Genomic DNA, 132,954 nt, shown 5'->3' on the forward strand with positions numbered 1-132,954 from the left:
GTGTGTGTGTGTGTGTGTGTGTGTGTGTGTGTGTGTGTGTGTATCCTTCTGGAGAACCTTGCCCCGGCCCTGCAAGTATTGTCTGGTGTTGTAACTGAGTCTTCAAAAAGCCATTTCACCATTCTATCAAAACAGCTGTTCAGAATAGTGAGAAAGATGGTAAGGACAGTGAATTCCATGAACATGGGCCTATTGGCACACTTATTTTTCTTTGAAGTGAGTTCTTTGATCAGAAGCTTGCTATGTGGAATACCATGATGGCAAATAAGGCATTCTGTAAGTCCACAGGTGGTAGTTTTGGCAGAATCATTGCATACAAGGAAGGCAAATCCATATCCAGAGTGAATGTCAATTCACATAAGAACAAAATGCTCCCTTTTCATGATGAAAGTGGTCCAGTGTAATCAACTGCCACCTAGTAGCTGGCTGATTACTCCAGGGAATAGTGCCATAGGGGAAACTTGGTGTTGGTTGTTGATGCTGCCAGATTGGACACTCAGCTGTGGCTATGGTGAGGTTGACCTTGGTAAGTGGAAGTCCACGTTGCTAAGTCCGTGCATAACCTCCATCCCTACCACCATGGCCACTTTGTTCTTGAGCCTACATAGAGTGATGACAGGAGTAGCTGGGGAAAGAGGCTGACTGGTAGCCATGGAATGAGTCATCCTATGCACTTCATTGCTAAAAATCCTCCTCAGCTATGGTCACTCTTAGGTGAGCATTCACATGGGACATAAATATGTCTTCATGTTTTTTTCCCTATTCAGAGGGTCTTTCCACATATATCTTCCCTAAATTTCTTTGTTACCAATTTTGTAACCATGTTCTTTCAAGTCCCTGGCCTTCGAGTCAAATCATTGCCTACAGCCCATGAATCAGTATATAATTATATACCTAACCATTTCTCTTTCCAAGCAGAGTGAACAACCAAGTGCTCTGCTCAAAGTTCTGCCCCCTGGGAAGATTTCATTTCACCACTATCCTTCAGGCAATATCCCAGAAATGGACTATAATGCTACAGCTGTTCACTTTTGATGGTACCTGTATGTCATGCAGAATCATCTGCAAACCAGGCCCAAGTCTTCTCTTCTGTTAACTGAATGTAAGGATTGAATGAGGTCATAGGTACAGGTTGGGTTAGTGAAGTCAGTGTAGCAGGAATGGGAGCATGAACATTTGAGCCACTTATTCATTTAACTTATTTGTGCCTTCAAGGCCTCCTTGAGCCATATCACATATATACTACTTCCATTTGATGATGTAATGCTTCTGTGTATGCTCAAATTTATGTCTTGGTGATTCAGATAACACCAAGTTCATAACCCAAGTTGCATAGTAATTTGATGGCCCACATGACTAGGCATTCAGTCTCTACTACTTTCTCAAAAGGATAGTAGTTTTCTGTGGAGAATGGTAGGACTTTGCTCCAAAATCCTAAGGGCCTATAGTGTATTTCACCTATACGGACCTGCCAAAGGCTCCAAACAGTATCTGTATCTGTCACTGACACCTCAAGCACCATTGGATTTGCAGGATCATGGGCTCAAGTGGCAGAGTAGCTGGCATTGCAGCCTGACCTGTTATAGAGCTTTCTCTACTAATCACAATTAACATCAAAATTAGCAGCTTTTCGGTTCACTCAGTAAATGGGCTGAAGTAATACACTCCAATGAGGAACATGTTGCTTCCAAAATCCAAAGAGGCACAATTGGTGTGTGCCTCTTTTTGGGTTGTAGGAGGGGCTAGGTGCAACAACTCATCCTTCAATTTAGAAAGGATATCTTGAAATGTCCTTTACCATGTCCTTTAGACTCTTAGAAATTTCACTGAGGTAGAACCCCTGAATTATTGTTGGATTTATTTCCTTCTCTCTGTTATGCAAATGTCTTACCAATAAATCTAAAGCAGCTGCTACTTCTTGCTGACTAGATCCAGTCAGCCTAAGGTCATCAGTGTAACAAACCAGTGTGATAATCTTGTGGAAGGGAAAGGCAATCAAGATCTCTGCAAACTGAATTATGACACAGGGCTGGAGGTTGATAATCCCCTTAGGTAAGACAGTGAGGGTGTATTGCTGTCCTTGCCAGCAGAAAGCAAACTTCTTCTGGTGGTCCTTATTGACTTGTATGGAGAAAAAAAAGCATTCGTATGCCAAGTAAAAGGATATGTTAATTTGCTCAAGCAATGAAACCACATCTGATACAACAGCTGCAATTGGAATCATCACCTGGCTAAAATTATGATAATCCATGGTCATTCTCCAAGATCCATCCTTCTTCTATGTAGACCAGACAGATGAGCTGAATAAGGATGTGGTGGGAATCACTACCTCTACATCTTTTAAGGTATTGATGGTGGCACTAATTTCTGCAGTCCCTCAAGGAATGTGGTATTATTTTTGGTTTACTATTTTCCTGGTTAGAGTCGGTTCTAGAGACTTCCCTTAGTCTTTCCTGCCATAAAAGCTCTAACTCCACAGGTCAGAGAACTAATGTGGGAATCCTGCTAGTGGAGCACACAGTGTGTCTATTCCAATTATGTGTTCTAGAACCCGCGGAGTTGACCACAGGATGGGTTTGGGAACCCACTGGGCACACTCAGATTTGGACCTGAGCTAATATTTCACTGATCACTTAGTATCTACATGGTTTGGTTTGACTAGTGAACTACAATGACATTTAGGTTTCCTGGAATTCATATCAGTTCAGAGCCAATGTCTAGTAGTCCCAGAAAGGTTTGATTATTTACTTTTCCCCAGGGATTTATCCTGATAAAAGTTATAGGTCCCTTTGGAAAGGGATGGGAGAACTGTTAATGGTATAAATTTTTATCAGGCCTCCTCTTCATTCAAGGGGTTTTGGGTGGTTAACTGGCTCGAGTCTGGGAATTGATTGAGGGACTGTGACTCTTTGTTTTTGTTCCGGTTAAACTTTTGTTCACTTGACCTAGAATTTTTCTGTTTATACAATCAAGTAAGAATTTAGTCATTTTCATATCTCTTCCACTTTTAGGAACACCACAATCAGATACAAAATGCCATTGGTTTACATGAGTCAGACTGTTCTAATTGCTGCTTTGATTCTGTCATCTATTACCATAACCATGTCACCCTTGCCTTTGGTGATTGAGTGCTACCACTTGGCCCCTGCCTCCCTGTAACCCAGTTACTCCCACTGCATTTAGGTTTCCCAATTCAGTGACAACAGTTACCACTGTAAGGTCTGACCTATAGAGAAGAGCTGTCATAGAGTTCTTCAAGGATGCCAGGATTCTTCTTACCAATTTATTTCTCACAGTAGTGGTGAAAGGCATGCCTTTTAAACCCTTCCATTGTGAGTGAGTAGGTCTTAAAAGACAAATTTACTCCAACATTCCAATATTTCTAAGCCTTTAATCCCTTTCCATTAAACCAAGGCAGGTCTGACATTTCCAATTTATTCACCATAGGCTGGCCGCCTTTTAGTCCATGTTTCAGCCAACCAACCAAACTATGAGAGTCCTTCTTCACTCCCCAAAGTACAGCATTAAATGCAGAACCTCTGCTTAGTGAAATTACTTAAGTAAATTCAGCCTAACCCAAATTTATGCTCTTTCCACACCCTCAATATTGTTTTACACACATATTCCACAGATTTCTGTCTGTATAAGTTAGGAAGCTTAAGTAGTTCTTTTGGAATGTAGTACACTTCCTTATGAGTTATACCTCATACCTCACCTTTAGGGGTCTGCTGCAAGGAGTCTAGTTATAGGTCAAAAACCAAAGAGGGTGGGGCCTCTGAGTGGCTCAGTCAGTTAAGCATCTGACTTCTGCTCAGGTCATGATCTCGCACCTCATGAGTTCAAGCCCCACATCGGGCTTGTGCTGACAGGTCAGAGCCTAGAGCTTGCTTTCAATTCTGTGTCTCCCTCTCTCTCTGCCCTTCCCCCACTCATGCTGTCTCTCTCTCTCGCTCTATCTCTGAAAAAAGTTTTTTAAAAACTAAAGAAAGGAGGGTTTGTGGGAGTGGGTCATGAGGAGAATCAGCATTGCTTGTATGACAAGTACATCAGAGAAGGCCATTACAGTTTCCTCAGGCAATGCAGGGTTAATCCTCACAGAATAGGGTGGGATGCAGTGAGTGGAGAGGCTGCTGCTACCACTTGGGAGTGGGGAAGCCACTGCTACTGGGATGGGGAGGCCATTTCTATTGAGTGTGGTGAGACTATTTCCACTGGGAGTAAGGAGGCTGCTTCTACTTAAGGGGGTAGAGAGGCCGCTTTCACTGCCAAAGAAGACTCATCAGACTTTAGGGGCTCAATGTCACTAATTTCAACAGAATCTTCCCACATAGCTTTATTCCAACTTACAGGAACCCATTATTTCCCCATCAGGTGTCCTCACTTTAACAGTAAACACCCTGTGAGAGTTGGAGTTCAAATTGTACTGAATTGTACTATAATTTAGCCAGACCCAGGATGAGATTTTGTCTTTAATTTTCAGTAATCTCAGTCCTGAAACTATAGGAGATAGGGATATCTTTCAGGGCACCCATAGAAGCTTTCACGTTTTTATGCTTGAGCTGTGAATTCCAATCTCTGAGTTCATCCTTTTCTTTCACTATTTGTCCAGCTAATTAGGAGCAACAGTAATCTCAATATATTTGTTAGTTTTCCAAAAATGTTCAAAAGTATCATATGCACAGTCTCCCAACTCCTTGCTTTTTTTAAATGTTTATTTATTTTTGAGAGAGAGAGAGAGAAAGAGCACAAGTGAGGGAGGGGCAGAAGGGAGACACAGAATCTGAAGCAGGCTCCAGGCTCTGTGCTATCAGCGCAGAGCCTGATGCAGGGCTTGAACTCACAGACTATGAGATCATGACCTGAGCTGAAGTCTGTCATTCAACTTACTGAACCACCCAGGTGCCCCATCTCCTTGCTTCTTATAAATGGTTGATTGAAGTATCCAATAGAGATAATTTGTATATCTGTGTTGCCAGATTGTATCATGGACTATCGGTGCCATCTTTACTTCTGGAAATAGAGTCATTAGTGTTTCTAAATTTAATCAGGTTAGAGATGCAATTCTGGAAAGCCTAGAACCAATCCAGAAAAAATTGCCCTTAAAATTTTGTTCTAGTCTGGGCTGCCTGGGTGGCTCAGTAGGTTGAGCATCCGACTTCGGCTCAGGTCATGATCTCATGGTTCATGAGTTTGAGCCCTGCCTTGGGCTCTCTGCTCTCAGCACAGAGCCTACTTTAGATCCTCTGTCTCCCTCTCTCTCTGCCCCTCTCCAGCTTATGCTTTCTGAGTCTCTCTGTCTCTCAAAAATAAGAATAAACATTAATTTTTTTTTTTAAATTTTAGTTCTAGTCTGTGTTCTCCAGAGAAACAGAACCAATAGGATGCAAGACACACACACACGCGCACACACACACACACACACACACACACACAGACACACAGATCATGGGAATTGTCTTATGTTGTTACAGAGGCTGAGAAGTCCCACGGTCTGCATTTGGTAAGCTTGGAGACTCAAGAGAGCTCATAGTGTAATTCCAGCCTGAATCTAAAGGCCTGAGAATCAGAATTGCTAGTGGTCTAAGTTCTAGTCCAAGTCCTTTTGGTTTTTCAGTCAGGCCTCCAGTGGAGTGGATGAGGCCCATCCACATTAGGTAGAACAATCTGCCGTCCTCAGTCTACCAATTCAAATATTAATTTCATCCAGAAACACCCTCACAGATGCACCCAAAATAATTGTTGGCCAAATATCTAAGTACCCTGTGACCCAGTCCAGTTGACACATAAAATTAACCATTGTGCTCCTTCTTTCTCACTCATTCATTTATACCAGCATAAATGCATATATTCTTGTTTTTTCAGTGGGTTTTACATATCTCACTTTCATTACTTTGGTGCTGAAATTTTCTCATATTTGGTTTATGACAGCCACTTTCAACTGATATCTGTGTCACTTGACATGCTTGCATTTTTCTTTTAGGGGCTTTTTTTTCTGGCATAACTATTCCAGGCCCACTTTATACTTTCTTTCCCCAGCCCTGAAATTTAGCTGTTTCTCTAAGAAGGCCTGATTTCTCTTAGCAAAAGATGGTGTTTTTAGAATTGAAGATCTTGGTATTTAACGTGCTCATTGTTACTGGGGTGGTATTGTTGCTAGATCCACTCAGCAGAGAGAGCTAGGAAAAATATCTTATATGTACATACATACACATATGATGTGCTTTTAAATCTACCTATGTATGTGTATATGTGTATATGTGTATATGTGTGTGTTTTAAAAAATGAGTTTCCACCAACATACCAATACTCTCAATTCCCATCCAGCATCTAACACACTGACCTAAGAATTTTCAAACACCGTACCTTTCTATATATATGTAAATCCCTTCTCTCAACTCAAAATATTTACTGACATGTTCATTTTCACGTGTATTTAACCACTCTTCCAACCATACCAGCCATGTCCTCAAGACCCCAGCCTCACTGCTGCTATTTCAGTTTCAGTTTTTCTATCACCTCTTTGGCCCTTGAGCATGCTGCCACCTCCATGTCTCATGGTCACACTGCCACCTCTAAGGGGAGGCAACAGAAGGGAGCTTCAACAACTTCTTAGTATTATATTATTTATTTATTTATTTATTTATTTATTTATTTATTTATTTATTTTAATATATGAAATTTACTGTCAAATTGGTTTCCATGCAACACCCAGTGCTCATCCCAAAAGGTGCCCTCCTCAATACCCATCACCCACCTTACCCTCCCTCCCACCCCCCATCAACCCTCAGTTTGTTCTCAGTTTTTACAGTCTCTTATGCTTTGGCTCTCTCCCACTCTAACCTCTTTTTTTTTTTTTTTCCTTCCCCTCCCCCATGGGTTTCTGTTACGTTTCTCAGGATCCACATAAGAGTGAAACCATATGGTATCTGTCTTTCTCTGTATGACTTATTTCACTTATCATCACACTCTCCAGTTCCATCCACGTTGCTACAAAAGGCCATATTTCATTTTTTCTCATTGCCACGTAGTATTCCATTGTGTATATAAACCACAATTTCTTTATCCATTCATCAGTTGATGGACATTTAGGCTCTTTCCATAATTTGGCTATTGTTGAGAGTGCTGCTATAAACATTGGGGTACAAGTGCCCCTATGCATCAGTACTCCTGTATCCCTTGGGTAAATTCCTAGCAGTGCTATTGCTGGGTCATAGGGTAGGTCTATTTTTAATTTTTTGAGGAACCTCCACACTGTTTTCCAGAGTGGCTGCACCACTTTGCATTCCCACCAACAGTGCAAGAGGGTTCCTGTTTCTCCACATCCTCTCCAGCATCTATAGTCTCCTGATTTCTTCATTTTGGCCACTCTGACTGGCGTGAGGTGATATCTGAGTGTGGTTTTGATTTGTATTTCCCTGATAAGGAGCGACGTTGAACATCTTTTCATGTGCCTGTTGGCCATCCGGATGTCTTCTTTAGAGAAGTGTCTATTCATGTTTTCTGCCCATTTCTTCACTGGGTTATTTGTTTTTCGGGTGTGGAGTTTGGTGAGCTCTTTATAGATTTTGGATACTAGCCCTTTGTCCGATATGTCATTTGCAAATATCTTTTCCCATTCCGTTGGTTGCCTTTTAGTTTTGTTGGTTGTTTCCTTTGCTGTGCAGAAGCTTTTTATCTTCATAAGGTCCCAGTAATTCACTTTCGCTTTTAATTCCCTTGCCTTTGGGGATGTATCGAGTAAGAGATTGCTACGGCTGAGGTCAGAGAGGTCTTTTCCTGCTTTCTCCTCTAAGGTTTTGATGGTTTCCTGTCTCACATTCAGGTCCTTTATCCATTTTGAGTTTATTTTTGTGAATGGTGTGAGAAAGTGGTCTAGTTTCAACCTTCTGCATGTTGCTGTCCAGTTCTCCCAGCACCATTTGTTAAAGAGACTGTCTTTTTTCCATTGGATGTTCAACTTTCCTGCTTTGTCAAAGATGAGTTGGCCATACGTTTGTGGGTCCAGTTCTGGGGTTTCTATTCTATTCCATTGGTCTATGTGTCTGTTTTTGTGCCAATACCATGCTGTCTTGATGATGACAGCTTTGTAGTAGAGGCTAAAGTCTGGGATTGTGATGCCTCCTGCTTTGGTCTTCTTCTTCAAAATTACTTTGGCTATTCGGGGCCTTTTGTGGTTCCATATGAATTTTAGGATTGCTTGTTCTAGTTTCGAGAAGAATGCTGGTGCAATTTTGATTGGGATTGCATTGAATGTGTAGATAGCTTTGGGTAGTATTGACATTTTGACAATATTTATTCTTCCAATCCATGAGCAGGGAATGTCTTTCCATTTCTTTATATCTTCTTCAATTACTTTCATAAGGTTTCTATAGTTTTCAGCATACAGATCTTTTACATCTTTGGTTAGATTTATTCCTAGGTATTTTATGCTTCTTGGTGCAATTGTGAATGGGATCAGTTTGTTTATTTGTCTTTCTGTTGCTTCATTGTTAGTGTATAAGAATGTAACTGATTTCTGTACATTGATTTTGTATCCTGCAACTTTGCTGAATTCATGTATCAGTTCTAGCAGACTTTTGGTGGAGTCTATCGGATTTTCCATGTATAATATCATGTCATCTGCAAAAAGCGAAAGCTTGACTTCATCTTTGCCAATTTGGATGCCTTTGATTTCCTTTTGTTGTCTGATTGCTGAAGCTAGAACTTCCAGCACTATGTTAAACAACAGTGGTGAGAGTGAGCATCCCTGTCGTGTTCCTGATCTCAGGGAAAAAGCTCTCAGTTTTTCCCCGTTGAGGATGATGTTAGCTGTGGGCTTTTCATAAATGGCTTTTATGATCTTTAAGTATGTTCCTTCTATCCCGACTTTCTCAAGGGTTTTTATTAAGAAAGGGTGCTGGATTTTGTCAAAGGCCTTTTCTGCATCGATTGACAGGATCATATGGTTCTTCTCTTTTTTTTTGTTAATGTGATGTATCATGTTGATTGATTTGCGAATGTTGAACCAGCCCTGCATCCCAGGAATGAATCCCACTTGATCATGGTGAATAATTCTTTTTATATGCTGTTGAATTCGATTTGCTAGTATCTTATTGAGAATTTTTGCATCCATATTCATCAGGGATATTGGCCTGTAGTTGTCTTTTTTTACTGGGTCTCTGTCTGGTTTAGGAATCAAAGTAATACTGGCTTCATAGAATGAGTCTGGAAGTTTTCCTTCCCTTTCTATTTCTTGGAATAGCTTGAGAAGGATAGGTATTATCTCTGCTTTAAACGTCTGGTAGAACTCCCCTGGGAAGCCATCTGGTCCTGGACTCTTATTTGTTGGGAGATTTTTGATAACCGATTCAATTTCTTCGCTGGTTATGGGTCTGTTCAAGCTTTCTCTTTCCTCCTGATTGAGTTTTGGAAGAGTGTGGGTGTTTAGGAATTTGTCCATTTCTTCCAGGTTGTCCAGTTTGTTGGCATATAATTTTTCATAGTATTCCCTGATAATTGTTTGTATCTCTGAGGGATTGGTTGTAATCATTCCATTTTCATTCATGATTTTATCTATTTGGGTCATCTCCCTTTTCTTTTTGAGAAGCCTGGCTAGAGGTTTGTCAATTTTGTTTATTTTTTCAAAAAACCAACTCTTGGTTTCGTTGATCTGCTCTACAGTTTTTTTAGATTCTATATTGTTTATTTCTGCTCTGATCTTTATTATTTCTCTTCTTCTGCTGGGTTTAGGCTGCCTTTGCTGTTCTGCTTCTATTTCCTTTAGGTGTGTGGTTAGATTTTGTATTTGGGATTTTTCTTGTTTCTTGAGATAGGCCTGGATTGCAATGTATTTTCCTCTCAGGACTCCCTTCGCTGCATCCCAAAGCGTTTGGATTGTTGTATTTTCATTTTCGTTTGTTTCCATATACTTTTTAATTTCTTCTCTAATTGCCTGGTTGACCCACTCATTCGTTAGTAGGGTGTTCTTTAACCTCCATGCTTTTGGAGGTTTTCCAGACTTTTTCCTGTGGTTGATTTCAAGCTTCATAGCATTGTGGTCTGAAAGTATGCATGGTATAATTTCAATTCTTGTAAACTTATGAAGGGCTGTTTTGTGACCCAGTGTATGATCTATCTTGGAGAATGTTCCATGTGCACTTGAGAAGAAAGTATATTCTGTTGCTTTGGGATGCAGAGTTCTAAATATATCTGTCAAGTCCATCTGATCCAATGTATCATTCAGGGCCCTTGTTTCTTTATTGACTGTGTGTCTAGATGATCTATCCATTTCTGTAACTGGGGTGTTAAAGTCCCCTGCAATGACCACATTCTGATTAATAAGGTTGCTTATGTTTATGAGTAATTGTTTTATATATCTGGGGGCTCCGGTATTCGGTGCATAGACATTTATAATTGTTAGCTCTTCCTGATGGATAGACCCTGTAATTATTATATAATGCCCTTCTTCATCTCTTGTTACAGCCTTTAATTTAAAGTCTAGTTTGTCTGATATAAGTGTGGCTACTCCAGCTTTCTTTTGGCTTCCAGTAGCATGATAAATAGTTCTCCATCCCCTCACTCTCAATCTAAAGGTGTCCTCAGATCTAAAATGAGTCTCTTGTAGACAGCAAATAGATGGGTCTTGTTTTTTTATCCATTCAGATACCCTATGTCTTTTGGTTGGTGCATTTAATCCATTTACATTCAGTGTTATTATAGAAAGATACGGGTTTAGAGTCATTTTGATGTCTGTATGTTTTATGCTTGTAGTGATGTCTCTGGTACTTTGTCTCACAGGGTCCCCCTTAGGATCTCTTGTAGGGCTGGTTTAGTGGTGACAAATTCCTTCAGTTTTTGTTTGTTAGGGAAGACCTTTATCTCTCCTTCTATTCTAAATGACAGACTTGCTGGATAAAGGATTCTCGGCTGCATATTTTTTCTGTTTAGCACACTGAAGATATCATGCCAATCCTTTCTGGCCTGCCAAGTTTCAAAAGAGAGATCAGTCACGAGTCTTATAGATCTCCCTTTATATGTTAGGGCACGTTTATCCCTTGCTGCTTTCAGAATTTTCTCTTTATCCTTGTATTTTGCCAGTTTCACTATGATATGTCGTGCAGAAGATCGATTCAAGTTACATCTGAAGGGAGTTCTCTGTGCCTCTTGGATTTCAATGACTTTTTCCTTTCCCTGTTCAGGGAAGTTCTCAGCTATAATTTCTTCAAGTACCCCTTCAGCACCTTTCCCTCTCTCTTCCTCCTCTGGGATACCAATTATGCGTATATTATTTCTTTTTAGTGTATCACTTAGTTCTCTAATTTTCCCCTCATACTCCTGGATTTTTTTATCTCTCTTTCTCTCAGCTTCCTCTTTTTCCATAACTTTATCTTCTAGTTCACCTATTCTCTCCTCTGCCTCTTCAATCCGAGCCGTCGTCGTTTCCATTTTGTTTTGCATTTCATTTAAAACGCTTTTTAGCTCCTCATGACTGTTCCTTAGTCCCTTGATCTCTGTGGCAAGAGATTCTCTGCTGTCCTCTATACTGTTTTCAAGCCCAGCGATTAATTTTATGACTATTATTCTAAATTCACTTTCTGTTATATTATTTAAATTCTTTTTGATCAGTTCATTAGCTGTTGTTATTTCCTGGAGGTTCTTCTGAGGGGAATTCTTCCGTTGGTCATTTTGGATAGTCCCTGGAGTGGTGAGGACCTGCAGGGCACTTCCCCTGTGCTGTGGTGTATAACTGGAGTTGGTGGGTGGAGCCACAGTCAGCCCTGATGTCTGCCCCCAGCCCACCTCTGGGGCCACAGTCAGACTGGTGTGTGTCTTCTCTTCCCCTCTCCTAGGGGCGGGATTCACTGTGGGGTGGCGTGGCCCGTCTGGGCTACTTGCACACTGCCAGGCTTGTGGTGCTGGGGATCTGGCGTATTAGCTGGGGTGGGTAGGCAAGGTGCACGGGGGCAGGAGGGGCAGGCTTAGCTCGCTTCTCCTTAGGTGATCCACTTTAGGAGGGGCCCTGTGGCAGCGGGAGGGAGTCAGATCCGCTGCCGGAGGTTTGGCTCCGCAGAAGCACAGAGTTGGGTGTTTGCACAGAGCAAGCAAGTTCCCTGGTAGGAACTGGTTCCCTTTGGGATTTTGGCTGGGGGATGGGCGGGGGAGATGGCGCTGGCGAGCGCCTTTGTTCCCCACCAAACTGAGCTCTGTCGTCCGGGGGCTCAGCAGCTCTCCCTCCCTTTGTCCTCCAGCCTTCCCGCTTTCTGAGCAGAGCTGTTAACTTATGACCTCCCAGACTCTACATAGTGCTTGCTGTCGGAACACAGTCCATCCGGCCCCTCTGCTTTTGCCAGCCAGACTCGGGAGCTCTGCTTGGCCGGTGCCGCCCCTCCGCCCCGGCTCCCTCCCGCCAGTCCGTGGAGCGCGCACCGCCTCGCCGCCCTTCCTACCCTCTTCCGTGGGCCTCTCGTCTGCGCTTGCCTCCGGAGACTCCGTTCTGCTAATCCTCTGGCGGTTTTCTGGGTTCTTTAGGCAGGTGTAGGTGGAATCTAAGTGATCAGCAGGACGCGCCAGTGAGACCAGCGTCCTCCTACGCCGCCATCTTCCCTCCAACCTATATATTTAAATATAGTATGCATTTAGAATATATAGATTTAAAATTCACAGATTTAGATATCGAAAAGAATTCCCCCAACGTCTTTGTAAGAGTAGATAATTCTACTGAGGCATGAATTTACATTAAACATGCAGGGCTGTATTTAAAAGAAAGTCATTTACTGTGGGAGCTTTAAACACATCCACAAATTCTTTGCTAGTCTTCCCATGAATAAGGGCTAAGCTTAATGATTTGCCTTTAACAAACAGAATATGGCAGAAATGATACCACATTATATCCAAGGCCAGATCTTATAAGATGATCTATCTCTTTTCCTCTTGGGATGCTCTCTTTTGGAGCCATGCTATGAGAAACCCCAGGCCATATGGAGAGTCTACGTATAGGTTCTGGCCAATATCCCAGCTGAGGTCTCAGATTATATGATTACCAGCTTATGTGAGGACTCCAGTCCCCAGCCATTGTATGACTGTAACCACATAAGATAACCTGAGCACAAACTGTCTAGCTGAGCCCAATTAACTCCCAGACTCATGAGAGAGAATAATAATGAAACATTTGTGTTTCCTGTAGGCTGCTGAGTTTTGAATGGTTCATTACACAACAGTAGATAATCAGAACATTTATCTAATGACTGTGTCTATCCGCTTGTCCAGAATCTGATCTCAACACAGATTTGCCATTTATATTTTATTTTATTTTATTTTGTTTTATTTTATAATTTTTTAAAGTTTATTTATTTTGAGAGAGAGAGAGAGAGGATGCACAAGCAGGGGAGGGGCAAAGAGAGGGGGATAGAAAGTAGGTTCTCTGCTGTCAGCGCAGAGCCTGACATGGGGCTTGAACTCATGAACAATGAGATCTTGACCAGAGCCAAAATCAAGAATCAGATGCTTAACTGACTAAGCCACCCAGGCACCCTGCCATTTATATTTTTGTATGGTAACTTATTTAATTCTTATAACAACTCTATCAAGTCAACATTAAAATCACCATTTTTTAGAGTTGAAGAGTAATATGTTATTATGGAAACTTGAGAAATTAAGTCTCAGACAATGTTAAAGGGTCTGCTGAACTCATTTTTGTTTTTGTTTCTGTTTTTTTCAGAATCTAAAACCTTGATTACCTCAAAGCTTTTTCATTTATTCCCTTTGACTTGTATACAGCATTTAAAACCACACAGCATCACTTTCTTTAAGAAATTTTCCTTTTTTCTAGCTTCCATGCCATTATAATAGCCAAATTTTTCATCCACTTCTCCAACAATTTCTTCTCTGCCTTCTTGACTCTTCTTTCTGCCCCCCATTTCCCACGGTGACATTTCCCAAGGTGAAATCTGAAGTATTCTCCTCTCTTTACAGTCTTTCCCAGAAGTCTTCTCTCACTACAATTATCATTTCTAAACAGATAAATTTCCCTATCTGTATTTATAGCCCTGATTTTTTTCTGTATTTATATTTTCCAGCAAATAATTCCCTCTTTAAAACCTCAATGTCATCCCAAAATACAATTAGCATCAGAATCACACTTTCAACTTACTTATCAAATATGACTCTGTCTTTTGACATACTTATTCCAGTCTTTGGCATCATTACTTTCTTAATATATCCAAAGTTTAAACTTTATAATCCTTTGATCACTGGGTGATGAAGTCCTGATTCTTTTTTACACTGGGTGATGAAGTCCTGATTCTTTTCATCCTTTCTATTATATTTGACATTACCCCTATCTGAGCAGTTGCCTGATAACTGGTTGCTAGGCTTCCAACCTCTTTCTTCCCTAAGCTATCCTACTTATTACTATGAGTTCATATGACTAAAGTATTTTCATATTAAATCCTGATTGAAAATTTCCAAATGCATCTCCTTATTTAAGACATAAAGAGTCTCCAGAACTTGACCACAACTGTTTTACTAATTTTCTCATCTTCACCTCTCAAATGTAATTCCAGCATCAGTTGGATAGGTCTGTTCACTGTCCCTTAAAATTTCTTGCACATGCGGGGCGCCTGGGTGGCGCAGTCGGTTAAGCGTCCGACTTCAGCCAGGTCACGATCTCGCAGTCGGTGAGTTCGAGCCCCGCGTCAGGCTCTGGGCTGATGACTCGGAGCCTGGAGCCTGTTTCCGATTCTGTGTCTCCCTCTCTCTCTGCCCCTCCCCCGTTCATGCTCTGTCTCTCTCTGTCCCAAAAATAAATAAAAAACGTTGAAAAAAAAATTAAAAAAAAATTTCTCCTTTGCTTTCTAGAGTTCTCTCATTTTTTCCTATTTGTTCAACTTCAACCCTCATTGCATTCTTATCAGCTCAAGTGGTGATAAAAGGGCTTTGAAGAAAAATAAAACAGTATTAAAGGGAGATATGTATATGTGAGAGGTGGGAGGTATTAGTTTATATACAGTGGTCAGGGGATCCCTCTGTCTCAGAGGAGATCTGAAAGAAATGAAGAGAGATCCACAGATATATCTGAGAGAAGACTATTCCAAACAGAGGAATCAACAAATGCAAAAGCTCTGCACCAGAATGTTCTTGGTGCAGTCAATAAACAAGAAAGACCACAGGGCTAGGGTAGAATGAGCAAAGGGAAAGATTTGGACATGAAGTCAGGTAGGTTGGGGTGCAGCTTTTCCAGAATGGTGATGGTCGTTTTAAGGATTGTGGCTTGACTCTGTGTAAGAAAATCATTGGACTGGAGGATTTGGACATAATGTCATCTGGTTTATGTGTTAGATCAGAACTTTATCATGGTGTCCCTTCTCTGGAAATATCAGGAATCTGGAAATTCTCTATAAAATCAAGAAAACCTCCCTTTTAACAAAACTCATTTAACCTATGGATTATTTTACTATAAGTATAAATCGTAATATGTTCAATATTTGGAGATTTCAAAAATTTATGTGCTTGTTTCTTAATTTTTTTTCTGCTTTTTTTCTTTGTTTTTGGTGTTTTATAACATAATTTTATTCTCCAAAGTAATACATATGCATAGTTTAAAAGATAAATATTGGTACAAGTTTATAAAAGAAATGGTGTTCCTGTCTTCTGCCTTTCCTACCTTTGACTCCTGCTCTCCAATCTAGCTTTTTACGTTGTTGTTGAGAAGTTTGATATTTGATTTCTACACTGTTACATTCTGTTTAATTAGCATGAAGTGAGGGTCTCTATTCACACTCTCAACTAATCCCATTCTAGGACATTCCCTGTTTTCACAGATATCTTGTGCCTCTAATTTCTGACCTTTTGCTCTTACTTGGCAACACTTTCTGTTGGCACTTAAGTTTTAACTTATCTGCTCTGTTAAATTAGGGACCACTCAATTATCTATTTTCCATCTTCCAAAGTTATATTTAAATATCCTGTTTTCTTAATTTTTCCACTTATTTTTCTTGTGGGCTTTATACTTCTTAGAAATTTCTTTATATGGATTTGTGGACCTTTCAGGGATTAATATGCCATGTTTAAAGGAAGTTAAGGATTTCAGAATTTTAAGACGTAAGCCTATCTTTCCACCTTTGTTTAAAGAACTCCAATTTCCATATACAGTCTACTATAAAGTACATTCCCTAATAGTGCAAAGTAACATCTGCTAATATAAAAGTGCTTTAAGATAAGAACTGAATTCATGAATAACAAATCAACACATGTTAGTCAGGGTCTAACTAGGCATCAAGAGGATATAAAAGACCATATAATATGGTCTTTTCTTTTGGAGCACTTACCATCTTGTTGGAATGATAAAGCATACACACTATCATAGCAGAGAGTTAAAGAGTTTATTAGAAAAATAGAAAAATACTAGAAATGGACTTGAATAAAAAAATGGATTATTTAATTAAGTGGACTAACTAAGATAGGTGATTCTGAGAAGAATGGGAATGTATGAGTAAAGGCATGAATATAAGTTTAAACATAAAAACGATCAGAAAATAAAATACATTTGCAACACTGATACCTACCTATTTTGTCCACTTTATGTAATGTTTTTGGGAGGATTTTGAAGGTTGTAGCAATAATAAATCTCAAAGAAATGTTAGTGACCTTAATTATTTATAGTCATTTTAGGCCTTAAAATAGGTTTCTCTTCAGACAGATTTTTTTGAGTTTTTCTGTTTTAGCTACATGATTCGAAGTGGAGATCAGCCCCTGTGTCTGGCAAAGCTAGACTTAATTGGATTAGCAAATGCAAGTCTAGAATTTTAAATACCAAATTTGTGCACATTCTTGGCATTCTAAACCCATTGAAGGCATTTCGGAATGCTTAGAAGTCTCCAAAGGGTCCAGACTAACCAATCTACCCACTCGGGCAAAAATTTCAAACTAAGGAGACGACATTTTCATTTTAAAATGTTTTCTAATTTCTCAGTGTACCACTGCAGTTTAGCTCCTTGCTCGTGAGCCTAAGTGTATCAGAGAATATACTTCTTATTCTCTTTTCTATCTCCCTGGATAGTTGCTAGGCTTTTATGTACCCATTTGCAATTTTCCCCATTTGTTAAGTGAATGTTAAATACAGTTACTGTATTCAGACATGTGAGTGCTCATCCAAATGTGATCCTCAGTGAAAGAATGTTAATATCCCTTTCTTCCCTTACTGCCCTCATCTTTACAATCCTGGGAGTTTAACTAACTTGCCTTTATGAAGTTTAACTTTGCTGATAGCTTTCAATCTTCTTCAATGTTTAATTCAATTCTACTGTTCTGACATAAAGCCTTTCTCAATTCTAGTATATATTTAACCCTACATTACCTGAATTGTGTTTTATCACATATTTACACTCTAACATGTACTACTTCTCTAATAATATGATATATATTTGATGTGATCAGTCCCCCTAGATTGATGAAGAAATAAGTTTCAAAGATGTCATATTATGTATAGCATGTAGTTTTGCTGGTAATTCAATCTTTCATTGGACATATATAAAGTAATTTTACTGCAACTGATTATAACCAGTCATAACTATGTTTCAATTGTGATAGTCTTAGTTAAAACCAACAATCTTTCAAGACATACATGTTTCCCTAAAAAAATACATTCTAAAACTAGGTTTTTGCATGTGAAAAGTATTTTCACCTCAGAAGTTAATTTTCCACCCCAGAAATATATTTTCATTTCAGGAATCTTGAAATTCATGGATAAAATGTTTTCAGTTGTTGAACTGTATGTTCGGTGAGTGGAGTTTTATGAAGAGACAATGAACATCAAAACTCCAGCCTAATCTTTAGCAGTTCTTTTGCACATATCTTCCCCTTGTACTCTAACTTGAACTTTGAACTAGTGGCTAGATCTAAGCAAAGATGAAATAACATGTGTATCTTTTTGCCTTTGCATTCTTACTTTCACACACTCTTTCGGTTTTAGGTTACTCTGTATTTAAAGACTAGTCTCTCTGCACTTTTTACAAACAGAGCAATAGACAAGGGAAAGAAGGAAGGGGGGCAGGTAGGAAGAGTGGGAAAGAAGTAGGAAGGAAATTGGTCGAGTCATATTTTTCATTGTTTATAGTTTTCTTCAAGAGGGTTAAGGAGGAAGGGTTAGATTTTAGAGCTTGGAGCCTTTTCTACCTTCTTTCTAGTTCATTCCTTCATTTTTTGGGAGTCATCAAGAAGTATTTCCTCTTGTCTTACCTAAAACACATCTATTTCTATGCAGGTGCTGGAAGCATAGCTTCTCCTCTGAAATGGGCTTTTAAAATCTTGTCTTGAATAAAGACCGCCCTCTTCTTGCAAGTGAGTTTTCTATCAGCTGTCAAGGAAACTGAAGTTTATTGATATCCTTAGACTTTAAGATTCCTTAGCTTTTTTTGAACATCTTTAGAAGTAACCTGGACACCCAACCTTATAAACTTATATCAGAGTAAAAGACACCTGGTCCATGGTTCATGAGATATCCTGTGGCCATGTATGCCTTCAACATTTCAAGATAACCCATCATAAATATGGCCTTTTGTAGAAGAAGAAAAAATATATTGGGAAACGGTAACTTCAAGAACATTGCTTTGTGTTTGAAGTATCATGTATTATCACCATAGTAGTTAACATTTAATAAACATTTACTTGGGTTAGGTACTGGTCTATGTCCATTCCCTACAAAGATCATGTAAGGTCATTGTGTTTATTTCCTGCTATAACAAGTTACCATAAATTGAGTGGCTTAAAACTCACCTGTATTCTCATATAGAGGCCAGAAGTTGAAAACCAAAGAATCTACAGGGCCATATTCTCTTCGAAGGCTCTAAGGGGAATATCTGTCCTTGCCTCTTCCAGCTTCCTGTGGCTCAAGCATTTCTTGGCTTGTGAATACTGCCAATCTCCACCTTCAAGTTCACATGGCCTTCTCTTCTCCCTGTGTGTCTCTTCTCTGTGTGTCTCTTATGAGGGCACTGTCATTGGACTTAGCATCCACTCAGAAAATCCTGAATCATGCCTCAAGATCCTTGACTTAATTACATCTCCAAAGACACTTTTTCCAAATGAGGTTACATTCACAGGTTCTGGAGGTTAGAACACAGACATATGGGGACTACCATTGAACCCACTACTGTCATTAAAACTTTTTTAATGGGTGAAGAAACCAAGGTTCAGAAAATCCACATAACTTGGTCAAGATTAGGTAAACAATTTGAATCTGGATTAATCTCTCACCAAAATCTGTGCTACTTTTATTACATTGTCTCTTATGTGAAACTCTGGATTGCATGTTTATCTTGAGGAGAGTTGGAAATTTATAAACACAGTGAATCTTACTCTCTTTTCTTATTAGCCTGTGCTATTGTCATCCTAGTGCCCCTCCAAGTAAACCTACCTTTACCGGGAGACATACCAGTGGAACTCTTTTTTGATAATATGCCTCAAGCATAGTTATCCCAGTTATCCCAAGTTAAAGCACTAATAAAGAGCATCAATTCCCCCAGCAAATCAATCACTGCACTGCCTAAAAAACAGTTGCCTGATATGTTTTGTCCAGTCTTAGCGATGTTTATGGCAAAAAGTCTAGCTTGGTACCATTTACTCCATGATAGCTAGAAGGTGAAACTCTATTTAGACAATTAAGCAGAGAAGTAGAGTATTCTATTTGTACTTTAGAAGGGTCACTCTGCAGTCACAAGTGAATTGGTGGGGAACAGGATTAGGGACAGAAACACAAACATGTGACAGTGGCAGCAATCTTGGTGAAAAATTACTTCTTTAGTAAATATATATTTAGTGCTCACTACATTGTAGGCATGATTCTCATTTTAGTATTAACTTGCTTAATCATTACAAGTCAGGACCAAGTACTAGTGTCATCTCTGTTTCATAGACTGGAAAACTAAGGGACACTGAGAATAAGTAATTTGACCAAGATACATAGTAGGGCTGGAATTGAACCCAGGCTGCCCGACTCGAGTCCATGATCTTTAATACATACAATGCTATGGTAAGAGGCCCAGACTAAAGCAATAGAAATGAGTAAGCTTTGCTTCATGTGCCTGGAAATGATGTGCTTCCCTTTCCAGACATTATTATCAGCAAACATTCTGAGTTTCCAGTGTGAATAAAATGATAACCTCGGCATCTTCGGGGATAAGGAAAGGGATTCAAAGGAGAAAAGATTCTCAGCCTACAGTCTAGATAAAGAATGTTAAAAAGACATGAAATCATGAAATAAGTAATCATCAAATTAATATACTGCAGAGGAACTCCTGAAGGGCTAAGCAGATGTTAAGTCACAAGTGCAAAGATAGGAAAGACTATAAGATATAAAATCAGAGTCTATTTTTATATAGGTTACACTTGACAATAGAAAGTCAGCCATGGTCCTGAGAGCAATAGCCAGCAAGTCTCTGATGAGAACTTGCCTTATAATTTATGAAATCATTTGCCTCCAAACCAAATTCCCCAGCTATAAAATGGGACTAATGTTATAACAATCAAAGCATAAAACACTGAATTAATTTTCATTGAAAAAGGACCATGAAATTCTCTGTAAAAATGCACTTTGGTGCAAATGCTGAGGGAAAGAGCTTAAATGAATTAGGAAATAATAAACCTACAGTATGAAAAAAATGATGAAAATTTGCCATTCTTGGGCCAAAGTATGAAACAAAATATCTGTTATTTTGAAATAACTTTATTTGAGAGGTCAGGAAAAATAGCAGCTGAGGCTAAAATCAAAACCTTCAGAAAGGTTGTGAGCTCAGAACATTGGGTTTAGGTCAATGTGTCATGTGTACTAAGTTAAGGGTGTCTTCTGAATTTTGGTGGCAAACAACCACTAAGATTAAAACATGCCATAAAAGTCATATTTTGAAAACTGTGGTTTACATTCGTCTGTAGAAAACTGGGTCTTGCTGATAGCCCAAATGTATGACTTAAGCCATCTGCTACTTCTGCTGATATGAAAGAGAATGACATAAATGTCCCTTATAGCAGTGATCTCCTTAGCTCTGCTTAGCCCTTCAGGAGTTCCTCTGCAGTATATTAATTTGATGATTACTTATTTCATGATTTCATGTCTTTTTAACATTCTTTATCTAGACTGTAGGCTGAGAATCTTTTCTCCTTTGAATCCCTTTCCTTATCCCCGAAGATGCCGAGGTTATCATTTTATTCACACTGGAAACTCAGAATGTTTGCTGATAATAATGTCTGGAAAGGGAAGCACATCATTTCCAGGCACATGAAGCAAAGCTTACTCATTTCTATTGCTTTAGTCTAGGCCTCTTACCATAGCATTGTATGTATTAAAGATCATGGACTCGAGTCGGGCAGCCTGGGTTCAATTCCAGCCCTACTATGTATCTTGGTCAAATTACTTATTCTCAGTGTCCCTTAGTTTTCCAGTCTATGAAACAGAGATGACACTAGTACTTGGTCCTGACTTGTAATGATTAAGCAAGTTAATACTAAAATGAGAATCATGCCTACAATGTAGTGAGCACTAAATATATATTTACTAAAGAAGTAATTTTTCACCAAGATTGCTGCCACTGTCACATGTTTGTGTTTCTGTCCCTAATCCTGTTCCCCACCAATTCACTTGTGACTGCAGAGTGACCCTTCTAAAGTACAAATAGAATACTCTACTTCTCTGCTTAATTGTCTAAATAGAGTTTCACCTTCTAGCTATCATGGAGTAAATGGTACCAAGCTAGACTTTTTGCCATAAACATCGCTAAGACTGGACAAAACATATCAGGCAACTGTTTTTCAGGCAGTTCACAATATCCAGTTTAAGTCTGTGATCCTTGAGGAGGAAAAGTCACAAAGTGAGTCCCACGATTGCCCAGTTCTGGATTACTGATGCAGTTAGAAAGTGGTGGGTGGGGCATCATTGAGAAAGGGAGCTGTCCCAGAAATCTGTGATGGACCACCTTAAGTCCATGACTGAGGAGTCCATGAGCTGTATATTCTCAGGACAAATCACTCACAGCTTAATAGCTACCAGCTGCTATAAGTGTGAGAGCTTAACAAAGATATTGGAGGTGAAACAATACCTACCGACATTGAAGTTCCAGCTTTGCCAGAGTAGAGAGATTTTTCTATGAAGCCTCTATAACACCCCTGACATCCAACTGAGACACCAGAAAGGCATTTTAGAAGTAAGGACCATACCCTAGAGTAAGACCTACCATAAAATTGCCTTAAGAAATCCTAATACCTAGTTCTCAGGAGATCCATAAAGCAATAGAGTTTGGAGGTTGAGTCCCACTAAGTTAGAAGGGCTGACAAAATACCTTGGGTTTTCCATAGCTCTTCACTAATAAAGCATAAAATCAAACCTATACAGATTCTAAGGGATTAGCCAGCAATTGAACTTGTTGCCAAATAGAAAGTGAGGAAAATAGAAACATAGAAATGCAATATATAGTTAAGAAAGAAAGTCAATAGAAACAGTTGATTTTCTGCAAGGTAATTCAATGGGAAAATGATAGTATTTTCAACAAATGATGCCAAAACAATTGTAATGTGATCTAAATGTACAAAACAATAGATTTCAACTCTTACTTCACACCATATATAAAACTAACTCAAAATTGATGTTATACCTAAATGCAAAGATGAACACTATAAATCTTTTAGAAACAAACATAGGAAAACAGAAAAACGAGTAACCATAAAAGAAAATATTGATAAATTGGATGTCCTCAAAAATTCAAACCAATTGCTTTTCAAAGGGGAAACTCAAGAAAGTGAAATGGCAAGCAACATACTAAAAGAAAGTACTCATAACACATATAACTGACAAAGTACTTGGATATAAAGAACTCATACAACTTAATGATAAAACAATCAACCCAATTTTTTAAAATGGCAAATGAAGTAAACACATTTTATAAAAGGCAAAATACAAATGGCCAATTATGTAAAAAGATGTTCAACATTATTAGTCATTATTGGAAATATAAATTAAAATCATAATGAAATACATTTCAAAACTATAAAATGTCTACAATTAAACAAATTGGTAATATAAAATATTGGCAAGGATATGGAAAAACAAGAATTTTCATAAATTTATGGTGAGATATAAAATGGCATGACCACTTTTAAGAATAGTCTGCCATTTTCTCTAAAGTTAAACATACTTATCAAATGACCTAGCCAATCTTTTCTGTGGTATTTCCTGAAAAGAAATGAAAACTCATGTGCAAAAAAGACTTGTACATAAATGTTCATAGCCACTTTATTTATAGTGGCCAAACAGCCCAAACAATATTATAGAATATCATAAAATCAATACTAGTAAGCAATAAAAAAGAAATAAACTATTAATACATACAACATGGAGAAATTTCACAGATATGTTGAGTAAAGAAACCAAGAGTTCATATGGAAAAATATATTTATATGAAACTGTAGAATAAGTAAAACCAAATCATAAAGTGATTAAAAGCAGAGCAGTTTTTACCCAAGTCAGAAGGTAGGGGAGCAAGATAGGAGATGATTATAAAGTGATGCTAGCAAACTTTCCCAGGAAATGAAAATATTCTATATTTTGGCTGGAGTGTGAGTTACACATGTATACATTTGTCAGAATTCTTTTGAGCTTAAATCTATGCATTTTATTGAATGTAAATTCAATTCACTTCCTTAAAAAAATTAGATCCTTCATATCCCAACTTCCACCCCACTCTGCAGCCTAATCTCAAACTGTTTCATCTTGAACTTTAAATTTTCTCCATTTTAGGTATTTCTTACCTCAAGTTTTTGCGTAAACTGTCCCTACTACTTGATAATCTTTCCACTTCTTTTTCATCTTGAGGAAAGTGTTTCCTTCTAACACTAGATTGGTTAAATGCTCTTCCCATCTGTTTCCAAAGCATTCTAGCATAATGCTCAGTAGAGAATATATTTTGTACATTCTTATTACATGTTATTGTTTTTGCTTGTTTGTCTGTCTTTCCTGTAAATGGTAACTTCCCTGAATATAAGTACTGTGTCTATGGGGCGCCTGGGTGGCGCAGTCGGTTAAGCGTCCGACTTCAGCCAGGTCACGATCTCGCGGTCTGTGAGTTCGAGCCCCGCGTCAGGCTCTGGGCTGATGGCTCGGAGCCTGGAGCCTGTTTCCGATTCTGTGTCTCCCTCTCTCTCTGCCCCTCCCCCGTTCATGCTCTGTCTCTCTCTGTCCCAACAATAAATAAAAAATAATAATAATAATAATAAGTACTGTGTCTGCTTTGTTTGCCACCATACCTATCAGAGCCTTGGCTTACAGTTGGCACTTATTACATATTTGTTGAATGAATAAATGAATGAACCAATAAATGAACAAATGAGCTCACATAAACCTCCTGAAATCTTTAGGTAGATTCTCAGTGATTTCAACGTTCTGTTTTCTAAGTAAAATTAATTGAGGGCTTCCCCTTCTGAATGTTATTTTTGGTATGGCACCACACATTTTATTATAGGCATTTTTTTTTCTAAATGGTATTTCTCAGAAGCCATCGTTTTTGTAGGAGTAGTGAGTCACAGAAATGCAATTCTTGGCTGTGCCTTCCCCCACCATCCCGTCCCCCCCAGCTAGCCAGACCAAACATTCCATAGTAACCATGTTTTTGATTGTCTACAGGATTTCTGTCTGATTTAGATTGTCTATCAAGATATTTTATAGTCTTCTTCCACTCTGAAAAGTGTAGCATATTTTCCCTTCTTATAATGTTCTCTGCTTTTTTGCAAATGCTTTTGAAAAATAAGTGCCTTACATATATATTATATGTAAATATATATATATATATATATATATATATATATATATATGAAGCCTAAAAAGATAAATTCTTATCTACTCTGCCATGGTTTCTTGTGTCTTTTATTCTATTTTGACATGGAGTTTCAAACCTTTTAGGAAAAACTATGCTACTCTTCGTTCAATTCAAAGTATCAGAGAGAATATTAGGGTCCCCTTCTCAAATAGCTTAAAGTCTGGTAGGAACTTATAAACAAACCGTTGTCTACTCTATGACACAATAAAGTCATGTCCAGGTACTAGGGATTGGAATCTGCAACTCTGTGTACATTATATCTAGTTGTTAAACACTCTTCTAAGATAGGCATTAATAGTCCCACTTTACAAATAAAGATAATGAATTACAGGACATAGTGTTTTCAAAGTCACATAACTAATAAGTGGCAGATCCAAAATCTAGGCCTGTCAGAATTTTAAGCCTTTGTCTTTATATGTGTGCAGCATTGCTCTCCTAAGTGTAGTGAGGGAAGAAAATTAGGGAGTCAAGAATGAACCACAGTTTTCCAGCTAAGTAGACTGGGTATCAAGTGGTGGCATCCATGTTCTGAAACCAGGTATGCAGGTAGAGGGACATGTTTGGAGGAGAACATGGTATTTGGAGATATATTAAGATTAGTATTTAATGATATTGAGACAGGGATGCCTGTAGGCCATTATATTCAGCTACTTCAGGTGATGGAAATGAAACTTTGGAGCACAAGTTGTATGCTTGGGTTGGAGATGAAGGTGTGAACACCAAAGTACCTATGTAGTGGTACTTTGGGTATATATTGAATCACCCAGGAGGAGTATGCAGATTGACAAGAGGGTTAAATGTCCAACTTTGATTTATTGGCCTCTAGATTCCTCTTGTATATCTTATATAAAAATCTCATGCATGTATCACAAGACATCCAAGAGATACGATATAAACATCATTGATATAAACTCCTCCAAGTTTACTACTTCTGTTTCTGTTCTCTTTGGAAGCTATTCATCACTTAACAAATGATAAAATTTTTTCTTTCTTGAACATGTTATGCTTAAAACCATTTCCTTTAATGCTAAAGAATGCAAGTGGACCTCAGAAAGACTGGAACTTAGAATTAGAAAGCTATAGGGAGAGCCAAGGATGACCTCATTCCATTTTCTATTCCTGCTTCTCGCTGTATGTCTGGTTCATCTTCTCTAAGCTCCTCTTTGCTCCTTCTGTCCTCTCTCTCTGCTCCCAAAGCTGACTGAAAAAATATGACCACCCAGAGTAGAATATGCTTACTAAGAATTTTCCTAGTCTTGAGTTCCTGTTGGTTTTCCTTTCTCCACATTGTGCATGTATTATTTTTAATCCTTACAATAACACTTCAAGACTGAAATTATTCTTTCTGCATTATATATGAGGAAACTGAAGCTGAGAGAGATTGTGGCCTGCCAGGTCACTGTCATCTGCTGGGGATTCAAAAATGAAAAGACAAGGCCTCTGTTTTCATGGACTTCATAGCCCAATATTGAAGCAGATATTTATCATTATAGATACAGACATAAATTCTTATTACCAAATTCTGTGAGAAGTGCTGTAATAGCTCTGTAAAAACACATTGTGTAATGCCTGGAGAAGCAGGGAGAGCACTGTATAAAGGACATTTGAACCAAAGTTGGAAGAATGTGTAGCTCTCTAGGAGGTACAAAAGGGGTAAGTGACATTTTAGGTTGTAGAGGCATAAGGGTGTTTATTATAAACAGGGAAAGCAGTGCTGTCCATGTTTCTTTTTCAACCTATGGCTCACCTTTTGAGTTGGCAGCCAGAGCTCAGGTGTGCTTTATGTGAGCTTGGCTACAGCCTTCTAAAATGGTTCAAAATAATCAGATTTCTAGTAAGCTAGAGAAGAAGACACTTGAGACCTAATATTTGGCTCAATTGGTTAAATGTCTGACTGTTGATTTCAGTTCAGCTCATGATCTTGTGGTTCATGAGTTTGAGCCCCACAGCCTGCTTGGGATTCTCTCTCTCACTGCTCCTACCCTGCTCACTTTCTCTCTGCCCCTGCCCTGCTCACACACGGTCTCTCTCTCTCAGAATAAATAAATAAACTTAAAAAATTAAGTCTCTCTTTTGCTTCTGTAGTTTTCTTTTTCTCCTCCCTACACACCCACCCCACCACAGTATAAATCAGCACAGACAACAATGTGGGATTTGGCAGTAATTGCTATTAGTTTTGAAAATGAATACATACCAAAACTTAGGCATTACAAAAGCTGTTTGTGTTGCACATTATACTTTGTTTTAGGCTATCCCCAGGTGTATTTGTCAGATTATTTGTCAGATATATTTCTCCATCTTACAGTCTATATCATCCTGCTCTGTATAGAACTTTTGAAATATCCCACCAAATAAGATGACTCTGGATTCTGTACAGACTTATTTGGCAAGGTATGGGTTACAGCCTTGCATATGTCTCTTCAGAAATAAGGTTGAAATGTAGGTGCTGTCTATATACAAAGCAGCTGAAGACTGTAGCTTGCTATGAAGGAAGAAAAGTACTGACAAATTTTACTACTTATGAGGTGCATTTTCTCATAGCCAAGTATACCCTAAGAGATGTTTAAAAAAAAGTTTTTCCTTAAGCCATAAAAAAATCTTAATCAAGAAAGCTTTAGTGCACAAAACATGATATTTAAGTTTCAGTAGAATTGTACCTGAACATTTATTTATAAACTCATTCTATTCCTGAAGTTCTGAAGAAAGTGGATGGGTGTTTCTATAGAATTCTCTTTCAGCTTAGCATTTGTCAGTAGGACAATTCAACATGAATGTCTTTTCTGCATGCCATTTTATCAGAAATAGCTTTATTTTTTGAACCCTAGGTCTTGCTGGTTCAGGACATAAAAAATATTGCCTATACTAAATTATCTCATTTTATCTCATATAACTAAAAATTGACTAGTCCAGAAGGACTCAGGTAAAAGCCAGCACAAATTTATTTAAGTATGTTACCCTACTGGCCCTCACCACTAATGGGGATGGCATACAATGATGGCATGTAACTTTTGTAAACATTTTTTGTCCAGGCAATTGTATGGGTATGTAATAAAAAATGAAAAAATATAACATATATTTGGTAAGGTGAGAGTATGTCTTCTTCACCATTACTGCCAGCCATATAGCCCCATCTCCAGAGGCATTTACCATATCCAGACTTTCTCTGTCCTTCCAGAGATATTATGTACGTGTGTGTGTGTACATGCCCATTCCTTTAATTCTATACAGATGGTAGCACACAATACACCTGTTTCACATCTTGCTTTTTCATTTAACACATGTTGGAGTTGTTGCCTATCAGTTCATGCAGATATGCCTCATTCTATTTAATTGCTGCTTAGGATTCCATTATTTCATTGCACTGTAATTTACTTACCAGATCGCTATTAGTGGAAATTCATGTTATCTCCAGTTTTTGCTAATATAGACAATGCTGCAGCGAATATACTTTGAATATATATGGGATTATTTGTCAGATATATTTCTGGAAGCATAATTTCTGGGTTAAATATGGGGAGTGGAAGTAAAGGCATTTTTTGAATAAAAGCTTGGAAATGATCAGAGATTTTAAGTCTTAGCTTAGCTCTATGTCTCTTTCTCTTAGTTCTGTCTCTTTCCTAGGGATTCCTAAGCTGAGACTACAGTACATTTCATTCTACTTTACAGACTACTCTGAATTCTTTTGTCTTTTTATCCTGTCTGTTCCATCAATTATCAAATCTGGATTAATCAAAACATGTGCCTTCTTCACTGTATACCTAGACTGTCAACTGTTTGGGGGAGACACATGTAATTTGGCTCTATTACAAACTTATGTTTCCTAAGATCATTTAGAGACTTCATACTATTCATAAATCCTTTTACTTACACCTAACTCATTGTTTCCTATTTCCAGCATTGGCCATTCCACTGGCTGATCTGTAGTTACAACTTTCTATCTTACTTTTACCACCACAGGGAATGGCTTGGTTCCCTACTTATTACAGAAACACAGCTCATTAGCTAAGAACCCCCTTAATTTCTCTTTTAATCCTCAAAATTTCTACATGAAATCTTCTGATCTCAAAACAGGAGTTTCCCTTTCATTAACCAGTCCTAATCTTGCCATATTTTCCTATTCCCACTGCCTCTCTACTGATTGGTTTACTCCATGGTATAAATAAATTTTTAAAAATAAAAATCCACTCTCTACCCTTTATTTTCCTCCAGTGATTGCTTCCCATTTCTTCCCAAATAGCATTCTTAAGACAGCAGGCCAAAGAATAGATATTGCCACCATGTCTAATTTCCTATATGCTTGCCCATTCACTGAAGAATGCCTCTACCACAGCACTGTGGTCTCCAGAAAATGTCAAATTTCCAAGACTTTTGAGTAGTCTTGGGCATCATCATACTTGAATATTTCCCCACATTTGACACTTGATTTTCCCCGAACCTCAACCCCTCCAACAAAATTTCTGTTGTTTTCATTATAATTTCACTTCTTGTTTTCCTTTCCTTTTTAAAAGTAAACTATTCTAGTTTCTTTCTGACTTTAAGTCTTTAGGTCCTGTGTTCCCTAAGGTTAAGTTCTTAGCACGTTTTTCTTCTCTTTTTTTTTTTTTTTTTTTTTTGGTTTGTTCCCTGTTATTATGGTGTGAAGTCTGAATTCTTTAAATTCTTTTTTTGTTGTTGTATTTGACACACAATGTTACATTAGCTTCAGGTGTACAGCATAGTGATTTAACAACTCTATACATTATGCTATTCTCACAAGTGTAACTGCCATCTGTCACCATACAGTACTACAAATTACAGTATCATTAACTATATTCACCATGTTGTATCTTTCAGCCTCGAGACTTACTCATTCCATAACTGGAAGCTTGTACCTCTCACTCTCCTCTGCCCATTTTACCCATCCCTCCAGCCGCTCCCATCTGGCAGCCACCAGTTTGTTCTCTGTATTTATGGGTCTGTTTCTGCTTTTTTTGTTTGCTTTGTCTTTTAGATTCTACACATAAGTGAAATCATGTGGTATTTGTCTTTCTCTGTCTGATTTATTTTACTTATTTATTTTACTTCAGCACAATGCCCTCTAAGTTCATCAATGTTGTCACAAATGCAAGATCTCATTCCTTTTTATGGCTGGGTAATATTCCATTGTATGTATATACAACATCTTTATCCATACATCTATTGATGGATACTTAGATTGCTTCCATATCTTGACTGTTGTAAATAATGCTGTAACCATAGGGATGCATATATATTTTCAAATGAGTATTTTCATTTCCTTTGGGTAAATACCAGTGATGATCTTTATTTTAAAAACTTTGTCCCTTACTTGTGGCTTCCTGACTCAATCATCTTCATTTACATTGAGCCAATGGCTAAGATGATGATGATGATTGTAACAAAGAGGAGGAAGAAGAGTTAACCTGAGCAATGGCATGTTTCAAGGTACAGGGGTTCTCCCTTTCTTTTGTGGATGTTGTCGTGAGGAATGTGAATTTTGGAAACACTGAAAATATTCATTAAATAGAGAAAAGTTGTTGCTTCTGTATCCCAAAATAAGGGAACATGTGGTCACCAGATGTGATGAAATAGAACTCCAGGTTCTCACTGTTTTCAACTTTTTAACCTTTTATCCCAAACTACCAGGTCCCTTTTGCATGTTACCTCTGCCTAGAATACACCCATACCATTTCCAAGACAATGTTTCTAGACTCTTGGCTATATTTTCTTTTTTTGGTCTCAGCCATTTGAAGCAGAACTCCAGTTTATAACAGTTGTAAAGTATTTGGGGTGATGATAGCATCAGTTATTATTTGTCTGTTCAGCTTTCTTAAAGTTGAAGAAAATAAGCAAAGTTTTATGGAAATATGTCTTATCTTTACCAGTCACTGCTTGACTTTCCTCCATTCTGGAGCTCTAGGCCCATTTCACGCTCCTTTCCTGCTAGACCTGTGTGTATCTCCAGCTTTGGTCTCACATGCTGTATATCAGTGCCCAGCTCTACTGTTCCTTTTGCCAGATACAGCCAGTTTTACAAATGAAATTATACATTTGAACCAGATGAGTTTGGCTTGGTGATTGGCCCTGTGCACAGTCTACAATTTGGGTCAGACTTATGAAAAGTTTGGTGAATTTGGCACCATCTTTGAGGAAGTGTGGACTGTCTTAAAACTCCAAAGATAAACCTTTAGGATCTCAGACATTCCATCTTTTGTGGGCTTCCAGAAAAGGCCACCCTCAGCTGGCATGAGAGAGAGGGCTTATTTTCAAACTATTCAAGTCATGTTGTGACTAGAAGTTGAAGTCTGGTGCAAAACCATGAAAACTGAAGAGATAATTTGCACTGATCCTGGAATAAGCAGATTCACTCTACTGTGTAGTGACGCTGGTGTAGATGGTTCAGGAAGAGAATATTTCTACTGCTGAAGCATAATTTTATGATAGAGTTTCTTCAAGCTATTTGTGTTCCTTAGAATAAATATCATTTCTAAAATGTGAGAAAAAATAGGGCCAAGTTAGTTTAGGGAAGACAATGACCTGATTCCTTGTATCAATTAAAATAGATTTATACGTTCCAAGGTGTGGGATACCTCTGTGCTGTTCCTTCTTGTTGGCTTCAATAGGAATGAGACTTAAATTAGGATCCCAGTGCTAAGGCCTGAGAATTTTTTCCATCTCAGATTTTCAAAGAATCATAAAGCAGCTTGAAAGAAAGCCTCACTCACTCACCCTTAAACCTCCACTGAAAAATAAATAATTGAAGCCATTGCTGAGCATGATTAATGAAGATACATTATAATAATTTATTATACTGTTTTTGGAGGGCTGTTTTTCCTCCATTTTTTCTCATCTGTCTCCTATATTACCTCTACTACGACTCTGGAGACTGAGCAAAATGCAGATGTTAAGAACATAAAGATATCAAAAAGTTAGTTTTGGCTGAGTTAGCAGTGACCACATTACAGGTCTCAGAATTTCCCTCCTTCGTGTGGCTTTTTTGTAAGTTGGACAATAAATTTACTAGTATGCAGTTACTTCATATATGATCCAAACATGCTTCATTGGATAAAAGGGAGTAACTGTGAATAGGTCTGCAGGGAACTGTGAATAGGTCTGAGCCTTTGTACATCAGGCTCAAGTATGGATGGAGGGACCCAAGAATTTACGTAAACTTTTCAAATCTTACAAATACATTGCTTAAGACATTTGTAAAATTTTTAAATAACAGAAAGCCATTCTTATGCCTAATTACCACATATATTTTTCTACAGGAAGTCATATAAATTAATTATAATTTGTTAATGCTGGTGCTATTTACCTGACTATATCTCTACCTTTTGGTTGAGGTATTGCCTTTTTAACATTAAAGAACCTTCTTGATTGCACCACCTACCCCTTGCATTTATAAAGCCCTGATATTTAAAAGTGTTTAATTTCATACAGATGATCTGAATTCATCCTAAAACACTGTGCTAAAATGGTGTGTTTCTTACTTAAATTGTTAAAGCTCTTGTCTAGCCAATAAGAGCTTCTATATTTTTATCTCAAAAGACTGTATTTAGAGCAATGATTCTTAACCTTAGGTTCACATTAGAATCATCTAAGGAGCTTTAAAAAATTCTGATGCCTAGGCTGTAGCCAAGACCACTTAAATCAGAATTTTAGGACATGGCACCTAGGCATCAGTACTTTTCCTGGCTCCCTAGATGATTTCAACGTGTAGCCAAGATTGAGACTACTGATTTAGAAAGGTAGCATTTTGTGATGAAAAGAGCAAGGGCTTTGGAATCAAGCCAGTTCTTTGGTTGATATTCCATTTCCAGCATTTAATTCATTCATTCAAAAATATTTGAGCATCTAATAAAAAATAAAATGCCTAATATACACTAGAACATTCAATATATGGATAGAGTTTGTTATAGTAATAGTCACATACTATTAATAAAAGTATTTTATGAATGGCATTATATACATATAGAAAACAAGTATATTAGTTTAATAAGATTGCATTTTAAGTGCCTTGCTATGCTTCACAGTTAAATTATGTATGCTGTATTAATAAGGATGACAAAGCCAAATAGGTATATCTCACTCACCTTTGAGCACTTTAAACACCTTATACTTCCTTTAAGTGATTATTTTAATTTTACTTTGGAGTGTATACATATTATCTTCATCAGTGCATGAAAAAATTTCTTCTTTGGTACATGCTAAGCTCTAAGCTTCTTGAAAACAAACAGTGTTTTCTTACTCAAGCTGGCATCCTCTCTGAGCATAGTGAATCACTCTCCATGATACTAGCATGCAACCTGGTTTCTGAAACCAGTGTTATAAATAGCTTGCATTGTATTAGCTTGGCCATATTTGGGAGGCGATTAAAGATAGGATATCAGATGAATTATAAATTGCACATCCATATGGATCTATGTGTGTGTGTACATGCATATCTGCCTTTGCGTGTGTCTTTGTGTGTGTGTATATGTGAGTGTGTGTTTATAAAGAGATTTTATATTAAAGGAAACTGTGCTTAGCTTAGTTTGTTCCTTGGCTCATGGTCCCTGGTAGTAGGCATTTTCCTGAGCGTTGTCAGAAGACTGATCTTGTGGGTGGTCTGCCATACTGAATTTGGGAACGAAGATCTCAGCTCCAAGGCCCTCATCCTCCATAATGCCAGCAGACGGTACAGTCCATCAACGCCTAATTACTTCCTAGTAGTTTGAACCCACAATCTTTTTTGGTTTGGTACCAGAATCAACTTCAGAAGATGTTGAAGAAAGAATGTCTGGAATTGGGAGCCTAAATATGTAGACTTTCCTTTGGGAAGTAATTGATCAGAAGAACATGTGTTGTCCACAGTACTTATAAATGACAACTTTGAGAACGAAAGATTTTCTGACCTCATGGCAACTGTTGTCCACTATAATTTCTTCCCTGATTGTTTTTTGCCTTAGCAGCCTATTTTTAATAATAATTTGAGGTAGAAACCAGTTAATTAAAAAGATATCATTCTTTTAAGTACCAATTGGCTGTGTGTCTAACCACACTGCCCCAGACCTCACTTGCAGCTAACATCTCCACAGAACTGACTCCATGACATGTTCTAAAGTAACTTGGGGGAAAACATTAAATAAGGATAAGGAATATTTCTGAAAATGGTCTTTTAAGACAGAGAAAATATCTTTTAAAGAGTGATGAAATACAAGAGACTTTCTCCAATAAATTTATAGTCATGTAGACCATGATATAAAAATTCTAGGAACTATAAATAGGCTTAAATTATTTTATCCCCCTATTAAAAGGAAATCAGTCTCAACAAATTTTGCATCCTAATTAATCATCACAACTCCCACAACACCAACAAAGACAAAAGCCATGTAAATCTATTTAGGAAGCAGAGCAGAAAAATAGTGGTATGTACATGACAACTTCCTTCTTCTCTTAATACCTGTAAGGAAACATGCTGGTTTCCTATAGAGGGACTGACTAGCTTTCTTCTTTTTTTTTTTTTTTTTTTTGGGACAGAGAGAGACAGAGCATGAACGGGGGAGGGGCAGAGAGAGAGGGAGACACAGAATCGGAAACAGGCTCCAGGCTCCGAGCCATCGGCCCAGAGCCTGACGCGGGGCTCGAACTCACGGACCGCGAGATCGTGACCTGGCTGAAGTCGGACGCTTAACCGACTGCGCCACCCAGGCGCCCCTGACTAGCTTTCTTCTAATATGGATTATTTATTGTATTAAAATTCTGCTTAACAGAGTAATGTGACTGGGTATAAAATTGTGCTGAATATATTTCACCATTGCCACAACAGATCTCAGTCCTAATCAGTATCAACCCTAAGTATATATGAGCATCTTCTAGCAAAACTAAGTTAACTTTGGAAAGGAAAAAGGTACATTTAATCCTGATTCTTAAAGCTAATTTAAAGAACAGAAATCCTTTAGTTCTAAAAAGTAATACTGATTGTCATCAAATATTGTTAATTTGGAGGTGTTACATGGAGTAGGGAATATTGAAATAGGAAGAAAGGAGTCTGAAGTTTCCAAAGCACACCTATCAATCAATACTTAGAATTTGAATGTATCAGAAATCTAAAATAATTCTTCAGTCAATGGTTTCTGGTGTATCTTACCTGAAGAAAGAAGAGGCTAGCACTTGCTTCAGCAGCACATATACTAAAATTGGAATGATACGGAGATTGGCATGGCCCCTGCATAAGGCAAGAGCCTGTTGAAAGAAAAACTTAATGCTACTATTTCCATCCCCACCCAAATACCTCTGTGAAGTCCCATTCATTCTTCACAATGGTAAACAGACATCTCTGATGTACAAAGATTTTTGCATTCATATAACAAATTTCTCCTGGTTTTCCCCCACTATTAATCAGCTACTCCTGATTTGCTGTTGTCAATCAAATATTGCATCATTAATCCATTTACAGTAAAAGTGTAATAAATTTTGTAGTAAAATTTTGTTAGATCAAAAAGATCTTGTTTCATCCCTATATCATGGGAAAACACCTGCATTTTAGATGATAATTCTAAGTAAGTTTAAGAACACCAAGCTTGACATCCTGTAATACAAATGTATTTGAAAACCACAGGTTTTTAAAAATAAAACACCATTAATGCTTTAACTGATGAACCACAAAGCAAAATGCAAGCCAATGCAAGTCACATCATTTTTTCTAAAATAGTTGGAAAATTCAATTAAAAGAATGTTTTAAATGGTGTTTTAAGATGTTTTAAGATTAGTATTGGGCAGAGAAAGACAGATACCATATGGTTTCACTCTTATGTGGATCCTGAGAAACATAACAGAAACCCATGGGGGAGGGGAAGGAAAGAAAAAAAAAAAAAAAAAGAGGGTAGAGTGGGAGAGAGCCAAAGCATAAGAGACTGTTAAAAACTGAGAACAAACTGAGGGTTGATGGGGGGTGGGAGGGAGGGCAGGGTGGGTGATGGGTATTGAGGAGGGCACCTTTTGGGATGAGCACTGGGTGTTGTATGGAAACCAATTTGACAGTAAATTTCATATATTAAAAAATAAAAAATAAAAAAAAATAAAAAAAATATTAGTATTGGGGCTTGGGTCTTCCTCTAGACTTTATAATATATGTTTTGTGTAATCTTTCCCCTGTTCACCCTTATCTTTCCTCACATTTAGCATTGATTTAGATGATTTGGAATGGAAAGGTTTACCTTTCTCTAAACAAATCTTTCTAGCACAGAAGATTCACTGGACTCCCTTCCTAATTGGTAAGAGATACTAGATAATTCTTGGAATTCCCCTCTAAGAACTTTACTAGCATGATTGATCCATTTGGTGTTAATCTTCCCTTTATTCTGCTTTGTGATCTAGGTTATGATGGGGCACTGCCTAAGAAAGCTGTAGCACTAGTGAGCTGGATCCTAATTTCTTCTATAAAATTTCTTTTTTTTTAGTTAGGGTTTTGAGCTTAGCTTCTTACTATTTATATGAAGGCAAAATATAGCTGACCCAAAGATATTCTAATAGCACATCATGGGAAGACCAACCAGCCAAAAACATCATTTGATGTTCATTTTGTTCCCTAGTTTAAGGATAGAAAAGCAAATCACACCTTATATATAATGCCACAAATGTGCTTTCTTTGGTCGATTATGAAGAGTGGCATTGGATTTTAACACATTGATCTTTGACTTTGGGAGGTGACACATTTTATAATCATCTGATCATCTGATTTGCTTCCAGTGTAATCATTTAATTAAGGTATAAAGTTGTAATGAAGGCAACATGGAAAGTATTAATATTAATATTAATATGTAACATTTCTTGAATGTCAACATTGCCCTAGGAATTGTACAAAGCACAAGATTACAGTGCCTGCCAATTAGCTTAGCATACATCTGCCAATTTTTTTAAGCAATTACAAAATTTTTAAAAAGACCTAGAAAGTATCTTTGTAACCAAAAAGATTTGGCTAATCCCTTTCACCCAAAACCATTATCATTGATCTATTTTAATAATAACTGCTTAGAAATGCTACTTCCATTGTCTTAATAAGTGTGCCAAGAAGAACTAGAATAGCTAAATCTTTCTGTCAAGTTAGCAATGGTGTGAGGGGTGGGGTGTGGATAAATAACCCTAGCAAAAAATAATTTTAATCTAGAGAGCCAACTGAAGGAGAGATTGTGTCTCATCCCAATAAGCCTTTTAGCATAAGTCACTGTATGCTACTGTATATTCCCTAGATTAAACAGATTGTAAGTATCAGGTTGATTTTGAATTCTTCAGTGGTTTCACTGGCCACATATTCACAAAGAGGGAAAGCCAGTAGCTATTCTTACAAATACTTCCTGTGTTTTTAAAGTATCATCCTATCTCCGTTTTTCTATTTGTGACTAAATTAATGCCCCCCAACAAAAAAAAAAAAAAAAAGAAGAAGAGGAAGGAGACAGAGAAGGCAGTCACACATATGCTACCTGGTTTTCTTCACCACTCACTTTTCTTACTTTCCAAATTGACATCCACTCCTACCACTCAGGGAAAACTATTACAGATCTCTTGCAACCTCTGATTACCAAATCGAAAGGCTTTTATATAGTCTTTACTTGTTACTTTTACTTAGTCCTTGTTTTCGTGCAGAATGTGAAGCAGTTGACATTCAGTTAATACTATTGAACAGTCTCTTTTATTAATTTCTCTTTCCAAGGCTTTGCAGCACTGTTTTCTTCTGGGGTCCCCTTGCCATCTTCTTTTAATATCCTTTACTACCTCCTTATCTTTTCCACCTTCTAAACAGAGGCATTTCCATAAATTCTATTCTTGATATCTTATTTGCTTTCTCTTCAAAGACTCCCTTAATTCTCATGCTCACTGTATGAATTTAACTGTGAGATCGAGTCCACGTGTCTGTGATCTCCCTCTTGTCCCTCTGCTCTAGCCACACTGGCCTTTTTGGCATTCCTTGTATTTGTCAATCTAACTCTCACCTCAGAGGTTTTGCATTTAATGCTGTCTTTACTTGGATGCTCTTCCCCAGGTATCTAAATGGCTTCTTTCCCCATCCCCTTCAGCTCTCTGCTCAAGCATTACCTTACAGGTGAGGCTGTCCCATATCATCCCACGTGAAATAGTAATTCCTATGCTCCACACTCACTTTCATGTCTCATATTTATCTATGCTATTTTAACACTATCAGACATTATATACATTTTTTTGTTTGCTTATCATCTGTCTCCCCACCCTCTAATATATACCTTGAAAGGCTGGGATCTTTACCTGTTTTTGTTCACTGCTATATTCTCAGTGCTTAGAATTGTACACAGTAAGCACTCAGTAAATATTTGTTGCATAAATGTATGAGTTAGCAGAGTCATAAGAAAGTCAAAACTCTTCATAGGTCCACAATTCCTATATATGGCTTTCATTCATCTCCCTGTGGGATGACAGCAGTAGGGAATCTTCTTGGGTCACCTTTCAGACTATGGTATGAGGATTTGTATGGAAGTGACTTATGAAGGCACTTCTCTAGAGATAGTGCTGGAGAAAAGACACATTATTAGGCAGGAGATAACCCAGAATCTGACTCCAGTGCTTTTGTCTGGAAAGCTCCTTACAAGGTGAGAAGAATTAGTCAGACATCAGTTTTATTACAATCTTGAGTTCAGCTGAATTAATTACTTTATATCATCAACAATTTGAATTGTTAGCCAAACAAAGTTTATTGAGAAAGTCAGTAATGTATGGAAGCCAAGAAAGATTTTAAAATTCCATGGTCTTGGCAGGCCATTTCACCAATAACCAAATGATATGCCACTACAAATCACAAAGGTTCTTACTTTGAATTTTCACTGTATTCATATTGGACTCTTCTAAGACTAGAGTATGGTCTCCCCATTACTTTTTATGTCCATAGGCCCATAAATCCCATTGAATTAAAAAAAAAAAGTCTTCATAAAAATATTCTGTCAAAAGGCTTTCTGTTAACAAAACTAAGTTTTTTTATACTCCTGAAAATTTGTCATAAAAATCAGAACTCTCTGAAGTCTGGTTAATTCACAGAACATTAGCTTGCTTTCAAGAAAGCAAATATCACAGTGAGTTCAAAGTAAAATGTTCGGGCACAAGAGTATATAGCCATGTTAGAAAAGCTTTTATTTTAAAATACTTCCTTTGAGGAACATTTGTCTAGACATGTCTTCTTGCCTCATGTGAAATTAATAGCTTAAAAAGAACTCTGTGAATAGTTCCAAATGCAAACTTCAAAATTGTTGAATAACTTAATAAGGATACATTTCATTCCTGGTTCACCAAATATGGTTTTGACAATGCTTCCAACAGTCAAGATGGTTTCTATAATGGAGAATGCCACATTATTTAATAATAATGACACCCTAAAAGGAGAACTATAAATTCTCCTTAAGACATTACCTGCACAGGCCATCTACTTAGTATTGGAAACCTAAATTGATGAAAATGTTCTTTAAGATCATTAATGGAGTCACAAAAGGTTTTCTAACTCAGAAAAAGTCCTATATCAGAGAAAAAGTCCAAGCCACTCCCCTATTAGCAAAGAGAACTGTTCACTTGAGCAATAATTGGGTAAAATAGCATTGGTTTTTGTGAAGTAGACACACACTTTGATGGAGAAAGTAGACTCACTGAGATTCTATACATAGTATCTGTGTCTCAGATACTCTTGCATATCTTGTCATCTTCAGTCCTCAAAAACAACCTTGTCACATAGTTTTAATTATGTGTATATTACTGATTAAAAAAAAAAACAAACTTATAAGACATTCAGAGACTTGTGGCCAAGCTGGAATTTGAACCCAGGTCTTGTGACTCCATAGCCAGTGTTCTTTCCCCTGAATCACACTATCCCATGAGTCTATCCAATTACCTGAGACAGAAATGGTATTCACAATCTCTTGGTCAAAAAATATCATTAGCACTGTCACAGATTTCAGTACTCTACCCAAACTACTTCAGAAACTTCTCACAGAAACATTTACATTTTCTCGGCCTGTTCCAGATTCTATGGCTGTGTAACAAATTACCCCACAACTCAGTGCCAGAAGATCAACCATTTATTATATTCATGGATTCTTCAGATTAGGCATTTGAACCAGGCATAGCAGGGACAGAATGGCCTCTGCCCATGATTTCTGGGGCATCAGCCAGATGGCTGAGGGATTGAATCATTGGAAATCCACCTCATTCACATGTCTCTGGTTGATGTTGGCCATGGTCTTAGATCTTAGCTGTAGCTGTCAGCCAGACATCTCCATGTGGCCTGGGCTTCCTCATTACATGGTACTTCAGTTCTAAGAGCAAGACTAGCCCAAGGGGACTCAGAACCAATTGGGTATAACACCTTTTTGAAGTTAGGCTTGGAATTCACACAATGTCACTTCTGCTGCATTGTGTTCATTAGTAGTGAGTCATTAGGGCAAGCCCATATTAAAGAGAGGAAGAATTTGGCTCCGTTTTATGGGAAGAGTATTGGAGACTTTGCGAAAATTTAAAAGTTTTACATTATTACCACAGTGCTCCTACCTCTGGCTTCTGAGTGCTTTTGCTTGCAAAAGCTTGCCCTGTGACTCTCCCTTGAAGGACTGCCATCAAGTTAAGCCATCTTGCTCCCAATGTCAGACATACCTGAAAGTTGACATGAGGAAACCCTTTTTCATAGGGTGGAACATAACTCACATTCTAATTCTGCAAATTAAAAAAGAAACTTCCCTCCACAGAACTTTGCCTAAAAACACACCCTTGCTTGGTTCCTTTTTTTTCCCCTTATATTCTAGAACTTCCCTAATAAATTTTTGTACACAAATTTTTATCTCATGGTCCTTTCCCTGGGGACTCAATCTATGACAGGGGTAACTAGCATGTCCGCAAAATTATTCTGACTCAGAAAGGCAAATTCTGATGGTACCATCTTTACTGTCCCTAATCTGCCCCAAACAAGTAACACATAGTTGTTTATTCTAAAGGTTTTGCCAAGATTTATTAATTCACAGATTTTGATCATCACAAAAAAGTATTTGGGAATACTTTATATTTTAAAGATCTGAGCCTCTTTTGATGGTTGAGAGGTTCAGCGTGGACTTTTTTTTTAATTTGAGACAGAGAGAGAGAGAGAGAGAGTAAATGCAGATGAGAGAGGGGCAGAGAGAGAGAGAGAGAGAGAGAATCCTAAGCAGGCTCCTGCTCTGTGAAGAGTTCATCACAGGACTCAAACTCACCAAACTGTAAGATCATGACCTGAGCCAAAATGCAGAGTTGGATGCTCAACCAACTGAGCCACCCAGGTGTCCCTCAACATGTACTTATATTAAGCTTTCTTCTCTAGTTAATTTCTAGTTAATTTCTTAAAGACACATTCCCTTTGCAGTAGAGCTTTAGATTTCTCTGAGCAATTAATTGGTCATTTCCCCACTAATTATATTTACATACATTATTTGTGCATCAAAGCAGAGAAAAATATATTCAATAGAATTTCCTTTGAAAAGACAATGGAGGGGCGCCTGGGTGGCTCAGTCGGTTAAGCATCTGACTTCAGCTCAGGTCACGATCTCGCGCTCAATGAGTTCGAGCCCCGCATCGGGCTCTGTGCTGATGGCTCAAAGCCTGGAGCCTGCTTCGGATTCTGTGTCTCCCTCTCTCTCTGCCCCTCCCCCGTTCATGCTCTGTCTCTCTCTGTCTCAAAAATAAATAAACGTTAAAAAAAACCTTAAAAGAAAAGACAATGGATGTGACAATATGGATTATAGGTACTATCACAAAAGGCGGATGCAATCATATGAAGTAAGTACTTAGGGAAGAAACAGCAGGAAGAAAAGAGAGCGCAGAGGGAAAGGGAAAAGAAAAGAAGAAAAAATAAAGGAGAGAGTGAGGAGAAACAAGAAGGTAGAGGAGGGAAGCCAAAGAGAGGGTGGCAGTATATTTTTCAGTGTGATTTCTTCACAGTGATCTCAGAATTTTTCATTAAATCTACAAACCATAATGTGTTTCATGTGTTGGGTTTCCTGCAGAAGCAGAAATAGAGAAAAATTTTGTGTTGAGTTTGTACAAGATGCTAAATCTAATTGATGCTGGAATGAAAACAAAAGATTCACTAGATGTTTGTCAGATACTTGCAGAGGTCATTGGGAGGCCACTGGACATTCCAGGTTCTGAAACTCGGAGTTTGGCACACTCTGTAAGGGTCAGGGAAGTCCCAAGTGACATCTGGGTTACACTTGTTTTTTTCCCAGTGAAGGGATGAGAGCAAAATGCCTTGTCATCACTGGGACTGCCACAGAATAGCCTGCCATAATGGTGAACTTTTTAGTCTACTTTATGAACATGGTTCAGTCTGGATGTCTCTTAGGATAGTTACCTTCATTTTTAATTTAGTGAAAACCTGTAGCAACTCATAATTTCCACTTAAAATAGCATTTGTGGTTCAATGAGTGAGATGTTTTCTCAAACTAAATTTTCTAGAATCTTCATTATTAAGTGGCAGTGTTGTAGTATAGATTGAGAATATTCCCTATTTCTGTGCTTTCAGAAATATCTAGGAAGCAGGTTAAATCATGTTATTTTGCCCATTTTTTAATGAAATTTAAATTTCACTTGCCAGTGATCTCAGAACAAACCCCTGGATCCTATAAACCCTGAACTACCAATACTTCATACTTCTCATAGTGTGGAATTAGAAGTTAGATTCAGAGACATTCATTTTGGTGATACCATGCCTACCAGTCAGGGTTCTACAGAAAACAAAATGACACAATCAGAGGGGTTGAACTGAATAAATTTTGGAAGAGATTATTTACAGAGGCATAAGCAGGGCCAGGGCAACCAGTAAGGTATGACTGAAGTATGCAGGGACTATTAACAGCAAGAAACCATTGTCACTGCAAGGCCTGAAGAGGCAAAAAGAGAAAACATTTCTACTAACAGGCTAATGAGAACTGGGACTGTGAGAAAAGGGCCACTGGAGAGGAACTGTTACCTTAGGGGCACAGCCACTAGCATAACTGCAGTCAGACAGGGAGAGAACAAGAGGAATGAATATCCCAACCTTTCTTCAATTTCCTACTGGCTCTGCTCATTGGCAGGACCTACAAGAAAGCCAGAGGATAAGGGATCTTGGTTAACTACTCCATAGAGGTCAACTTTCCAGCCCAAAACAAGGCAGAAAAACTGAGAAATTAGGGGAGGGAAGATGCTAGCAAATGGAAAATAACCACATAAGAAGTTTAGAATATCATTAGAATGGACTGTGTTGCTTTTTTCCAGTGCTATAGGAAGCTCTTGTTTCTTTTAAACTTATGAACTATTTTTAACCCACCTGAGTTTTACCAGGTTGAAATGAACATGAAACCATAAGACAAAATTGGGTAAAAGTCTATTGTTAGGGTAGAAAATCCTAAAATAACTTACAGACTTATAAGTTCCTAACTGACTTGGAGCTTCAGAAGTGGAAATAATATGTAAACAGAAATTGAATGCAGGAGAAAGTGGAAAATGAAGGAGACTTTCTCTGCCTAAAATCTAAAACCCAGGCATCCAGTCAGATTCAGGAGGGACCTCAGAACATACCATCCTTCTTCTTTGTTCTACATGAGACAGAGCGATCTGAACATGTTGCACAACTAGAGCTATAGAATTTTACAGTTCTTGTGTCACACTTAGTAAAGGAATACTCTTAGCTCAAAATGCAGACATGTGTAAGTTTAAAATTCCTACATGAATGAAGGATTTTGAATACCTTATATAATAAGATACTGTTGGATCTACTAGATGTGTTATTTTAGGAAAATGCAGACATTTTTATTATCAGAATCTCATTTCTTTCAGAAGAATGGTTACCTTTGGATGGGAGTAATAAATGTTTTTCTCTTATTTTTTAGCATAATATTTTTTAACTTACTGCTGGTTTCTGAACTTTTTCTTATTTGAAGGCATAAAAAACAATTACTTTATCACCTCATTCCTGTATAGTTTAAATTATATTGAACATGACTAGAATGAGTGTATAAATTTATCTCCCAAGCTAGGACACACTTGAAAGTAAAAGGAGTTGCTAATATTGTTTAAATTCTATAATTTTTTGAAATGTTTATTGACTGAAAATATATTTTATACAATTGGCAGAACTACAAAATACCTTTATTCCCAAACTATTTCCAGAATCAAAGTTCTAGTTGCAAAAAGTGGAAATAACATATCCATGTAAACTAAAGCAAAAGTTTTAAAAACCTTTTTCTATTGAATGTCTGAACATCAGAAATTACATGAGCAGAATAGTTACTCTCAATTCAGTTAATATACTTTAATTAGTTTCTTAATCATATCCATCTCCATTACTGTGTCTCTGACTTTTTTTGAAGAGTATGTTTTAATATGGCCTTATTTTAAAAAAAAACTCATAAAATTGTTTGAATGTCTTCAAAACTGAGGGAAAAAAGGAATGGGGATGGGATGAAGAAGAATAATAAAGGAAATAGAATTTTTTTTCAAAGAAAGATAAAAAGAGGAAATTGGGCTTTTTTTTTTCAAAGATGAGAGAGTCTTACAGAATTTCACTAACAATTTTCAGATTGGAAAAAAAGGAATAAATTTTTAGGGTTACTGGGGAGTACAAATCAAAATGCTTTCCCTTTTCTTATTTATTTGTGATACCTAAAATCTCCCTATTAAATCATTCACTGAATCTGTAAGACTAGGTTTCCTGAAATTTTAGTCACAAGTACTCAGGAGGCTAGCTCCTCAGACATTAACAACTAACACTGGACGGGGGCTCAACTTTCCTGCAGTTCTAATCACAGCTAAACATACTAGGTATGAAACAAGAAGTTATATATACAGAAATTTGGCTTCTATTGATCTCACAGCCTCTTTAACTTCTCCAGTTTATAAATCTACCCTCACTTAGTTCCCACTACCATAGGAACATTCTCTATAGATGTTTTAGATTTTCTAAGAGTAAGATGCTGAAATGATAAACCATGAACTAAATTTCTTGTAAGGGAGAGACACTAGAAGGTGGAGAAGAGAAGGTTCCAAAGATGAAATTGGCTACCTTCTAAATTTTGCCTAAGGACTCACTGTTGAGCTCTGATGTTATGGGCTGCTCGCCATAGTATTAAACCAAACTGGGAAAATAAGTTGGCCAAAGATTGTCTTGACCTGTTTTAGTTGTATAATTGCAAATTCAGATTTCCAAACTCTGAGTGTCTGGTGCAGTTGTTTCTGTAGTGAAGCCTACAACAGATTTTAGCATCTGAACATTTAGTATCAAAGTTCATATAAATGGTTACCTGTTCCAAGATAGAATTCTTGGTATTTCTGAAATATTTTCCTTCAATGATAAAATATTTGTCTTTTACTGAGGTGCAGATAAAGGAAAACTCATCCTCATTCCCTTACTTGCCCCCCATTACCCTAGGCAGTTGTTTTTCTGCTGGAATGAATGGAATTTTGCAAATTCCCAAGTCTTTCAAAATAATACAACTTATAGGACAGAGACATCTTTCTCTTAAATTGGCTGAGCATTTTCATTTACTCAGTGGGAAAAGATAAATAAATGTGGAGGAAAATACTACATGTTGCCAGTTCAGAACATTATGAACTGCTCAGAGCAATTTTAGATCCTCTTGAACTGTCTTTATTGTCCTTTTATCTACTTCACACTATAGGGGAAGTATATAAAGTATATATACTATATACCAGTATATAAAGACTGGTTTGATTTCAGCCTTTTAAAATTTGTTGAGATTTGTTTTGTGGCCTAGTATACGGGCCACATGAACATGAAACTATTGTTATTCTGTAGAAAGCGTATAAGTATAAAATAGGTCAAGATGGTTGATAGTGTTGTTCACACCTTTATATTCTTACTCATTTCATGTATGCATGTATGTTTGAATAATTGCTGAGAAAGGAAAAGTTGAAACCTGTAGCTAAAACTATAGATTTGCCAAATTTCTGCCTTCACATTTGTCATTTTTTACCTCATGAAATTTGAAGCTCTGCTATGGGTATGTACACATTTAGGTGTACTACCTTTTCTAGGCCCATTTTGAATTGACCCATTTATCATTATGAAATATCTGTCTTTATCTCTGATGATATATCTTATTTGATATCTATTTTGCCTAATGTTAATATAGCCACTCCAGCTTTCCTTCTACTAGTTGCTCATGGCTTCTATATATTCATCGTTTTACTTTAATTCTGTGACCTTATGTTAGAAATGGTTTACTTCTAGACATATGGTGAAATCTTGCTGCTTTATCCATAGTGACACCACTGTCCTGTACTTGGAGTGTTTAGGCCATTTCATTTTAATGTAAATATCAATGTTGTTGAGTTTAGAACTACCATCTTTCTTTACATTTTCTATTTTTTCCCAATTTTTCCTCTTTTTTCCTGCCTTTTTAAAAATTTAAATATTTTATAGAATTCAGTTTTATCTCTAGTAATGGCTTATTCATTTTTAGTGCTTCTTTGGGTTTTACAATATGATTTTTTAATTTACCTATCACATTCTACCATCAAATTATATTATACCATATATGTATCAGAATCTCACAACAGTACATATCTATTTTCCCCCATCTATTGTTGTTATCTATTTTGCTTCTCTATGTTATAAATCTCAGCAAGTTATTATTTTTGCTTTATCTTTTAAAAATAATTTTAAGTGCTAAATGAAATTTCTTACATTTACCCACATTTCTACTGTTTGTGGCATTTTTCATTCCTTTGTATAGATCTGGATTTCTATTTGGTGCCATCTTCCTTTACATTTCCTTTAACATTTCAAGTACTGTAAGTCCTCTGACAATGAACTTACTGGTACTGCTTTTGCTTTTCGGTTTCAGAAAGTTTTTATTTTTCATTTTAGAAGGATATTTTTGCATAGAATTCCTTGTGTATAGATTCTTTTGAACATTTAAAAGAATCTTTTTATTTCATTTTAGCTTCCATAGTTATAGCAAGCATTCTGTGGATCCTTATCTTTGTTCCTTTGAATGCTCTCTGTTCCTTTTTAAGTCTTCTTTTCCTTTAGTTGTTTTAAAATTTTTCATTTCGGTGCCTATCTTCAGCAGTTTATGATTTGCTTTGAAATGGTTTTGTGTTTATGTTGCTTGGGCTTATTGAGATTCTTAGATCTATACGTTTATACTTTCATCAAATGTGGCAGATTTGGGGCCATTATTTTTTTTTTAACATTCTTTAGCTCACTTCCCCCCTCCTATAACTTAAACTACAATTATGATAGACTCCGCACATTATTCCATAAGGCACTGATGTTTACTTTATGTTTACTTTATGTTTGTATTTTTAGTCTTTTTCTATTTAGGTACAGTATCTTTGGTTTTTTTTATCAATTTCATTACGAATGAAAGTAAACAATATTTTTTAAATGGTTACAGACTGTTTATTACAGATTCTCTGTTCATAGCCTTTATTTATTATCTATTTAGATTGCTATTCTTTCCTTGTACATTTAAGAAATTAGTCCTGTATATTGAAGATATTTTATATTCATTCTTTATCCATTTATTTTACTTGTAGAGTATGTATGTATATTTCCCTACAGAAGTCTACAAATTTTTAACGTATGTATTCAAATTCATTTATTTCCTTTATGATTTTTTTGTTTCCCATTCTACATAGAAGGGCCTACCTCATTTCAAGAAATAAAATAGTCTCATTTACTTTCTCATATTTGGGGTTTTTTTAATTTTGAAGCTCAAAATTTTGATTTATCTAGATTTAGATTTGAGCACTGGAGTAGCAAGGCTTTTTCCTATATACATAGCTAGTTTCTCTAATACCACCTCCTGGATAATCCATCTCTCTCTTTTTTTTTAAGTTTATTTATTTTGGGAAAGACAGAGACAGTGCGAGTAGGGGAGGGGCACAGAAGGAGACAGAGAATCCCAAGCAGCCTCCGTGCAGAGCCCAATGTGGGGTTCACAGCCACAAAACTGTAAGATTATGACCTGAGCTGAAACCAAGAGTCAGATGTTTAACGGACTGACCCACCCAGGCACCACGATAATCCATCTTTTTACCCACTGATGGTACTCATCACCCAAATCAGGATTAGGTTTACCTGTGAGTTAGATACTAAACATAAAAGTGTCATACACAAGAAAAAAGTATATTTTTCTGTTGCAGTGGAGGCCAGTAGTCTGGGGTTTATATAGTGGCTCTAATCCATTAAATCCCCCAGAGACACACACTGTCTCACTGATGTACTATCTCTAAAATGTGGGGCTTTTGGGTCCAAATCAAATGGGAGTCAAAATGTGGTGCTATTTGATTCAGATAGGTTTCATTTGTATGCTAAGCAACAGGATGAAGAATAGGATGAAGAAGAAAACAAGAAAAGGGTGAGACATAAATTGACTTTTAAGGCAGTTTCCCAAAAGTTGTTGCATAACACTTCAGCTTAAATTTCATTGGCTAAAACTTAATCTCTTGGCTAGACGTATTTGTAAAAGATGCTGCAAAAAGTATTGTTCATTTTGAGCATGCATGCGCCCACCTAAAAACGCCTGAGCTCTGGGAAAAGTCAACAAAAGACTATTAGGGGTAAAGTGGTGGTCTCTGCCAGACTCCTCAATACGATACCATCAATCCCAGTGGATTCTTCATATCTAGATTCTCGCATTTTGCTCGTTCTCACTGTGAGTTTTTCCTATGCCAGTGCTATTCTGTTCTAATTAACATAGACTCAGTCTCTATATCAGGTAAGATTAGACCATTACCCTTTTTCCCCCCAGAGTTTCCAGATTTTTGGTATGTATTGAACAATCCATAGTAAAGTAAAATTTTTATATACAGAATTTTTACTTCAGAGAGATATTCAGTGCTCTGGAGAAACGCCTTAGTAAATTTCCTGAGAGATACTTGAGCCACTGCAAGGCACCAAGACATCAGGAAAGAGGGTTCCTACTGTATAACACAGAAGAAGATTGTGGACTTGGAGGGAAAATTCAATCTGTGAGGGACTGAATAGAAAGCATTTCTATTGGTGGGATATGAAATCCTTCTCTGCATGCTCTTCTTCTGATTTTAGTTTAAGTCTGCCAAATGTACAAATTCTTAAAGAGACCATTTCAGCTGTAGAAACTAAAGAGGAGCTGAGTATCAAAGTGAGATCAGTAAGCTGCGGGAAGAAAAAAATTACTCAAAGAGCCTCAAAGCAAAAAGGTCATGGGATATAGATCCCAGAGATTTACAGAACTCTTATGAAGGGTTTAGGACTTTCTTAGATTATGAAATTAAAGAGGTGAAGGCAGTCCTAAGAATGTCTCACAGGTTGAGGAAACTCCAAGTGACACCTGGGTGTCGAATCATTTTGTTAAATCCCCCAGCCCATGTACAAAATATAAAATATCTCAAGTCATTTAGTAGTGTTTTATTCAGCATGTATTAAATTTATAGATTAATTTAATGTGAATTGGCATCCTCACAATATCAAGACTTTTCTTTCTTAAACAAGACATGTATTTTTACTAATTGAAGAAAATTAAAGCATTTTAATTTACTTCTTATAGAATAAATTTATTGCTTGTTATTTTCTTATAGTTGCAGTTGTGAAAGCCATATTTACATTATTTTTTATAATTGTTTAAATATAGTCAAACTATTAATTTTCAGATCAAGTTTGTAAATAACAACGTTTCTTAAATTATATAGTATTAGTTAAACTCTGCCACAGCACAACAAATGGGTTGAATAATTTCAACCACATACAATTTGAGATCATATTATTGTGGGGTTAATGAGGCAGGTCTATATAGGTAGCTAGGTCTATATGGGTCCACTTGTAAAATCCGAATCTATCCCAAGTCCTGATGGCAGTTGCCACTCTCACTTAAAAATCACTGAGGAAGGGGCACCTGGGTGGCTCAGTCGGTTGAGCATTCGACTTCAGCTTAAGTCATGATCTCACGGTTCATGGGCTTAAGACCTGCATCAGGCTCTGTGCTGACAGCTTAGAACCTGGAGCCTGCTTCAGATTCTGTGTTTCCCTCTCTCTCTGCCCACCTCTGCTCATGTTCTGTTTTCTCTCTCAAAAATAAATACGCAGTAAAAATTTTTTTAATTAAAAAAAAAAGGCAATGAGGAAAATTCTGAACCTGGTGGCTGGCTGGAATTTACAGCATAGCAGCAGTAATTCCAAATCTCTGTTATTTGGTACCTCTTTTTTTAGCCAGACCTGGGAATATTGGCCCACAAGAATTATGAGGAGATAGGGACTCATATTGTGTTTCCCATATTGTGTTTCGAAAGACACAGGATTTCATGCCACATACCTGCCTGCCTCTCCACTTTATGCCCCACCCCCCACCATAAAATGAGAACTTTAGTCTACCCCCATGTGAGAATGAGAAGTAGAACCAGTGGCCAACCACACGATATCCGAATTTGGATGAGTCGGGGTTAGCTTATGACACAATTTCTTTGCTGCAATTGGAGTCATTACCTGATTGAATTTATGAGAATTATAAATTCTCTTTCATTCTCAACATCCATTTGTGTTCTGCACAAATGGATGTATTCTACCTTAATACCTCCATTCCATGGGTCAAGGAACCACAATGATGCCTCTGCCAATGGCTGAATAATGTTCTTCCCATTATGCATTCCAGAACTTGGGCAATAACCACAAAGCGAATACAGGGACCACTGGGCTCACTGAACAGTAGACCTGAGCCAAAACTCTGTGGGTTATCTGACAGGAACACAATGATATTTTGGGTCTCCAGAAATAGTGTCCCTCAGAGCCAGTGTGGCCAGAATGATAGGGCTGCTTCTATGGGCAAAAATACTTTGATGGAATTTGGGTATTCAGGGTCCCCTGCTTTACTAGAATCTGCCCAACTGTCCCATAATAATTTTCAGAATCCCTTTCCTTCCCAATCAGCATCTTTTTTTTTTCAATATATGAAACTTATTGTCAAATTGGTTTCCATACAACACCTAGTGCTCATCACAAAAGGTGCCCTCCTCAATACCCATCACCCACCCTCCCCGCCCTCCCACCCCCCATCAACCCTCAGTTTGTTCTCAGTTTTTAACAGTCTCTTATGCTTTGGCTCTCTCCCACTCTAGCCTCTTTTTATTTTTTTCCTTCCCCTCCTCCATGGGTTTCTGTTAAGTTTCTCAGGATCCACATAAGAGTGAAACCATATGGTATCTGTCTTTCTCTGTATGGCTTATTTCACTTAGCATCACACTCTCCAGTTCCATCCACGTTGCTCCAAAGGGCCATATTTCGTTCTTTCTCATTGCCACGTAGTAGTCCATTGTGTATATAAACCACAATTTCTTTATCCACTCATCAGTTGATGGACATTTAGGCTCTTTCCATAATTTGGCTATTGTTGAGAGTGCTGCTATAAACATTGGGGTACAAGTGCCCCTATGCATCAGTACTCCTGTATCCCTTGGATATATTCCTAGCAGTGCTATTGCTGGGTCATAGGGTAGGTCTATTTGTAATTTTCTGAGGAACCTCCACACTGCTTTCCAGAGCGGCTGCACCAATTTGCATTCCCACCAACAGTGCAAGAGGGTTCCCGTTTCTCCACATCCTCTCCAGCATCTATAGTCTCCTGATTTGTTCATTTTGGCCACTCTGACTGGCGTGAGGTGATATCTGAGTGTGGTTTTGATTTATATTTCCCTGATGAGGAGCGACGTTGAGCATCTTTTCATGTGCCTGTTGGCCATCTGGATGTCTTCTTTAGAGAAGTGTCTATTCATGTTTTCTGCCCATTTCTTCACTGGGTTATTTGTTTTTCGGGTGTGGAGTTTGGTGAGCTCTTTATAGATTTTGGATACTAGCCCTTTGTCCGATATGTCATTTGCAAATATCTTTTCCCATTCCGTTGGTTGCCTTTAAGTTTTGTTGGTTGTTTCCTTTGCTGTGCAGAAGCTTTTTATCTTCATAAGGTCCCAGTAATTCACTTTCGCTTTTAATTCCCTTGCCTTTGGGGATGTGTCGAGTAAGAGATTGCTACGGCTGAGGTCAGAGAGGTCTTTTCCTGCTTTCTCCTCTAGGGTTTGGATGGTTTCCTGTCTCACATTCAGGTCCTTTATCCATTTTGAGTTTATTTTTGTGAATGGTGTGAGACAGTGGTCTAGTTTCAACCTTCTGCATGTTGCTGTCCAGTTCTCCCAGCACCATTTGTTAAAGAGACTGCCTTTTTTCCATTGGATGTTCTTTCCTGCTTTGTCAAAGATGAGTTGGCCATACGTTTGTGGGTCTAGTTCTGGGGTTTCTATTCTATTCCATTGGTCTATGTGTCTGTTTTTGTGCCAATACCATGCTGTCTTGATGATTACAGCTTTGTAGTAGAGGCTAAAGTCTGGGACTGTGATGCCTCCTGCTTTGGTCTTCTTCTTCAAAATTACTTTGGCTATTCGGGGCCTTTTGTGGTTCCATATGAATTTTAGGATTGCTTGTTCTAGTTTCGAGAAGAATGCTGGTGCAATTTTGATTGGGATTGCATTGAATGTGTAGATAGCTTTGGGTAGTATTGACATTTTGACAATATTTATTCTTCCAATCCATGAGCAGGGAATGTCTTTCCATTTCTTTATATCTTCTTCAATTACCTTCATAAGCTTTCTATAGTTTTCAGCATACAGATCTTTTACATCTTTGGTTAGGTTTATTCCTAGGTATTTTATGCTTCTTGGTGCAATTGTGAATGGGATCAGTTTCTTTCTCTGTCTTTCTGTTGCTTTATTGATAGTGTATAAGAATGAAACTGATTTCTGTACATTGATTTTGTATCCTGCGACTTTGCTGAATTCATGTATCAGTTCTAGCAGACTTTTGGTGGAGTCTATCAGATTTTCCATGTATAATATCATGTCATCTGCAAAAAGCGAAAGCTTGACTTCATCTTTGCCAATTTGGATGCCTTTGATTTCCTTTTGTTGTCTGATTGCTGAAGCTAGAACTTCCAGCACTATGTTAAACAACAGCGGTGAGAGTGGGCATCCCTGTCGTGTTCCTGATCTCAGGGAAAAAGCTCTCAGTTTTTCCCCATTGAGGATGATGTTAGCTGTGGGCTTTTCATATGGCTTTGATGATGTTTAAGTATGTTCCTTCTATCACGACTTTCTCGAGGGTTTTTATTAAGAAAGGGTGCTGGATTTTGTCCAAGGCCTTTTCTGCATCAATTGACAGGATCATATGGTTCTTATCTTTTCTTTTATTAATGTGATGTATCACGTTGATTGATTTGAGAATGTTGAACCAGCCCTGCATCCCAGGAATGAATCCCACTTGGTCATGGTGAATAATTCTTTTTATATGCTGTTGAATTCGATTTGCTAGTATCTTATTGAGAATTTTTGCATCCATATTCATCAGGGATATTGGCCTGTAGTTCTCTTTTTTTACTGGGTCTCTGTCTAGTTTAGGAATCAAAGTAATACTGGCTTCATAGAATGAGTCTGGAAGTTTTCCTTCCCTTTCTATTCCTTGGAATAGCTTGAGAAGGATAGGTATTATCTCTGCTTTAAATGTCTGGTAGAACTCCCCTGGGAAGCCATCTGGTCCTGGACTCTTATTTGTTGGGAGATTTTTGATAACCGATTCAATTTCTTCGCTGGTTATGGGTCTGTTCAAGCTTTCTCTTTCCTCCTGATTGAGTTTTGGAAGAGTGTGGGTGTTTAGGAATTTGTCCATTTCTTCCAGGTTGTCCAATTTGTTGGCATATAATTTTTCATAGTATTCCCTGAAAATTGTTTGTATCTCTGAGGGATTGGTTGTAATAATTCCATTTTCATTCATGTTTATCTATTTGGGTCATCTCCCTTTTCTTTTTGAGAAGCCTGGCTAGAGGTTTGTCAATTTTGTTTATTTTTTCAAAAAACCAACTCTTGGTTTCGTTGATCTGCTCTACAGTTTTTTAGATTCTATATTGTTTATTTCTGCTCTGATCTTTATTATTTCTCTTCTTCTGCTGGGTTTAGGCTGCCTTTGCTGTTCTACTTCTATTTCCTTTGGGTATGCTGTCAGATTTTGTATTTGGGATTTTTCTTGTTTCTTGAGATAGGCCTGGATTGCAATGTATTTTCCTCTCAGGACTGCCTTCACTGCATCCCAAAGCGTTTGGATTGATGTATTTTCATTTTCGTTTGTTTCCATATATTTTTTAATTTCTTCCCTAATTGCCTGGTTGACCCACTCATTCGTTAGTAGGGTGTTCTTTAACCTCCATGCTTTTGGAGGTTTTCCAGACTTTTTTCTGTGGTTGATTTCAAGCTTCATAGCATTGTGGTCTGAAAGTATGCATGGTATAATTTCAATTCTTGTAAACTTATGAAGGGCTGTTTTGTGACCCAGTATATGATCTATCTTGGAGAATGTTTCATGTGCACTCGAGAAGAAAGTATATTCTGTTGCTTTGGGATGCAGAGTTCTAAATATATCTGTCAAGTCCATCTGATCCAATGTATCATTCAGGGCCCTTGTTTCTTTATTGACCATGTGTCTAGATGATCTATCCATTTCTGTAAGTGGAGTGTTAAAGTCCCCTGCAATTACCACATTCTTATCAATAAGGTTGCATAATTGTTTTATATATTTGGGGGCTCCGTTATTTGGCACATAGACATTTATAATTGTTAGCTCTTCCTGGTGGAAAGACCCTGTAATTATTATATAATGCCCTTCTTCATCTCTTGTTACAGCCTTTAATTTAAAGTCTAGTTTGTCTGATATAAGTATGGCTACTCCAGCTTTCTTTTGGCTTCCAGTAGCATGATAAATAGTTCTCCATCCCCTCACTCTCAATCTAAAGGTGTCCTCAGATCTAAAATGAGTCTCTTGTATACAACAAATAGATGGGTCTTGTTTTTTTATCCATTCTGATACCCTATGTCTTTTGGTTGGCGCATTTAATCCATTTACATTCAGTGTTATTATAGAAAGATACGGGTTTAGAGTCATTGTGATGTCTGTATGATTTATGCTTGTAGTGATGTCTCTGGTACTTTGTCTCACAGGATCCCCCTTAGGATCTCTTGTAGGGCTGGTTTAGTGGTGACGATTCCTTCAGTTTTTGTTCGTTAGGGAAGACCTTTATCTCTCCTTCTATTCTAAGTGACAGACTTGCTGGATAAAGGATTCTCGGCTACATACTTTTTCTGTTCAGCACATTGTAGATCTCGTGCCAATCCTTTCTGGCCTGCCAAGTTTCAAAAGAGAGATCAGTCACGAGTCTTATAGATCTCCCTTTATATGTTAGGGCACGTTTATCCCTTGCTGCTTTCAGAATTTTCTCTTTATCCTTGTATTTTGCCAGTTTCACTATGATATGTCGTGCAGAAGATCGATTCAAGTTACATCTGAAGGGAGTTCTCTGTGCCTCTTGGATTTCAATGCCTTTTTCCTTCCCCAGTTCAGGGAAGTTCTCAGCTATTATTTCTTCAAGTACCCCTTCAGCACCTTTCCCTCTGTCTTCCTCCTCTGGGATACCAAGTATGCGTATATTATTTCTTTTAGTGTATCACTTAGTTCTCTAATTTTCCCCTCATACTCCTGGATTTTTTTATCTCTCTTTTTCTCAGCTTCCTCTTTTTCCATAACTTTATCTTCTAGTTCACCTATTCTCTCCTCTGCCTCTTCAATCCGAGCCGTCGTCGTTTCCATTTTGTTTTGCATTTCGTTTAAAGCGTTTTTCAGCTCCTCCTGACTGTTCCTTGTCCCTTGATCTCTGTAGCAAGAGATTCTCTGCTGTCCTCTATACTGTTTTCAAGCCCAGCGATTAATTTTATGACTATTATTCTAAATTCACTTTCTGTTATATTATTTAAATCCTTTTTGATCAGTTCATTAGCTGTTGTTATTTCCTGGAGATTCTTCTGAGGGGAATTCTTCCGTTGGTCATTTTGGATAGTCCCTGGAGTGGTGAGGACCTGCAGGGCACTTCCCCTGTGCTGTGGTGTATAACTGGAGTTGGTGGGTGGAGCCACAGTCAGCCCTGATGTCTGCCCCCAGCCCACCTCTGGGGCCACAGTCAGACTGGTGTGTGCCTTCTCTTCCCCTCTCCTAGGGGCGGGATTCACTGTGGGGTGGCGTGGCCCGTCTGGGCTACTTGCACACTGCCAGGCTTGTGGTGCTGGGGATCTGGCGTATTAGCTGGGGTGGGTAGGCAAGGTGCACGGGGGCAGGAGGGGCAGGCTTAGCTCACTTCTCCTTAGGTGATCCACTTCAGGAGGGGCCCTGTGGCAGCGGAGGGGAGTCAGACCCGCTGCCGAAGGGGTGGCTCCGCGGAAGCACCGAGTTGAGTGTTTGCGCCCAGTTGAGTGAGCAAGTTCCCTGGCAGGAACTGGTTCCCTTTGGGATTTTGGCTGGGGGATGGGCGGGGGAGATGGCGCTGGCGAGCGCCTTTGTTCCCCACCAAACTGAGCTCTGTCGTCCTGGGGCTCAGCAACTCTCCCTCCCTTTGTCCTCCAGTCTTCCGGCTTCCCGAGCAGAGCTGTTCACTTATGACCTCCCAGATGCTAAGTTGTGCTTGCTGTCGGAACACAGTCCCTCGGGCCCCTCCGCTTTTGCAAGCCAGACTCGGGGGCTCTGCTTGGCCGGCAGGCTGCCCCCTCTGCCCCGGCTCCCTCCCGCCAGTCCGTGCAGGGCGCACCGCCTCTCCGCCCTTCCTACCCTCTTCTGTGGGCCTCTCGTCTGCGCTTGGCTCTGGAGACTCTGTTCTGCTAGTCTTCTGGTAGTTTTCTGGGTTAGTTAGGCAGGTGTAGGTGGAATCTAAGTAATCAGCGTCAGGAGGCGTGGTGAGCCCAGCGTCCTCCTACACCGCCATTTTCCTCCCAATCAGCATCTTAATGTTAACAAGTGAGACTCTATAAGTGAGAATTCAATTTGTCTTGTAATTCAGCTACATATCAGAGTGGACTTTGGTTTTGGTTTTCAGAAATGTCAGCCTTGCTACTATAGGAGATAGGAGTTTCTTTGAGAGTAGTTATAGAAGCAGTACCCTGAGCTGGGACTTTAAAGCCTTCTTTTCATAATTTTTTCCCCTAAATTCTCTACACACTTAGAAGCAATCAACCAACTCCATTATACTTATTTTCACTAACCTTTTCTGTGGCAGAAAATATTTTGCAACCCAAAGCCTTGCCTTCTATAGACACCTTATTACAGGTAATAATTTGAGTAGCTCTTTTGCCACTGAATGCCATCAACAACAGTGTTGCCTTTACCATTGGAAATAGTCATCAATGCCCTTAAATCTAACTATATCAGAGAACCAAAAAATCCCCAGAATCAATTTAAGAACTCTTGTTTGAGATCATGTTCCTTAGGAACTACTTTTCATAGTAAGTTCTTTACCATTCAGGGTTCAATCTGAGAAGTAGAACCACTAGGACTGTGTGTGTGTGTGTGTGTGTGTGTGTGTGTGTGTGTGTTCGTGTGTTAAGAGAGAGGTAATGCAGCTACTCCAATTTAAGTTTTTCTTGAGACTTCTTCATTGATCCAAGTGTTACTTGAAAGTTTGTTATTTAATCCTCACATATTTTGGGTGATATATAGCTATCTTTATTTATAGCTGTCTTGTTATTGATTTCTAGTTTAATTCCACTGTGGTCTGAAAACACCTTGTATAATTTGTTTTTTAAGACTTCTTTTATGTCCCAGAATTTGGTCTCTGTTGGTGAATGTTCCATATGAGCTTCAGAGGACTGTGCATTCTTTTGTTGTTGGATGGGAGATTCTATAAATGTCAGTTAAATCCAGTTGCTTGACGTTGCTCTTCTGGTCAACTCTGTCCTTACTGATTTTCCTCCTGCTTGATGTATCAATTACTGAAAGAGGGGTGTTAAAATTTCCAGCTATAGTAGTGGATTTGTCTGTTTTTCCTTAGAGGTCTATCAGTTTTTTCCTTATATATTTGTATGCTCTATTGTTAAAGTACAAACAGGCTAAAGATTATGTCTTCTTGGAGAATTAACCCCTTGCTTGCTTTGTTGCTTCAGACAGTTTTTTTATTTTTTTTTCTTGCCTATTAGCACAACTTGGGATTTTTGTTGTTGTGGAAAACTGGACATGGTGTATCAGGTGATAGAAACTGAGGTAAATGTGTTGTATAGTGTGAGGTTTAATATTAATCTGGTTAGGAATTGGGTTGTGTCTAATGTTTGTTCTACCTGTAGATGCCAGAGCCTTCAATTTCCTCTAGTGTCCTTGCTTTTGTCTCTCCTGCTCTCCTTGGGTTTCCCTAAGAACCCCTTTTACAAATAGAGTCTGCTACTTGCAGCTCTTTCGTCTGCAAACCATTGTTAGGATACTAGAGCCTTGTCAATGTGGCAATAACCTGGGGGTAATGTTCTATAATATTATGATTAAGTCTGGCTTTTCATAGGTTTACATCCCTGGGCTGTGACCTTCACAAGTGTTTCTTATCTTTTCCCCCTCTTAGATGAGTCTGGAAGTCTAGAGAAGGCTGGAATGTGTAATTGCCCTTCCCTCACATGGAATAAGGCTTTGATAATGTTTTCTTTTGAAGAATAGGCCTTTGTTATGGGGAATGCTCTGAATTTGTTTCAGAATGGTTACTTTCCACCTCCCACTGTCAGAAACACTAGGGAATTTTTATTGGTTTTCACCTGAGAACTGGATGGGGTCCCAGAGGTAAAAGCCATGAAAGTGCAGGTTCATCTTGGACTGTAGTCCCCAGGAATTTTCCATCCATGCTAGTCCCCACTCAGGAATCAGCAGTTCCTCAAACTTACCACTTAAGTGTTTTGACCTTAGCAGCTTCTGTTCCAGGTAAACCGATATCAGCTGTGGACCTCTGTGTTTGCCTGCCTCTGCAGATATCCTACAGAGTGTATGCTTAGTAGTTTGCCCTGTGACCTCCTTCTCTAATAGGCCCAAGGAGAGTCATTGATTTGCAGTTTGCTCAACTGTGTTTGTTTGTTTTTATAGGACAGTAGTGATGGCTTTTAAATTCTACGTGTTGAAGCTAAAACTGGAAATTGGATTCTTTTTTTGTTTAATACTTTAAGTCCAATCTTTTCAGTAGGCTATGTCTCAGTACTGATCATTTTCTATGAAATTATCCTAGAACAGTATACTGCACTTGTAAATGGCAAGTTCAGTTCTCTCATTTTATCTTTAAAGTTTTTTTTCTGTTCCATCATTTCTGTATACTACCTCAAGGACACCAATTTATCTATACATGATTGGTCTTTGTTGTCTATCACTATAGCTCCTCCTTACTTCCTTTTATCATTTTGTCTATTTTAACTGCATTCTGCAGCATTTTCTAGAGCTCATCCTCAGCTTGCTCTTTTGTTGTTCTCATTCATTACTTGCTGCTTATAAATAATTAATTGGTCTTACTATAATTTTGTTTTGCCTCCAGTTCATCATCCAGTCTCACTTTTACCTTATTTTTGTTGCGATCATTTCAGCATGATTTCTTCTTTCAAAAATTTCATCTTTGGGGAACCTGGATGGCTCAGTTGGTTGAGCATCCAACTCTTGATTTCAGCTTAAGTCATGATCCCAAGGTTATGGGATCAAGCCCTGTGCTGGGCTCTGTGCTCAGCGTGGAGTCTGCTTAAGATTCTCTCTCCCTCTCCCCGTGCCCCCTCCTTTACTTAATGCATGCGTTCTCTCTCTCTCTCTCTCTCTCTCTCTCTCTCTCTCTCTCTCCAAGCAATAATAATAATAATAATAATAATCTTTTCTCTAATTTTATTTAATGCATAAAGATTTTTTTATTATTGATGTCTTCATCCAAAGTGAATTATTTTCCTGGGTTGCAAAATTATGTGCTTACATTTTTTAAAATTTTGCTTGTTTTTCTGTATTGTTTTGGTGTAGTGGCTCTGTTTCACTTTGCCATTTCTTTTCCCAAATATATGGATAGTTTCTCCCTGCCAGCTTTCTACTTGATCTGGTCTTTTTTGTAACCTCACTGAATATTTGACTCAATTCTATCTTTGGCTTTTTAGTTACCTAGAAAGGGGCAGTGGTGGGATGGAGGTGAGAAAGAAGAGCTAGACATGTGCCTTGATTCTATTCACATATTTTGTCTTTAACCTTTTTCGTTGGAACTTTGTTAAACATCTTTCCTCAGATTTTACTCTTGTTTCTTTGAGGGGAACCTCCAGATCCATGAGGGTACTGGATTATTAACCCATTTTTTAGAGTGAGTCCTTCAGTTTATCTTCATTAAGTCTTTGGCTATATGAAAACATCACTACTTAGCTCACCATTCCCCAGCCATCTTTTGTTCCCCACCCACAGTTGTGGTTACATTGGGGAAATACTAAAAATTCAGAAGTTCTTCCAACAATCAATGTGATGCTTTTTAGCTATGATGGAAAAGTATCCAGTGTTTTGAGGAGTGGTATTTTCCTTTTATTCTCATCTTTCATTTTTCCAAACTTTTATTTATTATAGACAATTAGCTCTGGATAATTCTTCCTGAAGTATTTCTCTCATGTTGTTGTAAGCCAGAAAAAGCAAATTGTGACTTTTTTTTAGTTTTTTCACCTTCTCATTCACCTACCTTTCCATCCTCTCCCATCGGCCATCGAGAAACTTTTCAGGAATTTGTCCACTCACTTTCTTCCCCATGGTACAGCTTCTGCTTATTATCTCTCTCTCTTCTCTCTCTCTCTCTCACTCTGTGTGTGTGTGTGTGTGTGTGTGTGTGTGTGTGTGTGTGTGTGTTGTATTTGGAGGAGGAGGTGGTAGGTAGGGAAATCTTACATTATTATTAAAATCTTCATTATCCAAAGGTACTCTAAAATTTAGAATTCATCATTGCATACCTTTTCTTGTTAGAGGATTGTTTCTCTTTTCTTTGTTAATGTTACTTATATTCATTAATAGTTTAGGGTGGAAGCTTCTATAATCCTATATTTGCTGTTATGTTTCCTCAATAAGTCCTTTACTATAGTTCAATATCTGGTATTGATCAAGCAACCCAGGTTTCTTAGAGGAAAATTGCTGTGAAAATGAGCATAATGAGCATACTCCTTAAAATGAGTTATCTTCCTGTGTGGAAATTTGGATAACTGGAAAAAAAGGCTGAGTAATTGAAATCCATTCATGTACTGAGGGTATTGAATGGATTTTAGTCATCACTATCAATTTCTTCTGTGATTAAATTTCTAATAGTCTCATTGATTGTGCTGAGTTAATTATAAAGACACAAATGAGAGGGTGAGTTAGGAAATAAAGGGAGGACTGTGTAATTCACACATCTGATAGTCACCACTCTCCTGCCATTCCCTAACTCCATGTCCAGATATATGAAAGCTGACCTGGGTCTCTGAAATGACAACTTACCAAAAAGACATTTAATCTTGGAGATGAGGAATCTGCAAAACAGATGTAGTGATGCTGAATCCAGGCAAAACTATGAGATAAGTGAAGTTTGTTGTCTGAATCTCTTAATCCTTTGTTTCCTGGATCACACGCTTCTCAAAATCCTTATATCCTAACATTATTTCCCCTGTCTCAAATTCTTTTTTCACTTTAAGGAATAAATAACTGGTGAGGGACCTTACCCAAGGGGTAGTTGCATGTAAGCAGGATTAAATCCTTAAGTAAAAGAGTTAAATTGTGGAATATAGGACTTTAGGATTCATCAAGCTTATAAAACGGGTTTCTTTTCCTGTTGAGGCCTCTTGAGCCCCTGAAATCATATTATTTAATAATGCCTAATTCTATTCTTTGTATAAGGAAAACCCCCAATGGTAATTAATTTCTTTCCAGGTTTTCCATTCTGCTGAAATTGGATACAGCTTTTTGTATTCATTCAGTAAATATCAGTTTATTGTTATTTCTTTAACTCAGTAGTGGAGAAGTCAGAACTATTTTTCAACAACTTTATCATTTTACTGGTTTTGGTATCCAGGTTATGTGAGGCCTTACATACTCTACTACTTTTAAAACCTTATACATTAAAATCTTTAAAATAAGGCTGAGAAATATAGCCTGTGAGTTTTTTTGATTGAACATTTGCCAAGACCAGATAGAATATATCGAATCCTCCAGGCTTCTGTTATGAAGCCTTTCTCATTTTCTCACAGTTCTTTAACTTGTGACATTGTCTCAGATTTCAGCAATGCTGTGGTGTATAGTTTGTTCTTAGGATATGCCCTGGCCCTGAGGGATTTCAGGTAATCTACTGATAATATTTTTATTAACCCCTCTCTTTGGTTCTCCCAGCTTCCAAGGAGATCTCTAGAATCCCTTTAACTTGTTTCTACAGAAAGGGCTCAAATGTTGCCTTGATTTCAGATTTAAACCCTTGTCGCTAGGCTACTCTGGATATATTTAAAACTCTCTGGTTCAAGGTAGGAGCATTTATATATTCCTGTGCCAAGTACTATCAAGTCAAGAACTATGAAGACAAAAAAGTAGACTTCTTTCTATCTTTGACAGTTGCTCATGTCTCTTCATATTCCTGTGAGCATGATAGATCTTTGATGATAGTGGGGATGGTGGTATAAGCAGGAGAAGTCTAAACTACATGTAAAATGTGTCAGATGGTCATAAGTGCCGTGGAGAAAAGTGAAATAGAGAAGTGAACTGAGAATGGTAGGATGGAGGGGGATTACATTTTAATATAAGGTAGTCGGGCAAGGCTTTATTGAGAAGGTGACATTTCAACAAAATGTGAAGATTTGGGACTGAACCATGCAGATATTTGGAGGAAGAGTGTACCAGGAAGAGTAAGCAGCAAGTGCAAACACTGTTGAGAGGTGAAAGTGTTTGCAGTTTGTTTTAGGCATGGCACAGAGTGTGGTGTTAGCAGAGTGGATTAAAGAGCAGGAAGTGATAGGAAATGATACCAGAGAATTAAGAGGATGGATGGAAGATCTTAGAAGCCATTTTAAAGATTTACTTTCTCTTGTTTGAGTGAAATGGGCTATTAGACATTCTGAATAGAAGTCTGACATGGTCTAGTTTATGTTTTTTAAGGGTTCACTTTAGTTTCTGTATAGAAACTAAAAAGGGTAAAGGTGGAAGCAGTGTATCCAGTGTAATATTCCAGGCAAGAGATGGTTAGGACTCAGACTGTGGACGTAGTATTAAAACAGTGAAGGGCACCTGGGTTAGTCAGTTAAGCTCAGTCAGTTAAGCGTCCAACTCTTGATTTCAGCTCAGGTCATGATCTCACAGTTCATGAGTTTGAGCCCCACTGTCCATGCAGAGCTGGCTTGGGATTCTCTCTCCCTTTCTCTCTCTGCCATTCCCCTGCTCACATGCTCTCTCTCTCCCTTGAATAAATAAATACATTTAAAAATTAAAAAACTTTTAAAACAGTGAGAAGTGATAGGATTCCAGGTAGCTACTGAAGGAGAGTTAGTAAGATTTGCTGAAGGACAAAATGCTGAAATGAGAAAGAAAGGAGTTAGGGATATCTCCAAGATTTTTGAACTTCAGCTGGTAAAAAAACAAGTAACTGAGATGCAAGAGACTGTGGGAGGAACAGAAATTGTGAGGGAAGAAGCTCAGGTGCTCAGTTAGGAGATACCAAGTAGAAACTTGAAATTCAGTTCATTAAATTGAAATGCAAAAAAGTCCAAATAAAAACCTGGCTGTTATCAGCATATAAATGGTATATAAGGAGAAGAGATCCAAGCACTCCAGACAGCATTACCCATGCTTCTTTATCCTCCAGCTTCTTGTTGGTTTTGGCCAATAGGAGTCATTTGCAGGAGAGCAGAGAAGAGAAAAGCAAGGTCGTGGGTTGGGAAGGTCTCCCAGCTCATGTCCATGTCAGGCAGCCCCCTCTGCTATTCTAAAAGGTTTCACATGCTCTGGTCACCACTTCTTCCCTTGCTCTCTAGGCCTAGGAATGATGGAGTGACAACTGTTTCTCACTGTTACCAGTCCTGGGTGCTTTGCCACCTCTCATTGGTTCCCTTGACACTATCGACTCCATTTAACTTCTTTATGTTACTGCTTCAGAGGATGCCATCTGTTTTCTGCCAGGACCCTAATGATATAATAGTAGATCCAGTAAAAATAGATTGGAGGTGGTAGCACTTGAACCCTGAGGTCCAATCTATTGTCAGTGATTATTGATAATTATATATAGTTATTAAAATTATTTTTATTATGATTTAATTTGCTTTATTTTATTCTTACAATCAAGTGGATTAGAAGCATATTATAAGGAAATAGTAGTTTTGACCTGTTGAATGACCTTAGAAAAGTCATGTCACTTTTCTGAACTTCAGTTGCTGAGTGAGTTAAATAGACATGGGAACTTCTGCCTCTGCTTTCAGAAGTCCATAAATAATGAGTTTGTACCTCCTTCAGGGTCTTGGAAGAAAGTTGTTGGAGGAGAATAAAGGCTGATTGCTTACTGTTAAATAATTTCACTGGTACATAAAACCCACAAATGCTAGCTAGAATTGGAAGAGACAGCTAAGGACAGGGAAAGCCTGTAAATACCTGCAAGGACGAAGTCATTTCAAGATGTGTTCAGTAATTTTTTGTGTGTATCAGAATAGATTCTTCCAGTAAAAGACATGTAACAAAGGCAGAAAACAATCTAAAGACTTTGGAATGACAATCTAAAAATTGACAGTTACCAGCATGTTTCCTCTAGGTCTCCTTGCCGAAAGCTATATCCAGGAATGACAGAGTCACGCAGCCCTGGAGTTTAGCAGCTGAGCACCTCTGGATCTCTGGCCTTCAGCACCCAAAGTATAATTCTTAAATCTACACACTGTCTCGTGCAGTGTTTTCTCCCCTCCTCTTCAAATAATATCCAATTACTGAGTGCTGTTCTGGGAGAACCTGGGGAAATGCTAGAAGGAAACACAGCTGAGAGCCACTGTGGTTTGACAACTCTCCAGCTACTTTGAAAATATTTTGGCAAAAACAAGATTTTAAGTAAAACTGTTTCCTTTGGTAACATACCCAAAACTGCAGGTTTTACATTTTCAGTACTATGATTTGGGCCAAAAAGGGAAAAGAAAAGAAAAAGAAAAAAGGGGGAAAAGTTTTTCTAGAGTGTGGAAGAGAGAATCTAAGGAAAAGAGAAAACACTTTGCATGAGAAGCAAGAATGAGGGCAAGGAGGAAACATATGGAGACATGTTTAACATTCTCTCCTTACTTCTTTTCTCTACTGAGGAATTTCTCCCTGTCAGAGCACAGCATTCTCTTTTGCCCTCAGATGACCTGGAAGGAATTCTCTGGGGATGACCAGGCTAGGATATGTGTTACTGCTTATTATAGGATGATGGATAGTCAACTGGGGAAGGTAAAACCACATGTGGCCATTCCACACTGCAGCCGATACGGGAGGGGATGAAATGGAATGATTTTCATCTGCACCCACTAGTTGGTTTTTAGAGGATATGCTTATCTTTTCTTGCTTCATTTTCTTCCTGGTCACAACCACACATGAAATCCCTCAGTACTTGAAAATTCCAAGCTCTCTACTATCTCATAGCTTTTGTAAATGCTATTTTCTCTACCCAGAATGCTCTGCCTCCAACCCAGCACTCTTTTTCAGAGTATCCCCCCCTTACTCTCCAGATGATGTTAGCTTCTAGTGTTCTCTTTGTGGCTGTCTGTTTACATATTCCGCAATCACCTGTAAATTCAATGAGGGCTTGGCCATCAACATATCCCCAGGGTCTATCATATTGTGGATGTTTAAAAGTATCAGCCATTTGTCTGAACCTGTCTACCTTTACTTGCTATTTCTTACTGTACTCCTTTCCTAATAACCTACTCCTCCTTTGTTTTTATTCCCCCTTATATTTCTCTTTCCATTGTTTTTTTTCCTAATATGCTTTCTCTTCCTCCATAGTTTAAGACCCAAGATAAAGGATGTGAAGTAGAAAGCATATTCTAAACTATAGAATATTAAAGCTAAAATGTGCTTCACAGATTATTCAACTCAGTGCCTCCAGTTGTATGATTGTACTGTTTCTCAAGGTCACACACAATTCTAATTTATATTAGAATTGTGTAATCTTGACTGTATTTAGTCTTCCTTTCATCGTTGTCATGCTTTGGGGGATGGAGGACCCCAAAAGTACTACTCATTTCTCTACCACACAAATTTCCTATCATCCAACAGTTGAAGTCTTATTGGAGAGGGAAAAAAAATGCTTCCTAGATCCTTCCTAAATAGTTGCTGTTCTAAGAATAAAACTTAGAGTCAAACTCTGTCCTAAACTTCCCTCAAATTTAAGACGATCCATCTATCTTGGAGGGGAAGGGAAAGAGTCAAGTTCAATGTTCAGTACCTAAAATAAATGCTCATTTGAGAATGGGCCCAAAGGTCTAAGACACTGTTAAAAGAGAGAGAGAGAGAGAGAGAAATGGTGGTCCTCATCAACAATGAGGATAACAATAGCTAACTGACATTTGTTTATTACTATTTATCTGGCACTGTTCTGGAACCTGTCCTAAATGAAATGTATTCACTTATTCCCCCAAAACACTGTGAGTTAAGTTCCATTATCTCCACTTTACAGATGAGGAATCTGTGGCATAAAAATGTGGAATAATGTATTTCAATGTCTTTAACTAGTTAAATGGAAAGCTAAGATTTGAACCGGAAGAGCATACTGCAAAGCCAAAACTCTGTGGAACACCTTGAATAATGTTTCTAGCCCAAACACAATAAGTTAAGACTTCGCTCTACAGACCAAATGTTTAACAACCTCTCTGGAAGATCTCACTCAGCATAACCAAGTTCCATGAGGTCTGAGATAATTTGAAATCAGAACCTTGGGAATGGTGAGTCCTTTCACAATTATGTATCTAATTAGGTGGTGTGTTCCTGAACTAATTCTGAGATTTTGTGTTGTCTGTCTGCACTTTTCCAATAACTTTCACTTGTGCCAATTCAGTTAATTCAGGCAATAATACTTGCGTTATATCTTCTCACAAGCTAAAGAACCTCTCAAGGACATGGTCTTAACAGAAGTGAAGGGCAAGAGGCTCCTGAGACAAGCATTTTGTTTCTGCTTCACCATGGCATATGGAATAAAATCTGTGCTATATAGCCTTGCACAATCAGGGCCCTGCCCACTGCTTGCCATGGTCTCCAGCCATTCTCTCTGTTGTTCCTTGTGCTCCAGCCATTGAGATCTATCTTCAGCCCCTTGAACTCACCAACTTCGTCCTCCAGGGCCTGTGTTCTTGTTCTTTCTTCTACTTAAAACACCTTTCCCATATATCTTCCCATGACTGGATCCTTGCTGTCATTAAGGTCTTAGTTCAACCATCACTGCTCAGTAAACTCTTACCTATCTACCCTTTCTTTGTTCCATTCAGCATGGCTGTAATGATTTTAGGCTGGAAAAAAATTAAAACGCCAATAATCCCTAAGCAACAACAACAACAACAAAGAAAAGAACATTCAATAGATCTCCTACACAACTTGCTTCAGTAATACCACTTCCTAGTATCTTGACAGGGTAAATTATTTATTAAGTAAAAGTGAACAAATAAGATTATACAACATCAGCCAAAAATAAATTTGATGATAGTGTAATTAATGTAAGGAATTCTATCTGATGTACTTGAGTAATAGGACCAGTGGTTTATTTAAGCCACTCCTTGTTTCAAATAATAAAATCAAAAAACAAAATCACATGAAAGATACATTTTTTCTCTATTCGATGAGTGCTGTGGTCTGAATATCTGTGTTCCTCCCAAATTCATATGTTGAAATTCTAACTCCTATAGATGATGATATTAAAAGGTAGGGATGTGGGAGATGCTTAAGAGTGTGGAGCCCTCATGAATAAGATTAGTGCCTTAGAAAAGAGGTTCTAGAGAGATCTCTTGCCCCTTCCACCATGTTAGGACATAGCAAAAAGATGCCAGCTATGAACCAGGAAGAAGACCATCACCAGTCATGACAATACCTTGATCTTGGACATATCAGCCTCCAGAACTATGAAAAATAAATTTCTGTTGTTTATAGTTCACCCAGTAAGTGATATTTTGTTGTAGCAGCCTAAACAGGCAAGAAACTGACAAAAGATAAATGTACCTGGCCCTTTAAGAGAAATATCAGATAATTGAGAAGCAAGTTAAGAAACAAGAGTAGGAGTGGGGATGACGAAGGTGTAGAACATCTCCTTTTTAACCTACTGCAGAGTTTAATCTGGAGATAATTTCTATTAATCCTGACTGTCATGAAGCAATTACTGTCTAAGCATCAGTATTAAAGAGTATACATACATCCACTGTGGGCCAGTGAACCAGTTATCAATTTGTGACCATGCAGTCAAAAGCCACAAATGATGTAGTGCTTGGCTGCATTTTCCTTGAGGTATTGAAGTCTTTTCTAATGATATTTCATGAGATAGCTTTATCTAAATTCCACTTGTTCCTCGTGTGAACCTTGTTCTGCAAAACTCAGAATTGCTGTTCACCAAGCAAGTATCTGTTACAAATTTTGAACAATAAATTAATAGAGCTATAATTTGTAGACAGCAAAAGGTGTATTAAACTATTAAATAGTTGCACTTTTAAATATGGAATAAAATATACACTAGATTTATTCAAAGAGGGCTTTGCTGACAGTTAACAAATTTATCAAGATTAGCTTACATTACATTTCAGGACAGTTATTAATCAACCTGGAGACTATATTCCACCCTAAACACTATATTCAGATTGACTTTTTAAATTAGCTACACAATGTGAGAGACTTTTCTAGGATCCAATCGCAAAGCAGCCTGGGATATATAAAAACCAGCTTCAGTGATCTGGGTTTATGGCAGGGTTTCTCAATCTCAGCACTACTACATTTGGGGTTGATTATTCTTTCTTGTGGGGGACTCGCTGGTGTATTGTTGAATGCGTAACAGCAACTTTGGTCTCTACTCACTAGATGCCAGAGGCACCTCCTTTCCCAGTTGTGACAAACAAAAACTTTTCCAGACATTGCCAAATGTTCCCTGGAGGAAAAATATGCCCCTTGTTTGTAGAGTAGGTAAAGAAGCCTTCCAAGTATCCAGAATTTAGGAGCATGACCTTATTCACTGGATCCAAACCTCAGGAAACTGTACCTAAGAACATGGCCTCTCAACTACTTCTAAAAGCAGACTCATGTGTCCACTGATGGTTTGTTGAAGCTAAGCAGTGGTAAACATATAATATACATATACCATATAAGGTTTAATTTATATCAGGTCTTTAGAGAGAACATGCCTCCTGATTTTGGCTCCACTTGGCGCTTTATTACCTTTGTTTATTTCATTCCAACCTCCTTGTCAAAGGGTTTCTAGAAGGGTGAGAACTTGGTTTACTGTCACATTTTGTAGCTAAAACTGCTTTAAAGTTATTTGTAATTCTATGACATTAGAGATCTCACCATCAAGTTGCCTGAGGCATATTTTTAAGGCTCAAGAAGGTTTAACTCCTTTAGCCAATCTTACTGTTTTCATTATTTCAACTCTTCCAACCCAACTGTGTGTTCAGAATATACAAGGACAAATAATAGTTAAATGATCATTTTCTAAGCAATTCACATTACTCAATATTAATTCATTCTAAAAATGGTTGGAATCAAAATAAGGCCAATCTCAAAATATAGTGATAATCCCAGAATAAATTTATTGATTTATCATGAGATATCATGAGGCTCTGTTCATTTATGAGTGTGTCAAAAATTTCTTCTTTACATTTATATATTTATCTTTGAAAGTATGTTCCACAGGGTATCAATCCTCTCATTCCTTAGGGATTCCAAACATGGCCCCATCAGACCATCTGCCAATCTTGGTCACCACAAATAATTAACCCCACCATGAAGTATTTAAAATATGTAAAGGTTAAAAGATCATAAAAATGAGACCATATGTACAAACATACCACGTGTGCTTTGGCAAAGGAAATGTACATGTTAAGACAAATCTTAACAAGCCTGCCAGAAAGTTAGATCAAAACCAGGACAAAAAGATTCTTTTCATATAAGCCTAGGTATTTCCCTAGCACTTACCCTGAGGTTAGCTAAGATGAAGACAACCAATATACCCATACATATATCTGCCTGGCAAATCCAGGAAGATCCTTAATGGCTGAGAAAATAAAAGACCTAGAACCCTGTGTTTGGGGAGGTGAACTGCCCTGATCCAAATCCTGGCTCACAACTAATTGTATCATCATCTTAATATGCTGGCAAAATATATAACATCTCTGATCCTCAATTTCCTCATCTATAAGATGGAAATGATTATATATTTCTTCTGGAATGTTTTCAGGAATAAATAAGATAAACTGAAAGTGTTTAGAATTTTTTTTCCCATCACATAATGAGGGTTACTATTCTAATTAATACAACAAATATACATCCAGTCTCCTCAGGACTGCTAACATTTTGGTGCCCACTCTTAGTTATTTTAGATGATGCTTCAAGGAAACACTGTATTTGTAAAGATGCATCCAGTTTTGTTAAGTGGCTACACCACCAAAGCCAGATTGAGGAAGAGCATATATAGTCAGAATCTAGTTGTGTCCAAGCTTTTGTGTTCCCTGAGTAGGTCATCTGCACTGGAATGGGGTTTATCTCACTGATGGGAAATAGCCAAAGGACTCTTCTTGAAGATCACCAGAAGATAGTAAAAAGTGGGGATGTTGGAGTAACTAGGAAGTGGCTTCAACCCATGCATTAAACACTTTCAATTAGTGAGAATAACCTGTACCCTGCTTATGCTGTTTGAATGAGTGGACTGTGAAACTGTCAAAACCTAGGAAGAAATTACTTTTAGATAGCCAATAGTTGGGCTTATCCATGTCACACTCCCCGTCCTTTAGAACTGATTATTTAATGTTTATGACACCACTATGCATCAAATTGTTAAATTAAAAATTACTAAAATAAAAATTTTTAAATTGTTAAGATAAAAATTCACTCTAATAGATAACTAAGTGAATTAGGATTAGTTTATATAACCCTGAAGCAGGGGTGGGGGGGGGTGGTGAGGGGTAGTTTCTCATGCTTTTTTTTTTTAATGTTTATTTATTTTTGAGAGACACAGTGCATGAGTGGGGAAGGGGCAGAGAGAGAGGGAAACACAGAATCTGAAACAGACTCCAGGCTCTGAGCTGTCAGCACAGCCCCCAAAGCAGGGCTGGAACCCATGAACTGCAAGATCATGAACTGTGAGCCAAAGCCGGATGCTTAACTGGCTGAGACACCCCTAGTTTCCCATGCTTTTAAAGTCTTTTAGAACTTAAAAAATAATGAAATATACCAGACATTACAGAAATGTATAAAGAGTAATAAAGCAAACTTTTGCTGAGGCTGTAGGACTTCAGGAGTTCCGGCATTAATCTGAGGTCTCAGTTCCTACTCTACATCTTGCTAGTTCCCCTCCCCACCTATAATACCCAAGCCTCAGGGCCTAGAGATTGTCAAATGCCCACAGCAGCTAAAGATTTGGTTATCAGTTTCACACTTTACTTTCTCTGAGCCATAAATTTAAAAAGATATGTAAAATATTTCATTCAGCCCTCTACATGTTTTTAGTGGGAATTTTTTTCAGGTTATGTAGCCCCTTCATTAATTTTTTTTTTATCAGAATGTATTTATTAGTATGAATTTGAGATTTTTTTAAATTTCATTTTAGGTATATATTTGTGTTTCTAAGATATGAATTAAGACTTACAATATTAAGATATGAATGACAATAAAGACAAAATGACCATGAACAGAATTGGTATGCTATATAAATTATTGTAAGGACACACAGTTTTCCATGGTAGAGAGTAATTTTTGTATTTGAATTTCTTTTCAATAGTTCCAAAATAATAACTAAAAGAAAATCAGTGATTTTGTTATTACTCAGTGGATGTGAACTCTAAACCTAAACTACCCTCTCCCTTTCCAAAGGCCCTTAGGATATTTTCCCAATTTATAAATTCCCCATTCTAGTGTAAATTATCCTTGGAGAATGGAATGTAAGTGCTAGCAAATCCACTTAGCTGTCTCCATCTCACCTAAAAGTCTGTTGAGTTAATGAGGAAATTCAATCTCTCTCTCTCTCTTTCTCTCTCTGTGTGCGTGTGTGTGTGTGTGTGTGTCTGTGTGTGGTGTGTGTGTTATCAATCCTCAGAATTCCAAAACTTACGCAGTGAATAAGTGCGGAATTGGTTAACTTGCTGGGATTCGGGTGAGCCCTGGGATATCATCAGGTGGTAAATCTTGCAATGGTAACCATCTTCCATAAGAACACTGACTTACACTCCTCTGTGCGTGCTTCTGGCCAACTAAAGCCTGATACCTCCTGCCAAATTTCTCCCTAGAGGATCTGAACTCCAGCTCTGACACCATTGGTGGTCCCATTCAGACCTTCTTGGCCCCGCTGCATGGGAAGGGGAGGAAGGAAGGTGTTCTATCCAGTTTTAAGATGAGGAAACTGAGCCTCATCAAGGTTAATTTTTATGAATTTAAATAATAAACAGTGGAACCAAACTGACTCCAGAGCTCATAGTATTTCACTATACTGCATTGCAAATATAAAAATACTGTTTTGTAAAAAGCTGGCAGCCAGCAGTGCAGTAACTGATTTTAGGGGTGTTTTAAGTGGTTGGGGTTACGCTGGCTGCTTGTGGGAAGCCTAATTTGTTTGGAACATGGCCTGGCACATAGTAACTGTTATATAAGTGTTTGCCATTTGCCATTGCCACAAGCATGGACTCTGAGCAGCTTAGGTGTCACAAGCACATCATAACTATCATGTGTCCACTACTGTTTCCTGGATTCAGACTTAAGAAGGGGACAATTCCCTTAAAGCACAGGCAAGTTTACGCCAGTGAAAATTTCTGCAAACTGGAGTAATGTTTCTATAATGCTCAGTAAAGCCACAATAATGTCAAGAAAGAAAACTATTTATGTAATCCCATCTGTATAAACAAGATTAGATCTTTGTAGTGCTCCTTAACTTTGTTGGTATTCTTTAGCCCTTTATACAGGCTGCTTTATCTCTCCATACATAAAGATACCAAGTTATAAGAAGTTTGTGTATTCGATTCAATCTATGTCATTTGGATAAAGGCTCGACAAAAGTATCCCTCTAGAATGCCTATTAAGAAGGGATCTTCTTAGGAAAATAACAATATAAATAATGTTAAAGGAAAAGTATTTAAATTATCCAAGGTAACACACATTTTTAAATGTCTTAAACTTTTCCAGAAACAACACAATGATAATATCTAATCATGAAATCTCTTTCTTAAACCAGATTCACAAATAAATTCTACTGGAAAATTCTTCCTATTAGCCTGTCTTCTTCCAGTTTTCACTTTATTAAGATCCTAGAGGCTGCTATCTCCCAAATATATTTTTCATACCCAACCTAAGATTTTTTTTAATAGAATTTAAATTCTCTTTCTTAATAAGGCACAGGTCAAGCCATGTTCTTAAATCCAGTTTAACTAGTAATAACGATGACTTTTGATTAAAAACATTTTTTAATAAATAAATAAATTCCCTCTCTTACTATCTCTACTTTTCTATCTCTTTCTGATATAATGATTTTAATAATGACCATTAAAAATTTCAAATATTTTAAGACCCACAATCTCAGGAATATGTGTCATATAAAACTTGTATTTTTTAAAATTTTAGTTACAGCATTTATAAAATTGGTGAATAAATTAATATTATTTATTTTGATTCTACAATGTGCTTATAAATTACCTAATGTTTAGGAAATCCATACTATTAAAGCTTTAGAAAATTAGATGGCTATGTTCTTGGCAGTATTGAATTTGAATGTTTGTGAATAAATCTTTTATACAAATGATAATTTCTAATGTTCCTGTTTAAAGAAGAAGATATATATATATATATATATATATATATATATAATCACACACACACACACACACACACAGAGTTTATAAGAAGTTTGGCCAAGTACTAAGAAACTTGAATATCTCTGTCATTTCAAGTTTAAATTTTTTGATCTTACTATGTGGATTTTCCTGAGAGTCCAGACTTAAACACTTTCTATATGAAGAGAAATGTTCTATAGTATCAGTCATAAGTCCACTCTGGTCTTTAAAAATATCCAGCAAGCCTCAAATGAGGCTTCATTTTATTTATTTAAATGAATTTAAATAAATTCATTATTTCTTCAGCATGCTTTCCATGTTCTTCTTTTAGGACATTGCCCCTCTCCCATCCCTAATCCTCTTTGTTCATTGAAGCAGCATGCGGTCCAAAGAGCATCTGCCATTTTCTTACATGATCCCACAATCTTGGCACATGGCCCACACCTAGCCAGTTAGTGTCCTTCCCGGAGAAGAATATCCTTTCTTCTATGACCATGTGAGAACAGAAGCTATTGCCCCCAGCTGTGTCCCTCATTGTATAGAAAATCTCCTATCTTTAAAAGGATAGCACAAACTGGTATTCAGAAAGAAGGCAAGGTATGTGAAAGAGTGAAAAGACAGTGACAGAGAAAGTGAGAGACAGAGGAAGAGACAGAAAACTGAAAAGGAGAGACTCCAGTAGAAAAGGAGAAGGGAGAATTGAGATTATATCAGTGTGATTGTCATATGTGTTGTTTTGGGTCTTGCTCCTTCTCTGGCTCCTGCCTTCCAAGGCTTGGTCTTTAAGTCTTTGCTTCTATCTGTAAGATACTTTGTTATCTTTTCAAAGTTCTCCCCTGCCCTTCAAGTAGACTATCCTTGCAGTCAAAAGATTTCTCATAGAAAGAGCTATCCCAAAGTCTCTGTGGCCCTGCATTTGGATAGTACACAGTTTGATAACATGGAGAATTATTTGCATTTTCCATTAAATTTTAACCATTCACCAAATATTACATCAATGTTATAAGGAAGGAGGAAAAAAAATCGCCCAGCAGGTATTATGATTATAGGAACTATTATTTCAAAGATAAGTACCTGAAGGTATGATTGAACTGAGAATGACAAATCAGGCCCAACTAGGACACATAGATGGGGAGACTGGTCCAAAGTAATCCTCCTAGAGAAATTTAGACTATGTAAGGGTGTTGAAGGAACCTGAGTCTTAAGTTACTCAAGTTTTATTTTACCTTCATCACTCCTGGTATATTATAGCACCCTTGCTGCAACAAATTATAACACACTTAGTGACTCAAAATGACACAGATTTATTATATTCAGGCCTGGAAGAAGTATAAAATGGGTCAGCAGGGCTCTGGGGAAGTATCTGTTTCCTTGCCTTTTCCAGTTTCTAGAGACTGCCCACATTCTTTGGCTTGTGGCTTCATATAATTCCAGTTCTGCTTCCATTATTATATCTTTTTCTCTATGACTCTCCTGTTGCCTTCTTATAAGGACCCTTATGATTATATTGGGCCCACCTGATAATACAAGATAAACTCCCATATTAAAACCCTAAACTTAATCCATGTACAAAGTCCCTTTTGCCTTATAAGGTAGCATATCAGGTTCTGGGCATTAGGGTGTAGACATCTTTGGAAGGACATTATTAGCCTACCATACCTGGTACTGCTTCTTGCAAAAGAGTGCCAAACTGTAGATCAGGAATAGGTGACTTGATACATTATCTCAAGTTTGTCTGGAGAGGACATCAGTCCTAAAAGCATCACTATGCATCTCAACATGGGATTCTTGTGGGACAAAACTTAGGACCTGGTGTATACCTTCCATTTTTTTTTCCCTATGACTATAGAGCAGATGAGTACTTGTTAGAAACCTCAAAAATGCTGAGAAGATGTCAGTGGTGATGCAAAAATTTTTCTTCACACAGCAGGAACAGATCCAGCTCTAAGAACCCATTTGCTCAAAGTCTTTAGGATAGGACATTCTGCTTACCAACAAACTGGCCAGGGCGCTTATCTAGATTAATAGATCCCCCAAAATCTAGAAACATGAGAAAGAGACAGATTCCATGCTGCTGATAACCAATATTCTCACTGTTCTGAAATCTATGCAACTACTGCTCTGCTATCAGGATAAGTGAACATGTTCTGTGAGTCCTGGTGTACAGAATGCTAGGGACATTTCTGAAAACCACCTGGCCTGCCACTTGCAAAGCAGTCCATAGTTTCACAATAGCAGGAATCCATTACTACCTGCAGTGTAAAGGAAAGTGGATCTAGGACCACCCAGTAAAAGTTGGAACCACTGAGAGTCTGTCAAGGGGAGGTTGAAACTAATGAAGGAAACACCACTGTTGCAGGAAACTCCACTGAGGCAGTGGGTGGGGCAGGGGAGGAGGAATACCCTGGCTTCTCCCTTCTTCCCATCTACTGACCTACCACCAAGCTCAGGAGAAAGCTAGTTGGCAAGAAAGCCTGAACACACACACACACACACACACACACACACACACAGAGTTTCCTAGAATACCCACTCTCTTTCACCTTTCCCTAATACAGGAAGAGCAGGGAAAGGGCAAGCAAGGGATCAACACAATAGCCAACTAACTTTGAGAAATATTGGGATAAACGAAGAACAATTGATTTCTTAACTATAGGATATTTCATATGCACTATGATTTTCCATGGAAAGGATATAGTATGTGGTTGAAAATGAACTCTTTTATGCCATGTGCTGTGCATATGTAGTCTTAATCTCTTTATTTAAGGACTATCCTTTCAGAAACTTTATCTTCAGCTAGACTCACCCAGGAAGGTAGGACTGATTTTGTGGAAATGTTCTGAATTGGCTGCAAGAGTAAATTATCTCTTAATAGACACCATCTACCCTCTTCTTAGGGGAGGCAGTAAAGAAAATTCCAAGTACAAAAAGAGATAAAATCTTTATGGCATTTTCTCTGCTTCCCATAGGGGCCAAATTAGAATTTGCTTTTTACTAATACTTGCATCCAAGGCCCTGGCATTCTGGACTTTGAAGACTCAAACTAGAAATTGAACAGTCAAGAAAAATAAACCCTCTTCCAGGGCACCATTTGAGGGAAATCTAGCTTCTTATGGTCCCTTTACATTTGTTTTCAGCTAATACAATCCAAGACGTTTTGCTAAGACTGGTCCACCTGCCAGACATTCAGCAGTCTGGAGACATTCTCAAGTAGTAGAAGAGGCAATGAAAATAAAATGGCATGCAAAACATGATGTTTTTCTACATGCTTCTCTTACCATAGACACTTAAAAAAACAAAAATAAAAAGTAATTACTGAAAGCTATCACAGCACGATTTGCTGAGTCACTAAATTAAGGTTTTTTTTTAATAGACCTGTTTATTTCTAGAGAACTGTTGATTTTTAATAGAGATGTTACTATTTGAGTCCAAATGAGGTTTTTTTGTCCACTTATGTATCCAAAGCTAAGGCTGTGTCAAATAGTAGTTACTATATGTCAGACACAAAGAAATTGTAAGAAGAAAGACAAAGTTTAAGGGAACTCTAAACTTTATCAGAGTTCCTTTGTTGAAGAATTCATGTGCTGAAAATATGGCAAAAGAATTTTAAACTTGGTATCAAGATAGATTTCATGCTGGCCCCCCACTTAGTATCTGTGTGAACTGGAATGGGAACTGATTATATCTGATCTCCAGTTCTTTTATGTGGGAATTGAAGGTGATAATGCATGTGGGAATTGAAGGTGATATTCCTTAGGTCATTGTTGGGAGACAAAATGAGATCATGTCTGGGATAATAGTTCTAAATTATCAACTGCTTTTCTAAACAAGAGGATGACCAAAGAAGGATGCACACTTTCTCTGGAATTATGCCAGTGGCCTTAACATGCTAAGATACCTAAAAAATGAAATCAGCCTTCTTTCTTCCTTGTCCTCAGAGACTTAAACTTTCTACAAGTAACTCATAAAATTAGCACTTCACTGGAAATGAAATCTGATTTAAGGAGTATCAGCGTTGAGAAACCTCTTGGAGGCCAGGGATGTTTCTTCTTTCATAATACTATGAATAATATTCACATGGTTTTAGAAATTACTTCAATATGCCACATCTCTAGACTGCTGGTTTTTTCTTCTGATTTTCCTAGAAATTATCTTCCCCACATCCCTGCTATGAATTACTCTCTACTGCCTAACCCACATTCTTGGTAGTAACTATCAAGTTAATTGCTCTTCCTTTGCATAGAATGCTCTGAGCCCTCTGAGTACCAGCGTTGCATTTAGAAACATGACAATAGGTCACACATAAAGAAGGAATTTGTCCATATCTGAATCATGTAATAACGTCAGAATTAACTTCAGAAATCATAGTATGTAATGGTTTGCAAGATTTTTTATTAGCACAAGCCTTTTATAAAATGAAATCTTGGGTAGAGTGCCATATACAAAATAGACTTGACCAAAACTGCCTTGGATAAAGATGGAGTGAGCTCTAACATATTACTCAGTCTTTTTGTTTCATTGGGGATACTAAGGTTCTATTATACCGTTTGAACACCACTCTATATAGATCAATCTCCCCTTCCTTCCAGGGTTCCAGTCTCTTCTACAATAACCACCAATGGTTTGTTCAAGCTTTCAACATTTCCAGTGATGTCCATCCTCCCAAGGTAGGCCATTCTATTTTTAGAAGCTTTGTTTATTTAGAAATACAAAGTTTATTCTTGTTTTGTTGGTTTCCTTGTAACTTCTGTTTGTTGAACCTAGAATAAAACTGGATTGTACTGTATTCCATGTATTTGAGTCAATGACCATATTTCTCTGAAAACATTTTTTTACAAACTAAACATCTTGATTTTTTTCAACTTTCTCATCATGTGAGAATATGTGGTCCTAATTTCTGTTCAAATCACTTTCCTTTGGGTTTCCTTCAGTTTGTCAATGTCAGTTTTAATTTGTGTGCCTAGAACTATGAGCAGTAACTCCTATCTTGAATGCAACCATCAACTCTCTCATTTTGAGCATTTCACTTCAGTTAATATACATGGCCTGATTCGATTTGGAGGAGACTCATGGAGCTTAGTTAACTAAATCCCTGATACCATTCCTGAATGTCCTACTGCAGAATGGTCTCTCATACTTTAGACTTATAAAAATTTTTCATGGCTTCACATGGTCATTTTCTTTTACTGTGGCTTATGAAGCCAACCACATGGTTCTGTTAGAAATATGTCCATGTTCTTATCATTTATAGGATCTAGTTTGTAGGATTTGGTAAATAAATGACTGTATTATTTGTTCACATTTTATTCGTCAATCACAGAGACACCATCTTCTTAATTTTCTGTAGATCTTTATTGATATAAATTCTGTTGCAAAAAAGTTGGTCATTATTTTAGATCAGAAATATCTAATCATGACTACTCATTTATATCTTACATAAAGAGCTTTTGTACTATAGAATTTTTGAGGTTTGAAGAGGGCTGACTATAAGCCTGAAAAGATAGGAAACCTGCTAAGTTGATTTTGTTATTCTTCAATGGTCCTGAGTCTGTAATTCCGAAAGTCTACCCTCAAACCAAAGGTTTTAGATGAATTTTTAAGCAGCAGAAGATCAGTCTGAATTTTCATTTTTCCCTAGGAATTTTTTCAACTTTGTGGGTTTTAGCCAGATACGTTGCCTTCCTTGAACATAGTTTCATGTGGTTTTATAATATTTATTCAACATTATTTTCCATTAGTTCTCTATTTTTAATTGTTGGTAACCATTTCAGTGTGTTACTATTACATGGTGCAGAACTGATTTATCCACATTAATGTCTGAGGAGACCATGACCCATTTTATTTGCTGCATGGTTAGCCCCGGTATTCATGGCAGGTTTTCTGAATATTTCTGATGAAGTCTTTAATCACATGTAATTCTGAAAACACATTCCCATTTAGTAAGACTTATACAGGATGGTAAGCCCAACATGGCAAAAGGTTTCTAAAAAATTCCATAAACATTAAGCATATTTATGTCATAGCATTAAGTTTGGTCAATTTGAAACTTACTGTATTGTAGTATAAGAGACATTTTGTTTGCTTGTGTTTACTTTCCCAGGAGTAAATGCGTTTTGGTTAACCACAATGGCAAACTTAGTCAAGACATTTATGTCAACAAATCCTACTGCTTAACAAAGTCACATTCTTAGTTTCTAGGACAGCAGACTGGATTCTAAGTAATAAGGTGTTTATAAGGCATGCTGTAAATCTGGGACTATAAACATGTCTACTTTTCTGTTAAACCTGCTGCTGTGCATGAGGTACAATAAGCTCTCTTTTCAGTTTTATGGTGGCCAGTATGTTGGCTTCCCAATCCTGATTGCTGTTGATTCTGCTGTTCTCAAAGCCTCCTGCCAAGCTCTTGACCCAAGTCACGCTCCTGGTGATGTCATGATGCCACTAAGAATTTGCTCATTCACTGTACCTGAGAGTCACATACCTTCTCTATTAGTCACACACTACTTGGAGAATAACATTGTGAAAAAAAGCAGGTCTCTCCTTCCCCTATTTCAAAGGTATCACATTTTTAGGTCTTTCATAATGAGCTTATAGATATAGTAAGATGATTATTGTTTTTACAGAAATTATTTTTAACAAGGATTTTTCTCAAGAGTTAACAATACTACTTTTGTTGTTTTGACAAGAAACAAGATTTTGTCTGCATTTATAAGTACAATTTATTCCAATTCAACATATATGCATGAAACACAGTGCCTGCTATTTGAGATTATCTCGAATAATCTCAGTTACTAATGCCAAATATCTGTAGGAAAAGAAGAGAAACTGGTAGTAGATCTGGGTATTTAAATTACATCATGTCAAATATATCTATATGGAAAAATCTGATCACCTAAGTTCTTCACTTTTCACCCAAATACTATTTATATAGATACACCTTGCATCTTGCCTTACTTCACACTTTGATTCCCTGACCCAAATTACTCATAGATTAATGTTCCAGAGATCCTGTTAAATCAAATATTAAAAACAAAAACAAACAAAACCTCAACAAAAAATTTCTTAAAATCAGCCGGCTTTGAGCTCAGTCCTAAGCAAATAGCTCTTGTATTTGTATACTTTTTGTTCTAAGTTAACATCAGTGTTTTAACCAGGCATGAACAATGACTCAATACAAATGACTAAAAGCCACAAGTTAATTTCTCATGGACTATGATGGACTTGGAGCTTATGCTCTATCTTTGATATGTCAGAGTGTTTCCTCCAACATTTCATTTAATAAATGAGGTGGTTTTTTTGGTAGAAAATTTTCTTCTGCTACCTTCAGGAAGAAACTCCATCAGTAACTCTTTAACCAAACATTAGAGGCTATTTCTGTAAAGTTCTTTGAGTTACTTTGTCCACAATTATACCTACATATTTGATATTCAGATTTGACAATTAACATGAATTAGGCAAAAATCATTTTCTTAAACAGTTTTTCAAATTTCAGTGATATACAGACATTTTGCAAAAGAAAAAAAGTCCTTGTGGATCCCGCATGTTAAATTATTTTTACCATGATGTTAATTAAATGGAAGATGATTTTATACTATAAAATGTAACCACCTTTCATGTTCCCCTGGCGCTTCAGTCCAGCTATGCACCTGGCCCCATGGCCACCAACCCCTGCTGCCTGGGGCCCTGGGACTGGCCCTGCCGAAGGCATGGTGCTGCCGGACCAGAACAACTTCTGGAACGTTTTCCAGAGGGTTGATAAAGACGGGAGCTAGGTGATATGGGATAACAAGCTTCAGCAAGCACTATCTAACAGTACTTGCGCTCCATTTAATCAGTGACTGTCGGGTCAATCATGTCTATGTTTGAGAGAACAAGGCTGCCGTGAACTTAAGTGAGTTCACTGGTGTCTGGAAGTACATCACAGACTGGCCGAACATCTTTCACACTTATGACAGAGACAACTTTGGGATGATTGATAAGAACAAGCTCAAGCAAGCCCTGTCAGGATATGAGCTCTCTGACCAGTTTCACAACATCCTCATTTGCAAGTTTGACAGACAAGGATGGGGGCAGATCATGTTTGATGACTTCATCCAGTGCCACATCGTCTTGCAGAATGCTAGATCAGTGAAAGTGAAGTTTCTGTGGCCTGCTAAGTGCAACAATCCATGATTTCCGCACTGAGATTGACAGATATATTCAGGCATTACCATTTGGATCAGGTCGGCTGGATTCAGGTGTAGTATGAACAGTATCTGTTTATGGTCTTTAGCCTCTTATAACACTGGCCTTTGCAAATAGCAACATGACTTATGGAAGGAAAACTAAAAATGCCAAATCTCCCTTTAAAGAACAGGACAAAAATGCAGCTAGATACTGTTCTTCTTTTACATTTTAATTTTTTTATGTTTATTTCTGAGCATGAGAAATAAGCAGAGACAGAGCATAAGTGGGGGAGGGGCAGAGAGAGAGGGAGACACAGAATCAGAAGCAGGCTCCAGGCTCTGAGCTGTCAGCACAGAGCCCAATGCAGGGCTCAAACTCACAAACCGTGAGATCATGACCTGAGCCTAAGTCGGATGTTCAACTGACTGAGCCACCCAGGTGCCCCTTTACATTTTATATAATTAACATTTGAAGGCTAAGCTAAGCTTAAGGCTAAGCTTTGAGGGCTAAGCTAACATTTGTGCATAAGCTAATTAAGGTTTTTGCAAGTGTAACAATAGTTATAATCATTATTCATATACAAACATTTGATTTGAAACTGTTCACTTGTCCCATGCAAAAAATTCATCATGTGCATTTCTAGATAGCTCCAGTTCTATAGTAGAAATACTTCTATTAGCCAATAAGAATTTTAAAATAATATGGAACTTGCACAGAGGCTTTTATGTGCCTTACATTTTTAAAACAGGATCTATTGTGTTTGAATATGCAACATAAGCAATAAAGCAAATGTGCTTCTTGTTCTGCCCCCCCCGCAAAAAGCTAAACAAATGTAAAAACACAAATAAACTCATGACATCCATAAAGTTCAATATTAATTTAACATGTTACATAGTTGCTTTAATTATACAAAACTACTATTTGTACTGTGATTATGCTTTTTAATATCACTGCACTATAAGCTTCATAAAGACAGACCCATGTCTGGGTTTTTTCACCATTTTGAATTCTTAGAAAATTGGGGAGGAAATGAATCAATGATCATTGTTAATATGGGCAACTTTTAACATATTGAGCAGAACAGGGGGTGCTTGGGTGGCTGAGTTGGTTAGCATCCAATTCTTAATATAAGCTTAGATCATGATCTCATAGTCCATGAGATTGAGCCCCGTATCATGCTCTGCACTGGAGCTGAGTCTGCTTGGGATTCTCTCTCTTGGTCTCTCTCTGACCCCCCTTTTCTCTCTCAATAAATAAACAAACTTAAAAATAATCCACAACAAATAAAACTCCAGGACCATATGGCTTCCTGGGTGAATTCTACCAAACATTTAAAGAAGAAATAATGCCTATTCTCCTCAAACTATTCCAAAACATAAGAAAAGAAGTAAAATTTCCAAATTCATTCTATGAGGCCTGCATTACCCTGAAATCAAACCAGGCAAAGACCCTACCAAAAAAAAAAAAAAAAAGAAAAGAAAAAGAAAAAAAGAAAACCCCAGAAAACTACAGGCCAATAAAATATTAGCAAACTGGATTCAACAATACATTTAAGGGATTATTTACCACAGTCAATTGGGATTTATTCCAGGGATGTGAGTATGGTTCAATATTTGCAAATCAATCAATGTGATATAGGTGATACAATGTGATACAACCAGGAATAAATTTAATGAAGACGGGGAAAGACCTATTCTCTGGAAACTTATAAGACATTGATGAAAAAAAATTGAAGATGATACAAACAAATATACCCTGCTCATACTACCCAAAGCAGTCTGTAGATTCAATGCAATTCCTATCAAAATACCAATACCATTTTTCACAGAAGTAAAACAAATAAACCTACAGTTTGAACAGAACCACAAAAGACCCTGAAAAGCCAAAACAATCTTCTAAAAATTTTTATATATTTATTTAAGTAATCTCTACATCCAAAATGGGGCTCGAACTCAAGACTCCAGGATCAAGAGTCTCATGCTCTTCCAACCAAGCCAGCTGACACCAGCCAAAGCAATCTTAAGAGAAAAGAACAAAATAGGTTTCAAGATATACTACAAAGCTGTAGTAATCAAAACAGTATGGTACTAGCACAAAAATAGATATGTAGATCAACAGAAACAGGATAGACAGCCCAGAAACAAACCCATGCTTTTATGGTCAGTTAATTTATGACAAAAGAGCCATGAATATGCAATAGAGGAAAGAGTCTCTTCAATAAACGGTGCTGGGAAAACTGGAAAGCTACCTGCAAAAGAATGAAACTGGACCACTTTCTTTACACACAAAATAAAACAAAAAATGGATTAAAGTCCTAAATGTGAAACCTGAAATCATAAAACTCCTAAAGGAAAACATGGGCAGTAATGTCTTAGACATTGGCCTTGGAAACATATTTATGGATATATTTCCTCAGACAAGGAAAACAAAAGCAAAACTAAACTACCAGGACTATACCAAAATAAAAGTCTTTTGCACAGCAAAGGAAACCACCATAAAACAAAAAGGCAACCTACTGAATGGGAAAAGATATTTGCAAATGATATATCAGATAAGGAGTTAATATTCAAAATATAAAAAGAACTTATTCAACACCAAAAAAAAAAATCCAATTAAAAAATGGGCAGACAACCTGAATGAGCACTTACCCAAAAAGGACATACACAATCAAGTGGGATTTATTCCTTAGATGAAAGGGTGGTTCAATACTCACAAGTCAATCATCATGATACACCACATTAATAAAAGACTAACAATCAGATGATCATTTCAATAGATGCAGAAAAAGCATTTGACAAAGTACAACATCCATTCATGATAACCCTCAATAAAGTAGGTTTAGAGGGACATATCCCAACATTTTAAGGCCATATATGAACAAACCACAGCTCATATCATCCTCAAGGGGAAAAAATGAGAGCTTTTCCTCTATGGTCAGGAACAAGACAGGGATGTCCATTCTCACCATTGTTATTTAACATAGTACTTAAAGTCCTAACCACAGCAATCAGATGACAAAAAGAAATAAAAGGCATCCAGATCTGCAAGGAAGAAGTCAAACTTTCACTCTTTGCAGATAACATGATACTCTATATAGAAAACCCAAAAGAATCCACCAAAAAACTAGTAGAGCTGATACACAAATTCAGTAAAGTCTCAGGATACACAATCCATGTACAGAAATCTGCTGCATGTCTATACACCAAAATGAAGCAGCAGAAAGAGAAATTAAGGAATCAATCCCATTTACAATTGCACCAAAAACAATAACATACCTAGGAATAAAACTAACCAAAGAGGTGAAAGACCTGTACTCTGAAAACTATAAAATGCTGGTGAAAGAAATTGAAGAAGACACAAAGAAATGGGAAAACACTCGATGTTCATGGATTGGAAGGACAAATACTGTTATAAAATGTCTATACTGCCCAAAACAATTGACACATTTAATGAAATCCCTATCAAAATACCAACAACATTTTTCACAGAAGTATAACAAACAATCCTAAAATTTGTTTGGAACCACAAAAGACCCCAAATAGCCAAAGCAACCTTGAAGCAAAGCAAAGCGGGATGCATCACAATTCCAGACTTCAAGGTATATTTCAAGGCTGTAGTGGTCAAAACAGTATGGTACTGGCACATATATCAATAGAATGGAATTGAAAGCCCAGAAATGAATCCATAACTAAATTGTCAATTAATCTTTGACAAAGCAGGAAAGAATATCCACTGGGAAAAAGACAGTCTCTTCAACAAATGATGTTGGGAAAACTGGACAGCTGCATGCAAAATAATGAAACTGGACCACTTTCTTATACCATACACAAAAACAAATTCAAAATGGATTAAAGACCTAAATGTGAACCATGAAAATCCTAGAAAAAAACACAGGCAGTAACTTCTTTGATATTGGCTGAAGCAACGTTTTCTAGATATATCTCCTGAGGCAAGAGAAACAAAAACAAAAATAAAAAGCTTCATCAAAATAAAAAGCTTCTGCACAGCAAGGAAAGCAATCAACAAAACTAAAAGACAACCTATGGAATGGGAGAAGATATTTCCAAATGACATATCTTATAAAGGGTTAGTATCCAAAATATATAAAGAACTTATCAAATTCAGCACTCAAAAAATAAATAAATTATCCAGTTAAGAAATGGGCAAAACACATGAATACATGAATAGACACTTTTCCAAAGAAGATATCCAGATGGCTAACAGACACATGAGAAGATTTTCATCATCACTTACCATCTGGGAAATACAAATCAATACAACAATGAGATATCACTTCACACCAGTCAGAATGGCTAAAATGAACAATACAAGAAACAATAGGTGCTGGCGAGGATGTGGAGAAAGGGGAACCCGCTTCACTGTTGGTGGGAATGCAAACTGAGCAGCCACTCTGGAAAACAGTATGGAGTTTCCTCAAAATGTTAAACATAGAACTACCCTATAATCCAGCAAGTGCACTACTAGGTATTTACCCAAAGAATACAAAAATACTAATTCAAAGGGACACATGTAACCTAATGTTAATAGCAGCATTATCTACAATAGCCAAGTTATAGAAACAGCCCAAATATCCATCAATGAATGAATAAATAAAGATGTTCTTTTTCTGTGGCCAAATAAACAAGACATATGAGAAGACTGGTAATCTGGACCCTAATATCCCTCCTACTGGATGCTAAGAAAGGATAAGGTCATTTTAGTTTGCATTAATAAAACCAGTTAGTGATGGACATTACACTTCATTTTTTTAGCCCTGATATAGCCAGAAGCTTTCTTTCACATACTGCAATCTTTGCCCACCACCCCAACATACAGAAAAGAGTTCTTCTAAAACTTCGGTCATTATGTTTTCTCCTAATGCAGATTATATTAATGGAAATTAAAACCAACAAGGCAAAAACTAAAAAAAAATCTAAAGTACTTCCTCATTAAAAACACCTCACATGAACCTTCTGTATCATTTATGGACATATCTAAAGGTAGCCCCTTTCAGCTGCCAATTATTTTCAAGGCAAATAAGATTTCTGATAACAAGCACTATAGTGGATCTGTTTGCTTCTTCATGTCAGCCTTTTCCATCACTGTGGCCTTGCTAAGGGTTGTGGCCATGTAGCATATGGCCTCTGATATAATACTCTTGGGCCAACACAATCTTTGTTCTTCTCCAAAAGGTTATGTTGTAAAGACTCAGCATCCCCACACATTGCTAAAACAGGCTACCTAGCTTTGAGAGAAATAATTTTTCTAGCATATTCTGGGCAACTCGGCACTGCACTTTTTCCATAAAAAAAAGAGTGAAGAATATGCAGAAATACAATGTGGCCACATTAATTGCTGCATATTTTATTCAGTAACTCATGGCTCTCCAAGCGAATGTAGATGCAGAGGTTTCCACCTTCAGTTTTGTAATATCAGCTTACATCTTCCCCACTGCCAGAGGATTTCTTTTCCTTTCAACAGATACTGGTTTCCTGCCCAAATTTTTTAACTTAAATTTGTTTGCTAGAAATCTAAATATGTCTTTTTAACTAGAGAATACTAATCACATCTCTATTTCTTCTAAATGGTGTGAAATAGCTATTTCACTGCACTGTCTTGCAATTTTGTTCTCAGAGTTTATTAGGACATTTGCCTCCACCCTAATGCCTCTAGGCTACCTGTTTTGTTTTTTCTTTGTGTGTAATATTTTGTTTTCTCTTCCATCCGTGTCAATGTTATTTGGCACTGCAGGTTGCCCAAATTGTCCTTGACTTTACAAAAGCCCTCTTTTTTGCAACCTCTGTTTTTTTTTTTTTTTTTTTTTTACTTTCAATGTATCCCTGGGTTAGAAGTCAGATTACTTGCCTTATTAAAATTCTATATGAAATAGAAGTTCACTGTGACTGCATATCAGAAGGTCTCTTCAGTAGAGATGAGAGCCAGAGTTTGTACTACTGGAAGCCATTTCAATAGGTCACGAGTCTTTTCCCTTCTTTTCAGGTACTTGTTAGTAATAGCTAGAGAGGAAAGATGGCTGACAAGTGAGTGACTATAATAATAGAATTAGTAAGAAAGCAGGATATGGAAAACTAGCAGCCCCAGCACTAGTTATGTGGTAATGTCATAGACCTTCATGAATGTCCAAGTAGATTCCCTTTATATCCTCTCTTGGCAAATGCCAAAAGGTATGAATTGGAAGCCACACTAAAAAGCTCTGTAAGCTAGCTGCAGCCCTCTAAGTCCAATAGAATGGACAGAGATTTCATTCTTGAGTGTTATATTGCCAAGAATGCCTGTTGAATTGCAAATATCTCTGGAGGTGATATCCCATTTAGCTAATCAGCTGTCAATATCTAACTATGAAATCGTTCTCTGATTAGGTACCATACAAAGCCCTGATAGGACACAAGGCTGGTAAACTCTGAGAGAGAGGAGGTGGTGCTTGACAGCCAGTTTGAGGGTTCTGGTGCCTGGAAATGGAAAGATGAAGAGGGAGAAATCCAACAAAGAGAAAGAAAGGGAAAGAAAGCATTGCACAACTTCGCTTCCCTCATGATTTTGCTAAAGAGAGCACCAGATCTATAGATACTTCTTTTATGATCCCATTCTAAAGTTATATGGAAGAAAAGTCATATTCAATCCTTATCAGTCTTATTAAAAACAAAAATTTCTCCCTCCTTGGCATTTTCCTGAGTCTTTATAAGTTTGTGAAACTCATCCAAACATAACTTCAAACAAAAAATACCTCGAAACATAGATTCCCTAGGGGAGTAGGCTACCTTTTTGAAAGGGCTCCGAGGTAAAGCAGTACTTCATATATTATATATGAAGTATATTTTTATACTTGTTTAAATGAATAGAAAAAAATTTGCTCAGCAGAGACTGACGAGATACTCATCAAATCTGTTTATTCTTCCTAGGCACATGGCTAAATTACATTTACCAATCCTTTAACATTCTAGACTATATAACTAATTCTTACTCATGGAATGAATAGAAATGAAAAAAATTTAGAATGTAACTTTTTCATATTTGTTTTCTCTTATTTCTATCTATTGGCTGGATCACGCTAAGGCGACCTAAAGAAGACACAAATTGAAAGTAATATGACCACAGCATGGGGAGAGCAGAGCCCCACTTCTGACCCTCATTGGGTTATGAGTGAGAAATAAAGCTTTGTTGGGTCAAATACTAACATTTGGGGTTTATTCAGGAGCTAGTATTATTTAATCCTGACTCACAAAGCTGTTTAAGAAAACAGAGAAAACGGGAGTGCATCCAACTTTAGCTCAGGTCATGATCTTGTGATCCATGAGTTTAAGCCCCACATCGGGCTCTGTGCTGACAGCTCAGAACCTGGAGCCTGCTTTGGATTCTGTGTCTCCCTCTCTCTCTGTCCTTCTCTCTCTCTCTCTCTCTCTCTCTCTCTATCTCTGCCTCTCTCTCTCTCTCTCTCTCTCTCTCTCAAAAATAAATGAACATTAAAAGAGAGAGAAAACATACATCATATTTGGGTAAAACATAGGACTCCCCTCATTCGTGGATAGGTGGGCCAAAATCACAATGTGTGATAGGCCAATTTAGTAAGCTCTGATTTCTCAACCTTCAGTATCAATAGTCTCAAACAGAACTCCAAGGGCCGGGGCGCCTGGGTGGCTCAGTTGGTTAAGCGTCTGACTCTTGGTTTCGGCTCAGGTCATGATCTCATGGTTTGTGAGTTCAAGCCCCACATCGGGCTCTGTGCTGACAGTGTGGAGCCTGATTGGGATTCTCTCTCTCCCTCTCTCTCTGTCCCTCCCTGATTCTCTCTCTCTCAATAATAAATAAATTTTAAAAACAAAATTGAAGAAACAAAAAAAAAGGAACTCCAAGGGCCGAACCAGGGAAGAAGCTAGGATTAACACTAGACAATGAAAGATCTGTATATTGTGGGTAACACAGGAACAGCATTAGTCATAAGAATCAAGGTTCAAGTGGAGATGCATATAGCTTGAATTGTGGTCATGCTGCTTATTAATTATGTTATCCTGGGCATGTTGTTTAGCACCTCTGTGCCTTAATTTTCTCTGTAAAATGGGAAAAAAATAGTAATGATGGTACTAATGGTACTGTTTACCAACCTTGAATGGGAAGGTTAACTGACTGATATATGCTAAATACTTATAATAGGGCATGGCACAGAGAAAATACTATATGAATGTTTGCTACTAGTATTAATTAGCTGAATGGCCCTGAGAACTTATATATTTCTGAATATTAATTTTTGTGTCTTAAAAAGAAAGCTAGTAAAACCACTCTGTAATTGATAAAGGGGGAGGTAATACTATAGTACTTTGGTAGATTATTAATTAATGACCCCCAATGACTTACAATTTTGGTATCCCATTGACTCTGGGTTTGGCCATGTGACTTCCTTTGCTTAATGAGATATCAGCAGATGTGACACAAGCAAAGGCAAAATAAATATTTGTATATCATGGCTTGCTCTATAGATTCAACACAACCCCAATCAAAATTCCAGAAAATTATTTTGTGAATATCAATAAACTGATTCTAAAATTTATATGGAGAGGTGAAAGACTCAGAATAGCCAAATACAGTAATGAAGGAGAAGAACAAAGTCAGAGGACTGACTCCACCCAATTTCAAGGCTTATTATAAAGCTACAGCAAGCAAGACAGTGTGGTATTAGTGAAAGAATAGACAAACGGATCAGTGGAACATAATACAGAGACCAGAAATAGACCCACATAAATATAGTCAACTGATCTTTGACAAAGGAGCAAAGGCAATGCAATGGAACAGAAATACCTTTTCAAATGATGCTAGAACAACTGAACATCCACATGAGAAAAAAAAAAAAGAATCTAGACATAGATCTTATACCTTTCACAAAAATTCAAAGTGGATAATAGACCTAAATGCAAAGTGCAAAATTATAAAACTCCCAGAAGATAACATAGGAGAAAACCTAGAAGACCTTGCATACTGTAATAACTTTTTAGAAGCAACCTCAAGGTATGATCCATGAAAGACATAATTGATAAAAACTGGAATTCATTAAAATTAAAAGCTTCTGATCTTATATTATAAGAGATATGATAAGAGAATGGAAAAACAAGCCACAGTCTGGGAGAAAATATTTACAAAACACATCTCTGATAAAGGATTGATATCCAAAATATACAAAGAACTCTAAATGCTCAACAAGAAGACAAACAACCCAGTTTAAAAATGGGGGAAAGATCTGAACAGACACCTCATCAAAGAAGATATGTAGATGATAAATAAGCATATGCAAAGATGTTCGACATCGTATGTCATTAGAGAATTGAAAATTACAACAACAATGAAGTACCACTACACACCAAAATTCAAAACACTAACAATACCAACTAAGCTAGGATGTGGAGCAACAGGAACTGTCATTCTTTGGTAGTGGAAATACAAAATGGTACAGCCACTTTGCAAGACAATTTGTCAGTTTCCTACAAAACTAAACATATTCCTACCATGGTATCCTATAGTTGTGCTCCTTGGATTTACCTATGTGAGTTGAAAACTTATATCCACACAAAAACCTGTACATGGATGTTTATAGCAGCTGCATTCATAATTGTCAAAACTTAGAAGCAACCAAGATATCCTTCAATAGGTGAATAAATAAGCAAACTATGGTGAATCCAGACAATGGAATATCATTCAGTGCTGAAAAGAAATGAGCTATTAAGCCATGAAAAGACACTGAAGAAATTAACTGGATATTAATAAATGAAAGAAGCCATCTGAAAAAAAAAAACTACAGTTGTATGATACCAACTCTATGACATTATGGAAAAGGCTAAACTATAGAGACAGTGAAAGGATAGGTAGTTGCCAAGGGTTAGCAGTGAAACTACTCTGTATGATACTATAATGGTGGATACATGTCATTATACATTTGTCCACACCCATAGAATGTACAACACCAAGAGAGAACTCTAATGTACACTGTGGACTTTGGGTGATGATATGTCAGTGTAGGTTTATCGACTATAACAAATTTACCAATTTGATGTAGGGTTTTGATGCTGAGGGAGGCTCTGCATCTGTGACGGTAGAGAGTATATGGAAATCTCTGTATCTTTGCAGAATTTTTCTGTGAACCTAAAACTGCTCCAAAAAATAGTCTATTAAAAAAATACCATGATAACTTATAAAATATCTGATATTTAGCCTCTAGTATATGGTAAGAACTATAGCAGACAGAAAGGAAGGAAAGGAGTTACAGATGCAAAATTAAATATATGGTTTATATCCTAAATACTCATACTCTAGTTGGAAAGACAGTAAAAATAAACCAAGTAGCTAGCCCAGTTGCACCTCTCCTCCCAACCCCCATGAAGACCTGTCTTTGGTTGTGTGACATTTATTTGCAACATACAACTTAGAATCTTATCCAATCACCTCTAAAACACAGAAAATTACTAAGAGAAATGCAACCAAGATCTTATACAACAGGTTGAGAAGTCAAAAGACTACAGGGGCCAGTTTCACAAGTGAGTAAAGGGAGGCAATATATAACAGAGACTTGCAGACAGGGGTGGGGGTAGGCAGAACCGTGATCAAACTGGAGCATGCTTGCCTGCCTAAAATAATTCACATTCATAAGAAATCCAAACAAACTAAAACAAAAGAAAGAAAATTTTAAAATAAAATAGCTCATGTCTCATTGTACAATTAATTGTGGACCTATTTTCCCTAAGTATAGGCTTTAAGTATCTCTCAATACAAGGCATTTTGATAAACAGATCCCTGCTGCTAGAGAATTTAGAAATTCACTTTAGCATATATTGTACATAATATTTACAGTGGGTTTTAGTTATCCACTTCTATGTATCAACCAGAATAACAATTAAAATAGTGCTAATAATAGAAAACCTAAGAATTTAAAAAAAAAAAAAAAAGCTCATATGCCTGCTCAACAAAAGTGCCAGATGGGATCTCTGTCCTCAACAGCATTCCTTAAAGACTAGGCCACCAATCAATTAAGCAGCACCTACTGACTGAACATTTACTTGCTTGGGAAAGAACTATAGGATCAATAAAACACATAAGAACCAAAACATTAAATGACTTGGGTTGAAAAATGAGTCGTTTCACAGGCAAGAAGGGTCTAAGGACACATGATGATTAAACTTAATGAGGTATCCTGGGTGAGATCTTGGAACAGAAAAAAGACACTGAGTAAAAACTAAGGGAATCAAGTATGGACTTCAGTTAACAACAATGTATCAACAAGATATAACAAATATACCTATATCACATCAATATAAGGTATTATTTATAGGTAAAACTGGGTGCCAAATATGTGGGAATTCTGTGTACTATGTTGGCAATTTTTTAGCAAATCTAAAACTGCTCTAAAAAAATAAAGTGTTTTTTTTTTTAAGTTAATTAATGACTGATATAGGGATAAATCCAGGCCTCTTGATTCCAGGCTTCCTTGCTTTTCCCACAGGCCAGCATTTGTAATCTGTTTATGTCATGGAAGCCTTTGGTAGTCTGAGAAACATAAAAGATAATGAATTACAAAGGAAACAGATGCTATTGAAATGCAGTAATCAAATAGTAAAAAACCCACAAATTTGTTATGTTACGGATATGTGTGTTGTCATTAATATATCAAATACAAGATCTAATGATAGGTCTCTTACCTACTATAATTTTGAAATGTGAGGAATATAAATGGTAGTTCAAAATACCTGCACTTACTAAAATTATGATATGAAGATATTTTTTATTTATATTGGTGCAGAGTCGTAAATACTAATACTACTATGGTTTGTTGCCTACATTCATAATTTAAGGAAAAGTTAAATTTCAGTTAGATGTGAAAAACTGCTATAAATTTTTCCCATCCTTGTTCGTAGGCCACACATACCTCCACTGTCTCCTACATTCTATCCACAGTCGAACAGTTAAAATCTGTGGACTACGAAAGTACTTGCATTTGCAGCCTCTCTAAAAATAATCACAACTGAGGTTCTATAGTCAGACTACAGTCAGTAGTCTTCCCAGTCTTGGATTTATGTCTCTTTGGATACCGAAACAAATTTTTAGAAAAATGCTGTATTGCAATGACTCTCTCCTTTGCCCTACACATCCTCACCTTTGTTCATCTTATTCTTCTCCTTGGTCTGATGTCCTTAATACCCTTATGAAAAAATTGGAGGTGAATCTGAATGTTCATCATTTTTTTTTTGTTATTCACAATATGAATCTAGAACTTCCTCTAGTTTGTTTATATTTTCTTCCTGTCCTGTCTTGGTAATGAGTTCCACATGCTTAACTAAGTGCTTTATATAGGAATACTCTCTTTAACTTGTCCATATTCTCTCCACACAACATTTTCTCTGAGAAATGGTGAAAAACAGCCCACATTCAAATCAAATTTCTAAAGATTTACCTGTATAAATACTATTCATCTGTGGTAGGTTTACATCTTATCAGTCATGGATATTTAAATATTCCTCTGAGATGTGGCTTTCTAAATTTCTCTGTTGCCCCATCTCCCTCTCACCAAGTTACTAGGAATGGAAATCCCGTGGTATCCAAGCTATGCCATCCAAAAAGTGCACATAGTATCTTGCCCAGAAATGGCTGGTGACTAGGAGCTTGGCAGTGCTAAGTAAAATTTTGTAGGTAAACACTTCAAAGTATTCCCCTGATGGCTTTCTTCATCTTTACACAAACTTACCTGTTGATGGTATCTGTCAGTGCCTCCTTCCCAGTAGAGCAGTGTTGGCCCCACAAATCAGAATTTCTGTTTGCTGAGAATGGAGCCTGGAAATAACTCAACCACAAGTAATCTGAAAACATTTACCTGCCTAAACCAATCTTTCTTCCAACATGCCAGCTCAGGTGTTGCCAAGCGTGGAGACATCTCAAACAATGTGCTTTGTTTCTGAAAAATATAATTAATCTACAATGATTGAAGTCTGACAAGATATCCTCAAGCTATCCTTTATTTTGTTTTCTTAAGAGCCACTTTACATGAGCAATTTAATATTATAAAGTCTGAAAAAGACTTAAGTGAATTTAAGGGAACTGGTTGACTCAATTTTATTTGATTTTGACCAGATACTTCCAACTAATTACTAGTTCTTACCAATACTGTCATGTTAAAATATAAATAATGTGGATTTATAAGAGCAGAGGCTATTTGATTTTATTTTTCTACTCAAGCAAAAATATGCCTGGGCTTGCTGAGCACTTAGAAAAACTTGCTTTTTAGCTATCTTTGTCCTGAAACATGAAAATAATACATATCCCTGAATGGATTTTTTTTTTACTTTTCTGTGATCCATTTCTGGGTCCTTAGTAAAAGAATGCCACCTTAGTAAAATCAAGTCCTCCTTAGTTCTCCTTGACGAGCTTTATGCCATTGACAAAAGCATTCCTCTATGTTTGCCTCCTCCTCCATGATTTCAGTCAGACTAAAGACAGTCCTTCCAGATTTCCTGCACCTCTTGGGGTCCTGGGGTCTCTGGCCAGAAATCAGGCTGCGGTAGCTGTGAATGTTTGATACTGATTATTTTCCTCTCATTTCCAAGAAGGAAAAAAAAAAAACTATTAACAATAAACATTTTCATTCAAACTGTGCTTTATGGCTTACACTTATCTTAAAGTTGTGAGTCTTTGTCTTTTTGACCTAAACAATAAAATTCTGTTGGAACTTCCATAGAGGTGCCCACTTTTAAATGTGCCAGGTTAAGGACATTAAACATATCACCTCTCTAGAATTACATTCATTTCATTAAAAATAGATATTTTAATGCCAAAAAAAAAAGATAATGACATCAATTAAGAATAAAGAACAGTTGTTTTAGTAAGTTTATGAAAAGTTTATTATCTATCCTTTTTTGGTTTGTTTTGTTTTTGTTTGTTTTTTAGTTTCACCACTGTCTAGTCCAGATTTCAGGAATTATTGCTTTAGAGTATAATTTGGGTAAGATAAAATATCAGGAAATAGTGTGGGAGCCTATGACAGTCATAAAAACATGCCCTTCACATCTGTTACTTCAGGAGTATGACAGGAAAGATCAAGCTGTGGCCCTCGGGACCCACACGCAGGTCCACTTCCCACTGGCCACTCCCTGGCCACGACTCATGTTAGTAGGCATGATATGGCAGGCCCATCTGTCAAGATGCAGGACTCCTCCACTGAGTGACTGGCTGATGGACTCCCCATAGGCTGGCAGAAATTTTCCTAGAACTGAGCTGTACTTTGAGATATTTCCCACACATCCCTCCTTCCTTCCTCTCTCCTTCACAGGGAGGAACCATACCTACATCGCAGTCTTCTTCTCTTGTAGATATTAACACATCTCTTACAGGTTGAATCTTATCTAGATGACTGTTTCCTAGACGATCCAAACAAACACAAAGCCCTTTCCCATCCACTACTTCATTCACCTGTGCCTCACACCACCACTGGAAGAATTGAAGGATGGCTATAGTAAACAAGAGACAAGCATAAGTCAACATCCATGTGAAAGCTAGAACTGACGCTAGTCATTTTGATTCTCCAAGATTGGCTTTCTCTAAGTTTCCATTATTTTTTTTTCTCTTAAGAGAAGAAAGGAGAGGAGAGCAGAGGGGAGAGAGAGAGAAAGAGGAAGAGAGAGAAAGGGAAGAAGGGAGGGAGGAAAGGAGGAAAGGAGGAAGAAAGAAAAAAGGTCTCTTGATAAGCATAGGTCCTGTCTTATGTGTCTTTGTCCAGAACCCATATTCAATAAGTGTTTGTTGAGCTCAAGACGTCTCCCCTGTTAGAGGTAAAGCCATTCAGAAGGCATTTGCACTTGCAGATTAGGCAGCCCAGTGCAATCTTGCGCTTGCAGATTATGACTTTTAAACCCTTCTTTGACTTTGGTAATGGGAGCAGGTTTCATTCTGTCTTAGATTTTTAGGGACAATAAAATAGTAATGTTCAATTAACAATCAGGAAGGAAGATAATGAATAATCAGATTACAGCTCGCTCCCTCACCCATCTTCTGTTTACTCTCTGCCTTTCTCTCCATATTTCATACATTTCATTTATCATAAGCCAAAGTCCCAGTGCTAGGATTTCATTACCCAAGAGTCTAAGATCCTTCTTCTGTATTTTGGTGGAACTCATCCAAGTATCTCTTTTCAGTGGAGAATTAGATGTAGAGTTGATCCCTTCAATATCTAAGGGAATCCAGTAAAATCAAACCCCACATTCTTTGGGTAGTTTCATAGGAATCCCCAAATGCACTCCTTCCTACTTGTATTTTTTTTAATTAATTTATCTACCTACTGTTGCTAAGAGACCCATTTCTAATCTTTCCCACCTGGGTTCTGAAGCAAGCAGAGTGATTCAGGTATAATTTCACTTTCTCTTCATTTGGTTTTTTGGTTACTGTGATGAGCCATTTTCATCACATTTTTTGAAAAATAAATTTTCTTTTTGATTCAGAAAGCTTCTGGATTCCATTAAAATCACTCAGTCTGAGGGGCGCCTGGGTGGCGCAGTCGGTTAAGCGTCCGACTTCAGCCAGGTCACGATCTCGCGGTCCGTGAGTTTGAGCCCCGCGTCAGGCTCTGGGCTGATGGCTCGGAGCCTGGAGCCTGTTTCCGATTCTGTGTCTCCCTCTCTCTCTGCCCCTCCCCCGTTCATGCTCTGTCTCTCTCTGTCCCAAAAATAAAATAAAAAAAAAAACGTTGAAAAAAAAATTAAAAAAAAAAAAATCACTCAGTCTGTGAATCAGAGAGTCAGAATTTTAGAGCTAAAGTGGCTAAAGAATTATCCAGTCCAACTCTTTTGTGTTACATATTAATTCATTTAGGCTCTTGAGAAATACATATTCAACATCTTGTACATGGCAGGCACTGGGCTGGTTACTGAGGTTACATTCTTTTGGGAAAATGAAATACATAAACAAGTACTAAACAGTGTAATTCAAGTGCAAAAGAAACCCAGAAGAAGGGAGGTTGTTGGGAGAGCCAACATAGAAAAGAACACCTAGAAAGATTCAAGTATTTGCTGCTGTGTGTCTGTTCTTCCTATTTCGTGTCTGGCTATGCTGCAAATGTTTTATTTCTAAGAACTCCTTCATGCTTCACACAACCCTATGAGATAGAAACTATTATGATCTCCATTTTAGAGATGAAAAAAACAAGTCCTGGAGAGGTTCAGTCACATGCCTGAGTAACACATCAGTAAATGGCAGAACAAGGAGGGCGTCATCCAGTTCCTATCCTCTTAACCACTGTGCATCCTGCCACTCTGACTTCGCCAGATTTCCCAGGTTAAACACTAAGAAGCTAGTGGTGAATCGAGTTGTTCTTATTACCAGACTAGCATTAAATTCTAGCTCCTAAGACCCCAGAGTGTCTATTTTTCTTAGTGGTCTGTCAGAGACTGATGACTCTCAAGTAACTTCTTAAAAAAAGGTAAGACATTCCCTAGAATAGCAACTCTGGGGTCCTTGTTTAGAAGTGCCCAAGCTTTGGATAGGGGAATATGACAAATATAAGACTGAACTTCCATTAAACAAAAAAGCACTGTGAGCAAAAGCGTGGTGTGTTTGGGTGAATAGTGAGCTTCTACCACATGCAAGGTATAATAATAATCAGGTTTTCAAAATACTCAGCCAGACTTCACTAGCCATTCTAAGATAGAAATGCACAGACAGATAAAAGACTGTGTTCATGTTTTATTTTAATCTTTGCCTCCCCGTTTGTGGTCTTAGAGGCCTTAGTATTGAAAGCAAATGATATTTCTACCTCCTCCTTCCCAAGACAGGAATTTACATTTTAATTTTGGAACACTTAGGGAAAAATCAAATGAAATGCTTTATTTACTTTTTTGAGACCTTTTTTTTTCTTCTTTCCAGGAAAAAAACCTATTGCTTTACTGAGTTGTAGACCAAATACCATAAGTCCCAAGGCAGAACTGGTTATGGGAATTATAGAAAATGTGTGTGTGCTTCACCCAGGAGGAAGGATCCCAGTTTCAAGGGGTTCCAGCATGGAATAGATTTGTATCAGAGCATAGGAGTTAGTTTACCTTGAACTGAACTTCAAATCATAGAGTTTATACATAAACAGGAAATACACTTTAGTAAATATGTGCTGAGAGTTCTACTCTATTAAGGAAAGTTATTTATGTGCGTTTTTGTCATGTTATTAGAAGTTTTGAAGCCCTCTAAACTATGAAAATGACAACAAAGCTACCAGTGTATAATTCTTTGAGTTTGTTTACCCAGCCTACCCTCTGCTCACCTAAGTAGGGTGGCCATAAAACTTATCATCCATCGTAGACACTTAGAAAGCAGAAGTATGAATTACATTGGGACACTGTATAGACCAAGACTGAACCAGCTGACTAGCACGAATGATCAGCCTAATCATGAACAAAATTCCCTTTTCAAGCAAAGAAACTGTAACAGCATGTTGTCTTATAGGCAGAACATGATGGTAAGTATGAAGCCATATTAATCGTCAGTAAGAGAGTTTCCCACTTGGGACTACATTGAACACAGAAATTTAGAGCTGGAGAGGCCAGTGTAATCAACTAGTTCAACTAAATGAAGAAGAAAAAGGAATTGGAAAGACACGTAGGTTTAGTTTACAAAGTAGGAAAGGAATCTAGGCCTCCTGACTCAGCTATATCAATCCATCTCTTGGATAGTTTCTGAGGCTCAGCTGTCAACTGAGTGACTAAGGTCCCAATGGAATGACCCAAAAGGGTCAGTCACTTCCCCTCCTAGCATCAGTGCCCTCCCCACCCTCCCATGAAACACCCTGTATGTTTTCTACCAGCTCCAACAATCACATGTTTAGCTCTTCTTGCTGTAGCACTAGTAGACAATAACACTAGTGGATAATAGCACCAATCATTTGAGCAGCACCCTTGGAAGTGAACAGGCTTGTTCTCATTAATTAGCACATTAATTAATCATTTATGTGGAAAAGCATTCACCAGTCATTATCACCTAGCAATAAACTGAGGTCTAAGAATAATGATATTTAGGAAGAAAGGTCAGTTCTGATGGGAGAGGAAAGGTCTTTAGGGAATCTGATACTGTAAATAAGAGCAGGTGATAGAAGACATTCAACACTGTGCCTGGGATAGTGGTGGTGGGCCATGTGAAGGTTCTGCATACTGAAGAAGGGATAGCTGGAGTGACTAAGAATGACATGAGAAGAGAAGAAGGTTCAGAAGACAAGTTTTGCATGGTGTATACCCTGGCAAAGGGATATGTTAGGGCTTCTTCAAAGTTAATTAAAAGCATGAGCTCATACATTGAGCAGGTGTGGGATGCCCAGAGCATCCAAGAGTGTTTTCTCTGCCTTTGATTATGGGCAGAAACTTAGAAATCAAAGACCAGGAATTAATTATCCCCTTGAAGGTAGGTTCCACTGAATGTCTCTCTCTAACTCTGTAGTATTTCCCCGCAAGTCAAGGTGAGTTGGCAGGAAGAGAGAGATGAATTAATCCAAATACAGAATTAATTTTTTTCTTATCACTCATGAGTAGCACATTCTGTTTTATACAATGAGGCCAGGAGGGTTGGAATGGATGCCTCTTGCAAATCTAAGAGAAAAAAATAATGAAATTCTGGCATTGTTTGGAATGAAGAAACAATTCTTTCTGGGGGATCAGTTCCTCTGTGGCAATATCCTTGCTGCATGAAACCAATGTTTAGATGAAGATGGAAAAATTGAATCAGTCATTCAGAACTTAATCACAGTATAGTCTTATTACCTATTGTATATTTGGGATATTATAAATGACGAATATTTCAGTTTTCACCAAGATGTTGAATGCCATGGAAGATTGATGGCTCTGCAGTGAGATCAAAAAATATTTCTCAAGTTTTTTACTTTAGATCTTCCAGAGAACCACTTAAGAAGTTCCCTTTTAGGGGCGCCTGGGTGGCTCAGTTGGTTATGCATCCGACTTCGGCTCAGGTCATGATCTCACTGTTTGTAGGTTCAAGCCCCACATCAGGCTCTGTGCTGACAGCTCGGAGCCTGGAGCCTGCTTTGGATTCTGTGTCTCCCTCTCTCTCTGCCCCTCTCCCACTCACATTCTGTCTCTCTCTCAAAAATAAATAAAACATTTAAAAATATTTTTAAAAAGAAGTTCTCTTTTATTGGATGGTACTCAGTAAGTATGCATTAAGTAATAATCTGTTGCACCTGATCTAAACTAAGACATACATTTTGGGTACATACATTTGGGAACAAGAAGCATTAGTACAGTGCTTTTCACACTCTGATATTTTCTATTTATTAATGCTGTTCTTGTCTATAAAACTTATCTCTTAACCTGGTGTGTAATGACCCACTGTTTGAAACATGGTATTCTAGGAGGCTATGAATCAGATTCCTGAGATAGGGTTTGTGTTTTGATGCTGATTTTCCATGGACATTCTGCATATACTTCCTTGCACATGTTATCTCTGCTGCAAAGTAGGAAAACTAGAGTAGTATATGAACAATGCCAAAACTAAGGCCTAGTAAACTCAGAAGCCAAATCAATTAATTTAAAAATAGAGAATTAGTTTCTGCCTGACTGGACTTTTCAAATCTGTCAAAATGGCCAATGCTATAAAATTTCTCTCCTACATATCTCTCTGGAGTTAATAAAATGACTGAGAAGCACTCCAAATCATTTTTTAAAGATCAAGAAATGAAGTTGAATTAATTTTAAATTTGTGATTATTATTGATACTGTTTTTAAAGTATAAGTTTCAATCACTGGAAAAAGTCACCATTTCTTTGACTTTTCAACAGTAATTTACATTCAATCCATTTGATGACCCTGTTTCATGCTTGAGTTTAGGTTGTCTGTATTAAGGTCATTAGTAAAGAACAAGGAGTCTGGTTATACACATGTCACTTTTAGTATCTCTCTAAGAAATTGGATTAAATTATAATATCCATTATTTGAGTTTTCAGTATAAGATACATCACACATTCAGGAATGGCTCACCCAATGAAATATATCTGTTAGCCACTGTTTATGAGCTAAGCGCATGGACTCACATTTTTACTTAGCACTTACTAATCAACAGACACTAGAATAGGCACTCAGAGCTGAATGTAGGCCATTCTAGGCCTTCATCCAGCTGCACAGAAAGCCTAACTAATGTCCCTTTCTGTGATAGGTCTGTCTTAAATGACTGCCTGTTCTGAACTCTAATTTTGACAGCAATATTTAGCCAGTATACACCTGGTCTAAGCATCTATACCAGTACCTAGGTTTGTTGAGGTTTATTCAATTTGGAGCTCTGGTAAGTCACTAATTGGAAATTAAAATGTATAGTTTCTATAATTTATTGTATTTAATTATACACTTAGCCATAATGAACAAGGTGGTTAAAATTTACAATTGATTTACATTACTTAACTATAATTTTTTGTAAGGAATTGGCTTCTTACCTTTCTCTTTGAGATACCAAAATGTTGTTGAGGGCAAGAGTTATGCCTTAGACTTGTTTGTAAGCTCAGAACCTTAGGATGTTTAGCACAAAGCAAGTGGGCATACTTACTTAGACTGATGGCAGCTAAGGAGATTTATTTCTTGGAATATACTTTGAAAATATCTGCTGACAGGCTTCTTCCTATTAAGGGTGACCTTGCAGCCCTTTCCCCTCACTGGGCTCTTCTACCTCTTGTAGTTTTGTTCTAGATGCTACGCCTTAACTATCATATTTTGCTGATGTAATGATGTCCCAACTGTACAAACTGAAAGTGGATCCCCATTTAGAAAACATGGGTGTCAAAACATGTCCTGTGTTAGTTATTCATTTCACACCTACCATTGTACATGGTATCCATTCTAAGATGGAAGGTTGTCCCTTCTCCCAGAAGTATAGAGGCTCAGGACTCTGTCTCTACCCTGGGGAGCACTATACTAGGAAGCAATGTTGGATGATGGTTCTGAGCATCACATGCCATAGGGTAGAGCTGAGGGAGTGTGTAGTGGGGAGTGATAACAATCAAGGAGGCAACCTCTTGTCAATAAGTCTCAAGTCAGGAAGACTTCACAGTGTGAACTTACTAAAAGCTTTCTAGAGGGAATAGAGGAGTGAGGTGGGGCTTAAAAGTGCACAAAGATTGAAGACCTGGAAAGCAGGTAGGACATTATTTCCACTATATAATAGCAAAGTAGGAAAGGCCAAAACTGTGTAATTTAACAGAGAGAACACAGAAATACTCCCCTGAATTTTTTTCATAGCTTCATTGAGATAAAATTGACATATAAACTTCCCATATTGAAAGTGTACAATTTGAGGGGCACCACCTGGGTGACTCAGTCAATTAAACATCTGACTTCTGCACAGGTCATAATCTTATTATTCATGAGTTTGAGCTGTATCGGGCTCTGTGCTGACAACTCAGAACCTGGAGCCTGCTCCAGATTCTGTGTCTCCCTCTCTCTCTGCCTCTCTCACTCTCTCAAATAAACATTAAAATTTTTTTGAAAGAAAGAAAGTGTACAGTGTGATGTTTTTACCTATATATACTTGAGACCATTGTCATCATGAAGATAATGAACCTATCCATCTCGCCCAAAAGATTCCTTGTTCCTTTTGGAATCATTCCTTTCCACTTCTCCCCACAACCCCAGGGAAATACTGATATACGTTCTGTCATGACGGTCCACTTTAAATTAATTTTTCTATATGGTATGAGGTAAGGATGGAGGTTAGTACGTTGTTTGGTTGGTTTTTGCACATGTTTATCTAACACCATTTATTGAAAAGATTAGTCTTTTCCTATGAATTGCCTCAACAATTTTGCTCAATATTAATTGATCATGCATGTGTGGGTTTATTTCTGAATTCTCTATTCTGTTCCACTGATCTGTCTTTAGGCCAGTAACATTGTCTGGAGTAACTAGCATTGTCATAAAATCGGGTAATGGAAAGTCCTCCAACTGTATTCTTTTCAAAGTTGTATGGTTATACTAAGTACTTTGTATATAAATTTTGAGATCAGATTCTCAATTTCTACAAATAAGACTACTGGGGATATAACTGAGATTGTTTTTAATGCATATGTCAGTTGGGGATAAATAAACATTATAATAGTATCAAGTTTCTCAATCCATGAGCACAATATATTTCTTCCCCACTCAGAAATGTGTTTTAGTTTTCAGTGTGCCGCTCTTGCACATTTTTTGCCAAATTTATCCCTTAATATTTTTGTATCTTATGACATTAGAAATGGCATTTTTATTACAATATCTGATTGCATGTGGCTAGTATATGGGAATAAAATTGATTTTTGGATATTGACCTTGTATCAAGCAATCATGCTAAACATAGTTAATAGTTTAAAATCAATTTATATAGATTCCATAGGATTTTCTACATAGATAATCATGTCATTTGCAAATTAAGTATTTCTTCCTCTCCAATTTGAATGACTTTTATTTATTTTTCTTGCTTTATTGAATAGCTAGAAACTCCAATTCTGTGTTGAATAGAAGTGATAAGATGGACTTTGTCTTTCACCATTAGGTATGATATTAGCTGTAAATTGTTCATAGATGGTCTTCATCAGATCAAGGAAGTTTCCTTTTATTGCAGTAGGAATCCTGAGAATTTTTATCAGGAATAGATATGGGATGTGATCTAATGCTTTTTCTGCAACTATTGAGATCATATGGTCTTTTAATGTGGTGAATTATAGAAATTGATTTTCAAAAATTAAATAAACTTTGCATTACAAGGATAAGTTCCACTTGGTTGTGAGATATTATCTTTTTACTATATTGTTGGATTTTACTTGCTAATTTCGTTAAAGAATTTTTTTTTCGTTAAAGAATTTTCGTATCTGTGGTCTGTAGTTTTCTTTTCTTATAATGTCTTTCATCTTGCCATACAGGTAATGATAGCTTCATAGAATGAGCTGAGAAGTGTCCCTCCTTCTTTAATTTCCTGGAAGAGAATTGCTATCATATATTTATTAGATGTTTGGTAGAATTTTCCAGTAAAGCCATCTGGGCTTGGAGTTTCCTTGTGGGAAAGTTTTTAATTATAAATTAAATTTATTTAATAGACAGGGCTATTGAAGTTATGTATTTCTTCCTGATTGAATCTTAGTAGTTCGTGTCTTTAAAAGAACGTTTCTCAGGGCACCTGAGTGGCTTGATGGGTTGAGCGTTGGACTCTTGATTTCAGGTCAGGTCATGATCTCACAGTTGGTGAATTCGAGCCCCACATCTGTCAATGTGGAGCCTGCTTGGGATTCTCCCTCTCTTTGCCCCTCCCCTGCACTCACTCTCTCTCTCTCAAAATAAATAAACTTTATTCAAAAAAGAGAACATTTTTCATTTCAGCTAAGTTTCATATCATTGGCATAGAGTTATCCATGCTAATCCCTGATTATCAGGTCCTTTGTAGGACTTAATATTGGTAATTTGTGTGTTTTCTTTTTTTCCCCTCTGATCAATCTAGTAAGAGGTTTATCATTTATATTAATCTTCACAAAAAAAAAAACAAGCTGTGGATTTCATTTATTTTTTAATTTCATTTATCTCTGTGCTTATCTGTATTTATTCCTTTCTTCATTTACTTTGAATTTAATTTGCTCTTTTTCTAGTCTCTAAAGGTGGAAGTAGAGGTCATTGCTTTGAGACATTTCTTCTTTTCTACTGCAGGTATTTTATTCCTATAAACTTTACTCTAAATACTCATTTACCTCCATAAAGTTTGATATCATGTTTTCATTTTGATTCAGTTCAAAAGAACTTTCTAATTTCATTTTTGATTTATTACTTGACCCATGGGTTATTTAGAAGGATGTTTGTTTTTATTTTTTTTTTTTTTTATTTTTTTTTTTTTTAGGATGTTTGTTTTTAATTACTAGGGAATTTTCATATCTCTTTCTGTTATTCATATCTAATTCCATTTTGTTCAAAGAACATACCTTCTATGTTGGATTGAATCTTTTTAAATTTTTTGAGGCTTATTTTATGTCCCAGAATGTGGTTATCTTGGTAATGTTCCAGATATACTTGATACCTGAAAAGAATGTTTATTTTTTTTATTGTTGGGTGGAATGTTCTACAAATGCCAATTAGAGCAAGTGGCTTGACATTAAATCTTCTATATCCTAACTAGTGCCTGTCTACTTGAGAGGGAGTGCTGAAATCTTTACTATAGTTATTGGTATATCTATTTCTCTTTGAGTTCTGTCAGTTTTTGCTTCATATATTTTAAAGCTCTGTTAGTAACTGTAAAAATGTTTAAAACTGTGTCCTCTTGAATTGATCACTTTTAACAGCTTTATTGGGATATAATTAATATACCACAAAATTCACACTATTGTATTGCACAATTCAGTGATTTTCAGTAGGTTTTAGATGGTTTTGCAACTATCCCTACTATCTACCTTCAGAGTATTTTCATCACCCCAACAATAGACCATATACCCATTAGGAATAACTCCCTACTTTCTGTCTCTATTGATTGGCCTATTTTAAATATTTCCTACAAATGGATCATATAGAATGTGGTCTTTTGTTACTGTTTTTTTTTTTCACTTGGCATAATGCTTTCATATTCATCCATGTTGTAGAAAGTATCCAAACTTAATTTTTTTATATTGACAAATAACAGTCTATGGATATACTACATTTTGTTTATCCATCCATCACCTAATGAATATTTAAATTGTTTTCATTTTTACCTATTGTTAATCTGCTATAAATATTCATGTCTAAGTTTTTGTGTGAATATATGTTTTTATTTCTCTTGAGTATATATATAGAAGTAAAATTGACAGTTAACATTTTGAGGAACTTCCAGATGTTTTCCAAAGTGGCTGCACCATCTGACAACCACCAGCATCATATGAGATTCCACTTTCTATACATTCTCATGAACACTTATTACTGTCTTTCTTAAGAATGTTAGCAATCCTAGAGAAAGTGAAAAGGTATCTCATTGTAGTTTTGATTTGCATTTCCCTGATTACTAATGTTGAGCATCTTTTCATATGCATATTGGCTATTCTTATATCTTTTCAGGAAATATGTCTATTCAAATCCTTTTTAATTTGATTATTAGTCTTATTACTGAGATGTAAGAGTTCTTCATTATGGATACAAGTTCCTTAGCAGAGATATGATTTCATAATATTTCTTCTCATCCGGGGGGTGTCTTTTCCCTTTCTCAGTAGAGTCTTTTGAAGCACAAAGGCTTACCATTCTGATGAAGTCCAATTTAAATAGTTTTTGTTGCTTGTGCTTTTGGTGTCATATTTAAAAGCCATTACCTAATCTGAGGTCACAAATATTCACTTTAATGATTTATTCTAAGATTTTTATAATTTTTACCTTTTCCACTTAGGTCTGTTGTCCATTTTGAGTTAATTTTTGTGTATAGTATGGGAAAGGGTTCCAATTTATTGTTGTGCATGTGGATATCCAGTTTTCCCAGCACTATTTCTCAAAAGACTATTGACTAGTCTTGGCAATATGTCTATCTTTATGCCATAACCACACTGTCTTGATTACTGTAGCTTTCTATTAAGTTTAAAAATTGGGAACTATGAGTCCACCAACATTCTTTTTCTTCTGTGAAATTATTTGGTGATTCTAGGACCTTTGAATTTCCATATGAATTTTAGGATCATCTTACCAATTTCTGAAAAAAAAATCTGGGATTTTGATAGACAATGCATTCAATATGTGAACATGTAGACCATTGGGGGAATATTGCCATCTTAACAAAATTAGGTCCTCCAGTGCACGAACATGGGATTTCTTTCCATTTAGATTTTCTTTAGTTTCAACAATGTTTTGTGTTTTCAGTGATCAACTCTTGCATTTCTTTTGTTTAATTTATTTCCTAAATATTTTTTTATACCATGATAAATGAAATGGTTTCATAACTTCATTTTCAAGTTGTTCATTGCTAGTGTATAGAGATACAATAGATTTTTATTGATTTTGTATCCTGTAAGTTTGCTAAGCTCACTTGTTATTTTTAGTCTTTCTTTTTATTTAGGGTTTTCTACATACAAGATTATGTCACCTACATATAGAGATAGTTTTACTTCTTTTCATTGTGGGTGACTTTTATCTCCTTTTCTGCACTGGTTTCCATGGCTAGAACTTCCAATGCATTGTTGAATAGAAGTGTCAACAACAAAACTCCTTATTTTTTTTTCTGACTGAAGAGGAAAACATTCAGGATTTCATCACTAAGTATGTTTTTTCTAGATGCCCTTTATCAGATTGAGGAAATTCTCTTCTATTCCTAGTTTGATAAATGTTTTGTAGTGAAAGGAAGTTGGATTTGTTTCTGTATCTATTGGGATATTCATGTGGTTTTTATACTTTATTAAACATATTGTATTACATTGATTGATTTTCAGATGTTAAATCAATCTTGTATTCTTGGGCTCAATCCCACTTGGTCACGGTGGATAATTCTTTTTATATGCTGTTGGATCTGGTCTGCTATTGTTTTGTTTAGGACTGTGGCCATAAGGTATACTGATACATAGTTTTACTTACTCTTGATGTCTTTGTCTAGTTTTGCTATCAGGGAATACTGGCCTCTTATATTGGGGGGCGAGTTTAAGAAAGATTCATAGTAAATGAATCTTTTTTAAAGGTTTGGCAGCATTCACCAGTGAAATAATCTGGGCCTGGATTCTCTTTGTGGAAAGTTTTAAAGAACTCATTCAGTCTTCATTGTTGTAGGTCTACTCAGACTTTCTGTTTTTTTCATAAGTCAGTTTCTGTAGTTGTGTATTTTTTTGTAATGTGTTTTTTCATCTAGGTTACCTAATTTGTTGGCAAATAGTTATTCATTAGCATTTTCTTATATTTGTTTTTATTTCTCTGAGGTTAGTAGTGATGACCCTTCTTTTATTCTTGATGTTAATAATTTGAGTCTTCTCTTTATTTGTGGCAAGTCTAGCTGGAGATTTGTCCATTTTGTTGATCTTTTCAAAGAACCAACTTTTAGTTTTATTAATTTTGTTGTTGTTGCCCTTCTATGCTGTACCTTATTTTTGTTCTAATATTTTTTTTTCCTGCCTTTCGTTTGGTTTGGAAACTTTTTCAAGTTTCTTAGGGCAAAAGGATAAGTTATTTATTTGGGATCATTTGTTTTTTTTTAACGCATTTACAGCTATAAATTTCCTTCTGAGCACTGCTTTTGCCTCATATCATATGTTTTGTTATGTTTTTGTTTTCATTTATCTCAAAGTATTTTATAATTTTCTATTTGATTTTTTTTTCTTTAACCCATTTGTTTTCTAGTAGTGTGTTGATTTCTACATATTTCTGAGTTTCCCAAGATTCTCTGTTATTGATTTCTGATTTAATTCCATATGTCCAAAGAACATATTTTGTATGATTTCAGTCCTTTTAAATGTATTGAGGCTTGTTTTATGCCTTGTTTATGTGTAGTGTTCTTTCATTCAAGACTGAAAGACTAGTTCTCCTAATAGGGCAGGTCTTCTGGTGATTAATTCTATCAGTTTTTGATTATCTACAAGTGTCTTAATTTCCCCTTCATTTTCGAAGGACAATTTTGCTGGATATAGAATTCTTTGTTGACTTTGTTGGCCATCTTTTTCTTTTATCACTTTCAATATGTTATCCCACTGCCTTCTGGACTCCATGGTTTCTGGTTAGAAATCAGCTATTAATCTTATTGATGACTCTGAACATAATAAGTTGTTTTGCTCTTGCTGCTTTCAAGATACTTCACTGTCTTTATCTTTTGATAGTTTTATTCTAAGGTATCTAGGTGCGGATCTCATTGAGTTTACCCTACTTAAAGTTCATTGAGTTTCTTGCATGTATAAATTAATGGGGTTTTAAAAATCATCCTGATCTTGGACTTCCAGCCTCCAGAATTATGAGAAATAAAGTCCCATTGTCTAAGCCACCCAGTCTATGGCATCTTGTTATAACAACCTGAAATGAATAAGACAGTCTCCTTGTACACTCGTGGAAGAGAGAGTTAGTATGCTCAGTCAGTAATTACACCCCTACAATTAGTCAGCCATGTGCTGATATGGAGCCCATAAAGACCTTTGCTTAAGAATTCCAACCCATTTTGATGTCCACAGAAAAGTGGGGATTTTAGTGTCTTCCCTTTCATGTTCAATTTGAAATTTCACCGTGCCCTCTACCAAGAACTACTCAATGCTCTTCCTCTTTTAGTCTCTATTTTCAAAGCTTACCCTTTTCCATGTTTTTTCTCCTTTCCTAATCATTAGAAGATTTTTAAGAAAAATCCTTCTTTAGGCCCTCCTTTCCATCTAATACCTTTGCTACTCTCCCAGCCTCTGCTGTGTATTATATGTTATTCACTAGTAAGCAAGTATGATATTTCCTTGTCCCCTTAGGAAAGTGGGCATATACCACTCCCCAGAAAAGGGGTAGAAAATAGTGGGATATGTGTGGTAGAAGGAGTGGGGGAAACCAATCCTGCCACACCCCTTTTATAGAGTGCCTTGAAGAAACAAGTTCCATAGAAAGGGGGACTCTGAATATCTGCAGAAAGTCCCACTCAAGTCTTCAGCATAATACCAATGAGCATGTGTGTGAGAGAAAGTTGCACAAAGTCAAGGAAAGAACTACCTGAAATGAGCAGTGGAAAAAAAACCCTAAAAGCTCTCAGAAATTAAGTCAAGGAAAATAAAGTTTGAAGTATAATATTTGATACAGTAGGGATTAAATGTAGTTCTCTTGGCCCTCACATTCACTTATCATTCCTTTACAGTATAGCTTGGGAAATTTTTCTCCTAAAGAATGTAGATTATTTTTACACATGCCCCCACTCCCAATCTGTACCCTGTACACCTCTAGTCCTTGTTAAGAAGAAAATATTCAAATGCCCAGCTTTTTAAAATTAATCTTTAGGTCTCTATATTAAAAAAAAAAAAAACCTTTCAGCTCTGCCATTAGTATCTGTTTCTTTTTTTTTGTTTGCTCCTTTTGCACAGCTATCTGTTTCTTTTATGCCCTGGTCGGCCATTGCCCACTGGGGTTGCTTTTGAGATGGTAAGACATACTTTGAATTTTCCAAGAACTGACATGTTAACATATGGAATTTTTTTGGAGAACATCTTTACCACCCCCCTCTTTTCTTAGAACAAACAGTTCTAAATTATCTGTTACTCTGCAAAATCTCATGAACTTCAACAAATGCAAACGTATTCAATTTGTGGAAAGATTCCATTCCAATATTTTCTTTTTGCATTTTTTCCTCACAGGGAACTTTTCCCCCTTGACAGTTTCTAAGATGTGAGGGACACTTAGTTCCTTGCTCAAAAAATAAATAAGGCAAAATCATGTTTTACGAGTAGTAATCTTTCATTCAGCAGCTGACCTCTAGGACTCTGGTTAATTTATTTTTAAAAGGTCTCAGAGATCAGATGACTACAATCATGTGAAAGCTTCCTAAGCCTAAATGGAGCTAATTTTTTTCAATTCCAGAAATTGGGATATTTTAGATTATTCTCCAGGTTAGTCTCCAGAATGCCATTCTCTCCTGTTTCATGAATGTGGCTGTCTTTTAACACTCTGATAGTAACACTTCATTCAATAACAAGCCTCACAGCAGGAATCTTCTTGTCTTTCCTTAAAACCTACAGACTGGATTCAAGGCAATCTGTTTAGCAAACTTTTGCACCAGTCCAAATCTGATGGAAATAAAAATATCAATCACCAATAGATTGCTCTAAGAAATAACAAGAAGAAAGTTTTAAAAAGCACTTGTTGGATACCTGAAACTAATACTACACTATATGTTAACTAACTGGACTGTAAATAAAAACTTTAAGGCACTCCTGGATGGCTCAGTCAGTTAAGCATCCAACTTTGGCTCAGGTCATGATCTCACGGCTCGGCTAATGAGTTCAAGCCCCATGTCAGGCTCTGTGCTGACAGCTCAGAGCCTGGAGCCTGTTTCAGATTCTGTGTCTCCCTCTTTCTTCACCCCTCCCCCACTCATGCGCACATGCTTGCTTTCTCTCTCTCTTTCAAAAACAAACATTAAAAAACTTTTTTAAATACAAACTTTAAAAAAATTAAAAAAACACTTTGTAAGTACTATTCTAAAGCCTAAAATACTTTTCCTTACACTTTAGATAAATTTAGGCATGCCTTATTCCTAGTCAACAAACTCTGTCTTACCCCAAAATGCCCCCATTCTACTGTAACGTCTTTGAGTACTGGGATTTTTTTTTCTGCTTATCTTTGTATTTCTGCAGCAAAAAAGGTGTTAGTAAAGACTCAGTAGACACTTTTGAGTTGAATTAATGAAACAGAACTCATTGTGTGGACTAGTGGATCTGCCTTTCCTAAAAAGAGAAACTTTGAGGAGGATTAGATTTGTTTATGTTTATCTGGGAGAAGAGAGATGTTTCTTTTATTGTACCTGACCATTCTCATATATAACAGAAGTCCTGTGAAGTATGATTTGAGAGTAATCCCTAACCCATAAAACATCCTTCATTGACACTTGAAAACCTGCTATTTAAAATTAATTTTTCCTTCAACTTGAAAAAGAACATCTGAAAAAAAAACCTATCCTTATCATATTTAATGGTAAGAAACTAGATGCTTTCCCACTAAGATCAGGCACAAGGCAAGGATGTCCACTCTCACTATTTGTATTTAACATCATACTGAAAGCCCTACCTGACATACTAAGTCAAGAAAGAAAGTAAAAGGTATGCATATTGAGAAGAAAGAACTAAAACATTGTTTGTTCACAGATGGCACAGTTATCTATGTAGAAAATCCCAAAGAATAAACAAAAAATTCCAGAAACTAACAATTATATCCAAATCCTGGTATTGCAAGATGCCAGGTTAATATACAAAAGCCAGTTGCTTTCCTATACACTAGCAATGAACAATTTGGAATTTGAAATGTAAAACAATACTATTGACAATCAGCACCTCCCAAAATGAAATGCTTAGTTATAGATCTAACAAAATATGTTCAAGATCTATATGATGAAAAGTACAAAAACAAAAGAAATCAAAGATCTAAATAAATGTTAATCCATATTCATAGATACAAAGACTCAGTATTATTAAGATATCAGGTCTTACTCACTTTATATGTAGATTAAATGCAATCCCATTCAAAATTCCAGCAGGTTATTTTGTGGATATGGACTGATTCTAAAGTTTATATAGAAAGGCTGGAGCACCCAGGTGGCTCAGTTGGTTAAGCATCCAACTTCAGGTCATGATCTCAAGGTTCATGAGATCAAGCCCTACGTCCCAGCTCTGCGCTGATAGTGGGGAGCCTGCATAGGATTCTCTCTCTCCCTCTCTCTCGGCTCCTCCCCAGTTCATTCGCATGCATGCATTCTGTCTCTCCCTCCCTCTCTCTCTCAAAATAAATAAATGAACATTTAAAAAGAAAAGAAAGGAATTGATAGGAAGATGGCGGCATAGGAGGACTCTGGGCTCACCGCGCGACCTGAGGCTGATTACTTAGATTCCACCTACACCTGCCTAACTAACCCAGAAAACCACCAGAAGACTAGCAGAACGGAGTCTCTGGGCAGACGAGGGGCCCATGGAAGAGGGTAGGAAGGGTGGAGAGGCAGTGCACGCTGCACGGACTGGCGGGAGGGAGCCAGGATGGAGGGGCAGCCTGCCGGCCAAGCAGAGCCCCCGAGTCTGGCTTGCAAAAGAAGACAGAGTGTGTTCTGACAGCAAGCACGACTTAGCATCTGGGAGGTCATAAGTGAACAGCTCTGCTCGGGAAGCCGGAAGACTGGAGGACAAAGGGAGGGAGAGTTGCTGAGCCCCAGGATGACAGAGCTCAGTTTGGCGGGGAACAAAGGCGCTCGCCAGCGCCATCTCCCCTACCCATCCCCCAGCCAAAATCCCAAAGGGAACCAGTTCCTGCCAGGGAACTTGCTCACTCAACTGGGCGCAAACACTCAACTCGGTGCTTCTGCGGAGCCACCCGTCCGGCAGCGGGTCTGACTCCCCCCCCCCCTGCTGCCACAGGGCCCCTCCTGAAGTGGATCACCTAAGGAGAAGCGAGCTAAGCCTGCCCCTCCTGCCCCCGTGCACCTTGCCTACCCACCCCAGCTAATACGCCAGATCCCCAGCACCACAAGCCTGGCAGTGTGCAAGTAGCCCAGATGGGCCACGCCACCCCACAGTGAATCCCGCCCCTAGGAGAGGGGAAGAGAAGGCACACACCAGTCTGACTGTGGCCCCAGAGGTGGGCTGGGGGCAGACATCAGGGCTGACTGTGGCTCCACCCACCAACTCCAGTTATACACCACAGCACAGGGGAAGTGCCCTGCAGGTCCTCACCACTCCAGGGACTATCCAAAATGACCAACGGAAGAATTCCCCTCAGAAGAATCTCCAGGAAATAACAACAGCTAATGAACTGATCAAAAAGGATTTAAATAATATAACAGAAAGTGAATTTAGAATAATAGTCATAAAATTAATCGCTGGGCTTGAAAACAGTATAGAGGACAGCAGAGAATCTCTTGCTACAGAGATCAAGGGACTAAGGAACAGTCAGGAGGAGCTGAAAAACGCTTTAAACGAAATGCAAAACAAAATGGAAACGACGACGGCTCGGATTGAAGAGGCAGAGGAGAGAATAGGTGAACTAGAAGATAAAGTTATGGAAAAAGAGGAAGCTGAGAAAAAGAGAGATAAAAAAAATCCAGGAGTATGAGGGGAAAATTAGAGAACTAAGTGATACACTAAAAAGAAATAATATACGCATACTTGGTATCCCAGAGGAGGAAGAGAGAGGGAAAGGTGCTGAAGGGGTACTTGAAGAAATAATAGCTGAGAACTTCCCTGAACTGGGGAAGGAAAAAGGCATTGAAATCCAAGAGGCACAGAGAACTCCCTTCAGATGTAACTTGAATCGATCTTCTGCACGACATATCATAGTGAAACTGGCAAAATACAAGGATAAAGAGAAAATTCTGAAAGCAGCAAGGGATAAACGTGCCCTAACATATAAAGGGAGACCTATAAAACTCGTGACTAATCTCTCTTTTGAAACTTGGCAGGCCAGAAAGGATTGGCACGAGATCTACAATGTGCTGAACAGAAAAAGTATGCAGCCAAGAATCCTTTATCCAGCAAGTCTGTCATTTAGAATAGAAGGAGAGATAAAGGTCTTCCCAAACAAACAAAAACTGAAGGAATTCGTCACCACTAAACCAGCCCTACAAGAGATCCTAAGGGGGATCCTGTGAGACAAAGTACCAGAGACATCACTACAAGCATAAATCATACAGATATCACAATGACTCTAAACCCGTATCTTTCTATAATAACACTGAATGTAAATGGATTAAATGTGCCAACCAAAAGACATAGGGTATCAGAATGGATAAAAAAACAAGACCCATCTATTTGCTGTCTACAAGAGACTCATTTTAGGTCTGAGGACACCTTTAGATTGAGAGTGAGGGGATGGAGAACTATTTATCATGCTACTGGAAGCCAAAACAAAGCTGGAGTGTGATACTTATATCAGACAAACTAGACTTTAAATTAAAGGCTGTAACAAGAGATGAAGAAGGGCATTATATAATAATTACAGGGTCTATCCATCAGGAAGAGCTAACAGTTATAAATGTCTATGTGCCAAATACCGGAGCCCCCAGATATATAAAACAATTACTCATAAACATAAGCACCTTATTAATCAGAATGTGGTAATTGCAGGGGACTTTAACACTCCACTTACAGAAATGGATAGATCATCTAGACACATGGTCAATAAAGAAACAAGGGCCCTGAATGACACATTGGATCAGATGGACTTGACAGATATATTTAGAACTCCGCATCCCAAAGCAACAGAATATACTTTCTTCTCGAGTGCACATGGAACATTCTCCAAGATAGATCATATACTGGGTCACAAAACAGCCCTTCATAAGTTTACAAGAATTGAAATTATACCATGCACACTTTCAGACCACAATGCTATGAAGCTTGAAATCAACCACAGAAAAAAGTCTGGAAAACCTCCAAAAGCATGGAGGTTAAAGAACACCCTACTAACGAATGAGTGGGTCAACCAGGCAATTAGAGAAGAAATTAAAAAATATATGGAAACAAACGAAAATGAAAATACATCAATCCAAACGCTTTGGGATGCAGCGAAAGCAGTCCTGAGAGGAAAATACATTGCAATCCAGGCCTATCTCAAGAAACAAGAAAAATCCCAAATACAAAATCTAACAGCACACCTAAAGGAAATAGAAGCAGAACAGCAAAGGCAGCCTAAACCCAGCAGAAGAAGAGAAATAATAAAGATCAGAGCAGAAATAAACAATATAGAATCTAAAAAACTGTAGAGCAGATCAACGAAACCAAGAGTTGGTTTTTTGAAAAAATAAACAAAATTGACAAACCTCTAGCCAGGCTTCTCAAAAAGAAAAGGGAGATGACCCAAATAGATATTTTCATGAATGAAAATGGAATTATTACAATCAATCCCTCAGAGATACAAACAATTATCAGGGAATACTATGAAAAATTATATGCCAACAAATTGGACAACCTGGAAGAAATGGACAAATTCCTAAACACCCACACTCTTCCAAAACTCAATCAGGAGGAAATAGAAAGCTTGAACAGACCCATAACCAGCGAAGAAATTGAATCGGTTATCAAAAATCTCCCAACAAATAAGAGTCCAGGACCAGATGGCTTCCCAGGGGAGTTCTACCAGACGTTTAAAGCAGAGATAATACCTATCCTTCTCAAGCTATTCCAAGAAATAGAAAGGGAAGGAAAACTTCCAGACTCATTCTATGAAGCCAGTATTACTTTGATTCCTAAACCAGACAGAGACCCAGTAAAAAAAGGGAACTACAGGCCAATATCCCTGATGAATATGGATGCAAAAATTCTCAATAAGATACTAGCAAATCAAATTCAACAGCATAAAAAGAATTATTCACCATGATCAAGTGGGATTCATTCCTGGGATGCAGGGCTGGTTCAACATTCGCAAATCAATCAACGTGATACATCACATTAATAAAAGAAAAGATAAGAACCATATGATCCTGTCAATTGATGCAGAAAAGGCCTTGGACAAAATCCAGCACACTTTCTTAATAAAAACCCTTGAGAAAGTCGGGATAGAAGGAACATACTTAAACATCATCAAAGCCATTTATGAAAAGCCCACAGCTAACATCATCATCAAAGGGGAAAAACTGAGAGCTTTTTCCCTGAGATCAGGAACACGACAGGGATGCCCACTCTCACCGCTGTTGTTTAACATAGTGTTGGAAGTTCTAGCATCAGCAATCAGACAACAAAAGGAAATCAAAGGCATCAAAATTGGCAAAGATGAAGTCAAGCTTTCGCTTTTTGCAGATGACATGATATTATACATGGAAAATCTGATAGACTCCACCAAAAGTCTGCTAGAACTGATACATGAATTCAGCAAAGTCGCAGGATACAAAATCAATGTACAGAAATCAGTTGCATTCTTATACACTAACAATGAAGCAACAGAAAGACAAATAAAGAAACGGATCCCATTCACAATTGCACCAAGAAGTATAAAATACCTAGGAATAATCTAACCAAAGATGTAAAAGATCTGTATGCTGAAAACTATAGAAAGCTTATGAAGGTAATTGAAGAAGATATAAAGAAATGGAAAGACATTCCCTGCTCATGGATTGGAAGAATAAATATTGTCAAAATGTCAATACTACCCAAAGCTATCTACACATTCAATGCAATCCCAATCAAAATTGCACCAGCATTCTTCTCGAAACTAGAACAAGCAATTCTAAAATTCATATGGAGCCACAAAAGGCCCCGAATAGCCAAAGTAAGTTTGAAGAAGAAGACCAAAGCAGGAGGCATCACAATCCCAGACTTTAGCCTCTACTACAAAGCTGTCATCATCAAGACAGCATGGTATTGGCACAAAAACAGACACATAGACCAATGGAATAGAATAGAAACCCCAGAACTAGACCCACAAACGTATGGCCAACTAATCTTTGACAAAGCAGGAAAGAATATCCAATGGAAAAAAGACAGTCTCTTTAACAAATGGTGCTGGGAGAACTGGACAGCAACATGCAGAAGGTTGAAACTAGACCACTTTCTCACACCATTCACAAAAATAAACTCAAAATGGATAAAGGACCTGAATGTGAGACAGGAAACCATCCAAACCCTAGAGGAGAAAGCAGGAAAAGACCTCTCTGACCTCAGCCGTAGCAATCTCTTACTCGACACATCCCCAAAGGCAAGGGAATTAAAAGCGAAAATGAATTACTGGGACCTTATGAAGATAAAAAGCTTCTGCACAGCAAAGGAAACAACCAACAAAACTAAAAGGCAACCAACGGAATGGGAAAAGATATTTGCAAATGACATATCGGACAAAGGGCTAGTATCGAAAATCTATAAAGAGCTCACCAAACTCCACACCCGAAAAACAAATAACCCAGTGAAGAAATGGGAAGAAAACATGAATAGACACTTCTCTAAAGAAGACATCCGGACGGCCAACAGGCACATGAAAAGATGCTCAACGTCGCTCCTCATCAGGGCAATACAAATCAAAACCACACTCAGATATCACCTCACGCCAGTCAGAGTGGCCAAAATGAACAAATCAGGAGACTATAGATGCTGGAGAGGATGTGGAGAAACGGGAACCCTCTTGCACTGTTGGTGGGAATGCAAATTGGTGCAGCCGCTCTGGAAAGCAGTGTGGAGGTTCCTCAGAAAATTACAAATAGACCTACCCTATGACCCAGCAATAGCACTGCTAGGAATTTACCCAAGGGATACAGGAGTACTGATGCATAGGGGCACTTGTACCCCAATGTTTATAGCAGCACTCTCAACAATAGCCAAATTATGGAAAGAGCCTAAATGTCCATCAACTGACGAATGGATAAAGAAATTGTGGTTTATATACACAATGGAGTACTACATGGCAATGAGAAAAAATGAAATATGGCCTTTTGTAGCAACGTGGATGGAACTGGAGAGTGTGATGCTAAGTGAAATAAGCCATACAGAGAAAGACGGATACCATATGGTTTCACTCTTATGTGGATCCTGAGAAACGTAACAGAAACCCATGGGGGAGGGGAAGGAAAAAAAAAAAAGAGGTGAGAGTGGGAGAGAGCCAAAGCATAAGAGACTGTTAAAAACTGAGAACAAGCTGAGGGTTGATGGGGGGTGGGAGGGAGGGCAGGGTGGGTGAGGGGTATTGAGGAGGGCACCTTTTGGGATGAGCACTGGGTGTTGTATGGAAACCAATTTGACAGTAAATTTCATATATTAAAGAAATAAATAAATAAATAAATAAATAAATAAAAACTGAGAAGAAACTGAGGGTTGATGGGGGGTGGGAGGGATGGGAGGGTGTGTTATGGGTATTGAGGAGGACACCTTTTGGGATGAGCACTGGGTGTTGTATGGAAACCAATTTGACAGTAAATTTTATATATTGAAAAAAAACAGGTGCTGATTGGGAAGGAAAGGGATTCTGAAAATTATTATGGGACATTTGGGCAGATTCTAGTGAAGCAGGGGACCCTGAATACCCAAATTCCATCAAACTATTTTTGCCCATAGAAGCAGCCCTATCATTCTGGCCACACTGGCTCTGAGGGACACTATTTCTGGAGACCCAAAATATCATTTCATATATTGAAAAACAAATAAATAAATAAAAGAAAAAATAAAAAGAAAAGAGAGGCAAAAGATCCAGAATAGTCAACACAGTTGACTGTTCAGTCAGAGGACTAATGCTACCCAACTTCGAGAATTATTGTAAAGCTACAATAATTGAGATATTGTGGTATTGTCAAAAGAATAGATAAATGGATTAATGGAACAGAACAAAGAGCCCAGAAATAGACCCACACAGGTGATCAGTTGATCGTATGCTCCTTTTTGACAAAGGAGCATAGGCAATTCAGTATCAAAAGGACATCATTGCTTCAACAATGATGTGAGAATGACTGGACATCCACATTCAAGAAAAGGAACCTAGACAGAACTTACACCCTTTTCAAAAATTAACTCAAAATCGATCATAGCCCTAAATCCAATATGAAAAACTATAAACCTCCTAGAAGAGAACACAAGACAAAGTCGAAGTAACTTCAGGTTTATTAATGACTTCTTATATACAGCACCAAAAGCACCATCCATGAAAGAAAAAGTTGTTAGGTGCAATTTTATTAAAGTCAAAAGTTTCTGTTCTGCAAAGGACACTGTGGAGGGAATGAGAAGAGAAGCCATAAAGGAGTAGAAAATATTTGTAAAATACAAATACAGAATACCTGAACAGAAACCTTACCAGAAAAAATATACAGCTGACAACAATTCATTACAGAATTACATATTTAAAAAATGAGATACCACTACACACCAATTAGAATGACTACATTGCAAAATGGTTTACAATGCCAGGTGCTGATGAGGATATGGAACAACAGGAACTCTTATTCATTGGTGTTAGGAATACAAAGTGGTACAGCCACTTTGGAATACATTTTGGCAGTTTTGTATAAAATAAAACATAGTCTTACCATATAACCCAGAAATCTCACTTCTTAACATTAACCCAAATGAGTTGAAAACTCATGTCCATCCAAAAACCTGCTGTAAAATTATTTTTATAGTAGCTTTATTTATAGTTGCAAACACTTGAAAGTAACCAAGGTTAACGGCGAATGGATAAACTGTGGTGTGTCTTACAATGGAATATTATTCAGCAGTAAAATGAAATTCACTATCAAACCACAGAAAGACATGAAGGCATCTTTATATGCATATTGCTAAATAAAAGAAACCAGTCTGAAAAGACTACATATTATTTGATTGCAACTATAAGACATTGAAAACAGCAAAGTTACAGATAGTAAAAGGATCAGTGGTTGCCAGGGGTTTGAGGGAAGGGAAGGATGACTAAGTGAAGCACAGGAGAATTTTAGAGTAGTGAAACTATGATCCTGTAATAGTGGGTACACAACTTATACACATTTCTCAAAACCCATAGAACCCCACAACACAGAGTGAACTGTAATGTAAACTGTGAACTTTAGTTAATAATATCAATATTAGTTCATCAGTTATAACAAATGTGCCGCATTAATGCTAAATCTAAAAAATGAACCCTAATAACTAAAGTCTATTACTTAAATTTTTAAAAAATTCATTTTATTGGATAATTCAGAGGCATTTTAAAAATAATCTTTTATAATGTGAAATCCGTCTGGATAATAATTAACTGATGTTTGTACGTAAATGTGTGGACCACGTTAATATTCTACTCAGGAGTCTCTCTCAAGGTAGAATGAAAGTTCCAGTTTCCATGAGACTGGGGTTTCTGAAAGGGAAAGTAGGATTCAGAGAAAACCACTAAGTCAAATGTCACTTTCACATTCTGGTTATGAGCTGTCACAATACCATGTCTCCGTGGTAGAAACATTTTCTCATTCTCCATGTCTGAGTAGGGGAATAGATAGAGAATTTTTCTGATACTTGAAATTAATGAAAATTCTACTACTTAGGTTCTTAGTGGCAGCAAAATGGCTTCAGTATGCATTAACAGCATGTATTACCTAAGTTTGCATCTCATTTGGGCAAATTACTTCAGCGTCTCTCTAAAATAAAGATAATAACTGTCACTTCAGATCAAAGGGTTATTGTGACAAGTAAATGAGGTAATAATGCAGGTATTTACTAACATCTCAATAAAATATTAGCAATTGTTGTTATCACTGTTGATGTTTCTTGCCATAGAATCCTTTCTGATGATATGCAGACAAAATGCAGATTTCAGTATGCCTGGTCTAAGTTAGAGGACTTACTGAGGGTTGTAGGAGGTGAAGGGATAGAGACAAGAAGGATATCTGGATGAAAAAGAAACATTTTTTAATGGCAGCCATAAATCAAGCATGACGTACTTTGTTATCTCAGGAATCCTCATGGCAACTTTAGGAATTATCCCTTTTTATAGATGGAGAAACTAAGACTCAGGGTAGGTAATATCTCCATGGTACCACTAGTATTGTGCTGGTAGTGCTGGGGTCAAACTCAGAAATTTTCTACTTATCATGTGAATTTTTCTGTAAAGCGTGTGATGCCACCATGAGTTGAGAGATTAGACTTATTGGTTATTTGGGCTACTTGAGACTGCTCCAGCCATGTAGTCTTACTAGGCCTTTCTCCTGGTCAGTGCTTGATAAATATTAAATTTGTTGAGCATAATTTAGGAATGCCTGGGTGGCTCAGTTGGTTAAGCATCAGACTTCGGCTCAGGTCATGACATCATGGTTTTTTGGTTTTAGCCCTACATCAGGCTCTGTGCTGACAGTTCAGAGCCTGGAGCCTGCTTCGGATTCTGTGTCTCCATCTCTCTCTGCCCCTTCCCCGCTTGTGTTCTGCTTTCACTCTCCTCAAAAATAAATTTAAAAAAAAATAAAAAAAGAATAAATTTGTTAAACATATTTTTAGTGGGTTTTTTTGCTTTTGTTTTTTGTTTTTTTGTTTTTGTTTTTGTTTTTCAGAGAGAGAGAGACAGAGCACGAGCAGGGGTGGGGAGCAGAGAGAGATGGAAACAGAATCTGAAGCAGGTTCCAGACTCTGAGCTGTCAGCACAGAGCCCAATGCAGAGCTCAAACTCACGAACCTTGAGATCATGACCTGAGCTGAAGTCAGACGCTCAACCGACTGAGCCACCCAGGAGCCCCAGTTGAACATATTTTTAAACAAATAGGACAGTGAATGAATAGATGAACTAGGAGAATCAAAATATACCAAATTGCAGAGTATTGAATATAAATCAAAAGTGATTCTATGGATATGTTGCCCAAAAGTTGCAGAACTTCTGGGGGTGGCTGGTGGTTCAGTGGGTTGAGCTTCCAACTTCGGCTCAGGTCATAATCTCGCAGTTCGTGAGTTCAAGCCCCATGTCAGTCTCTGTGCTGACAGCTCAGAGCCTGGAGCCTGTTTTGGATTCGGTGTGTCCCTCTCTTTCTGCCCCTCGCCTACTTGTACTGTGTATCTCTCTCTCTCAAAAATAAAAATAAACATTAAAAAAAATTTTAAGTTGCAGAACTTCTGGAATATAGTAATATTTTAAATGAACTAAGGACCGTCCCCATAAGAACTTGATAGTTTTGTAAGGAGAAAATTTCTTTTGAAATAGGAATGATTACCTCATTCATAATTATGTTTTGATTTCACTGGGATGAATTTTTTTCTAAAATGGGCACCCCTGTAGAGGATTGAGCAAACAGTCTTAAAGATTCACTTGAAGGTCACTCCATGAAAGGAGCACAGGTCAGAGCTAGGTCACCAAAGTCACTTAGTTTTTCTAAAGAACTTTGCTCCTACCTTACCTGAGTCTACACATTGGCTCAGCTGACCGGTTCTATTTTATTTTTCCAACTAAGTCTGTTCTAAGCTTCTGTTCACATCTTTCCTTTCTGTTCTTAAAGGAAAATGAATGTGTTACTTCCTATCTGAATCTCATTTGAATTTGTGTTTCTGATTAGAACTATTAATGAAAAACAGTCCTGCTGCTGCAGGTGCTTTAATTAAATTTTAATCAGCACTTATGAAGCCTACTATGTGCTGGATAATAGACGGAGATGAAAAAAAATAGTCCCTGTTCTTAATAAACTCATGGTCTAATGAGTAGGATTATTAGATAATTACCATTTAAATATTATTTCTGTCTTTATTATTAATAATAACATACACATTGTTCTGCAATAATATAGTAAAGCCTTTACATATAAAATGCCATAGAGAAGTAAAGGAATATGCAAGATATAAAGGGGTTGGTGGGTGGGAATTAACATTTTTTCATCAACCATGTACCAGAGCCTATGCCCACTAAATTCTTAAAACTATTCTTTGAAAGAGATATTTTACCCCATTCAACATATGGAATAAAGTACCAATGCCAGTCAGAGGTAAGATTAGACATTCAAACCCAGTCCTACTAACTCTAAGACAATTTTCCTCCAACAGTAGCCACCATTTCCTGAATACCTACTATGTTCCAGGCTCTGGAATAAGCAGTTTCATATGTCTAGATGGTTCATGTGATATTCCTGGATTTGAGGAAGCACTAATGCTTCTTGGAGAAGTGACGGATGATAGCTTTACCTCAAGCATCAGTTGATATGCATGGGAAGTGTTTCTGGAGTTGTATAGATTTGTCTTTTGTTTTGTGTCTTACTGGAAGATAAAGTACAATTTGGGGCAGGTGTCTAAGAGAACAGAGCAAACTAGGACAATGGAGGAGGAGCAGCAGCCTCCTTTCATCTATTCATCTCTCCCTACTTCCACCTTCAGCATTATTGGTTGGTTTTCAGCCCCTACATAAGAAGAATTAGGATAGAAGGTGTAAGTCCAGGTAAGAGTCAGGGCATAAACAGTGTTGATGTGGGGATCAGATTGAATTGGGACCAAACTGAATCCAGAATGGAGCATGCCCCATACCATATACTCTCTGCTACCCTGCAGAGAAGGAGGGAGCAGTGCTCTCCCAGTGGATTAACTTCCTAAAGTTGCTGTAACAAATTACCAGAAACTCAGTGGCTTAAAACAACAGAAACTTATTCTCTCACTGTTCTGGAAACCTAAATTTGAGATTAGTATCACTGGGGTAAAATTAAGGTATTGGCAGAATACTTTTTCCTCTGGAGGTTATTTTATTTAATTTGTTTTGAGGGAGAGAGAGAATGAGTGGGACAGGGCCAGAGAGAGGGAGAGGGAAAGAGAATCCTAACCAGGCTCCGTGGGAGCCCAACTTGGGGCTCACTCTCACAAACCATGAGATAGATCATGACCTGAGCTGAAATCAAGTCAGATGCTTTACCCGCTTAACTGACTGAGCCACCCAGGTGTCCCTTCCTCTGGAGGTTCTGAGGAAGGATCTGTTCCTTGCTTCTTCCAACTGCAGGTGGTTGCTGGCATTCATTGGTTTGTGTCTATATCACTCGTCTTCAAGGCCAACATCTTCAAATCTCACTCTGTCACCTTCTCTTCTTTGTCAAATCTGCCTCTATCAGATATATATTATATATATGAAGGTATATGTGATTGTGTTTAAGGTTCACCCTGGTAATCTAAAATAGTTTCCCATCTCAATCAACCTGATCATCTTTTTTTTTTAATTTTTTTAATGTTTATTTATTTTTGAGACAGAGAGAGACAGAGCATGAACAGGGGAGGGTCAGAGAGAGGGGTCACAGAATTGGAAGCAGGCTTCAGGCTCCAAGCTGTCAGCACACAGAGCCCAATGCACGGCTCGAACTCACGGACCGTGAGAGCATGACCTGAGTCGAAGTCGGAGGCTCAGCTGACTGAGCCACCCAGGCGCCCCTCTCTGATCATCTTAATCACTTCTGCAAAGACCCTGTTTCCAGATAAAATAATGGTCCCAGGTTCCAGGAACTAGAATGTGGATATCTTTGGGGACCATTTTTCAGCCTACCATGCCCAGAATCCCTGTCTTCCAAAGCAGTGGCTAAGAGCCTCATTCAGGGTCCACAAATCATGGGCTTCCCAGGGGAAAACAAAAGATGAAGAGCAACCTGCACTGAGACCCTGGAAAACTGAATGTGACCCTAGAAAACCTTGGTTGAGTGGGTGAGTAGGTGATAACCTTCAGGAGCAGGTATGAACTAAGAGCCATGGCAATTTGGAAATTGTTCTTCATGTGATTACATAGACTCTTGCAGCCTGCTAGAGGCTGAGACATTTGGATAAGCTGTAACCAGTATTTGACGAAGCAAAATACAAAAAAGGGTGATCATAAAGCAGCTTTATTTTCATCAGAGCTTCCCTTCATACTAGTTTGATGGGTTAGTAACTAGTAGTTCTTTCCCAACCTGGGATAGGACTCAGGTAGGGTTTGTAATTTTCTGAACCTTTTAAATATTAAAAATCCTCTGGTAAATCTCAATCCAGTAATTAAATGCCCAGTCCAGTATTAAAATCACAATTTTACACTTTATGTGAAGCTGAAGCTTCTTCCTTCCTCTGGCTCAGAGCTACTTCCAGCCGACACGCCTACAGTGGGGAAATAGGGAATGACTCACCTCTCTACTTCCCAGCCTTGCACTTTCCTTCTCCTTCACCTACCCTCATCCCTCCACAGTAGTCATTTGTGGAGGTAGGCATAACTAAAAGAAAGTTTTCACTGACTAAAAGAGATATAATCTGGGGCGCCTGGGTGGCTCAGTCGGTTAAGCGGCCGACTTCGGCTCAGGTCATGATCTCGCGGTCCGTGAGTTCGAGCCCCGCGTCGGGCTCTGTGCTGACAGCTCAGAGCCTGGAGCCTGTTTCAGATTCTGTGTCTCCCTCTCTCTGACCCTCCCCCGTTCATGCTTTGTCTCTCTCTGTCTCAAAAATAAATAAAAAAACGTTAAAAAAATTAAAAAAATAAATAAATAAAAATAAAAGAGATATAATCTGATATTAGTGCTCTCTGGTTATTGCAGATTCTCAGTATGGATTCTTTTTCTCATGGGCAGTTTTCCTCTGGGTTTCTCTAAAATTCTCCCACTAGGAACATCAAATAGTAATTCATAAGACACTGGCAATCCAATTGACTGCTAGGGAGCTAACCCCCTTAGGCCTAGGAACCCAGCAATCATCACACACACATGTCAATTGCCTCATCACTGGCTCTATTGGATAAAGTCCAGTTTAGCTGGTTCTCGGCTAACTCCCTCCCAAAGGGTCTCAATTATGTCCAAGGTAAGCTCTCATGTGACCTGCCTGTGCAGTTCCCAAAAAGGCAGTTTACCCCAGTGCAGCCTGCATTTCCTCTTCTCTACCATTTCAAGTTTCTAGAAGCCAAGAAGTTTACAACTTTGGGACAACAATTCCACTGAAAAGAAATATCTTTGCAGTTATTGAGATAATTTTCCATAAAATCCTTTTCCCCGTTTTTCTTCTTCCTGTTCACTTGGTATTTGAAACCATAAAGAATATAGCATGTAATTTTGACTTTCCAGGACTTGTACTAACTTATGTCTTTCTCCCAATTGATCCACACCATGTTACACTGAGTTCAGTGAAACCCAGGTACCTTTCCACCCTCTTCCTCAATGTAAAGATTTTTCCATTGCCTGAAGGGCCATATCTTCCTTCTCCAACAAGCACAGAGGTTTGGTTCTAATATATGTAACACAGGTGTAGTAAAATACACAGTCTTTAGCCGGCGAAAGAGTAGGACTCTGGGACTTGGCTCCAAATCCCTCTCTGTCTCCTTACCCTGGGAAGATTAAACTGTCCAACCTAGAAACTTTAAATCAGATTCTTTTTGTTTCCTAAAGCTTATACCAGTTGGCCCAAGAGGCCTTTTTTTATTATTTCCTTCTGAGTAGCAACAATACATGAGGAGAAAAGTCAAGTCTAGTTAGAGGCCAGATGCCCTTTAAGGCACTCGACACAAAAACCCTTCAGTAACCTCAGAAACCCTGGTTCTCAGGCCATAAGGCCATTTTGTTAAAGAAATGTGTTCTTTTTAGCCTTTGCTATTTTACCTTTTCTAAAATATTTATTTCAATTCTAATTTAGTCTCTTCACTGCAGAGGCAGATTGAAATATTCTGACTTATCTTCTAGAGAAAGTATTCAGGTTTCTTATCAGCAAAAATGGGCAGGGAAATTATTTTTCTAAATACATATATGTCTTATAAGAAAGTAGGACTTTTCTTCACAATTAAGTAATATTTAAAGCTTAATCATCTAGATAACAATATATATCATAGAATACATATTTGTTGACTATTTAGGTATCCATATAGATTTCCAATATATGTGATTTCCCTGAAAGACAAGTAACATGTGGTGGAATTTAATAGTTATATGGCTTTTATGGAAAGGAATACGTTGTTTTGCAGTGGAATTTTAATGTATGATAAGTGATATTTGAAGTAAGAATGGGTTTTTTTAATGAATCCTAGATAAGGAATGAAGAAGTAGCAGTTAATAAATTCAAAAATTCAGATTCAATTTTTACTTATACTTTTAAAATAACCACTTGTTATGTTAGACTTTTACCATACAGACTTTTTTTTACCATACAGACTTATGTTAGACTTTTACCATATAGTCCGGAATTATAAAACTATAAATCAAAATACATTGGAAACTCAAACTGTGTTTTAGTAAGATTAATTAAAGACTGCTACAAAATAGAAAGACTTCCAATTTTGCAGACATACATTTATAATTGATGCGAAGTATAAGCATGATTGTCAATAATAAATCTTTTTATCATGTGTTCTACTTGGAGGATTATAGCCAAAATTGCTTTTAACTAATGTAAATAGCATGAGTTTTATTTTTAGAGACAGAAAGACATAGGTTCAAATTCTAAGTTTACCACTTTCTAAATGTAACCTTGAGCAATTTACTTGGCTTGTCTGAAACCAGTTTCCTCACCAGTAAGGGAAATAGTAATAATATTCCACTAGTTGTAAACATTAAATGACTTATCTGACCTCCAGTAAAGCTGGAGAACCAATAAGACAGCAAATAATTAGAGACAAAATCTCAGGAAAGAAAGAAACCCACAGAGGTTTCTCCTGTGTCTCCTGGTTCCAGAAGAGGGTGCTGAGGAGGGCAGAAGTGAGCAGAACTTTGCATTGACTCACATGAGAATAATTGAAGTTCAGTGTCTGTTTTCAGCAGGGATTCTGAAAGGCAGCTTCTTAAGAATAATGGTGAATCAGAAGTAAACCAGCCCTCACAGAGACTGCAGCCTAGCTTCAAATCACATTAATCCAAAAATAAGAAAAGAGAGGAAAGGAGCACACACAGGTGGTACTAAGTAACAGTACAATGGATTTAAATTCAAGTGTACCCATAATTACATTAAGTAAAAATGTACTAAATACTCCAATTAAAAGACAAAGATTGACAGAGTGGCATACAATGTGTATATTCTTCATACTATAAGCCAAACCTAACATAAGGAAACCTAAAGTGCAGAAGTAAAAGTATGAAAAAAAAATGTACCACTCAATACTAAATGTGGTGGTTTTAAAATAACCCCTTGAATTCTTTGATAATACTTCCTTCAAAGGTAGTGCCAATCCCCTTTCTTTTTTCAAATTTTTTTTTAATGTTTATTTATTTTTGAGAGAAAGAGAGAGATAGAGCATGAGCAGGAGAGGGGCAGAGAAAGAGAGGGAGACATAGAATCTGAAGCAGGCTCCAGGCTCTGAGCTGTCAGCACAGAGCCCAACATGGGGCTTGAACTCAGGAACAGTGACATCATGTCCTGAGCTGAAGTCGTACCCTTAACCGACTCAGCCACCCAAGCATCCCACCAATCCCCCTCTTCAGAATGGGTTGCATTTAATGACTCACTTCCAATGAATAGAATGTGGCAGAAATGAAAGTGTGCAACTTAGCATAGGTCATAAAATGTGTTGTGGCTTCCTCCTTGACCTCTATCCCTCAGACTGCTTGCTCTGTGGGAAGCTAGCTTCCAGATCATGAGGACACTCAGGCAGCCTTTTGGAGAGGTCCATTTGATGAGGAATCAAGGATTCCTGCCGACAGCCAATATGCAACTGAGGCCTGCAGCCAAAAGGCATGTGAGTGAGCCATCTTGGAAATGGACTGTCCCCATTCCTGCCTTCAACCCCATTCAAATCTCGTGAAGTTGTAGCCCCCCTTGACAACCTTGTGAAAGACTAAGCTGCTACTATGTCCCTGACTCCCTTAAACTATTAGAAACAATAAATATTTGTTGTTTTAAGCTACTGAGTTTGTTAGTCAGGAATAAATAACCAAATCACTAACCAAAAGAAAGCTGACAGAGTTATATTAAGATGACAAAAATATATACTTTAGGGCAAAAATGAGAAACATTATGGAAAAGGGGCATAATTTAACAGATAGTATAATAATCACAAATTTGTATCACCTAATAATGTAGCCTAAAAACATAAAAGTAAAAATTGGTGGAATTATAAGAAATAAGAGGCAAATGCACATTCATGCTGGAACATTTTTTTAATATAATTTGTTGTCAAGTTAGTTAACACACAATGTATACAGTGTGCTCTTGGCTTCAGGTCAATTCCTGTGATTCATCACTTGCATACAATACCCAGTGCTCATCCCAACAAGTACTCTCCTCAATGTCCATCACCCATTTTCCCCGCTCCCTCATCCCCCCACCATCAACCGTTAGTTTGTTCTCTGTATTTAAGAATTGCTTACAGTTTGCCTCCCTCTCTGTGACTATTTTTTTTCCTTTCCCTTCTCCCATGGTCTTCTGTCAAGTTTCTCAAATTCCACATATGAATGAAAACATATCTGTCTTTCTCTGACTGACATATTTCACTTATCATGCTAGAACATTTAAAAATATACCTCTATATAAAACAGATAAGTGTTTTGTAGGTAACTACAAAAGTAACTCTGTAGATAACAGATAACTGTAATTGATAAAACAAGCAGACAAAACATTATATAAAATATTTGAACAACCCACTTAAAAATATATGTAATTGAATACCCAACCACTGCAAGCCACACATTCTTTTCAAATACACATGGGAAATTTTCAGAATTGCTAAACCGTAAAGCAACTCAACAAATTTCAAAAAAATGACATCACACAGAATACATTAGATGACCACAGATCAACGTATACTAAAAAGATAACTAAAGAATTCCCATATATTTGGAAAATACAAAATATGCTTCTAAACAACCTCTGGATCAAAGAAGAGATCACAATGGAAATTAGAAAATATTTTTAATTTAATGATAATGAAAACTGTGTGAAATTCAACTAAAATCATACTTTAGAGGGAAATACGTATATTAAGTTCATATATTAGAAAGAATAAAGGCTGAAAATCAGTGATCAAAGTATCCATCTCACGAAGTTAGTAAAATAATAGCAACTTAAATGCCTCAAAAATAGAAAAAGAGAACTGATGAAGAAAGGAACAGAAATTCATGGAACAGAAAACCAACATATAATAGGATCAACAAAGTAAAAATTGATTCTTTGAAAAGACTAATTAAATTAGTACACTCTGGGCAAAGCTTATTAAGAAAAAAAAAAGGCACAAATTCGTAACACAGGATTGAAAGGGTGATATAACTACTAATCCTATACACATTTAAAATATAATAAAAGGATATTATTTATAACTTTACAGATTTGAATTCTGTGATCTCTCCACAGTGATGGTTATCTTCTTATTTTTTCAATTTTATATGAACCTTCTTAATTTTCAGAATAGTTTTCTAAACTTTTCTACAAATTGCTGCCTCCATTTTCTTCAATTTTAAGTCTTCTTCTTATGGTCACTATTGAAAATGTTACCTCATTGGATTTTCTATACTGTTAATCTCCCATTTTATTTTGCCCAAGTCTTATTTAATAGAGAGAATATCCTAGATCATTATACTGAAGGGAAAAAGGCCACTTCATTTTTAAAAAGTTCTTTCTCTTTGATATGAATCAATTTTAGAACTTTTCACATGCTATTTCTATTCCTTTCTACTGCAAAATATTTTTTGTGGTTTCAGATTATTTTAATGTTTTTGTAATTTGATCATATTTGAGATTTTAAGATTTTAAACTCATCCAGAGCATCATATGTAAACGAAGAGGACTTTGTTGGGACCAAACCAAGGCCAGGCCTTATACAAACAAATGCCCCCAATATTTCTTCTTCCTCCTCCCTCCTTGCTCCCATATACACACATGGCAGTTTGGTGCTTCCACTTCTCTCTACCCAGATCTGGAGCTGGAAGGCAACTTGGAAGGCAGAAGAGGCAATGGTTGAACGAACTAACTGACTTTGAAATCAGTAATATCTGGCCATATTTAGGCTCCACCATTTACTGGCTGTGTGTGTAACTTAGGACAAACTGATCTACTGACAGGTTTTCTCAGTTTTCTAACCAGTAAAATTGATATAATAATAACCTCCTCACAAGTTTGTTGTGATGAATAAATAAAATTATGTATGAAAGTAGCTATAATAGCACCTGACCCATAGTTAATGCTCAGTAAATAGAAGCTAACAATAATCATTATCCCAGCTCCCCATTCCAGTTGGACTGCAAAGATGCATACAGCCAAGGGCCAGAGACAAATAGAAGTAGCTAGAAGTCTAGCTACTCAGTCAAAGGCTATAACTAAGACCTTATTATCCACCTTAAATTATGTCAAAATTTAAAGTAAAAAAACTAGCACCTCAAGCTTGCAGGTACTAAATATAAAATGATGATACCAGTATCTCAAAGGAAGCATTCAAGTCAATATTCAGCTGAAAACTTCTGTCAGGTAGACTTCATGAGGGTAAATGCCAAACACCTGTTAACACAGATCATACCTTTAAGTTAGTATAGCTTTTTTAGATGTATGTTAAACTTCACACTCAAATTTCTTCTCAGTTAACTCCAAAGATCTTCAGCCATCTGACACAAACTATCTTGCCCTTTTCTATGGAAAAAATCTATTCTACTTCTTAAAGTATTTTCACATCAAAAGATTAAAGCCTTCCAATCAAGAGGTAAGAATAGAGGGAGCTAGCTGAAATTGTTGATTATACAGGGTGTGTGTGTGTGTGTGTGTGTGTGTGTGTGTGTAGCTGATACCACTCTTGGAAGAGTAGAGGAGGGTATGAGTGACTACCCAAATACCTCAATAGCAGGGAAAGAACTATGTTTCTCTTCTTTGGAAGAAGCCACACATTCTGGAGATTGCTGAGGGAGGGGCAGGCAGGGCTTGTGGTACTCTATTGTTTTGAGTGAAAGAATAGTTTAAGTGTCATCATTTACATTGCTGAAAAGATCTATTATTCACTTAGTAATTTAACAATTACTTATTTCATGCTGTGTTCCAATCATGGCTATAGCCCTAAACTACAGAAACAAAGTAGACAAACACTGACCTCAAATAACTCATAGTCTATCTGGGAGAGCAACAAATAAGCAGATGACTAAAAGGTAGTGTGACAAGTGTGACAATGCTGACCAAAAAAAAAAAAAAGTGGAGTCATGGGAGTGCTTGAAAGAGCAGAGT

The 132,954-nt window shown here is 37.4% G+C and overlaps 1 long non-coding RNA gene, 1 other non-coding gene and 2 pseudogenes across 2 annotated transcripts; 3 read left to right on the plus strand and 1 right to left on the minus strand.

Annotated features, from left to right (window-relative positions):
• Positions 1–1,316: 1,316 nt before the first annotated feature.
• Positions 1,317–6,556, minus strand: LOC125916928 (uncharacterized; annotated as a pseudogene).
• An 11,685-nt stretch (positions 6,557–18,241) lies between these two features.
• LOC125916929 (uncharacterized) lies at positions 18,242–78,333 on the plus strand. The gene is made up of 2 exons (XR_007456062.1): positions 18,242–18,315; positions 78,257–78,333. It is a non-coding gene; the product is annotated as an uncharacterized LOC125916929 (long non-coding RNA).
• On the plus strand, positions 34,986–35,086 carry LOC125916930 (U6 spliceosomal RNA). The gene has a single exon (XR_007456063.1). It is a non-coding gene; the product is annotated as a U6 spliceosomal RNA (small nuclear RNA).
• A 2,947-nt stretch (positions 78,334–81,280) lies between the features above and the next one.
• LOC125916927 (programmed cell death protein 6-like) lies at positions 81,281–82,608 on the plus strand (annotated as a pseudogene).
• The last annotated feature ends 50,346 nt before the right edge of the window (positions 82,609–132,954 follow it).

This window comes from Panthera uncia, unplaced genomic scaffold (assembly GCF_023721935.1).
Source record: "Panthera uncia isolate 11264 unplaced genomic scaffold, Puncia_PCG_1.0 HiC_scaffold_1322, whole genome shotgun sequence".
In the NCBI taxonomy this organism is placed as follows: domain Eukaryota; kingdom Metazoa; phylum Chordata; class Mammalia; order Carnivora; family Felidae; genus Panthera; species Panthera uncia.